Source organism: Sminthopsis crassicaudata, chromosome 1 (genome assembly GCF_048593235.1).
Source record: "Sminthopsis crassicaudata isolate SCR6 chromosome 1, ASM4859323v1, whole genome shotgun sequence".
NCBI classification, from domain to species: domain Eukaryota; kingdom Metazoa; phylum Chordata; class Mammalia; order Dasyuromorphia; family Dasyuridae; genus Sminthopsis; species Sminthopsis crassicaudata.
This window is the reverse complement of record NC_133617.1, coordinates 403,704,331-403,848,509: the sequence shown is the minus strand read 5'-3', so window position 1 is coordinate 403,848,509 and position 144,179 is coordinate 403,704,331. Positions and strand designations below refer to the sequence as shown.

Here is a 144,179-nt window from a genome sequence, read left to right as displayed (position 1 = left end):
AAACTAGAAAAACTTGCCTAAACTGATACAGGAGTGAAATGAGTAGAACTAGGATGAGATTTATGCAATTATTATATCATTGTAAAGAAAAACAATTTCTTAAGATTTAAAATTTCTATCTCCATCTATGACTCCAAAAGAATGATGATGAAATATGCTTCTCACTCTTTGGCAGAAATGTTAATTAGTCAACAAGCATATATAAATACCTACTATATGCTGGGTTCTGGGGATACAAAGAAAAAAAAAGATAGTCTCTTCTCTCAAGGAATTCACAACCTAGTAGGAGAAATAACATGCAAATAACTATGCATAAACAAGACATAGATAGGATAAATTGGAGATAATTGTTAGAAAGTTTAATCAATATTATCATTCTATAAGAAACAAACAGCAGGATGATTTCAGAAAAGTCTAGAGAGATTTACATGAACTAATGCTAAGTGAAGTGAATAGAAGCAAGAGAACAGTGTACAGCAACAAGATTATATGATGATTAACTCTGATGGATGTGGATCTTTTCAACAGTGAGGAGATTCAGACCAGTTCCAATGGATTTGTGATGGAGAGAGCCATCTGCATCCAGAAAGAGGTCTGTGGGTACAGAGTGTGATTCACAACATAGTATTTTCATCTTTATTGTCATTTTTTCTTTTTTGATCTGTTATTTTGGTGCAGCATAATAATTGTGGAAACATGTTTAACATATTGAATTACTTGCAATCTAAGGGATGGGGTGGGGAGAAGGAAGATAGAAAAAATTTGGAATACAAGGTTTTGGATGTATTTTTTTCATTTTTTCTTTTCTTTTCTTTTCTTTTTTTAATTAAAGCTTTTTATAACTTCTCAAATGGTGTTATATGTCAACTCCACTTACACAGAGAAATAGTAATAAAAAATAAAGCAACAATAACAAATTTTTATATAGTGTTTTAAGATTGGAAAACTGCTTTTATGTAGAGTCAATCAACTTCCTTTAATGACAGCCAAAGGAGCTAAATGTAGCAAGAGGGGCCAGAATACTATATACTGTGTTCTGATAAAGGTAGTCTCAACACCCTTGGGCCATCAAAGTAATAGGAGGAAGGGGAACAAGAAAGACTTATTAGTAGAGCTGGAGTATTCTAGACAGACAGCCTTGTTTGAAGGAATCTTTACCCTTTCTGAGCAAAAGTTTTTAGCTACTCTATTTTAATTGGAGAATTTTAGCTTCTGGCATACGCTGATTACTCTTATGGGTATCTTTGAGGGCTTTGGCTACATCTCTCCCAAGGCTAGTTTTTTCCTTCCTTCCTTCCTTCCTTCCTTCCTTCCTTCCTTCCTTCCTTCCTTCCTTCCTTCCTTCCTTCCTTCCTTCCTTCCTTCCTTCCTTCCTTCCTTCCTTCCTTCCTTCCTTCATTTCTTATCATTTTTATAGAACAATAATACCATTACACATTCCACTACAATTTACTCAGCCATTCCCCAAGTGATGAGCATCTACCCATTTTCTGATTCATTACTATCACAAAAAGCTATTGCAAAAATTTTTGCACAGGTGGGTTTTTTCCCTCCTTTATGATTTCCTCTCCCAAGACTAGATTCAATCTTTCTAAGAACAGAACAGAAGATGAAAATAGAAGGAGTAACTCAGAAGAGAATGAGGAATGTTAAAATCCCCTATGTTAGACAAGATATTCTTCTTTATATATCCATTTCTGCCTGTCTTTGTTCTCCTCCTTCTAATTCAACAAAGTTTTACATGTATGATCTTAACATCAGCTGTAATCTTGAGGCTAAAGAATTATCTTAGAATCTCAAATTTGGGGGGAATTTCAGAAGCCATGTAGTCTTATCCATCCCCTCTCCATCTGGGAATGAACCTACTATCTTCCAAGGCAACGCATTCCATTTTTTGATAACCTTAGTAGTTAGACAGATTTTCTTCATATTGAGCTTAAATCTGTCTCATTCCAACTCCTAATCATAGCTCTCCAAGTTCTGCTTTCTGGGACTAAGTAGAACATGTCTAATCTTGGTTTTCATGATAAGCCCATAAAATACCTGATAACTTACCATGTCCTTATCTAAAATTTCTCTTCTTTAGATTCCTTTTGAAGCTCTTTCAACAACTGCTCATTTGTCATGGTTTTATTATACTTTTTATTCTGGTCATCTTCCTTCGGAATTCTTGCTATTTATCAATGTCCATCCCAAGATGTGCTACTCAGGACTAAACATAATACTTCAGATATGATAGGATCAGAATGGAGTCCACAAAGGGACGTCAAATCTTTCTTTTTCTGCCATGCCTTGCCTTGCCTCTTTAATATAGTTAAATAGCCCACTGTTCGCTAATATTGAGCCTGCAATTCAATAAATCTCACATTTAATTTTCACATATATGTCAGATTATTGGGTCATTAAAACAAGAATCCCCATGCTAACTCATGTTCATTCTCTCCAATCTATTTCAGGTCAAGCAAGGGGGGGGGGCTGATTCAATAAGCACTTAATTCAATAAGCATTTATCAAGTTCTAATTACATTCTCAGAATAGTGTTAGGAGCTAAGTGTTGTGAGAATGGAATGGAGGGCAAGGCAATTGATGAAATGCATTTAAATGCACATACCTCATGGTATTCTTGCTTTAAAAATTAATTCTATATTTTATGAATGCCAAATAAAATATTTATTTTCATATATATATAACAGAACAGAAGATTATGCATGAAATGGCAGATATCTATTATGAATAGTTTGTTTTTCTCAAGTAAATTCAACTTACACCTTTCAAAACTTCCCTACTACTCTGTGATTTTTTTTGTCCTTCCTTCTGTTATTTGCATTTTTTTTTTCTCTTGATATAAAATATATTCTAGGAAATTTATTTATTTATTTATTTATTTAATTTTTAAATTTTTTTATTATTATATATATATATATTATAATATTATCCCTTGTATTCATTTTTCCAAATTACCCCCCCTCCCTCTATTCCCTCCCCCCGACGACAGGCAATACCATACATTTTACATGTGTTACAATATAGTCTAGGTACAATACATGTGTGCGAATATCATTTTCTTGTTGCACAATAAACATTAGAATCCGAAGGTACATGCAACCTGGGCAGACAGATATTAGTGCTAACAATTTTCATTCCCCTCCCAGTGTTTCTTCTCTGGGTGTAGCTACCTCTGTCCATCATTGATCAACTGGAAGTGAGTTGGATCTTCTTTATGTTGAAGATTTCCACTTCCATCAGAATACATCCTCATACAGTATTGTTGTTGAAGTGTACAGTGATCTTCTGGTTCTGCTCATTTCACTCAGCATCAGTTGATTTAAGTCTCTCCAGGCCTCTCTATATTCCTCCTGCTGGTCATTTCTTACTGAGCAATAATATTCCATAACCTTCATATACCACAATTTACCCAACCATTCTCCAACTGATGGACATCCATTCATCTTCCAGTTTCTAGCTACAACAAAAAGAGCTGCCACAAACATTTTGGCACATATATGTCTCTTTCCGCTCTTTAGTATGTCTTTGGGATATAATCCCAGTAGTAGCGCTGCTGGGTCAAAGGGTATGCACAGTTTGATAATGTTTTGGGCATAATTCCAGATTGCTCTCCAGAATGGCTGGATTCTTTCACAACTCCACCAGCAATGTATTAGTGTCCCAATTTCCCCACATCCCCTCCAACATTTGTCATTATTTGTTCCTGTCATCTTAGCCAATCTGAGAGGTGTGTAGTGGTATCTCAGAGTGGTCTTAATTTGCATTTCTCTGATCAGTAGTGATTTGGAACACTCTTTCATGTGAGTGGATATAGTTTCAATTTCTTCCTCTGAGAATTGTCTGTTCATATCCTTTGACCATTTATCAATTGGAGAATGGTTCGGTTTCTTATAAATTATGGTCAGTTCTCTATATATTTTGGAAATGAGACCTTTGTCAGAACCTTTGCTTTTAAAAATATTTTCCCAATTTGTTACTTCCCTTCTAATCTTGTTTGCATTAGTATTATTTGTACAGAAACTTTTTAGTTTGATGTAATCAAAATCTTCTATTTTGTGATCAATAATGATCTCTAGTTCTCCTCTGGTCATAAATTCCTTCCTCCTCCACAAGTCTGAGAGGTAGACTATCCTCTGTTCCTCTAATCTATTTATTATCTCCCTCTTTATGCCTAAATCATGGACCCATTTTGATCTTATCTTGGTATATGGTGTTAAGTGTGGATCCATATCTAATTTCTGCCATACTAATTTCCAGTTTTCCCAACAGTTTTTTCCGAATAATGAATTTTTATCCCTAATGTTGGAATCTTTGGGTTTGTCAAAGATTAGATTGCTATAGATGTACCCTTTTTTGTCCTTTGTATCTAATCTGTTCCACTGATCTACCGGTCTATTTCGTAGCCAATACCAAATGGTTTTGGTGACTGCTGCTATATAATTTAGCTTTAGATCAGGTACACTTAGACCACCTTCCTCTGAGTTTTTTTTCATTAGTTCCCTTGCAATTCTTGACCTTTTATTCTTCCATATGAATTTTGTTGTTATTTTTTCTAGGTCATTAAAATAGTTTCTTGGGAGTCTGATTGGTATAGCACTAAATAAATAGATTAGTTTGGGGAGTATTGTCATCTTTATTATATTCGCTCGGCCTATCCAAGAGCACTGAATGTCTTTCCAATTATTTAAATCTGATTTTATTTTTGTGGCAAGTGTTTTGTAATTTTTCTCATATAATTCCTGACTTTTCTTTGGTAGATGGATTCCCAAATATTTTATACTCTCAACATTTGTTTGGAATGGAATTTCTCTTTGTATCTCTTGCTGTTGCATTTTGTTAGTGATATATAAAAATGCCGAGGATTTATGTGGATTTATTTTGTATCCTGCCACTTTGCTGAAATTTTGAATTATTTCTAGTAGCTTTTTAGCAGAGTCTTTGGGGTTCTCTAAGTATACCATCATGTCATCTGCAAAAAGTGATAGTTTAATTTCCTCATTTCCTACTCTAATTCCTTGAATCTCTTTCTCGGCTCTTATTGCCGAGGCTAGCGTTTCTAGTACTATATTGAATAGTAATGGTGATAGTGGGCAACCTTGTTTCACTCCTGATCTTACTGGGAAAGGTTGCAGTTTATTTCTATTGCATATTATGCTTACTGACAGTCTTAAATATATACTCCTGATTATTCTAAGGAATAATCCATTTATTCCTATACTCTCAAGAGTTTTTAGTAGGAATGGATGTTGGATTTTGTCAAATGCTTTTTCTGCATCTATTGAGATGATCATATGGTTCTTATTAATTTGATTATTAATATGGTCAATTATATTAATAGTTTTCCTAATATTAAACCAGCCCTGCATTCCTGGAATAAATCCTACTTGATCATAGTGTATTATCTTGGAGATGATTTTCTGAAGTCTTTTTGCTAATATCTTATTTAAGATTTTAGCATCAATATTCATTAAGGAGATTGGTCTATAATTTTCTTTCTCAGTTTTCGATCTACCAGGTTTAGGTATCAGTACCATGTCTGTGTCATAAAAGGAGTTTGGTAGGACTCCTTCATCCCCTATTTTTTCAAATAATTTATATAACATTGGGGCTAATTGTTCTTTAAATGTTTGGTAGAATTCACATGTGAATCCATCTGGCCCTGGGGATTTTTTCCTGGGGAGTTGATTAATAGCTTGTTCTATTTCTTTTTCTGAAATGGGACTATTTAAGCAATTTATCTCCTCCTCTGTTAATCTAGGGAGCCTATATTTTTGGAGAAAGTCATCCATTTCACTTAAGTTATCAAATTTATTGGCATAAAGTTGGGCAAAGTAACTCCTTATTATTTCTCTAATTTCCTCTTCATTGGTGGAAAGATCCCCCTTTTCATTTGTAAGACTATCAATTTGATTTTCCTCTTTCTTTTTTTTGATCAAATTTACCAAAGGTTTATCTATTTTATTGGCTTTTTCATAAAACCAACTCTTGGTTTTATTTATTAATTCAATAGTTTTTTTTACTTTCAATTTTATTGATTTCTCCTTTTAATTTTTGTATTTCGAGTTTAATTTTTGGTTGGGGGTTTATAATTTGGTCTTTTTCTAGCCTTTTAAGTTGTAAGCCCAATTCGTTAATCTTCTCTTTCTCAATTTTCTTCAAATAAGCCTCTAAAGATATAAAATTTCCCCTTATTACTGCTTTAGCTGCATCCCAAAGATTTTGATATGATGTCTCATCATTATCATTATCTTGGGTGAAATTGTTAATTGTTTCTATAATTTGCTCTTTCACCCAGTCATTCTTTAAGATGAGATTATTCAGTTTCCAATTACTTTTTGGTCTATTTACCCCTAACTTTTTACTGAATGTAGCTTTTATTGCATTGTGATCTGAGAAGAAGGCATTTATTATTTCTGCCTTCCTACATTTAATTTTGAGATCTTTATGTCCTAATATATGGTCAATTTTTGTATAGGATCCATGAACTGCTGAGAAGAAAGTATATTCCTTCCTATTGCCATTCAGTTTTCTCCAAAGGTCTATCATACCTAGTTTTTCTAATGTTCTATTTACTTTTTTAATTTCTTTCTTGTTTGTTTTGTGGTTTGATTTGTCTAAATCTGAGAGTGCAAGGTTGAGATCTCCCACTATTATAGTTTTACTGTCTATTTCTTCTTGCAGTTCTCTTAACTTTTCCTTTAGAAAGTTAGATGCTATACCACTTGGTGCATATATGTTTAGTATTGATATGGCTTCATTATTTATGCTACCTTTCAGCAGGATATAGTTTCCTTCCTTATCTTTTTTAACGAGATCTACTTCTGCTTTTGCTTGATCTGAGATAAGGATAGCTACCCCTGCTTTTTTGGCTTTACCTGAAGCATAATAGGCTCTGTTCCAACCTTTTACCTTTACTCTGTATGTATCTCCCTGCTTTAAGTGTGTTTCCTGTAGACAACATATTGTAGGGTTCTGCTTTTTGATCCAATCTGCTATCCGTCTCCGTTTGATGGGATCGTTCATCCCATTTACATTTACAGTTAAAATTACTAATTCTGTGTTTCCTGCCATCGTATTATCCCCAGATTATACTTTTTTCCCTTGACCCCCCTGATCCCCCTCCCCGATATTTAATTTACAGACCCCCCTTGTGACGCGCAATCCTCCCTCTTTTTTTTTTTTTTTTTTTTTTTAGGATCCCTCCCCCCTCCCTCCAAGTCCCTTCACTTATTCTCCTTTTCCTTTCCCCTTTTCCTCTCCCCCCTTTTAATGAGGTGAGAGAAAATTCTCTGAAAAACAAATATGTTAATTATTTACTCTTTGAGCCTCTTCTGATGAGAGTAAGATTCACACAATGATTCTCCCCCTCACTAAGTTCCCTCAGATATGGTGTATTTTCTATGTCTCTTCCTGGGATGTAGTTTCCCTCTTTTTATCACTCCTTCCCCTTTTTCTGAACCGACCTCCTTCCCTTTACCACACCCCCCTTTTTTTCTTTTATATCAGTAAAATCAAATTATCCTTGAGTATTTTTTATATACCCACAACAGAGTTACAGTTCTCAAGGGTTCTGTGTACCTTTTTCTGTTTCTCTTCAGTCTTGTGGATGTAGATCAAATTTTTTGTTTAAGTCTGGTTTTTTTCTTAGAAACATATAGAATTCCTCTGTTTCATTGAATGACCATCTTCTTCCATGGAAAAAGATGCTAAACTTAGCTGGGTAGTTCATTCTTGGTTGCAGTCCTTGATCTTTTGCCTTTCGGAATATCAGGTTCCAGGCCCTTCTATCTTTTAATGTGGAGGCAGCCAGATCTTGGGTGACCCTTATTGTGGCACCTTGGTATTTAAATTGTTTTTTTCTAGCTGCTTGCAGGATTTTCTCCTTTGTGTGGTAATTCTGCAGCTTAGCCACAATATTCCGTGGTGTTCTTTTTTTAGGGTCTATTTCAGAAGGAGTTCGATGAATTCTTTCCACATCTACTTTCCCTTCTGTTTCTATTATCTCTGGACAGTTCTCTTTGATAATTTCCTGTAAAATAGAATCTAGGCTCTTTTTTTGGTCATAGTTTTCTGGAAGTCCAATAATCCGCAGATTATCTCTCCTAGATCTATTTTCCAGGTCTATAGATTTTCCCAGTAAGTATTTGACGTTGTTCTCCAGCTTCTCATTTTTTTTGTTTTGTTTGACTGATTCTTGGGTTCTCTGTGAATCATTCATTTCTATTTGTTCCATCCTGACTTTTAAGGAGTTATTTTCTTCTTTCACAGTTTTTAGTTCTTTTTGTAAATGCCCAATTTTGTTTTTAAATGAATTATTTTGCTCTATTGAGTTTTTTTCCATTTCCCTAATTTTTTTTTTTTTTTGAGAATTATTTTCTTTTTCCAATTCAGAAATTCTATTTTCTTGAGACTTTTTTATCTTTTCCAATTCAGAAATCCTACTTTCCTGTGTTTTTTTAACCTTTTCTAATTCACTAATTTTGTTTCCCTGCATCTCCTGTGAATTCTTTATTTTTTCCAACTCCAATTTCAGGACGTTGTTATTCTCTATCATAGCTTCCCTTTCCTTTCCCCATTTTTCTTCGATCTCCCTCAATTTTTTAAGAGCTTCTTCTAGGAGAGAGTTATGTGATGGGGGGCAGGATTCGTTCCCCTTTAGGTTGTTGTCTGCTGATTCTCTGCTGTCAACTTCCTCGGGGTTGGATACCCGCTCTTTCTCTGTATAGAAGGAATCTATGGTTTTTCTAGCTTTTTTGCTCATACTTAAAAAAATCTTTTGGGGTCTGTCTCTGGGGTAGGAAATTATTTACTTCTTTACCAGCTTCCTCCCAGACCAGATGGATGCAGCAGCTCCTGAGCCTGAGCTAAGAGAGAGCTCTGGGAGAGAGTTCCCCACCCCCTCCCTGGAAGTGCCTCAGAGGTGATTAGCACTACTGTGCTTCGAGGGCGTAGAATAGTGAAGACAGCACGAAGCCCAGCCTATGTGTCCGGGTGGGGAGTGGATGTCTGCAGCAGGTGACGTGAGAAGCCCCTGCGCTCAAACTGGAAGTGTCTGCCAGAAACCGCGGTCCCTAGTTCAAAGGTTCCGCTTCTCTGGGACTTCCTGGAGCTGAGTTCCACTCCCTCCAGCTAAGCTAGGCAGTGTGTGTTGCCTTGGGCCGTATCCACCCACTTGTCAGTCTCTTAACTATTCTCAGGAGGTAGCTGAGGCCACACCCCCTGGTGCCGAGTCTGTTGAGTCACCCCCAAGATCGGGGAAAATCTAATCTGAGTTTTAAAATATTTTGGCTTTCTCTTCTGAACTGCTAAATAATTAGCAGAGAAGAGCTAACAGCCTGTGCCAGATTCCTTTACCTCAGTGGCTTCTCTGATCCCAGAGCCCTTCCCAGCGCAATGGGCGCAGTGTGCCCCTACCCCACCGTCTGTGCTGGTCTTTCTTATTCCTCCCCTGAGAACTGACCTTTCCTGTTGAAACTCCAGATTCTCTTCAGCTGGTAAGTCGTGCTTCCAGTCCTTGTGGTATCTATCAGTCCTGAGCTAATTCTGAGACTTAATTTATCTAATTGGTTGTGAGGGAGTGAGGACGTTCACTGAGTCGTGTGTTTCTTCTCCGCCATCTTGGCTCCGCCCCCTATTCTCTGTTATTTGCATTTTTAACAAAAATATATCTCAATTGCTCTCTTTTATTTCTTTTTTATCATTATCCTATAATTACTCTCCCTTCAATTCCTTTTCTCTCAGAAAAAAAAAAACAGAAAGAGATCAGAGAGACAGAGGGAGAGAGACAAAAAGAGACAGAAAGGGAGATAGAGACAAAGGCAGACAAAAAGAAACAAAGCCCATCCCCTCTTTTCTTTAAAAAAAATATGCATAGTCAAGCAAAACAAATACCCAGACTGTGTCTGGAAATGTTTGTCTAAATCCCTACTAGGATTCATCATCTTTCTGTCAAGAGATGGGTAGCATGTTTCATCATGAAGCCTCCAGAATTATGGCTCGTCATGCATTGGTCAGAATTCTCAAATCTTACATTATTGTTGCTTGAGTAGTAGAAATGGGAATAACATGTGGGTGGGAGAAAAGAATGTAGATCACAGAAGATCTGATTTAATAGCTATTAGTGATTAAAATGACTTTAGAGAGCTAGGTGGCATAGTAACAGAGTACTAGGCTTGGAATCAGGAAGACTCAACTTCCTGAGTTACAGTCTGATTTCAGCCACTTATTAGCTGTCTGGTTGGCCAGAACTAAACTTCAATCTCTCTACCTAGATAGTTTGTCCTACATAAATATCAGTAAAATCCCCTTTGTAACATATACAGTGCCATGACAATCCAGAGAGTCAAAAGTGTGGTCTAAAGAGGAAGAGACAAATCATTTAACTCAATTTCCTCATCTGCAAAATAAGTTGGAGAAGGAAATGGCAAACCACTCTAGAATTTTAGTCAAGAAAACCTCAAATAGATTCACAAAGAATCAGACATTTTAAACCCTGACTTATCCAGTCATTCTCCAATTGATGGGCATCTGATCAGTTTCCAGTTCCTTGCCACTACAAAAAGGGCTGCCACAATCATTTTTGCACATGTGGGTCCTTTTCGCTTTTTTGTGATCTCCTTGGGAATAGGCCCAGTAGAGACAATGATAAATCAAAGGGTATGCACCGTGAACAAGAGCTTTTCTAATTCATTTCCTTCATTTAACTAAAGCTCAGAAAGTAAAGTGATCTAATTAAACAGTAAAATTTTGCTAGAAAATGTCTGAATGATAAACATAGAAATTAATTCTATAAACTTATTCAATTAAATTCAAAAAGAGTCTATTAAGTGCAGGGCACACAAAGACAAAAACTAAATAATCTTTAACCTCAAGGATTCAAGCATTCCTACTGGGGAATATACTGTGTGCACAGGTAGGCATAGCAGCAAGGAAATTGAGAAATCAGTGGGCATCTGTAACTTGGAAAATCAGGTACCTTCATAAAAGAAACCTACGTGGAAGAGGTGAAAAGAATGGCCAGATTTCCTTGGTATATCTTCATTGTTGATGGACCTCAGTCATCATAAAGCTTCTCATTACAGACAAATAATTTAGTTAGTTAGATTCTCCAAAGATTCTTTTTTGGCTTTATTGTTAATGAATTTGAGCCAAACAAAAGACAAGTTAAGGAAGCAAGTTTATTGTTTCCAATCCCAACAATCCAGTCTTTATTTTCCATATCTGTTAAAAGAAAAATTCTATTCGTCTTAGCACTTTATGTTGGCCAGTGAAAAACCTCAATCTCTTCATCTAGTTATCTTGTCCTACATAAGGATTAGAAAAATACTCTTTGTAACATATATAGTGCCGTGATTGTCCAAAGAGTCCAAAGGGAAGTCTAGAGAGGAAGAGACTGAAGAGACAATTGGTGATTGAAAAATGTTTCTGATATTACTACTGCAAACAATAAAGATGCTTTCCAAGTCACAGGGAGAACTTGACAATAAACCCCATTCCTTACACATTTTCTCTCTTTTCCCTTTGCTAATGCTCTATTTTTACTATTCAACTGAAACTGTTCACCAATGGCCTTCCTTTCAATCCAAAATAATCTCTTCTGTTATTCTCCACCTTTTTGCAGCATTTGTCATGGTTGACCTACTTCTTTCTGCCCCATTCCCCCACCCCCTATCAACTCTTGACATCTGTGTTTTCACTCTTTCCAATTTATCCTCCTCATCCTCCTCATCCTCATCCTCTTCATCCTCCTCCTCCTCCAGATTCCCTGATTGGCTCCTCTTCCTCTTTGGAATTTCATAATGCAGTGATCCTCAAGATTCTATTCTTAAGTTTCTCTCTACACTCTTGCTCCCTAAATATTTCATTTATATTATCTTTAAGGAAGTTAAGTTTAAGCCTGTCATAAAAACAAACAAAAAAACCCCAAAAAACAAAACAACAACAACAACAAAAACCCAAACATCAGATCTTATTCACCTGAATTGCTATTAGGCCAGGTTTCTTCATTCCTATATTTTTGAAATTGACTTTTTTGAAACATTTTTTAATTCATTAATTTTGACTTCATCAAAAGCCTTGCTACAGTTTGGGCACGTGTCTATGTCAATTCCTTGGTTAATCAATCCAGGTAACCTTATTTTTAAAAATCATGCCATGGTAGAATTTAATATTTTAGAGCCAAAAGTAACCTTACAAATAAGTTCAGTTTAATATATTTGTTCTTTGAGAACTGTGAGAACTACTTAGTCAACACCTTTTTTCTTATCTATGTGCTCACTATCTACATAATAATCTATTAAAATGTGCTATTCAATAACCTGCTCCAAAATATTCTATAAGATTTGATTCCAATTCTCCTTGTGGAGATTGTGTGCTCCCCCATTATCACTTTTTTCCTCTCTAAAATTATTTCCTTTTTATGTCTTTGCACAACACTGACCCATATAGAAGTGACCTTAGAAAACCCAGAACCTTAAATATTCTTATACAGAACTTAATTTAGTCCTATTGAAAAATCACTTCCTAGTTTCCAGGTCAGTATTTGGTCTCTGGACAGTGTCTATCTAATCAGTAGGAACAGCCTTCTATCTAATCCAGTTTGGTTGCCAAATAAGAAACAGAAAAGGCTTTCTTGCATTTTTATTTTAGGATGAAAGGCTAGTCTAGGAAGATATTCTCCAAGGCCAGTGGGAGATTTGACAGTAAAAAGGTATCCTAGCAAAGGCTTGAAACTCTTCTTGAGCTCATTTGTCAGAATACCAGACAATCCCACATTTGAGATTTCCTAACAATTAGAGCTATCCATAAGTGGAATGGTTTTCTTTAGGGGCTCATAAGTCTTTTTTAATTTTTCGAATTTGATAGACATCAACAAAATGGATATTTCCCTTTACAAAGAATAGAAAATGGGGATTGTATATGAAACCCTTAAAAACCATTACTAGCAAAAACCTAAAATCACTTAGAAAGCCTTTTTACGTGAAATCAGGAGTGGGGGTTGGGGGGAGAGGAGAGGGTAGGTTGGGAGTGGAAAGATATAATTTCATTAGTAGTGGGAACTGTCAACAGTCCCATCTCTACTAATACACATCAGTACTTGCTCTGTAATTCATAGTTTTAGTTATCTGGGGAGAACTGGGAGGTTGTTAATGACTGAACATTTATACCTATTTACAATATTAGAAATAAAAATTAATTTTGAATTTGTAGACTCTCAGAGGGTTTCAGAGAACCTCAGGATTCTCTGGATCACACTTTGAGAACCACTGATATTTAAGTAGCAGAGCTAAAATTCAGATTCAGTTCTACTGCTTCTAAATTCAGCTTTCTTAACACAGGACCAAGATGCCTTCCGGATCCCATGCTTTCTCCCATGCTTCTTAGAGGTGATGAGAGGTAGATTGGATAGAATATTGAGCTTTTCATCCAGAAAATCTGATCTCAGCCACTTAGTGTCTTTGTGACCCTGGACAAGACACTTCTGTCTGCCTCACAACTTCACAATGCGGATGATAATAAAAGGACCTACCTTCTAGGGTTGTTGTAAAAGGCCAATTGGCACGGTCATTGGCACATGGTAGCTGCTTAATAAATGCTTTTTCCCTCCCTCTAGTAACTGAATTCCATTTAACACATAAACCACCTCTTTAAATTTTTTTTTAATTTTTAACATACATTGCTTTATGGATTATGTTGGAGAAAAAAATCAGAGCAAAAAGGAAAAAACCAGGAGAGAAATTTAAAAAAAAATAGAAAAAAGAGGTGGACATAGTATGTTGATTTACATTCAGTTTCCTTAGTTCTTTTTCTGGATGCAGAGGGCATTTTCTGTCCAAAGTCTATTGGGATTGCTTTGGATTATACTGAGAAAAACCAAGGCTTTCATAGTTGATCATTGCACATTTGTGCTGTTATTGTATACAAAGTATTCCTGGTTTTGCTTATTTTGTTCAGCATCAGTTCATGTAAATTTCTCTAGGACTTTCTAAAATTAGCTTGTTCCTCATTTTTATAGAACAATAATATTCCATTACATTCATACACCATAGCTTATTTAGCCACCCCCCAATTGATGGGCATCTACTCATTTTCCAATTCTTTGCTATCACAAAAAGGGCTGCCACAAACATTTTGCACATGTGGGTCCTTTCCTTTCCTTTAAGACCTCTTTGGGATATAATCCCAGTAGAAACACTGCTGGGTGAAAGGGGATGCACAGTTTGATAGCCCTTTGGGCATGGTTCCAAATTGCTCTCTAGAATGGCTGGATCAGTTCATAATTTCACCAATGGTGCATTAGTGTCCCAGTTTTCTCACATCCCTCCAAAATTTATCATGATCTTTTCTTATCATCCTAGCCAATCTGAGAGGTGTGAGGTGGCATCTCAGAATTGTTTTAATTTGCATTTCTCTGATCAATAGTGATTTAGAGCATTTTTTCATGTAACTATAGATGGCTTTAATTTCGTCATCTGAAAATTGTCTGTTCATATCCTTTGGCCATTTATCAATTAGGGAATAACTTGTATTCTTATAAATTTGACAACAGTTCTTTATATATTTTATATATATTTTAGATTTATATATTATAAATTTATATATTTTAGAAATAAGACCTTTATCAATATTACATCATAGAATGTGAAAGTGGCAATGCGGGTGAATTGCTTGGGGAGGGGATCTAGGCTCCCCAGGGAGAGTGAGCTACTGGGAACCTCCACCGATGAGTAGAAGGGATGCTTTACACATTTCAGTCTTTCCACTAGCTCTGTAGTGAGTGGCTGGGAAGCCAGCTCTCTAGCACCACCTGCTGACACTTTTGATTAAATGGAATTCCCCCAAATGTCAGGCTTATTCCAGTGTAATAAAAAACCCTTTGCCTACCTACCATGATGCTATTTTAAAGTTCTGAGTAAGAGTCAGAGAAGGTCTTTCTTAATTTTATTCTGCAGCAACCTATCAATTTTTTGTGTATAAGTAAATTAATACTTATAATATTCCATGTTCATAGAGAAAGAGGCTTTGGGTATGAGGGAAGGCCTCTTATTTCCTCCCCCTCCGACAGTCTCTCCCAGAGATACATGTACTGTCTCATTTCTAGCAAAATGAAGTTAAATAATAATAACAATAATCAATATGCCTTACTAACAGCATATATCAGAAAAGATAAAATATCACACATTTATGGGGACATGGAATGTTTTAATTTGAAGTTTAAAAATGAACTAAAATTAGGAGGAATACATATCTGAATACATTTAGCTATCTATTCTCCTTGACTTGTCATTCTTGCATTCTCAATTCCATCAATTCCTTCCATCAAAGACACAAATTAATATTTTTGTTAATGGATGTGAAGATGCATTTTGCATTGTACACCAGGAATTAAGTTCATTTTTACATCTTATTTTGTGTTGTGGGGTTTTTGTATAATTAACCACTTGACTTCTAAGATAATTTAAAATAAGCCACTTCAAAATTTAAACAAAAAAGCTTTTTTCAATTATTTTCCTTCCCATAGAGTAACAAAAAATATAAGTTTAGAAAAATATTATTGTAATGGTTCATGATGCTATTTAAAAATAATAAGACTTTACATGAACTGCTTTCATGTGAAGAAAACACTTTTCATTTTTAAAAACACCTTTTTCTGGGACCCAAAGAGAGAAAAAAAAACCTAGAAAGTCTCTTTGTCTTCTGTCAATTATCAACTAAAATCTCCTCAGCCTGCCCTCAGTTCTACCCCCTCCTAGGACTCAAGGTGCCCAGGCAATGTCTCTCTCATTGCTCTACTATACAAAGTAGTTAGTGGGAGGGCAAAAAGGATGTAAGCCTGACATCTTGCCTACTGAGTTGGGGACAATCAACTGGCTCCCTGCTGAACTTTTGCTTCTGTCTCTTCTCCCTCTTGCCCCTACATAGTTCTATGAGAACTAATAACCTCAGGATGGCTGAACATTATTTACTCTGGTTGAGTTGGACTTTTAACAATTCTGAAGGAATAAAGGTCTCATCCTTTAAGAAAAAAACTAAGTCTGTGTCAGTGTTTTCTGTCAGAAGTCAGGCCATAAATCTGTAAGTTGTGGTTGTTATTATTTTTATTATCTTCATCAATAGTAATTAAGTTAGCTGTAATAATACCTTAATTTTATATCAGGCAGGCATTATGAAATATATTCAAAATACTTTCACATATATAAATTTAATTTGAACCTCATCTAATTTAAGCCTCATTATAGCCATGTGGAATAAGTAGGACAAGGTTTATGGCCCTAGAAAATCTGGAGGCTTAAAAGAACCTGAAGATATCAGTTAGCCCAAACCTTTCATTTTATTGATGAAGAGACTGAAGTTCCAAGAGGCTAAAAAATCACACATATCTCGAGTACTAGAATCTTCCAAATTTTTCATGTTCCCTTTCAGTAAAGGGTGTGCTAGAATCAGCTCAGTCTGGTTTTCAGAGAACCAATTGCTAAATTTTCAACATGAGTATTTACACCTTGAAATTTGGCTAATGCTAGAAATCTGGACTTTATTTATTGTTTTGTTGATCTCTTCCACCAAAGAAAGTGTTTGGGAAAATGTTAAAAATACAGATTAAACTTCGGTGTGTCATGCATTTTCAGAAAATTGGTGGCTGTCAAATGCTTTCCAGCATACCTCTGTCCCTAAGCCTTTTCTTCATTGGGCAAAATATTCCTTTAGTTGATGCTCATGGAATTTGATCTTGGATCCCCTAAATATTGTCATTTCCTTCTTCTGAATGTGCCCTAGTTTGTGGATCAATCTCTTTCTAAAATGTGGTTCCCAGTGAGCACAGGAATCCAGGTGCTGTTCTGACTTGGACAGTACAGTCATACTTTTTTCCTTCTGAACATTGTGTCTCAATATAGCCTAAAATCTCTTCAGCTTTTTTTCTCCTTTTCATTTAAAGAGAAGACTGAAGTTTAGTGAGATGGAGTGAGAATGTCTGGTAGAGAAAGTTTAGCATATTAAAAAGAAAATTTGGAAGAATTAGGTGGTATCTTTGTACCAGGTCTCAAGAAGTTTTCTATGGGCATTCCATTAAAAAAATAGATATTCTATAAATTAGGGGTTTCTAATCTGGGATCTGTAAATGTATATCTATCTATCTATCTATCTGTGTGTAAATATATATGTACACATATGTTTATATGTATATATTACATAAATTTATATATTAATCTAATTTTAATTTTATTTCCTTATGATTGATTTCCTTTGCAATTCTGTGTATTTTGTTTTATGCATTTAAGAACATTATTTTGAGAAGAGATTCAGAGACTTCACCAGATTTCCAAAGAGGCCCCTAATAATAAAAGGATTAAGAACTACTGATCTAAACTCTGAGGTACCACTACAAGATTGGTAAGATGGAAAAGATAATGATAAATATTGGATGTGGGAAAACTGAGACATTAATACATTGTTGGAGGACTTGTGAAAAGATCCAACATTCTGGAGAACAATTTGGAAATATGCCCAAAGGGTTATAAAACTGTGCAGACCCTTTGATCCAGCAGTGTCTTTACTACTTTATGATCCCAAAGGGATCATAAAGGAGGGAAAGGGACTCACCTTTGCAAAAATGGAAGCCCTTTTTGTAGTGGCAAGCAACTGGAAACTGAATGCATGTCCATGACTTGGAGAATGGCTGAATAAATTATGGTATATGAATGTTATGGAATATTATTGTTTTATAAGAAACAATCAGAAGGATGATTTCAGAAAGACTTGGAGAGACTTACATGAACTGTTGCTAAGTGAAGAGTAGAATCAGAAGAACATTGTACAGAGCAACAACAAGACTATATGATGATGAATTCTGATGGGCGTGGCACTTTTCAACAGCAAGGTGATTTAGGCCAATTCCAATGATCTTGTGATGAAGAGAGTCATCTGCACCTAGAGAAAAGACTATGGGGACTGACTGTGAACCACAATATTTTTACTTTTTTGTTGTTTGCTTACATTTTGTTTTCTTTCTCATTTTTTCCCTTTTTGATCTGATTTTTTTTGTACAGCAAGAAAATTGTGGAAATATGTATAGAAGAACTGAACATATTTAATATATACTGGATTATTTGCGGTCTAGGGGAGGGGGTGGGGGAAGGGAAAGAGAAAAATTGGGACCCCAGGTTTTGCAAGGGTGAATGTTGAAAATTATCTATGGGTACGTTTTCAAAACACAAAGCTTTAATAAAAAAAGAACTTTTGGCCTAAAGTCTCGAGATCAGGGTTAATGGAGGGAGTTGACTGACATCAATAAAATTATGGCTATTTTGAGGAATGATAATATTCTTAGTGAGCAGATATTAGCAATTCATTTCAGTAAAGAATTATTTTTTCCTCCAACAGAGAAAGTATATTGGGAGAAATGTGCTATAGAATATTAGCCTTAATCACATTTTTGGGAAACAACCCTTTAGGCCATATGATGTGACTCAGGTACTGCTGTTCACATGATGGACGTTTATCCTAATTGCAACTGTCGTGCCAGTGGGGAAACAGCCTCACATATGCCAGCCTTGCAAATACAGATCTATAAAGGGACAGTGAGTGAACATGTGAAAAGCAAAATATCTTGAGAAAACCAACCATTACTTTGCTATTTTTAGGACCTAATGTGCTGTCATCGAGTTACAGCTTATGGAAATTGGAATAAACCCTAAAGACCACTGAGTTGAACCCCTTCATTTTATATCTAGAAAACTGCATCCTACCGAGGGGCTTGTCTTGAGTTCAGGGGTCCTTGGCTAATTATATATAGTGGAATGACAGTATATACCTACTCTCAATAGGATATAGAAGGCATTTTGAGTAATTTTTCCAGTTTGGTGGAACAAGAAGATTCTTCCCATTTTTGCTGCATGTACTTTTTGTATGTAGTTATTTGCATGCTGTCTCTTCCATAAGATTGCAAACTCCTTAAGGCCAGGAACTGCTTACTTTTCTCTGTATCCCCAGTGTTTGGCATGGTGCCTGGCATACAGTAGGTGCCTAATAAGGCTTGTTCATATGTCCAAAGGGCAACCATAATGGAGTAGTTTTCCATTTCCGCTGTGGTTCTTTTTACAGATGAGGAAACTGAGGCAAAGAGGATGAAGTGACTTGCCTAGTGACTTGTCAAAATTTTCTTACTAAAACATAGATCTGCCCAGATCACTTTCAAGCTCGAAGCTACAGGGTCTGGAGGGAAGGAAAGTAAAATTTGGAACATAAGGTTTTGCAAGAATCAATGTTGAACAATTATCCATATATATGTTTTTATTTCTGTTTTTTTTTTGACTTGCCCAGGGTCACACAACTAGGAAGTGTTAAGTGTCTAAGGCTAGATTTGAACTCCTGACTTCAGGGCTGGTGTTCTATCCACTGCACCAATTAGCTGCCCCCCCCCCTATATGTTTTGAAAATAAAAAGCTTTAGTTAAAAAAAAATAAAAAAGAAAGAAACTCCTATGGCTCCTTATTACTCTAGAGTCAAACACAACTTCCTTTGTCTGTCAGGTGAACACAACTGGCTCCAGCCCACTTTTCCATACTTATCAGACATTATTCCCCTGCAGAGGGAGCTGGCCTTCTGACTGTTGCTTACACAAGATATTCCATCTCCCATTTTTGTCCCGCATACTTGAAATGCACCCACTCCTCTATGTATCTTAGAACCCTTTTGTGGTCTTTGTTATCGCTTATGTGGGTCCAACTCTTTGTGACCCCAGAGGACCATAGTGTGGCAATTCTATCTATGGAATTTTCTTGGCAAAGATACTGGAATGGTTTGCCGTCTCCTTCTTCAGTGGTTAAATGTTATGGTTCAACAATGGTTAAACAGGGTAAATGATCTAGATTTGAACTCACTTTTCCTAGCTCCAAGCCCGGTACTCTATCTCCTGAGACAATTTAGTTACATCCCTAGTTTCCTTCAGAGCTCATCTCATTTCCATTAGTTTTTTTCAATTCTTCCTAGTTTCTAGTGCCTCCTTTGTCAAATCATCTTTATTTGGTTTATATCTATATTTATATCTATATCCACATTTATATGCATATCTATACCCATATCCCATATTTATATCCATATATATATTCATATTTATATTGGTCTCTATATCCATATTGCTATATATATCCCATCATTGAATGTAAGTTCTTGAGGACAAAGACTACTTCTTTTTCATTTTTTAATCCTCCACAATGGAACCAGATTATAAAAAAAATTGAGGAGTGAGAGAAAAATGGAGGCAAGGAATGGATCCCTTCTTTTTTTATTTATAATTTTTTTCACAGTATATATGCATGAGTAATTTTTTTATAACATTATCCCTTGTAATCATTTTTCCAAATTATCCCCTCCCTCCATCCACTCCCTCCCCCCGATTACAGGTAATCCCATACATTTTACATGTGTTACAGTATAACCTAGATACAATATATGTGTGTAAATACCATTTTCTTGTTGCACATTAATTATTAGCTTCCGAAGGTATAAGTAACCTGGGTAGATAGACAGTAGTGCTAACAATTTACATTCGCTTCCCAGTGTTCCTTCTCTGGGTATAGTTATTTCTGTCCATCATTGATCAACTGGAAGTGAGTTGGATCTTCTTTATGTTGAAGATTTCCACTTCCATCAGAATACATCCTCATACATTATTGTTGTTGAAGTGTACAGCGATCTTCTGGTTCTGCTCGTTTCACTCAGCATCAGTTGATGTAAGTCTCTCCAGGTCTCTCTGTATTCCTCCTGCTGGTCATTTCTTACAGAGCAATAATATTCCATAACCTTCATATACCATAATTTACCCAACCATTCTCCAATTGATGGACATCCATTCAACTTCCAGTTTCTAGCTACAGCAAAAAGAGCTGCCACAAACATTTTGGCACATACAGGTCCCTTTCCCCTTCTCAGTATTTCTTTAGGATATAAGCCCAGTAGTAGCATTGCTGGATAAAAGGGTATGCACAGTTTGATAACTTTTTGGGCATAATTCCAGATTGCTCTCCAGAATGGCTGGATTCTTTCACAACTCCACCAGCAATGTATCAGTGTCCCAGTTTTCCCACATCCCCTCCAACATTCATCATTATTTGTTCCTGTCATCTTAGCCAATCTGACAGGTGTGTAGTGGTATCTCAGAGTTGTCTTAATTTGCATTTCTCTGATCAGTAGTGATTTGGAACACTCTTTCATATGAGTGGATATAGTTTCAATTTCATCATCCGAGAATTGTCTGTTCATATCCTTTGACCATTTGGAATGGATCCCTTCTTAGGAGTAGTTGTGAAAAGGAGGAATGATATTAGAAAAAAGCTTGAAATGCAGTCAAGTGAAGGTTTCTCAAGAATAGGGGACAATGAGCAAGTTTGCAGGCTGCAAACAAGCAATCCATAGATAGAAAGAGGTGGACCAGTAAGAAGAGATTGCAGGAGCTGGGGCCCTGGAGGAAACGGGAAGAGATAGAATCACAGGTTCAAATAGGACTGGCCATGGAGAAAAGGCCAATTATTTTCTTTTTATTTTTCACTAATAATATTTTATTTTACTAAATACATGCAAAGATACTTTTCAACATTCACTTTTGCAAAGCATTGTGTTCCAATTTTTTCTCTCTCTTCCCTTCTCCCCAAGACAGCAAAAAATTCGATATAGTTAAACATGTGCAATTCTTCTAAACATATAATCATATTAGTATATTGTGAAAGAAAAATCAGAACAAAAGGAAAAAAACCATAAGAAAAAACAACAACAACAACAACAACAAAGTGGAAATAGTATGTTTTGTTCAGCATACAGTCTCCATAGTTCTCTCTCTGGATGTAGACAATCCCAAGTCTATTAGGATTGTCTGGAATCACCAGGTTGCTGAGAAGAACTAAGTCTGTTCTAGTTGATCATCACCCAATCTTGTTGTTACTGTGCACAATATACTCCTGGTTCTGCCCCCGTCACTCAGCATCAGTTCATGTAAATCTTTCCAGGCTATCTTTTCAAAGGAGATTAAAAAAAGGGGGAGGAGTGTACAATACATAGGATATAGGAGAGGAGGAGTACTGGGAAGTGCCTCTAATTCTTTTTTTTTTTTTTTAATTAATTAATTAGTTATAACAAAAATTTTATGCATAGGTAATTTTCCAGCATAGACAAGTGCAAAACCTTTTGTTTCAACTTTTCCCCTCCTTCCCTCGCACCCCTTCCCCCGGATGGCAGGTTGACCAATACATGTTAAATGTTATTATATGTATGTTAAATACAATATATGTATACATGTCCAAACAGTTATTTTGCTGTATAAAAAGAATCAGACTTTGAAAAAGTGTACAATTAGCCTGTGAAGGAAATCAAAAATCAATGCAGACAAAATTAGAGGATTGGGAATTCTATGTAGTGGTTCATAGTTGTCTCCCAGCATTCTTTCGCTGGGTGTAGCTGGTTCAGTTCATTACTGCTCTATTGGAACCGATTTGGTTCATCTTATTGTTGAAAAAGGCCACGTCCATCAGAATTGATCATCATATAGTCCTGTTGTTGAAGTATATAATGATCTCTTGGTCCTGCTCATTTCACTCAGCATCAGTTCATGTAAATCTCTCCAGGCCTTTCTGAAATCATAATGTTGGTCATTTCTTACAGAAAAATAATATTCCATAATATTCATATACCACAATTTATCCAGCCATTCTCCAATTGATTCCAATTTCTCAGTTTCCAGTTTCTGGCCACTACAAAAAGAGCTGCCACAAACATTTTGGCACACACAGGTCCCTTTCCCTTCTTTAAAATCTCTTTGGGATATAAGCCCAGTAGTAACACTGCTGTATCAAAGGGTATGCACAGTTTGATAACTTTTTGGGCATAGTTCCAAATTGCTCTCCAGAATGGCTGGATTCTTTCACAACTCCACCAACAATGTATCAGTGTCCCTGTTTTCCCACATCTCCTCCAACATTGCACATTATCTTTTCCTGTCATTCTAGCCAATCTGACAGGTGTGTAGTGGTATCTCAGAGTTGTCTTAATTTGCATTTCTCTGATTAATAATGACTTGGAGCATCTTTTCATAGAAATAGTTTCAATTTCTTCATCTGAGAAATGTCTGTTCATATCCTTTGACCATTTATCAATTGGAGAATGGCTTGATTTCTTATAAATTAGAGTCAATTCTCTACATATTTTGGAAATGAGGCCTTTATCAGAACCTTTGACTGTAAAAATGTTTTCCCAGTTTATTGCTTCCCTTCTAATCTTGTCTGCATTAGTTTTGTTTGTACAAAACCTTTTTAATTTGATATAATCAAAGTTTTCTATTTTGTGATCAATAATGATCTCTAGTTCTTTGGTCACAAATTCCTTCCTTTTCCACAGGTAAACTATATAAGTAAACTATATATATAAACTATAGGTAAACTATCCTATGTTCTTCTAATTTATTTATAATCTCATTCTTTATGCCTAGGTCATGAACCCATTTTGATCTTATCTTGGTGTACGGTGTTAAGTGTGGGTCAATGCCTAGTTTCTGCCATATTTATTTCCAATTTTCCTAGCAATTTTTATCAAATTTTGAGTTCTTATCCCAAAAGTTGGAGTCTTTGGGTTTGTCAAACACTAGATTATTAAAGTTATCTGTTTTTTCCTTTAAACCTAACCTATTCCACTGATCAACTAGTCTATTTCTTAACCAATACCAAATGGTTTTGGTGACTGCTGCTTTATAATATAGTTCTAGATCAGGTACAGCTAGGCCACCTTCATTTGATTTTTTTTTTCATTAATTCCCTTGAAATTCTTGACCTTTTGTTTTTCCTTATGAACTTGGTTTCTATTTTTTTCTAGGTGTGCCTCTAATTCTTCAAGTTGCCTGCAGAGGAAGAGGAAGGATGATTTGTTTGGGAGGCTAGAGATAAATCTGGGATAGCCGTCCTGAGCCACATCTTGGGGCAACTGGATGCTTCAGTGAATAGAAATCCAAGCCTGAAGTAAGGAAAGCCTAAGTCCAAATGTGGTCTCAGTTTCTTAGTAGCTGTATGACCATGGGCAAGTCATCCAATCTCCACTTATCTAACCCATTGGAGAAGGAAATAGCAAACTGCTCCAGTCCAAGAAAACCCTATAAACAGTACTATTGTCCTATGGTCCATAGAATCACAGAGTTGGACGTGAACAACAGTATTGCCTTACAGCAATAAGAGCTGAACATAATGACATTCATATTTGAGTGTATATATGAATATGTCTCTATATACACACATATGTATATATAAATACATGTATATATACATGTACACACATATATGTAGAGGTATGTATGTATGCAGTGGGCCCAGTTACTGAGATTGTGTTATTTTCTCTAGGATCCCAGTTCAGCAAAAAGAATATTTTCTGTATCATGTGTGACTACACAATTGATGAAAAATGCAGAGAACAGTATTTTACTTTGTTTTCTGTTTGTTGATTACTTTAAAAAATGTTTTATGGGGTAGAACAAAAGTTCTAAAAGTTTTTTTTACTTCATTAGGTGTTTCTCATTTGGCAGTTAGATGGCTATGTGGATATAGCACCGAATCTAGAACCACGAAGACCTGAGTTCAAGTCCAGCCTCAGTTCTTTGGGAAAGTTACTTAATTTGTTGTCTCCCTCATTTTTCTCATTAGTAAAAAGGGGATAGTAATATTTTAAAGTACTCTTTAGATTTTAAAATAATAAATGTTATGTTGCTGCTGCTGTATATGCCAAGTTTATATGATATTCACTTCAACTTAACCAATTTTAACCAAATTTAAGTGGCTACTACATGTAAGGCAGGGTCAGTGGATAAAGCCAAGAGTTGAAATATTGCCTCAGACACTGTGTGACTCTGGGGAAGTCATTTAACCCTGTTTGCCTCAGTTTCCTCATTTGTAAAATGATCTGGAGAAGGAAAAGGCAAACCACTGCAGTACCTTCAACCAAAAAAACCCCAAAAGGGGTCATGAAGAATCAGAATAACTGAACAGCAAGAGCCATAATGTGTGAGGCACTGAGCTAAATGTTAGGGATACAAAGACAGGAAAGAGGCTTTAATTCTTTTATATATAAATATATATAAAAGGTGTGTAGTGGTATCTCAGAGTTGTCTTAATTTGCATTTCTCTGATCAATAGTGATTTGGAGCACCTTTTCATATGACTAGAAATAGTTTCTGAAAATTGTTCATATCCTTTGACCATTTATCAATTGGAGAATGGCTTGATTTCTTATAAATTAAAGTCAATTCTCTATATAATTTGGAAATAAGGCAAGAGGCTTTCATTCTGAGGAGGTTAACTTTGTTCAGTGGCATAAAAAGCATAAAAGCAAAGCATAAAAGCGTAGACTGGCAAGACATGTGCTCTTTAAAGCTGAGACTCTAGGACCCAGAAACATCCTAGTGAGAATCTCTGTCCACTGCATTTCCTTCAGGGAGTCCAGATCCATCAATGTTAATAATACTAATGAGCTGAGAGAAGAGCTCAGTAATGGGCAAAAATGTTCAATGCCAATGCTGCAGGACCTTTTTTGATTTTTATTAGCATGATCAAAATGCCATCTGGTGTTCTTTGGTCTCACTCCAGTTAAATTTATCTTGTCCATTACTCATACACTCCTTCAACAAAATTTTCATTTTAATCTATAGATTGTTGGATTTTTAAAGTTTGTGTTTAATCAGCTTTTAAAAATAACTAGTTCCTCCTTTGTCAAATCACCTTTATTTGGCAAAATGATATATCTATATCTACATCCATATCCATATTTATATCCATATCTCATATCCCGTATTTATCTCCATATTTATATTATTCAGTAGCTTATCAATATCAATAATTTATAAGAAGTCTCAATAAATATCTGGTGAATCAATAATCCCCCATTTAATATAGGAGGGAACTACTAATACCAAAAGGGGAAGTGATCTGTTAAAGGTCATGGACTTACTTTGAGGAGCCAGGTCTAGTACCTTTATAAATCTTCTCTGATAACTGATGATATTAATGATGAATTACTAGCACAACCTTGAAAACAGATGTTGCAGTTAAGTTATTAAGCACTTATGGCACATGCCTACTAAGAGGCAACTAGATGGTACTGGGTCTGGAGTCAGGAAAGCCTGAACTCAAATCCAGTCTCAGATCTTCACTAGCTAGACAAGTCATAATGTTTGCTTTAATTTATTGGAGAAATGGCAACCTACTTTAATATCCTTCCCAAGAAAACTCCAAATGTGGTCCCAAAGAGTCAGACACGACTGAGCAATAATAATGCACAAGGAACTGTATTAATCCTTAAGCTTATAAGAATGTATAAGCTTGTTTGGCAAGCGTATCTATAGGTATGTTTTAATAGTTATAGTGTATGTTTGGTGAGTAAAAATGAAAGAATCAGCAAAAAAAATATAATGAAATTCATGTTTGTCTGGAACATGAAGTCATATATTAAAAGTGAAATATATCTTGAGTGCTCTAGTGATATACCTGAGTTTAAAAAAATGCTTCATTGGTGGTCTTTTTTCCTTTAAATATTATCGTTTTCCAACAATATCATCTGCCCCGATATTTTTACTTGTAACAAAGATGTACATTTAAGCAAAATAAATCCATCCACTGGCCATGTCTGGTAATGTAGAACTCATGTATTCATGGTTCACCGTTCTCTGTTGAGAGGTAGACCCCTCTGTGCTCTGAATCCTTTTTAAGTCACAATTGGTAACCAATTGTAATTGTTTAGAGTCCTGAAGCAAATTATTAATTTTTTTCTATTGTGAACTTAACAATTACCAACAAGCAATATACAACGATTATCAAAAAAGGGAGGATTACATACAAGACCACAAACCTCTCTTATATAATTTTAAAAATATATGCTAAATTTAATAGACAGGAGCAATCACATTGTCCTTATGAACATTCTGTTCCTTCAGTGTTTTCACATTATTGAGTCCGTTATGCAAATTGTTTCCCTTTTATTGCTACTTCTCCCTGCATTAACTCATACTGGTTTTTTTTAAGTTTCTCTAAATTCTTCATAGTCATAATTTCTTCTAGTGCAATAATATTGTAATTTGTTGATTCAATTGAAAGACGACTACTTTTTTCTTTTTTCAATTCCTTGCTACCACAACTATAATTTTTGCCTCTACTGGGAAACTTCCCTTTTGCCTTAATTTTTTTTTTTTAATTTATTTATTTAAAGGCTGCTCTATCTTGCCCAAGCACTTGAGAAATGCAGCTAGATGGTACAGCAGATTGAGCTCTGGACTTGGAGTCAGGAAGATCCAATTTCAACTCTGACCTCTGACACTTCCTATATGTATATATGACCCTGTGCAAGTCACTTGTTCAATTGTGATTGACTCTTCATGAGTGAATTTGAAGTTTTTTGGCTAAAGGTTCTGGAGCGGTTTGCCATTTACTGCTTCAGCTCAGTTTACAGATGAGGAAACTGAAGCAAACAAGTTATATGGTTTGGCAGGGTCACCAGCTAGTGTCTATGGTCACATTTGAACTAAGGTCCTCTTGATCAGCCTTCTATCCACACCAGTATATAAACCTTATATTTGTTTTTTTTTAGGCAGGGTTAAATTGGAACTCACTTGAATTGGCTCCAAAGAGCCAATTATTAAATTTTCAGCGAGCATTTCATCTTGAAAATCAGCAAATCATCAGAAAGTGACAGAAAAAGTTAACATAGATCAAAAAATTTAAGTGTGTAATTTTTTTTTTTTGGAGGGGAAGAAGGCCACATGTCATAGTGTTGAGTTGTAACTTCCCTACTAGACTATGGGTTTCTTGAGGGAAGATAATTATCTTTATCCCCCATAACTCCTACAATAGTGTTTTTTACAACAGTAAATCCTCAACAAATATCTGGTGAATCAGTAATCACCCATTTAATATAGGAGGGAATTGAATGCCAAAAAGGTAAGTTACTTGAAGGAGCCAGGTCTAGTACCTTTGTAAGTTTTTCTTTTCTGATATCTGATATTAATGATGAATTACTAGCACAACCCAGGAAAACAGGTGTTTATGTAAACTATCTAATAGGATATATCACCAATGGAAAAGTATAAATCATCAATCAAATTATGAGAAATTAGGAAAGCCCATAGCTAAAAACTACAAGCAATCCTCCAGAGGCCTCAGTCTTCAGCCTTTTTCTTTGTTGTGACTGGAACTGGTTCCTGTTTTTCCACACTTGGGACTTCAGCATCTCTGTTGCTTGAGGTCAGTGCTATATGACAAATTTGCCCTCAAATCGTCTTGGAGGGAGATGTCCACCATCCAGCTGGGCAGAGAGAGCGATACTTGTCCATCTAGTATGTGTTGAGCAAAACTAAAATATGATGCCTTGAGTTGGAAACATCCAAGCATAAGAGTTAATCTCAGCTATATTTTCCAAAAGCATGGCTAAAGAGTGATCCCCTTTACATCATGTGCTGAGATATTCAAAAGGCAAGATGGTAACAGTCATATCATTCAGGCAGAATTTTCAGAGGTACAGCTGTATAAAAATGAACAGTTTACCTCACATGCAAAACAAAATAAGTTATTTTTAGTAGTAGAACTGTCACAAAATATTTCATTTTATTTTACCACTTTATTGGTTTTGGTGAACATAAATACATGTGATCATGAAAACATTTGCTATGCTTTATTTATTTTGTAACATAAATACTGTAATACCCTCCTTTTAAACTCTTAATGTGTAATGTAAACATTTGGTGTAAAGAGCTGTATACAAATCAGTTTTAAAAACATTTAATATACTATAAATATGTTTTCTTTAAGTCTGCTAAATAGAAAAATAAAGCTGAAAGGTGTCCTCCAATGACAGGCACAGTGTGGCAGCTCCTACAAAGCTAAAAAACCCTTAGGTATGAATGGAATTGGTAATGCATTAATGTCCTAGGCCAAGGCTCACTAAGTGCAGAGAGATATCCTTAAAAGGATGGCTACCAAGTGACAAGTGATGGCCTTTTATAATACTAGCAACTCAATGTGGAAGGAAGAGTTGCTATACATGTTAATGAAGAGAGTATCCATAATAATAAAATTTCAGGTCTTTTGAAGTAATGTATATTATTTCCTTTGACATTTGTGCTGATTAACTATTCTATGGTTATCACATGTTTGTAAGTCTTATGACAAACCTCAGTTCCATTTGGAGGGAAGAAGTTAATTTCTTATTATGTGCAGAGGACTATTATTAAGTGAAGATACCAAGATTAAATAAAAAAGAGTCCCTGATCTGTCAAATAAAGAAATGAGATATGATGCATTTTATCATTAAAATTTCCATATAATAATATGTAATTATAGTTGCATTTTCCCCAGAATATAGCATAATGCTTCACAGACACTTAAGTGAATGATCAATAAATAATCATTATTATATAAGTACTGTTTTAAACCAAAGTAAAATCTTTTTAATTTTTCATAAAGATCATATGATGTTCTACCTAGGATAATTTCTGTGAGGTATTATCTATGGATAGAAGAACAACAGAATCCTTTCAGACCTAAAATTTTAAAGTCATATTGTGTAGCTTATTTTTTTATACTGGAACTTCTTTTCAAATTCTGGGGAAAGCATTGTACTTTTTGGCAACAAATAAGTCCATGACCCATTTGCTGTTTCTCTCTAAGTCTATTCTGCCGAAAATAAGATTTTTAGAAATCTGTAGACCATATGCATCAATTCATATGTTGAAATGATTTATGAAAAAAAGAACTCCACTGCCACCTCCCAAGGTTCCTGCCAGCTCTTTGAGAGAGATTCCAATGGTTACATCATATCCTTAGTACTTTGTTCTGTCGCTGAACCTTTCAGTTAAGGATGACAAAGTTTGGTGTGAATTCCAAAATAAAGTGATCAAAGATTCTATGAGAATCTATGGGCAGAGTCAGTTCAGCCATTAGAGAACAAAATCTTCCTCCAGGGAGATAAGAAAGGATGAGCTTCTCTAATTTTTGTTTTAGGTGATGGACATGTTAGGAGGGCAAAATATCAGCAAAATTGTTCTTGAACTAGCCAGGCCCTTGGCCGCATGAAGCCCACCTTAGTTATAGGGTGCCGCCCATGACTCCTCCCAAACAGAGAACCTCAATGAAGCTATGTAGTATACAGGTCAGTGAAGACTTAGGAGAGGTTCTCCTAATGAATCATTATTGTCATTTTCTGGTAAGTTCAACTTTGCCTAGAAGCTCCCAAGCAACAGAAGATGCTCTGAGGCATTACAATCAGGAGTGAAAAGCTTTGGGTTTTGATTAAACATGGAGAGATAAGGACAGAAAACATGCTTAACTGGATGATGAAAAAACAATAACTGCAAGGTACAAATATAACAGCTAGCATTTATTTTCATAGCACTTTAAAAATTTGCAGTGCTATTACCTTTTTTGATCCTCTCAACAATCCCTGAGACACTGATGCTATTACTATTATTATTATCCCTTTTACAGATGAGGAAACTGAGGCTGAGAGAGGCTATGTGATTTGCTCCGGCACACACACCAGTGTCAGTGTTGGATCTGAATTATCTGGAAAAAAGCATCAGATTTGCAGTTCATTCCTTGTGTGGCTCTAGCACCTCTCTGGGTCTCAGTTTGTTCTGGATAATAAGGGATCTGAGTGCTCCTGGGCTAACCTTTTCAATAACACAGACTGGGAAGTAGAAAGTGGAGTGACCCCATGGGGCAGAAGAAGAGAAAATTGAAGTAAGACTAAGGCAGAAAAGAGAGGCCTACCCTCCCCTGCAGAGAGGGCCAAGCACATGTCTGTAAGGGAGTATTTCTAAGGTACCACTCCACTCCCTCAATTCAAATGCCTTCAGCCTCATCCCTCCTTTGGTGTTTTTTTTTAAGATGCATAAAGAGCTTTGAAAAAGAAAAAGATAAAAACCCAAACAAACATTGACAATCCCCCAAACTGCCAAGGCAAAAGATGAGTGGATCAGGGAGCTCCTGCGCAAGCTTCTTCCTCATCCTCACTTGTGGCATCTTCCAGTGATTCGATCTTCATGGCTTTCTCTCTGAGAAATCTTGCTTTGATGTGCTCCAGCTCCTGTAGTTCAGCCTCAAGCTTCTCTCTGTGCATGGCTCGCCGGTTTCTGAGTTGCTTCATGGGAAAGGGGTTCATGTCAGTGAAAGCTATATTCATCAGTTTACTGTGAAGGAGAGAAAGAGGGAGGGGTAAGACCCACGATCAGCCAATTAGTTAGCCAATCTGAAAAGGCAACACAGCATCTCAATATTTTTCATATGAATGGTGATGATAAACAAAAGGAAATCATTTACACTTGTACTAACAAATTAAAAATATATAATAAAAGGAGATCTTTATAAAGCTCGTGAGAGGATGAACACCTTCATTAAACCTCAATCATGACATATTAGAACTCTTCCTGTATGTAGATTGTTTTGAGTTTGTAATGTGAGCGCAGGTTGGGGACATTTCTCTCTGCAGAGATATTTCCTAACATAGGCCACATTGGTGGACTTAATCTAGAAGGCTGAAAAATGCAATGGTAAACAAACCCATGTGGAACACACATGCAAAATGAAACTGGTCTTTTTCAGCAAAGCTTTGTGACTGACCATTGGGCTAAAGCTTATGGCTTTCATGCCACAAAATAAACATTAAAGAGTTTCCTGAAAGTTTTCCCAGTCAGTCAATAAGTATTTATTAAGTGACTAGTATGTATCAGCATTGTGTTAAGTGCTGGGGATACAAAGAAAGGCAAAACCAGCCCCTGTCCTTGAAAAACTCACCTTTGAAGTAGTGGGGAGGGGAGAGGAAGGGGAAGAATCTAACAAGCAAACGAAATATAGGAACAATTGGAGATAGTCTCAGAAGAGCACTAACATTAAGGAGGATTGGGAAAGATTTCTTGCTGAGATTTGAGAGAAGCCAGGAGGCAGAGAGATAAAGAAGGAGAGCATGCTAGACATGGGACACAGCCCATGAAAATGCCCAGAGTCAGGAGATATGAACATCTTGTTTAAAGATCAACAAAGAATCCAATGTCACTGGATCATGCAGTGATCCTCCATGGAGAGGAGGAAAATAAAGCGTAGGAAGACTGGAAAGATATAGAGGGATTTAAAAATTAGACAGGGGATTTTGCATTTGATCCTGGAGATAGTGGGCAGCCTTTGCAGCTTGTTAGACAGCTGGAGAGGGATGCCCTACACGGTCAGATCATATTGAGGTAGCCAAAGGGTGACCTGGACGAGGGCGGGAGGGAGCAGAGTCAGAGACACCCACCAGAGGCTTTGGCAGCTGTCAGGGCCCGAGCTGATGAGGACCTTCGCCGGGGTGAGGGCAGAGAAGAAGGACATAGGGGAGAGAAGACAACTGATATAACTTGGCAAAAGTTTGGATGTGGGGGTGGGGGAGAGTGAGGAGTGGAGGATAACGCTTTGGGTGTGAGCCTGTTTAAGCAGAAGGACGCGGGGTCCTTGACGGTTATGGGGACATTAGGAAGAGAGGAAGGCTCCAAGGGAAACTATGAGCTCAGTTTTGGGCACAGTGAGTTTAAGATGTTTATGGGACACTGGAAGTTGGAGATGCAAGAACAGAAGTCAGGAGAGGGCAGGGCTGGAGAAACACTTAAAGAGCATGCTATGTAATTCACTTTGGAACCTATGGCCCAAAGCTAGGCCTTCACTTTTTTAGTGACCACAGCACCAGAGACAAATCCCAATCCGTGAGCATCGGCTCCTTGCAAGGCACTGTGTTAGGTCCAGGAGAGATGAAGACAAAAGTGAAAGAGTCAGTGATCTTCAGCAGCTTCCATATTTATCCATATAAGTGACTACTATGCCTGAGGATAGGGCCTGCACCTGTGACTTCACAGTGAGAGAGAACTCCCAGGTGAGGGAAAGTGTCCCCAGAGCAGATCGGCACTTCGGCTGCAAGTTACATTTTTACAAGTTGCCTCGAGTGCTAAGAAGTTATAGCTTGTGGCCAGAGTGGGGCTTGAATCCAGGTTTTCCTGGCTTTGAGGCTGGCACCCAGCACTCTACCATGGTTCCTCTCTTTTTATAGAAGGTAAATATAAAGCAGATTTCTCAGGGTAAGCACCAGTAGCTGGAAGCAGGGAAATCGGGGTGAGAGTGAATCAGGAGTAGTTTTTTTGAGAGTAGATGCTGATAGCTTGTTTGTGGTGCAAATCAGGAGATAGAGAAGATACGTGGAGGAGAACAGGGAGTGGAATCCAGGTATGGAGGTTTGGATAGTACTATGCAAAAAAGCATAGAGAGATAGGCACAATGCTCTGCATGAAGAACACTATCATTTTATTACACAATATATTTTTCTCCCTCTTTCCCCCAGCCATCCTTTTAAAAAAGTGGAAAAAGAGAATTCAGCAAAAGTAAACAATCAAGATAAACAATAAGTTCCCTGGCTACCAAGTTTCCCGCCACTAGCAAAGGAGGAGCTATGTTCTCTTTTTCTATCTTGGAAGTCTGGCTTGGTCATTATTAATTGTACATGTTCAATTTTAATTTTTTTTTGTTGTATTTTATGTTAACACTGTCATGGTCATTCTGTTAATTGTATTCCTGGGTCTGCTTACTTTACTCTGCATTCTTCATTCATATCCATAGTTTCTTTAAGTTGTAGTCATATTCCATCATATTTATGTAACAAAATTTGTGTAGTCATTCTTCAATTGATGGGCAAACACTTTGTTTCCAGTGCTTTTGTAATGTAATGTAAATGCTAATGTAAAGAGTGCTATTAAAAATATTTTGGCATGTGTTATACCTTTCTATCTTTGGCCATATTCAGGTTTATAAATCTAAGTAAATGTAAACCTGATCATATGATGAGCAGTGGGACTCCTAGGCCACAGACTATGACCTTTTTTAGCCACTTTTAAACATAATTCCAAATTCACCTAAACGATACATCAGTGTGTCTAAAAGGCTTCCTTTCAAATATCATTTACCCTGTGGCCTGCTTTTATGAATCTTAAGGCCTCTACCTCACAGGTTGCTTCCATGTCCTTTGGACAGCATGAGGGAGGTTATAAATAATTGAATAGAACATTTTCAGATAGGAAGAAGTCACTTAGCTAGCCATTCTTAGGGTCTTTGATTTAAAAAAAAATTTGGGTGGGCAGAATCTGACTGTAGGCATATAGTCCCAATCTTTTTTTAGTCTTAAAGGTTCTCATGGCCATTTTACCACTGATTCAAAGAGAAGGTACAAACTATTTAATTGAATTAGTTTATGAATGGGGCCTGAAAATTGATTCTAGTCTGTAACTCCTCCAAATAATACTGCATATCGCTTTCATTTCACATACCATTGGCCTACTCAAGAACCTATACTGGCTCCCAATTTCCTATGACATTAAGTCTAAGGTACTTTTAGCCAGGAATATTAATTGAGGCTAAGCTTCAGCTTCTAATATTTTTGGCTTGTTAAAATGTGATTCCAAATTTCCCAGGACAATTATAGCACTCATAAACTACACCATGACATTTTAGCACATGTAGACTTACTCATTTTTTTTTTTTTTTTTTTAATTCTTGTGTTCCCATCTAAAAGGAAACATTTTAGGGACAGGGGCTATGTGCTAGATTCAAAGGAGGCATCTGACAGATACTTATCTACTGAATATTAACATTTAAAACCTTACCGGCCATCGCATATAGTTTTAGTGAAGATTTGAAGATACTGGTAGATCTCAAGGCTGTCATGAATCCTCAATATTGCCTCTTCATTGTACTTAAATATAGCAAGGGTGTATCGGAATATCACCTGAAATGTGTTCAAATCTGTATTAGGAAATATCAGTGACATACAAAAATAAGGAAGTACTTATTAAAGGAATCTCATGTATGTCTTTGTAAGCAAGTTCTATTTACTAGGCCATAGATAGATACTATAGCACTACAATGATAGAGAAGAAACTGCCTGAGTGGAATGACATGAAGATCTCTAAAGACTCCTGTTGGTTTTAAATCTTTCATTTCAAAAAGCTAAGTCCCCACAATATCATTTCTTTCTTTAGGGTAAGGAAGCCAAAGAGATAGGAAAATAGCTGAAAATAGAGACCTGAAAATAGCTTGTTTTATACTCTTTCTAGATCAAAGACCATAAATCAACTCTAAAAAATAATTTTCTCCTTCGATTCATTTTCTTTCAGTCTTTTTGGTTAACCTTAGTACCATAGTCTAGTAGGGAAAACATGTACTGGATGTGCTTTTAAGAGTTCAGTTTAAGTTTTGGCTCTGACATCCACTGATTAGGTAATGAGGCCAAATCACTCACTTCTCTGTATCTCAGTTTTCTTATCTGCAAAATAATTGTACCACATACTTTACAAGGATGCTGTGGAAAATGGAGAAAACAGTCTGTAAACTATGAAATCTCTATTTAAAATGCTGGATAAATGAGATAATATTTCTAAAGAACTTTGTAAACCTTAAAGCAAGATTGCTAGCTCTTATGCTTACAGCAGGTGAGCACAGCATTTTTGGAGAGGAAGAAAGAACAACTAAGGTTTTTCTTCTCTTTCTTTTTGCCTCCCATAGAGTATTCCTTAGACACCCCATTTGGCTAGTTAGATCTTTCTGGTTCAGTGTTCTCCTCCTGTCCTCTGTAGCCACAGGCAGAGCCTAGGGTCACTCTACCTGGGACTCTTATCTGATTAGAACATACTTCTCTCCATAGCTCCATTCTTTCAGAGCTTAAGACTGTTGTGATAATTGCTATACTTCTGTGTCTATTTCACCTTTGGGAGTTGACTTTCCATATTATATAAGTTTAAAATTAACAAGACTAACTATATGCTATATGCTAAAGCCAGAGCTAGCAAAGGAAAGCAGCTCTTACCTTAATTCCTTCATACAGGAAGGCATCCCAGACTCTAAGCAGTATGTCACTGATGAGGTTGTCCACAAAAATCACAAGGAACCAGTTGAAGGTGATCAATGACAGATCGATTTTGTGCTGTTCCAAGTGGGCCATCAGTTTGGGAAGTTTCTCTGATAAAAAATCTTGAAGAACCCTTTGATCTACCTGAAGTGAACCAAAAAATCTAAATAGTACCTATCTCTCATAATTGTAAGAAGGCCCTGCTATCTGTATTTTTCCTTTAAGAGTGTTTAGAATTCACAGTAGGCTTTTTGAAGAATCATTATCTCAGAGCAGAAAAGCTCTTAAGATGTGATAACACCTATCCAAAGAAGAAATTCCGCCTTGTGCATAGTCAGTATACAATATATTCCTGCTGAATAAATGGAATATCAAAGCAGTGTTTTTTTTTTTTTTTTTTTTTTTTTAAATATGGCTGGTTGTTTGGGATTTTAAAGGGAAACTTGTGAAAATAGGAGGATATGGGTTAGCTGCAGTTGCTGGCTATATTTATTGCATATAAAAAATTAGATATTAAGAAACCAGACAACTTAGTGTTGAGATGTCAGGGTCAGCCTTAAATGGTAGTCCAAATGACTGTGTAGGCCAAATGAATGTGTAGGGTGATCCCTGAAGATTCCCAGTGGTAAGATACATAGCATTCATAACTACTAGATCCTTTTCCATTAAGATCCTCCTCTGATATCTCTTTAGTGTAGAGGGTCTTAAGGATCATGTCACTAGAATACAAGTTCTAGAAAGTCCTCCCCAGGCTGAAAATAATTTGAATCAAAATCTGGAAATAAGAGTGTATGCCATTGTCATTCAAGGATCAGACTAGCTAAATACAGTGAATATGGAAAGTTGGCCCCTAGAGCTGAACTTCATGGCTTCCACACTGCAAGAAGCATTGCCTCCCAAGCTTTATCTCCATGCACAGCTAGAGAGAGCAACCACACCAATAAAATCTTTTGAAATAAGAATAAGGGTCTTGACCCCTGTATGCTTGGATTTTGACCCTTTATAGATATATAGATAGTCTCTATGTGTCTGTTTTCTCACACAGAGAATGTAGCTCATTAAAATTCTTAAGTCTCCTTTTCCCTCCAACTATGACCTAGTCATCTATCATTTAGTTTGTACAACTATGATTATTTTGTGAATTTAAGGTAGGACTGCATATTAATTTCTATTAAATTTCATATCATATATTCAAATGCAAGTTCTAGCTTAGTGTGATTTTTTTAGATCTTTATTGCACCATCCAATGCATTAGGAACCTTTTGTAGCTTCATGGCACTTGCAGATCTAAATAAGCATGTCACCTATGTTTCTGTACAAGTCACTAATAAAAAAGTTGAACAGAACAGAACAATTTTTATTACATTAGATGAGCCATATAATATTTAGTTTTTCTGTATTCTCCTGGTTATTTCTTTTTAAAAATTCACCGAATATAATAATACAAAAATGCTTGGGAATGAGCTAGGTCCAGTGGGATAAGAAAGATGAATCTACTGGAATCTAGTAGGTTAGGCAAATTTTGCATTTTTATATGGCTTTTCATTTTAAGCCCATTCCTTTAGAGAATTCAGGCAATATTTTTTTGATGCTCACATTAGCTTATGAAAAAGGCACATAGCAAATACTCTAATTATTATAGAATAGTTAAGTTGAAAATTGACATCTTTGTGTTTCTTTCCACTAAAGGCCAATGGCACATATTGGGGGAAAAAAATCAATTATTTATCACACAAAGATAAAAGACAACACATTTTTTGAGAGAAAAATATATTACATTAAAGTCATGAGCTGTCTGCATTATGGAGAAGGAAATGAAAGACTACTAAATAAAAGAAGATAAGGAAAAGTGAGGGATATGGAAAGATACACAGAGAAAGAGCTAAAAGAGATACACAAAGCTAGTCAATAGTAGAAGAAGCATTATTCCTGGAATCAGAAGATGGGATGGCTTTGACCATTTTCTCCTATTTGTATAACCTTGGAGAAATCACTTAAGTTTTCCAAGCCTTTAGTTTTTTCATCTGTAAAAAGGGAACTATATAATACCTATCTTAACTATCTCAAAGAGTTATCAAGATCAAATAAAATAATTTAATAGACTAACATCTTCTGAAAAGTTAGCCAATGGTTCCTTTCTAGGATGCCAAATACATTTTTTTCTCTTAATAGTATTTTATTTTTTCCCAATTATCTATAAAGATAGTTTTCAATATTCCTCTTAAAAAAACAAAAACAAACAAACAAACAAAAAACTTCTAGAAGTACTGGGTGATATGTTGGAAAACTGATTTCTGAGTTAAAAGATTCATGAAATTTCTAATATAAAATCAAAGTAAAAATCAAATTTGTTTTCCTTTTAGTTGAGGCAGGTATTTATTGGTCCTTCTTTTGATCTTATCTCACTCCTAGTATCTAGAAATGTAGGGAAATCCACATCTCTAGGGTGAAAAAAATGGAGGACGACTAAGTATCCACAAGTATCCTACTACTCTTTACTGATGGAGTTCAGCCATTCTTTTCCTTACCATTTTCTAATTTCTAATCAGAAGTCTCTTGCTTAGATTTTCTGGAACAATCTGTCTTTCCCTATAAAAGATGTCCATTTCAGATGCTTAAAGTAAATGATTCATGATGGGATTACTTTTTAAAAAACAATTTTAATTGGATTTTGAATCTGTGATACTTTTTGTATATAAATCAATCCTCCTCCACCCCCGTCCCCAAAATTCTTATTTTTTCCATTGCTGTTTAGTTATTTTCAGTTGTGTCTGATTCTTTGCAACCCATTTAGGATTTTCTTGGCAAAGATACTGCAGTGATTTGTCATTTTCTTCTCTAGCTCATTTTACGAGTGAGGAAACTGAGGCATTTACTATGGCGCCACCTATCAGCATTTTATCTTTTCTAGTAAGTCCTAACGACCATTACCTTTGTCTGAGAGAACTGGGAAGGGATCTGGGAAGCTCTGGGGCATAGCATACAGACCCCAAGGCCACAATTTCTAAAGCCAAAGATAGTGCAGAGGACTTAAGGGATTTGCCATACCCAAGGCCCTCTGGTCCCAAACAAGATAGAAAAATCCACATGTTCAGTTTAGTTTGAATATGCATTATGAACACTTCTTTACTCACCTGAGATGCTATTAAAGTTTTGCTGTAGTATTCTTCTGGCATTATGGTTTCAACAATACAAACTAGGCACCAGAAAGCACTTTCTTCCTCTTCTAGAATTAACAGGGCAATGGCTGCTAATCTAAATCATAAAAAAAAAAAAAAAATACAAATACCAAATGTCAGAAATAAAAGAGCCATGGTCTAAAGCATACAATCTAGAGCAAAAGAGGTGATTTTCCTTTGAGCAAAAAGATGTTAATTTGCCTTGGTTATGCAGTACTGTTAGGACTAACACTTTTAAGGTGGTCTCTGACCAGTGGTTACTTGGAAAATGAGGAGGACACTTTATTTATTTAGTGTTTGTGCAATATAGCTGTGTGACAACTCTGTTTTGGAAGCCAGAGACATATAACCAAGGTCAAATGGAGTTTCATATCTCTCACAAAGATACACAACACACATACATACATTTTAAGTAGACAACTATAACAGCAAACCCCAGTTCTGCTGGTAATTAGCTGACAAGACTAGAAAATTGACTAGAGAAATATCTGTAGATTTCTATCCATGTAAAACCTAAGTAAAATGTTTACTTTTGGAGAAAAATCAGACAATTTTAAATTCTTCTAGTGACAGTTTATGGTTTTTTTTTTTTTTAATATGTCAAACAAAGGAAGTTGCAGTACATTATCTAGAATGAATACAAGATTGTAGCAAGAACCTGTGAAAACTGAGTCAGGAAGATTAAAGGTCAAAAGCTAGTAAAATAGCTAAGAAAAGAAAAAGGGGCTACAGAACTCCATTTGGAGTAGTAAATAGGTGGAAAAAACAAATTAACTGATTGGATGAAGTTGCTGCTATGTTAATAGATGAAAAGGAGAAATGACTTAAAAACTAGTTTGTTTCTGTCCTGTTCAATAGAGAGGAATGGTTCTCTGATTCAAGAGGAAAGCACAAAGAACATAAAAAGGGTTATGTATAAAGGGTTATGTATATGTATAAAACACATAACATATGTTTTAAACATATGTTTTCTACATACATATAACATATATGTATAAGAACATAAAATGGGTTATGTATATGTATAAAAAGGGTTATGTATGCTAGCTCTTGCTCCCTGTCTCATTCCTGCATCTTCCAAAGCTCAAGGAAGCTGCTTTGAAGTACTAAGTCAGTGATTCTAATAGCTACCATTAGGTGGTGCTAGCTACATTAGCATTCCCCCCAAAAGCAGCTTTATTCCAGGCATAAATAGCTGATGTTTCCAAGACAATTAACATGTTACCATATTTTAACATATTTTTTTTCCTATTTAATAAATAATACTTTATTAAAGTCCAATTATAAAGACTTAAATAAGAAATGCCTACATTTGTACAGAGAATTAAAGTGAAAATGTAATTTAGAAAAATACATAAAGCATAAAATTTAAAATTGTCACTTCCATTATTTCCAGTTTTTTTTTGTTTGTTTTTTTATAAAAAAAAAAATTAAGCCTTGGCTTGCTGTTGCCTTTACCTCTTTTTGAAGAGAAACACTGAGTGCATAGTAAACATGCAATAAATACCTGCTGAATGATCGAGTAAGAGAAGAATGTATTCTATTTCTTCATTACTTCTAGTGCCATATAGTACCAGTTTATAATGGATTTATAATGGAAAATTATAATGGTTTTTAATAGAAAATAGTAAGACAATATGAGTCATCCAGGAAAAGATAATGATAAATATTGGATATGGGAAAACTGGAATACTAATGCATTGTTGGTGGAATTGTGAAATAAACCAATTATTTTGGAGAGCAATTTGGAACTATGCCCAAAAGGCTATAAAATTGTGTATACCCTTTGATCTAGTATTGTCACTACTAGGTCTGTATTCCAAAGAAATCATAAAGGAGGGAAAAGGACCTGTTTGTACAAAAATATTTATAGTAGTTCTTTTTGTGATGACAAAGAATTGAAAAATAAGTAAGATGGCCATCAATTGGTTGAATAAGTTACAGTATAGGAAATTAATTGTTCTATAAAAATGATGAAAAAAGCTGATTTTAGAAAGGTCTGGAAAAATTAATGTTGAGCAAAACAAGCAGAATCAAGAACATTGTACACAGTAATAGCAAGAGTGTGTAATGATCAGCTATGAAAGACTTGGTTCTTCTCAGTGGTTCAATAATCCAAGGCAATCCCAATAAACTTTGGATGAAAAATGCCATCTGCATGCAGAGAGAGAACTATGGAGAATGAATGTAAACCAACACATGCTATGTTCATTTTTTTTTTCTTTTTCTTGTTTTTTTTCTCTCTCATGGCTTTTTCTCTTTCCCAACATGATTCCTAAGGAAATGTGTATTAAAAAATATTTATATACATGTACAACCAAAAAAAAGGTTCCTTTTTAAAAAAGAAAACAACAAATATGAGTCATCTTAGATCCTTTCTGGGCCATGTCAACTAAATTACTAATTTGAATTTAGAAGGCAAGAGAGCCAAAATGAGTTACATCAAACTTAGTAACAGTAATAAACAAAACAATTCTTGCCAGATATAAAGAAGCCAATATAAAAAGAAACCTTACATGGATTAATAAATTCAAATCCTTTCTTATTGTTCACAAAAGAGAAAGCACACTTGCACTGAAATCCTTTGCAGTTTCCTATTTTCTGTCACTGATATCAACAAGGCTCAAAATCTTGGGAGAGACCCTCATATTTCTCTCACTCATTTTAAAGTTCCAGTCACCAAGCCCTGCCACCTGCCGATTTACCTATTATTCTTCACAAACACTGCCAATACCCACTCTTGTTAGAACTTCATCAGCTTATGTCTGGACTAGCTTTTAACTAGGCTCATTACTGCTGGCCTTCCTTTTCCCGAAACCATTCTGTAGCTAGATGTTTTCTTTGCTATTAATGGCTACAGAAAATACCCATTGGACCAAAGCTGCATGTGTTAGCCTGGCACTCAAGGCCTCTGTCTTCTGGTCTTATCCTGTCTAGTTGACTTTATTTCCCATTACTCTTCAACATAAAACTTGTTCTGAAGATTAATGTCCTTAATGTCCCTATATTTTTTGTGTTTATTTCTTGCTTTTTGTTGCTTTATTCATGCTGTTTCCTGCCGATATAAGAGTTTCTGAAAGGTCTCTATTGAATCTCACCTTTGCCACAAAGCTTTTTCCTATCTGTGATGATGGTAAAAATGATAATTTATAGAGTGCTTTATATATTATCTCATTTGACCCTCACAATAATCTTGTGATATAGATGCTATTATTATTCTCACTTTTATAGATGAGGAAAAAGAGGCTGTGCGACTTTGCTAGCATCAAAAAACTAATAAGGGCCAGAGGCTGGGTTTGAACTAAGATCTAACTCTAAGTTAAGCCCTCTCTTTACTGCATTGCCTAGAGGATGTTGATCAGGGTCAACATCAGTGCCCTATCCTCTCCTTCCTCCTACCAAAAGATCATTTATAGAACTTGTTGCATGTATACTAGATAGTGCACGGAACTGGAGTTTCTCATGGCAAATTACTTTTTCTCTATAGCTCACATCTCATTTGTAAAATGAGGGAGTTGTATTTGATGACCTCTAAGTACTTTCCAGCTCTAATCTTATGACCATTTTGGACGGTGATTACATTAACACCACATCTCATACTGTTCTCTTGTTTCTATCTTATATAGTTCTTTAATAGCTTCACATCTCTTAGTCTTTCTCCTCTCCAATACTATAATATGGTCCGGGAGACAGGACTGCATCTTGTCATTTTTTTTTTTTTTCTCCAGCACTACAAAGCACTTAAATAGTGCTGGGCACTGAAGCGAGCTAAGTTAAATTTTGCAATTTCCTTGAGATAATAAGCAGGACTCTTGAGTTATGCAAAAGATATTGAGAAAATCTAGAGATGATGAGGGCCCTCAAGTTACTATCAATCAGAATTCAGAGTTTTTATTAAAGGCATGTGTTAATTTTTCATATTACAAAGTACCAAGTAGTACAACTCAACATAGCTGTGTGTTTTGGGACTTACCAGTGTTTGTAGGCAAATAAACTCACCTGTTCAGCCCTTGACAATAGCCAATGGTAGGGTTCTGCCAGGAGAATGCAAGTAGTACTCTCCGGAGTTTGGAGATAAATTTAGAAGTGGGGCTTGTAAAGTGTTTGTTGTTCGTTAAGGTACGAGTTAAGTCTAGCTCAATCTGCCTACAGGCTGGGTGCTCCATGGTTTCGCACTTTTCAAGCAGAAAGTTGTAACGGTGGGGTGATTGCATGGACCTGACTCGGAGGCTTATCATCCACTTCCAAACCCGCTGGCGGTGCTCTGGGGGGATGCCACTCCGGATCAGATGTTTCAGTTCTGCAGAAGGAGTAAGTTCCCCAATACTATTCCATTTCTCACGGAGAGGTTTCTCTACTGCCTCATGGTTCAAGAGATTATTAGATCTTATTTCTAGAGCCTGGATTTTTGCCAGAAGTTTTAAGTCTTCAACTTCATAATCAGGGACAGTCATGAATCCATAATTATCATATTCACTGTTGAGAAGACACAAAGTTGACAGTGTATTATTATATAGGTAAGGTTGTGTTCATAGATATTTCAAAAGTCAAAGAACATAGGCTTTTAACTCAATGATTTTCATAGCTCCCGGCAACTAGTCCTAATTCCATATCTAAATTCATCTTTAGAGTCAGACAGAAAGACCAAGATATTAAATAAATGCCTATGTCTATCACTAAAGATTATACAGAGAACAGTGAAATTCTTATCACAGCCTTAGTTTCTTCTGGAGAAGAAGGAAGGTGGATGAGATGATTTCAAAGAATCTCTCCAATTTTGAGATTCTACAGTCCCTTCTGTCTCTGAGAGTCAAGTGTATTTTGCATTCTCAGGTGCCTTTTAGATTCAAATGTACTCCTATCTCAATATAAAGTGTTATTATCATAGTCTATAGCAAAGTTTCTTAAACTGTGGGTTTTGATCCCACATGATGCTACATAACTGAAGATAGGGGTCGTGAAAAATTTGGCAATAGTGAAAGGTATCAAATACTCAGCCAAGATTTGATTCTTTACGTAAAAAGGAAAAAGTATATCCATTTCATTAGTAAGCATTTGCTTTTGTCTTTAATAAATGGTAAAATTATGTGTATATCAAAGAACTTTTTTAAAATAACTTTTTTATTAAATAAATGCTTGATTTGTATAGCTATTTTATATACCTGGATACCTGGAGTCATGTAAAAATTTCTTGGGTGAAAAGGGGTCACAAATGGAAAGAGTTTAAGAAGCCCTAGTCTACAGATAGCTCTTTCATTGCCTATGGGATCACAGATCCAGAGCTGGAAGAGCCCTCAGAGATCGAGTAGTCCCAATTTCTCATTTTATAGATGCAAAAACTCCAGCTCATGGAGGGAAGGTGAATTGTCTAAGTCTCATAGGTAACGTCAGAGGGGAGGTTGGAGTCCAGAGGAATAGTCAAGCCACTGCACCTCACTGCCTTCCTCTCTGCAGTGCTGCCTTTTGGAAAGTGCAGGCTTTTGGAAAAGACCAGGATCCTCATCCTGGCTAACATTCAAATCAGAGGTCAGTATTGTTTCTTACAATTGATATGTATACTGCAATGTCCACAAGCCATGTCCAATAAATTTCTACTTATCTTTGGGAAATAAAAAATGGATTGCTATGAAATTCTTAAATTTCTTTTTAGTACCGAATCAGGTGCCACTTATCACACTTTTGGGCATATTTGAGTTTTAGTTTCTGTCCACTTGACATCTTTAGGTTCCTTGAAGCATGAAAGACCAGTTCTGTCAAGTTCTATGCACAGTGCATCCCTAATTCCTCTGGCTCCTGTACTATCACTTTCCTTCAGGTTTTTCTGGTAGGCAGAAGCAGAGAGATTCTTCATGTAAGAACACGAAATTTCCTATTCTAGGAAAAGTTTGATGTTGAGTCATGGGGTAGGATTTCTCTGATATGTTGTGTAGTCATTAAAGACCAAAGGGATTTCTTCCAAGGCTGGAGCAGAGGATAGCCCTCGCAGGCAAACCTCCTCACCTGATAGGATTCAATTTCATGGAGTCTGCTGCGCCCTCCTTTACATCCCACTGTAGAGCTTCCTGAATCAGCTTCTTTAACAACTCCCCAGATTCACCGTCCTCACTGGGCAACGTGTCTTGTAGCTTTCGCAGCACCATGAGGTATTTGCTTTCAATTTGACAATTCTTTGCTTGGAGATATGCACACTGGAAGAGAAGGTGACAAAGGAGATTGTGTAATAGGGAGATCAGGGGTGTTGTACCAGGAGTTCAGATCAAGTGCCAAGCTTAAGCAGTTTTCTTCTTAGTTCAACATTCCATTATTATGTTAAAATGTAGGCTTAACATGTTATCAACTTTCTAATCAGCTGACAATCTCATCTCAACTATACTTCTAGTTTTCCTTGGATTTATTAGATGGAGGTTAACAAGTTTTTTGAATTTCCAATGCATTAAAAAAAAAATCCTTAAAACCACTGATTTGGACAACTTACCTAATAATACTAATATCTAAATTTTAAAAAATTTTGATTATCTTCATTCAACTTAAATCAACAAACATTGTTGATTATAAAAAGAAAAAAAAAAGTCCATGCCTTAAAGGATCTCATAATCTAATGAGGAAAACAACATACAAACAACTATATAATACACAAGATATATCTAGAGTACAAAGTGGAGATAATCATAGAGGGGAGCATTGAGAGGGACTGGGATTTGAACTGAAGGAAGCCAGAGAAGTTTAGAGGTAGAGACAAGGAAGAATAGAACTCCAAGCGAGAGGACTCTAGTGAAAATGCCAGGAATTAGGAGTTCTGAGTGAGAGAAATAGCACGGAGGCCTGTGTAACAGGAATGCAGCCCACAAAGCTGGAAATAAGGTGTAAGAAGGTAGAAGGTAGATTAGGGCAAGAATATGAAGGGCTTTAAAAGCCAAACAGCAGATTGTGTATCTTATTTAGAAGCAAGAGGGACCCTCTGCAATTTAGTTGTTGGATTTAAGCTTTTCCTGGACTGCCTGTGCCTACTCTCACTGAAATCCTATTGAGACAATTCAAACTTCAATTAAAAATGTTATTACAATTTATAGTTAAGTGATGTAAAAATTTATTAAAATGTCCTCCCCTCATTTATACAGCTCAAAGTAGCTGTTGCTTACTAAAACCCAAGTGATTCTCCCTACTTTCTTGAGGAGCTTAGCCCCTGAGTGTTTTCCTTTTCTCCTCAACTTGTACCTTTAAGTAGAGGACTCTGATGTTCATACTGATGCTTCATAGCGCTCTTAACTCTCAGTTCCTCAATTTCCTCAAATCCTATGACTTACTTCTCCACTTCACCTCAAACCCACATAAGGATAGTCACAGCTTGGATTTCACCATTAGCCATAAGTGTTCTACTTCCTTAATGAAAAAACAATCCCCCCCCCCAACCCAAAAAACCACCTCTGATATTCCTCCATTAGATTATAAACTTCTATTATTAAATATTTTTCTACATCTCAATCCTCCTAAACCTATTTTCCTCCCCATTACAATGTCTTATTTCTCTGTCCCTCAGAACACACTCAGGCCATTGCTACTGCTTTGACTTCACTTCCCTTCTTTGCCAATCAATTAACAAGTTCACTCTATACTTTTCTGTTCTATCCTTTGCCCATTTAGCCTATAGCTACTCATTCCTTGCAGGATATCAGCCCTGAATCATACTAACTGCCATAATGTTGAAAGGAGCTGAAGGAAGTTGTGTAACTATGATGATTATACAAATTTATGTTATCTAACTCCCTTTTTTTAAGTTAAAAAAATTAATCTGTCCTTACCATTCCTCCTACTAAACAAAACAACAGCAATAGCAATAACAAAATAAAACCTCTGATATGTGCATTCATAGTTCAGCAAAACAGATTTCCATATTGAGATCTCTAGCCTCGGACATGAGTCTTTTCCTGGACACATTCTCCTTTCCAAGTTTTTGTTCCTGGTTCTTCTATCAGTCTGATTGCTTCTTCTCAGTCTCCTTTACTGGCTCACCATCTATACAAGACCCTCCAAGGTTAGAATTTTGCAGTGATTAGTTTTTAGGAAACAAAGAAAAAGCTGTGGCAATGGAACAGAGAATGCAAACAAACTTTGCTAGGTGGTCTGGAAAACAAGGGGGGAAGGAGAGGTTGTTAATGAGAGAAAAGGACTGATTGCTGCAGCTTCTGAGAATAGAGGCTCTTAGACTGATAGGATAATAGGAAGCTACCTGTAAGACTATACTACTCTTACCTTCATCAAAAGGGCTTTTTCCTTCTCAGCAGCATTTCTCCAGATCTTTGTGACCTGGTGGATTTCAGAGTTCAGGAATCGGTTCTGAGTCTTGTAGGCTTCTATGTCATCCTGAAAGGAAAGGTGTTTGGGCTTTTTAATGAAGTTGTAAATATCTAATAACCACATGGACGATGAAACTCTGATATCACATCCTAACCTTTTTGTAAACTCCTAACTTTTCAGCTCAATAATGACCAAACTCACTAGTATTATTTTCAGTGCCCAGTCTAAAACATTTTCACCATCCCAGTGTTTGGACTTTTTACTGTCTTTTATTATGAGCTAAAGTTGGCCCCCCCCTTCCTCTTTAGTCCTAGTCTTTCTCTGATTTATGCCTATAAATATTGTTTCAAAGTGTTAAATACTTTATTCATAGAATTACAGATTAAAAAGGATTATAGATAGCATCTAATTCAATTTAATTTTACAGAAAAGGAACTGAAGCCTAGGGAGATTAAATGCCTTGCCCAAAATTATATTGTAAGTAGTGACGAAACCAGGATTTGAATTCAGGTTCTCTGACTTAAATACAGGATACTACATCTTCTCTCATTATATACTAAAGCTCTTTCTTTATGCTCCCAGGGCTTAACATGATGCCAGGCATGGTGTAGACAGTAAATGCTACTTTACTTTTACTTTTGCTCTTTGGCTATATTTTATAGCCAGATTGTATTTACAAAATTTATGCCATTATTTCTGCTTTAACTTAGTTTACTACACTTGAGGAAAGCTTAGTTGGTTGAACTGAACAAATCAGAAATCTGAATCCCAAAGGTGGAAGAGAGCTTTGAAGTAATTTAGTCAAAACTATACCAAAACAGAAATCTCAGGTATATCTCTGACAATGATTATAAACCTTTGCTAAAAACATGTGCAACATGTAAAATGTATGGGATTGCCTGTCATCGGGGGGGAGGGAGTAGGGGGAGGAGGGGATAATTTGGAAAAATGAATACAAGGATAATATTATAAAAAAAATAATAAAAATTATTAAAAAAAAAAAAAAACATGTGCAAGATTTTAACTATGTCAACTGTGCATACCCTTTGACCCAGATATTTTGTTACTGTGTCTATATCCCAAAGAGACCAAATGGAGAAGGAAATGATTCATATGTACAAAAACACTTACAGCAGTTCTATTTGTTGTAGAAAAGAACTAGGAAATAAGGGAATGCCCATCAATTAAATAATGGCTTAACAAATTATGGCATATGAATGTAATAACTTATGTAATAAATTATGAAAGAGATGGATTTAGGGAAACATGGAAAGACATGAATTAATGCAGAATAGGGTGAACAGAACCATGAGAACAATTAGTATGATAACAACAAATAAGATAAATAACTTTGAAAGAATAAATTCTTATCAATGCAATAAGGAATAATGATTCTAGAGGGATACTTCTGGGTAGAGAAATGATGGACTCTGTGTGCAAAATGAGACATACTTTTTTCTGGGGGGAGGGATATAACCAATGTGGTCATTTGTTTTGTTTAACTATGCTTATTTGTAACATAATTTTTGTTTTTCTAATTGAGTGGGAGAAATAGAGGAGTGTTAGTGATAGGATTTTTTTTTTAAAGGCCTGTTTTTCTGTTCTACTTTGAAACTAGAATGCTTATTTCACTTGACATTTGTCAAGAATAAAAAAAAAATTAAACACAAGAAAAGAACTGTAGTGTCAGAGAATTCACTGTCTCTTGAGCTGCCTCACTTCTCTTCTCGTTGGGAAATTTTTTTTTTTTTTTTGCAGATGATAAACTTAAATCTATCTCTTCCAATATTTATCTATTGCTTTTAGTCCTGTCCTCTTTAGCTACACAAACTCAAATCTCTTTTCTATAATAACCCTTCAAATACTTTAAGGCTTTATAAGCATATATACACACATTTGTAGTAATGTGTGCATATGTATGAGTGCATATACCATATGCATATATACCCTATATTTATATATACACACACTCTATAAGTCTTCTTTTCTCAAAGCTCAAGCACCTTCCTTCTATAGGAAACCTCTTCCATTTCCTCCCTCTCCATATACTTTATATTAAAATATAACCTTCTTGTGATAGGGATTGTTTCTTTCTTTGTAAGAATTCCTGGTGCACAGTATCTGTCACAAAGTAGGTGCTTAACAAAAACCTGTTGACTGATTTATTAATGTCTCCACCCTCTTTACTATTCTGATCACTGATTTCTAATTTTGCTCTGAATTTTACCCATGTCTTTATTTAAATGTACCTCCCCCAAATGAATACATTTATCCAGAAATGTTCTGACCAGGGCAAATTATATAAGGAAGACAATCATCCCCATTCTTCTGGATAGCATTCTATTAATCTAGTCAAAGTACATGTTATTTCTTGGGATTCCTAATTTGTATTGCTGGTTCATAATAAGTTTACAATACACTAAAGATCCCAGATCATTGAGTCACTCCTTTGCCAATCTATACTGAGGCAATGATTAAAAACAAAACAAAACAAAACAAACAAACAAAAAAAAAAAACCCTCAAATGCAGGACTTTACATTTGTCCCCGTTATTAGGTATGATCCAACATTCTAGGCTGTTGAGATTCTTTACCATCCAATATGTTAGCTATTCTTGCCAGCTTTGCATCAATTGCAAAATTGGTAAGCATGCCATCTCTATCTTTAGTCAAGCCACTTATAACAATATTCAACTGCCCAGGGCCAAAGGCTGGTTTCAGGGTAATTTTCTTAAATCTTTCTGTGATTTACTTAGAGGTTGCCACTTGCCTTAACTGTAAGTAAGGTACTTAACTAAGAAAGGAAGAACTTCTATAAAGTTAGGTTTATAAACCTAAATTTAAAGGTGATGACAAAATATCCTCCCAAAACTATTTGTATTTAATCTCAATCAAGGCTTAATGTAAAAAAAAAAAAGGGGGGGGGGGAGTAGTTCTAGCAATTAAATTTTAGGCATCTATTAGTAAGTAGAGAGAGGTTTTTTTGGAAGACTTTCTCAGAATGCCTGACATCAGATAACATTGTCTTCACCTTCCTGTAAGGCTATTACTGCCTATATTGTATCTTATGAGAACAGTGACATTTGATTGTTGGTCACTGTTAAAGAGACAGTTTGAAGAACCATTCCAAAAGAAAGTGTGAAGTGGGGAAAGTGAAAAGAGTGGGGACAGTTGCTCTGATAGCTTCTGAAAAAAAAATGCTATTGAAAGAGGAGAGATTAGCCTATTCTTATAATAAAATGAAAGGTTACTGGAATAGAACACTGTATGTACTGGTCTTTGCTCTTAACCTACTCAGTAAAGAATGTAAGAGAATAGTTAAAAGGATCTGATGAAATAGATACAATATTTTAACTTTCAAGTGGTTTGGGGTTTTTTTTCATGCTCTATTTTAAATTTCACTTATATTACTTTGAACCTTAAGCCTATCTTAAATCATTTGAAAACCTACATTGCTAGAAAGTTTCTATTTCAAGTTTCATTATTGGAAAAAAAGGTTTCATTTCAAATTATCTAATGAAAAAACTTCCAGAAAGTTTAGGAACCTGAGATGGCTAGAAAAACCAGTGAACTCACCAAATGTTGATATTTGCTAAAACTTGTTCCCAGAACTAACCATTAGATTTGCTTGAAGCACCAAACAAAAATAGACTTACACAAGTACAATGCCTTATGTCAGATTTATATGTCTCAAGTTTGGTCAATATCTGTATGGGAATTATGACTCTACATCTCTGAATAATAATAAGACACAATAATAACAATTACTACCACCATCATGAACTGAAGTGTCATTGGGTAATGTTGGCTCATTATCCAGAACTCGTTTGCATAATTGCTTTTTATTATATCCAGCATAAACAGTAATATTTTTCTTGTTCTAACATCATACAACCTCAAGGAGTAGAAACATGGTTCTGGGGAAGTAAAAATATAACACGAAGGGATCAGGGGTGAGGGTAGGTTTGTGAGAAACTTGCTACTTTGGTTCTACTTCTCAATCATTTGTATTCTTCACTGCTGAGGAGAGGTGAGGCAAGAGTGAGATCTTAGGAAGAAGACAAAACTTCACAAAAGGCCCAACAGGACAGAAGACTGAGAGGATCAAAAAGATCTTATTTTTGTATATTGCATTGTTGTATACTGTGCACAATATTCAGCACATATTAAATAATTAATATTTATTTGCTTAGTAGATAAGTGAATGGGGGGAGGGGAGTGTTTTAGATTTTGTACCATGTCCATTTCCTTCAATTATTTCCCACAGAATCCTGAGGCAGAGATTGAGCTGGCTAGCTGGCTACTTTTAAAATGTCAACTCCATAGCTAAAGGAAAAGAAGATTTTGCTTAATTAGGTGATTATAATCACAAAGCAGAGAGGTACATACTTAAGTAAATTCAGACATCCAAGACCTTTTATGGCTAATTGCTGCAATAATGGACTAAAGTATGAAAAATGGCAAAACTTCTAACCCTAACTTTGAACCCCAACTTATGGTGGGAGGCTACTTTTAAACAAAGGGCCTACTCTGTATAATAAGGCTAGCCTTTCTGGAAGTCATCTTCTGGGATCAGCTTCATGCATTCCCTTCCTCCATTCCATCCCTATGCTGCTTCCACCACATCTTTCCATTTTCCATTTCTGAGGTCCCTGAGTCTTCCAAAGCTTCATATTTTCTCACTTCAATTCCCACAATAACAGTTGTGAGGTCTTGTCTGCATGCATGGTTTTAGTCAGTTATGAAATTCATGCCTGTTTACATAGTTAAAATCTGAATAATAGGGGATTAACATTCTTGGAATCTTAGCCTTCTGTAATAGCTTCTCTCCTTCCCCCCCATAGGCTTCCACCAAATCCTATTCCAGCAGCTAAGATGTTACTCTAGAGAGCCCTTAATAGACTTCAAGACCCTTGTTATACCTGATGCTCTTGTGATTGGTTAGTTTTCTAGTCAGAAGGAAAGGAGTATTCTGATTGGCTGCTGGTGTCTATATAAAGGCAAGTTTCTTACCGGAAAGCTGAGAAGCATAGGAGAAGGGACAGGAAACAGAAGAGATAAGAAAGAAGAAAAACAAGAGGGAAAAGATCGGCACTGGAGATAATTCATGCTGATAATCATATAAAATGGTAACTGAGTCCAATCACAAGTGGGAATCAGAAACCAGTTTACAGAATTTCAGAGTGGGAATGGATCAGCCAATATTCAATCTCACACTTAAACAAGGGTCCTCTCCATAACATGAAGCCTGGTAAGTGGCCATTGTTCAAGAAGACAAAATGGAGCCATCTTAGGACCCAAGCTCCAAGTTCATCTAGTCCAACTTCCTCCTTTTACTGACGAGTAAATTAAGGGCCAGGGAGCTTGGGTGGGAAGGTCACACAGAGAACCAGAGTATGTATTGGAACCTAGTTCTGACTCTTGAAAATGAGCATGACATGACAAGGAAAAGGTATATTAGAACTGGCTTGCACCAACTTGTGAGACCCGATTGTTAAATTTTCAGTGTAAATGTTTATACCTTAGAAATCAATCAACACTACAAATCAGCACTTGATTTATTGTCTGGCTGATTGGCTATCCTTGAAAATGTGATAGAGAAGATTTTAAGCTTGCAGATTAAACGCAAAGTGTGTTGTGCTCCCAATCCATCATTAAACATTTACAAGTACGTCCCTGTGTCTGAGTAACATTGAGGCAGAGCTCTGGAGCTAAAATGTGAATTCTGAAGGGTGGGTGTATTCCACTGCCTCACACAATTCTCCCAGCACTATGACCAAAGAGTGGGTGTTCAGGGGTTTTGAAGCAAGGCACTTCTCACAGTGCCATGGGTATAATGAAAACATTCATTATAAAGGATTTCCCAAAGGTCCTAGGACAGTTTTATGATATTAAGCCTTAAAATTGCCTTATGACCTTTGGGACATCCTGTATAGAGAGAAAAGCTAAGAATCAGGACATTTCTATCACATGGTCTAATAACTGAGGTTCATAATGGTTGCTATGTCATTAAGAAAAAAAATTCTGTGCAGTATATTCTATTTTATAAGTCCCAAATATATCCTAAGAAGGCAGGGAAATATGTAGTAGATTTAAATAAAAATATTTAAAGAAACTAATAAAAAAATTCCTCCACTTAAAGAAAAGGTCCTTAACTACTTGAAAAACTTGGTTAAGAATAACTCACGCTTTAAGAGATATGAATCGTTGAGGTTTTACTGTATTTGATTTATAACCCAATAATATCCAGAAGTCATACTGTGTCTGTGATCAATAAAAAACACTAATGGGACAAATGGAATATGATAGACTGGGAAATGCTGAGAACTGTTATAGTTTGATTGTAAGGCAGTTCTACATACCTTCAAATGCTCGACCTTTTCTTGAGGATTTAAGAAGGTCCCAGGGTCAAGCCCATCTTCCATCTTTGGTGGATCCATGAAATCCTTGGTCACTTTCTCCGTGAGCTTGAAGATAACTTGCTGCTTAGCATGGTTTTTGTCCATTAATAGTTGGACATGCTGTTGTAGTTCCTTAATGTGTTCCTCCCTCAGGCCCAGGGTCTCTTCAAGGGCCTTCTTGTCTTGTTGGAGGCTTTCCACATGCTTTTTGAGCTCAGCAATTTGTCTCACCTTGTGCCGAACCAGCTCTAGACGGTCTTGATCTTCAGCAGCTGCGAGGTAAGCGCTACATGCCCGCTTTTCCTGTTGAGCTGCTTCAAGAGCTTTATGCAGAATCTTCACAAGTTGCTGAAGGATAAAACAACCACCACCACCAAAAAACAAAACAAAACAAAAAAACAACAAAGCAAATCAAATCTTTTCTTGTCAATCCCCTTCCACATTCATTTTTCTTGACTTGTTTATATATTAAAGTTCCTACAGATTTTTTTTTTAAAACAAATGATTGCAAGTTTTCTTACTAGTCCATGAACGATTCCTCAGTTCTCCCTCTCCAATTTATACTCAGGATTACAGAGTCAGTTATCTCTTTTGTCACTTGGAATATCACAGTCTATCTAGGGCTTGTGTGATTCTAGGAGTAGCAGCAAGTGTCAGAGCATTGAGATCAGGACATAATATGTAAGGGAAAAAAAAAAAAGCCCAAAACCATAAATTGGCAGAAATATCCTTTCTTAGAAATTTTTATAATCTTCAAGGTTGACTGAATCTTAAGTATTGTCATGTTGGGATTGGTGTTTGGTGTAGTTGGACCACCTGTGAAGCAGAGGGCAGAATGCTACACTGTAAATCAGGGGAGATAAGTTCAAACTCTGCCTCTGAAGTTAATTATGTCACGGTGTGCAGGTCAATTAACCTCTCTGAGTCATAGTGTCTTCACTTTGAAAATAGGAATAATAGGATTTGCAACATCTTCTCACATGGTTGTTGTGAGGTATAAATGAAACAATGCATGGAAAGGATTTTGCAAACTTGGGTTTGCAAAAATAAATGTACTCCGCATTACTGGTACTGTTTTCCAAATGGCACAGGACCTGTGGCAAAAACATAGGGTCCTAAGAATTAGGAGCATCATAAACTTTTCCTACCACTAGAATTAATTATATTAAACAAACACTCTGTTTCCTACTTTAGATAAAAGTCTGGGGAGCCTCTTGTTCAGGAAATGGGAGGGGCAGCCTCCTCATCTGTAAATTCTGGGAACAGTTTCCTAGTTATTGAAGCAATCTGATTAGCCAGTAGTTTAAACCACCACTTTACAATCTTCTGAACTCAATAAAAAGCAGGCTAAGAATGTCTGTCATTTTGCTTTATAAGGACTTGTTTTTCTGCATTACTCTTTTAATTGGCATGCTGACAGTAATTAAAATGCAAGCAGACTCTGAACAGTACTGTCAATCAGCATGTGGCAGGAAAAGGAGTTCATTAAGAAGAGGTATTTGGTCGCATAGTTAAGCCTGGAATTTGGATAAGTTTTGCAGAGGCAAATTTATGTGCTCCTGGTGGCAAGAATTGGCAGAAAGCAAACTACTTTCAGAGTCTCTGTTTGAATATAATAACAAGTAACATCCCAATGCCACAGAAGGAATCTTAGGAAAAATGCCCTATGCTGCTGACAAATTTCAAAAATGTAATCGTTTAGCAGCTTTCTTATTTTCTAGTTTAACTTAGAATAAATCTAAACATTCAACAAGAACATTCAGAAAGGAATAAAAAGGGTATAGGAATGTTTCTGGAGGGCTTCAGTTTAGAGTTTTAAATACTAAAATAAATGTTCTCATCTTAAAAAATTATGATATGAAAAATATGCATTTACTGGAGAGAAAAAAAAAAAAAAACAACTGAGTGAGAATGACTATTCAGTATTTTTATTGGATTAAAGAAAGACCTGTGAGGAAGTCATGGGCCTCAAAGTTCACTTACTCCAAACTGGACTTTATTTTACACATGACAAAATGGAAGCCCAAGAGGAGAAACTTGTTAAAGATCCCACAGATGAATGGAACAGGATTTGAACTCAGTCCTCTGATTTCAATTCATTTACTCAAAGTCAGTTAATTTATAGGAAGGATGAGGAAAAAATGCCCATGCTAATATATAGTCAACTCTTAGAATATGTCACCTTGAGGGCAAATTCACTTACAAACATCCCAGATGTGAATGCTGTATAAAGTACTTCTGTAACATACCATTAAGTTTCATTTATCTTTATAGGGAAGAGGAAGCAATTGAATCACAGTACTGTGAAAGTACTGTGTCAGTGTTCTGAGGAACTAAGAATAAGATTAAATGACTGCCTCATCGTATTTCCTAAACAGATGTAGTGTCCAGTGAACTACATTAACTGGATGATCCATATCCTGAAACACATGTTAATTCATGTTTTTCTCTATTTAGGATACATTGATGATTTAATTATTTCCTTCAGTTGACATATGTCCAACAGAGCTACAATAGCTTTCCATCTGCCTAAACAGATGGAAATCAGGGACAGGTATGATTTCTATTCTCTTGATGATTTGAGTATTCATATTAAAAATATTAACTTCTTGTATTCATTGGACCCCAGACAAGGCTGTTCTTTTCAGCATTACCACTAAAAATGTCTATAGCTGCCAATGTGTTGTCAAATTTTTGATATAGAAAATACTCATCATATAACAAGAATTCATTCATTCATTCAATGAATATGTATTGAGAGTCTACTTTGAACATAAGTACATTCTAAGGGACAGCTAGGAGGAATAATGGATGGAAAGCTGGATCTGGAATTCAAATCTAGTCCTAGACTCTATTTGACCCTGGGCAAGTCATGCTATTCAGTCTGCCTTAGTTTCCTCATTTGTAAAATGAGCTGGAGAAGAAAATGGCAAACCACTCCAATCTTTGCCAGGAAAACTTCAAATGTCTAAAAAAAAAGGGTTGGACATGACCAAAATCACTGAACAACAAAAATTCAAAGGGATAGAAAAGAAGTGAAAGGTCCTGTTACCCAATCTTGAAAAGCTGACAGTTTTGCTTGGGAGCTAACAAATATACACATGAAATGATAATGGAACAAGTTCAATTTGCTTAAGTAGTAAGGTTGGCAGATCTGATTTCATAATATATTTTGATCAGGCAAGGACTGTTTAGGTCTTTATTGCTTCTGACTTGGTTGTTGTAAGAATTACTGACTGGTTTCCTAAACTTCAAACTCCTCCCTAAACCATCTTGGATATCACAATCACCTTAAACTTTCTAGGAAAAAAACAAAACAAAACAAATAAAAGCAAAACAAAAACAACAAAAAATAACCAATAAAACACTAATTAAAAGAATGTTTTAACTTTTGTGTGCCTTGTCCCTGACAACAACCAAGTGATAATAGCAACAATTGTGCTAAAGGTTTCCATTTTATTCTCATAATAAGCTTGGGAGGTAAAGAAGAGCTTTATCCTCCTTTTACAGATAAGGAAACTGAAGAAAGGTGATCTGTCCAAATTCACATAGCTAGTCAGTGTCTGAGGCAGTAGCTGCCTCAGGTCTTTTCTGACACCAGGCCCAGCATTCTATCCAACAGATTCTGCCAGTTGCCACAGGTAGCATAAAAGCCACTGGGTCTTCTTTTTTGTTTTCTCTCTGGTCAGCTATTTAACTTCTTTGGATTAGGGAGGTGTGACTTGATTTGCACATAACACTTATTTGCATCTCTAGACTTCAGTTCCTATTTCAATGATCACCTCTATAAAGATACTACCAAATCTCCATCTTTAATTCTTTATAATTTCATCTACTTTTTGATGATATCAAAGATGCTGTACCTCAAATCTAACATGTCTAAAAGGGAACTTTTCAGCTTTCTTCTCCTCAATCTTGTTTCTTACCTGCCAAATAGCATCTTTTTTTGGGGGGGGAAAATAAATTTTTATTGATGTCAATTGGTCTTTATATATCAGTTTCCTCTAGTATCTATCCCTTTTCCTTTCCCCTTTCAGAGAGCTGTATCATATAACAAATGGTGTTTTTTTTTTAAAGACAAAAGGGACTATGATTTGCACATCTTTTTAAGTCTTATTTCACATAACTGTACCTTGAATACTCTGTTCTGCCCAATTAGTCTACTTGCTGTTCTCCTTATTCAGCATTTCAGCTCCTACCTCCAGACCTTTATCCAGCTGGCTGCTATTTCTTGTCCCTGGAATCCCTGCTCTACACAAGATTCACAAAGGCTAGCTATCCCCTAAAAGAAATTTGTCCAAGCCAGCCTAGTTGTTAGTGATTTGTTCTCTTTCTAGTTTCTTTGCATTTACTTGTCTGGGTATAGGGTATTCCCTCCAGGAAAAGGTGTCCTTAAAGCCAAAGAATACAGATTTTGTCAATTTATCCTGAACACTTGGCACAGGACTTGGAATCGAATACAGCAAACTGATACTCAATTAACATCACAGATATTTTCTAGCATTTTTAGAAAGCAGGTGACTCCTTTATTATATTAATGGAATTAAGTTATAAAGATTAGGTATGATTTCAAGAGGTATAGGGAGAAGGACACAATTCAAGGCAAAAGAGTGGAAGGGTTGATTGTTCTCTCCAAATTATTATAATAGATTATTTGTCGGTGATCAAATTAAAAAGTTACAAACATTCCAAAAGACATTTATGGAGCCAATACTTACTTTTTGAGACTTTAAATCTTCTGTAATAGTCAAAACCTGTTGTTCAAGGGTCCCAACTTTATCTTGAACATATTTTTCATGTAAGCTTTCAGCAAAGTTCTGGAAATTGCTGTTCTGCTTTTTGGCTCTCTGAATGAAATTTGCTGTCAGACCCAACTTTTGTGTCAATCTTGAATGTTCTTCTGTTTCTTTTCCTGTTGAAGAAGAAACATTTAGAGATTAGAAGTATTATTAGGGTAATTAATACTACAAATATGTTTTGTAGAAAATATGTTTTGAGGTTAAGTAAACATAACAAATTATTTGGAATGTCAGACACCAAGATGGAAGGACAGAAGTCTTCTTCATGAATTCATGAAAAGTTAACTAGATCACAGAATTCTCATATATAAAAGGCTGGGTAGAAGATAGTAGTAACCAGATATTCACTATCTTCACTGAATATTCAGCAAAAAGATCTTTATTCTTAATGGCTAAAAAAGTCTCTGCCTCTATTAAGAAAAAAAAAAAATTCTCCCATGTTCATAGGAGTCTGTGCAGGGGCCTACATTTATTTTTGCTATAGACAAATATGACAATATCTTTAATTATATATAGAGAAACTGGAAATGAGAAAAGGGAGGGGAAGACTGGAAAATATAAAAAAAATTTAAAATTTGTAGGCTAAAAACAATTTCTACAATTTTGAAAAAATGCCAAATGAAATCTGAGAGAGCTAAGTTGGGTCTAAAAAGACCCTCTGACTTCTACTACTGTGCAATTAAAATAGATTCATTAAGAAGACAAATTATACTCATGCTCTAAATTAGACCAAATTTTTTTTTTCCTCTGCTATGGTACTTTACCAATCAGTATTTAATGTAAAAGTATATTATCATCCTCAATGACAATGATCTTAGAAAGTATCTAAGGGGCTGGGACAAAGTCTTAAATGTGAGCCTCAGTGTCTTCATTTCAAGAATGAAGAAGATGCACTAAATAATCTTTAAGGTCCCTCTTAGCTTTGTGACACCAGAAGTCACCTTAAAAATTTTTAGCTTTTTAATTTTATGTATCAAAATTGTCGATTTTACCATCTGTGATCAGCTCTATCTTTTGTTTGGTCATGAACTTTTCCCTTATCCATCACTGTGAAGATACTTTCCTCCTTAAGGCATTTACATTTTAATTAATGGGGGGAGATGAAGCATGGGTGTATAAGTATTATACAATACACATATAAAATGATACAAAACTATCTTGTGGGACAAACTGTCATGGACAATCTTGGACTTGGAATAGAGACTGAGGTCAAGCACTTCCCCCTTTTCCTTAGACAATTAAGAGACTACATATGCAAATGTTGCATTCATTGACAAACACTATCATTTTATCAACTGGTTTTGCTTAACTTTTTCTATTAAAAGGGAAGTTCATTCTTGGGGCTGCTTCCAAAATTGCTATTATGCAAGAAATCTTTCTCCTCTGCTAGAAGGCTATCTTCTGGGAGCTTGTTGCTTAGAAGAATCTTTCTTCCTTTACAGGCTTCACAGACCCCAGTTCTAAACCCCTGCTCTCTGGCCACATGGACCAGCATGTGTCTACCTCTTTTGTACATTTTGGCAAGAATTCTTCCTGCTCAACCACTAACCCAGCTGTTGCTTATCTCATGGACTGGAAAAGTACACAATAGATCAGGTATTTATTAGGATCTCCTGTGTATCCAAGACTGAGAAGAACTCTCAGGCTAAGTGTAAGAAAGTTACGTGGGAGGATATGATGAAGTCAGGCTGGACATGTAATGTGAATATGTAGTAACTTCCTTTAATAATGATTATAAATGTTATTTATCTAATCATAATTTTCTAAGATATAAACTGTTATTTGAGAGGCAACTAATAATCTCATTTAGAAAGAAATGCCCTTGGGTATCATACTATTTATCATACTAGATAAATGAATCAATGCTTATAAAATACCATTAAGATCCTGGAAGCACTGAGATTTCTCCATAACGTAAGCAATGGAATCCACAGTCAAAGTTTTTCTGTGTTGTCTAGATCTTCTAATTTCTACAGACCTTATTTTACTCTTAACATCCTCTGACTTTGAAGTATCAGCTTTATTTGAAGCCTAAAACTGTTATACAAGGAAGCTAACTTGCTTTATATTCTTATATTTATATTTATTTACATTATTCCTAGGGCATACTGGGCATGGTGGTATATACTTATAATCCTTGCTACTGGGAAGTCTGATGTTGATGGCTGCTTGTGTTTAGGAGTTCTGAGCTACAGAGGGCAAAAAACAAAAAAGTGTTTACACTAAGCCTCTGAAAAGGGATGAACAGATTCAAGGCGAAAATGGAATAGATTATAGCTTCTGTGACTAGTAGCATGCTGGGGACCAAGAGTAGCCACTTTACATCTAATCTGGGAGAAATAGGGAGACTCAATCTCAGAATAAATAATAAATAGCATACGATAAAGTAAATCTTCTTACCTCTACTGAAGGATCTCAGTAATCCACATTCTAACTAAAAGTCATTAAATCCTTTGACTTGAAAAGATACACAAGTCATTCAGTTCATCTCCCTATTTTCAAATAAGTCATTTTAAATTACCTCTCTCTGGCAAAGAGCACTATTTATCCTTTTCTTAACAATATCCAAATAAAGAATTTAATTAACCTTGATAAGTTATTAAAAACCTATTGAGAGAGGAGGGGAAGAAGGGAGAAAGTTGAAACTCAAAATCTTATTTAAAAAAAAAAAGGAATGTTCAAAACTATCTTTACATGTAATTAGAAAAAACAAAATTCTATTTAAAATTTTAAAAAATACATTGGGATCTTTTGGAGAGAATCAAAAGTAACGTGGGGGACTATGAGAGAAAAAAAATGAACTGTTTCTTAACTGATTACCAATAAGTTCATCTGAAAGTGCACAACTCCTTATGTTTTGCATCCTCTGCCCCTGCATAATGCCTGGTACATGGTAAGGGCTGAAAAATTGCTTGTTGATGAATTGATTGTAGGTTCCCTTGAACCCAATACCAAATAATGCTATACCTGTATTAGGTAGTTGTTTTCATTAAGAAACAGACACATAAAAGAAAACTATAGAGTTGAGCACCAGTTAGCCCTGGATCTGCTTGTAGGTGATGTTCCTCACTGTGATTCTCTCCAAACTTCTGGGATTCATCTCCTTGGTAAACACGGCCATTTCCCTTGGACTGCTTGTTGCTACAAAGGTTATACACTGTGTTTCTGAAAACAAAACAATAACAAGAGGAAAGTGAAGTAAGTCTCACTTTTAACCAAGATTTTTAAGCATAGGAACAATCAATGCAACACAAAGAGCTTATGTTCAAGAAGCATTTTTAAAAATGTATGATTAAAAAAAGGCAGCATCAATATGCAATGGCACTTTTTCTGCCCATCAAGGGTTATGGTCTAGAGAAAGAGTCACATTTAGTCAATCAACAAACATTTACTAAAACTCAACTATATACAAAGTACTGGGCAAAGCATTAGGATTACAAAAAAGACAAAAATTGTTCCTTGTACTCAAGGAGCTTATATTATAATGAGGAAGACAACATATACGCAAATAGGCATATTTGAAATACATGTAGCAAAGACTAAAAGTAATATTAGAAAGCAAAGCTATAGTAGTTGGGGGGACAGTGAAAGGTCCCCATGCAGAAGGGAGCATTAAGGGGTTGAACTATGGCCTCTGATATCCCTTCCAGCTTGAAATCTTCTAATAATAATGAATATTCTGAGGCAGCTAGGTAGTACTGGGCCTGGCATCAAGAAGACCTGCGTTCAAATCTAGCTTCACTTACTAGTTCTATGCCCCTGATCAAGATGTTTAATCTCTGCTTCAATTTCCTCAATTATAAAAATGGCGATAATGACAGTACCTGTCTTACAGTATTACTGTGATGATCAAGGAAGATAATATTTGTAAAGCACTTAGCATAGTGCCTGGGACATAGTAGATGATATAAATGCTTATTCTCTTCAAGAGTTCCCTCTTCATAATCTCATCAACAGTGGTTCAAGAATCATATTTTCAAATTCGTTCAGCATGCTAGGATATAGTTTATCTAAGGATTGGTGATGTAACTTATTGAGAGTACTGAGGTGATCTCTTAACATTTCCTCATTTATCTGGGCTTTCAAATCCATTAATCATTTTTTTGTTTATTTTCTATTTCCTCAAAGAACACTGTCTTTGTTAACTATGAACTGTGTGTGTATAAATGCATGAATTCATGAATAAATGGATGTTTACTTGGCAGTATCTCTCTGTGTGTATTTATACAGTAAGATTATTGAAAATAGGTTCTTGCTTAGTTATACAATCAGGAGATAATAGTCAAGGGCACAAGGTGTCCTTGTTTCTGCAAAATCCTGAATATTTCAGTCTTTATATTCTTGCCCCAAATTTCCTGTGGCTTATCATAAATAGCTTTAAAAGGAAGTGACTGTCTTTTCACCAAATATTTCCTTTCATCTCTTGATCTATGTTTTAATTTGGTCAGCTCAACTTTGATTGTCTTAACTGACATTGGCTGGATTTACTTAAACAAGATCTATTGGCATAAAATGAGACATCATTTTACATGTAGTCATGAAAGAACATAAATGAATCATGAGACTAGAGAAGACTGTGCTGATGAACAATTCACTGAAACATCTGAATCATTAAAAGCTTTTAATTCCAATTAAAAATAAGATAAACTTTTAGAATGACGTAATAAAGAATAAAATTAGAATTTCAGTTTTGTCTTTCCCACTTGGGTACATTCAATTTAACCCATGTTAGCACAGCATCATATTTTCTTTCTTAGGTTCTAGTCTTGAATATTCAGCTACCTCTAGATAGCCAGCTCCCTTTGGATGTCCCAAAGACACCTCAAATACAATGAGTTCAAAATAGAACCCCTCTGTTTGATAACAGAGGATGTCAGCTTAAAAAATACTATCTAATTTGAAATGGTCTGACTGGAAACATTAAATTTAAGGAAAAACTGATAGATAGGAACTAACTTATTTTTTTTTTTTTAGTTTGAGGTTTTACTAAAAATAAACAATGTACAAAATAGATCATTCCTTTTCTTTATGACATACTATGTCATAAAGATGTCATATATCTTTATGATATATAGATATATATCTAACATGTGGGATTGCTGACTGTGATAGTCCACTGACATGCTCTCTTCCCAGTGACTTTCAATCTTCTCATGGTAAGACTGGTTACATATCAGGAGCATTTTTAGCTCTGACCAAAAGAAAATTTCCTGGATAGCTGGCTGGCGTATGTTTTTTCCTCTTATTGATTCCATAATTAATACTGGGCTGAGACCTGGACCTTCAATTAACTTTACACTTCCTAACTCTTGGTTTACCTAAATTCTTCTTAATCTTAACGTATCAATCTGGTTTGTGTCCATTGAACTTTTTGGTCCCCTTCTTTATTATTTTGGGCTTTGCAAGAGCTCTGAGAGTAGGCAAACTCCTCAAAGAGTAGCATCAAGAGAAAAAGAGGGAGAAGAAACCATATATTGCTTCATTTCTTTGGAAATCCATGATTTTAATCTCTATTAATATTCCTTTTGCTAATGTGCTTACAATTCCTTTATCACTTAGTAAGTGGTTTAATTAGTGATGTAGCCAAAATAAAATTACTTAGTAGCCAACTCTTTAGTGATAATTGTCTTTACTTAGGCTGGTTGCACAGTGAAAACTCTGGACTTGGAGTCAGGAAAAGGTGAGTTTGAATCCAGGATCATATAAACTTAGAAGCTGTATATTCTGAGCAAGTCTATGTCTGTTTCCTTATCTGTAAAATGGGGATAATAGTATTTACCTTTCAAGAATATTGTGAAGATTAAATGAGATAGTATTTCTAAAGAGTTTTACAAACTTTAAAGTCCTATATAAATGCTAATTATTATCCTTATCATCATCACAGAGAAGAGAGGTCAGACAACTCAACAGCCTCTCAGTGGGGAGGTCAGAGAACAATTGCCTCTCAGTCTCTTTATATCCATCCTCTGATCCATTCTGTACGTATGGGTTGGATCTCCAACGTCCACTGTCAGGTGGCTCCTGTAGTACAACAGTGAATACCCATTGAGCCAGCAGGGATTCTACTGGGTCTGTATCCCAAAGAGATCATAAAAAAGGGAAAAGGACCCACATGTGCAAAAATGTTTGTGGCAGCCCTTTTTGTAATGGCAAGAAACTGGAAAGTGAATGGATGCCCATCAATTGGGGAATGACTGAATAAGTTGTGGTATATGAATGTTATGGAATATTATTGTTCTACAAGAAATGATCAGCAGGATGTTTCAGAATCACTTACATGAACTGATGCTAAGTGAAATGAACAGAACCAAGAGAACATCGCGTACAGCACGAAGATTATGTGATGATCAGCTGTGATGGACTTGGCTCTTTTCAACAAAGAGAATGATACAAGGCAATTCCAATAGAACTGTGATGAAGACAACCATCTGCATGCAAAAGAGGACTATGGGAAATAAATGTGGATCACAGCATAGTATTTTCACCTTTTTTTGTTGTTTGCTTGTTTTTTTCTTCCATCTTATTTTTTTTTCCTTTTTGATCTGATTTTTCTTGTACAGCATGATAAATGTGGAAACAAGTTTAAAAGAATTGCATGTATTTAACCTTTATTGGATTACTTGCTGTCTAGGTGAGGGGAGTAGAAGGAAGGGATTGAGAAAAATTGGGAACACATGGTTTTGCAAGGGTGAATATTGCAAACTATCTTTGCATGTATTTTGAAAATAAAAAGCTATTATTGAAATTAAAAAATACAATTACACGTTTACAACACAATGAATTACTTGGTCATAGGACCAATGCACTTATTTTACTAAAAGGAAAAGTTAGTATATGAAAAACATAAACATAAGACTCAAATGAAATTTCTAACTATATCAAAACATTTATCAAAATTTGTTGTTTTTCAGTTGTTTCTGACTCATCAAAACCTCATTTGAAGGTTTTTTTTTTTTTTTTTTTTTTTTTTTTGGGCAAAGATACTAAAGTGGTTTGCCAATTCTTTCTCCAGTTCATTTTACAGATGAGGAAACTAAGGCAAGCAGAAATAACTGATTTGCACAGGGTCATATAGCTAGTAAGTATCTAATGATGGATTTGAATTAAAATCTTCCTGACTAGAAGCCCAATGTCTGTCTACTATGCCATCTACCTGCTTTACTCAAATTACAATTTTTATTAATATCGAATCACTTTATTTCATAAAATGCTTATGTAAAATGCTATAGTAGAATTAATCTCAAATTCAAATCAATCTATGATCTTATCGGTTTGAGAGTTCTCTTCAACAACACAAATCACAAACCACACTTATGAATCCTCCTGATAGAAGTCCATTGAATATGTTGGAATCCTTTGATTTCTCTTAATATGAATTAAGTTTCCTTCAGTCATTATTTTCTTTCTTTTCTTCTTCCTTCTTCTTCATCATTGTTTAGCTCTTTAGAAGCAAAGGTATTCTAAATCTTGAAAAGTTGCACTAGTAAAGTGTTTACACTAAAATAAAAAGGATCTTTGCTTTTTCTGGGGAAGCTTACAATCTGTAAAAGTAGTTTTTACTCTTGTACAAGAAATCCAGGCAGCTCTCTTTATCAACTCTGGGTGCTGTCATATATAGATACTGTTGAACAAGATCTGTAGGGTGTCCATTCAGAGGCAAGTTGAAACCTGGGAAACATTCTTCACTCACATTTGGTCTTTCCTGTGGAGGGGAAGCCAAACTCCTTTGAATAATTACAGATCTCTTTCTGGAGACTGTAGTGTTTTAGGGTTTCATGCAAACAATATAATATCATTTATACACAGATGCATCTTGAAGATCTCACTATTCACAGGTAATTTCCCTATGCATCTCCTTGTTTTTGCCCTGTTTGATGTTTATTATCAGAGGGTCATTAAATAGAGTTACTTTCATTATTAGATTTAAGAATGATAAATAAATGGGAGACAACTTGTTATAAAAGAGCTTGTAAAGGCAGAGTTTTGTTTCACTGAGGATTAAGAAAAAGTCAGGAGATTTGGCAGTTAGATCATTGGTAACTTTTGGGAGAACAATTTCAGTTGAATGATGAGTCAGATTGCTGGAGGTTTAGAAGAGGGTGAGAGGAAGAGGAGGCACCCTGTGTTGTGACTTTCTCAAGGAAATTAGCAGAGAAAAGGAGGAGAAGTATAATGAGCTGGGTTAAGAGGAAGAAGAAAGGGTTTTTGAAGGAGGGAGGTGATATGGGCATATTTATAGGCAGCAAGTCTTTACATATGGAAGAGATTGACGACTAGAGAGTGGGGATGATAGAGAATATGGGAGGTAATGGCATTAAAGATTAAGTATGTATACAGAGAAGTTTGTTTTAGCAAAAAAAAAAAAAAAAAAAAAAAAAAGGGCCACCTCTTCATATGAGATAGGTTAAAGAGGAGATCATGGAGGAATATGTCTGAATAATGTGAAACAAAGAGAAGGGAAGGTAAACGGACTTATGTTTCATGTGAAATATGAGTTAGGGTCCTTAAGCTGAGAGTAGAAGATATTATCATGTGGGAAGCCTGATGAGAAATAAGAATGGAAGAGCCACTGTGGAAAATAGGAGAGCAAATTTACAAAGTATGCCATGCCATGAGGGCCAGTCGAGATTGTGTAACATATGTCTATAGTGAACACAGTCAGCAAAGTTTTGTGTGTGCAACTAATACTCTTGACTCACTAAAAGCCACACAAGACACTATGATTATTTTCAATTTTATATAATATTTCTACCTGTCACACATAATGTTTTAAGGTTTGCCATAGGATTTAGATCCACTATCTCATTTGATCCTCACAAAAACTTCTAAGGTATATCTCAGATATTACTACATATTATACTATAATAATACCTTGAGTTATTATTATTTTCATTTTGCAGAGAAAACAGAAGTATCTCAGAGAGATTGTTTGGTCCATGTTCCTATTGTCTGTGTCTGATGTTTTTTCAAATCCACATCTTGATTCGACATCTAGTACTCTATATTTCACTTGTTGTTCAATAGTGTCTATTTCTTCATAACCCTGTATGGGCTTTTCTTGGGAAAGATACTGGAGTGGTTTGTCATTTCTTTTTTTCATTTCACACCAAGTTGTAAATTTGTTCATTCAGATAAATGCTTGATGCTCTGAGAGGATTAAAAAAAAGACAGGTCTCTGCCCTCATACTTTTAGTCTAGCAGCGGAGGAAAAAATACATGGGTAAATACAAATAATCATGTAAAATGTTTAAGTGAAGTAAGAAAGGTAGAAAATGTTCTAGTATTTTAGCAGAAGTTGCTTCTGGTTAAGGAGACTAAATGAAAACATCATGAAGCTGATGGCATTGAACAAGATGACTGAAGGACATTTAAGACAGACAGAACTAAGATGGATAAAACAATTCTAGGGGAAAGGCATCCTGAGAGCAATGCCAAAAAAGTGGGAGAATGAAGAGTGTGTTTAAGGAATGGCAGATGGTCAGTAAGCATTTATTAAGGTACCATGTGCTAGGCACTATCATAGTATTGTTGAAACAGTAGAAGGGCAAAAGGAAGTAGTACAAGATAAGGCTGAAAGAGCTGTTAGAGCTAAACGGGGCAAACCATGGTTGTTGTCCTTTATTCTTAAAGAGGACCAAAATGACTCCACTATGTTAGAGTCAAGTTATAGTGTATAGTGAGTATGATTAATCAAACCAACATGACCTTGGAATGCTCTGCTGCAGGCCAGGCATAAATAATTCATGTGAACATTTGGGGTGGATTCTCTAAATTAGTGTTCGTCCTGCATGTCTTTTGGGCTAATTCAACTCTGCTTTGCTCACAGAGCACTGCATCTTCTCTGATGAGAGCCTGCCATGCTGGGCAGTCCTCTGCCAGTGTCTCCCATGTCATACAATCAATTCTAAAGTTCTTAAGTGAGTGAGAGTATCTCGTATCACTTTCTGACCATCATGTGAGTGCTTGTCTTGTGTGAATTATTATTTTTTTCCCCCTGAGGCTGGGGTTAAGTGACTTGCCCAGGGTCACACAGCTAGGAAGTGTTAAGTGTCTGAGACCAGATTTGAACTCGGGTCTTCCTGAATTCAGGGCTGGTGCTCTGTCCACTGCACCACCTAGCTGCCCCTGTCCTGTGTGAATTCTTCATAAAACTCTTTTTGGAAAACATGCATTTGGTATTTGAACAATGTAACCAGCTCAACAGAGTTGCATTCTCTATAGTAGAGTTGGAATGCTTGCAGTTTAGTTCAAGAAAGAACTTCAGTATCTGGTATTTTATCCTGCCAGGTGATCTTCAGAATCTTCCTAAGACAACCCAATTGGAAGCTATTCAGTTTCCTGGCATTGGTGCTGGTGGAATGCCCAGGTTTCACAGACACATAAAAAGGTCTGTAGTTTAGTCTGGTAGCAGTCTAATATCTCTCCCATGCCTTCCTTTGGCGCCTCCCAAACACTGAGCTAGCTCTGGGAACACGTGAGTCAATTTCATTATCAATGTGTATATAACATTGGCAGGACAACAATCCAACTACTTTAGTCTTGGCTTGTAACTTCTTAAAAATTAAATACATTGCAGTTTTAATAGTATCAGAAAGTATCCAGTTTTAGATTAGTTATCCCAACTCCTAAACACTTACTGTATTTCAGTTCCTAGGTGTTTGAGGGAAATATTCTGGAGGGTAGTGGGCATCTCTGGAACAGGTTGAAAAGCAGCTGCCATGCCTACCAGTCCAGGTGGTGTTTTCACAGGACACAAAAATTCATCAGTTTCTGCATTATCTAGTTAAAAGAGAAGTGAAACAAATGGACCCAATGTTATAGTGCTATGAAAAGCTCATGTTTAGATTCATGTTGAATGTTAACCTATTCCTCCTGATTCACAAGGCCAGAAGCAAGAGAGTCCAGACACTGTTCTCCGATATTCCTTCCAAAGTACTACCATCGTCAATGATGCTTCTTATTTCAAAGTTTGTTATCAGATCATATTTCCTGATAGAATGACAGCTACTTATCTGATTTCCTCAATGACTTTAGTGCTTGGTTCAGAGTTCTCTTCCTTCCCTTAGCTATTATTCTCCTATAATTCAATATTCATGGAACCTCTTTTGAAAATACATACAAACATACACACATACATACACACACACACACACACATATATATATATATATATATATATATATATATATATTTTTTTTTTTTTTTTTTCTATAGCCACACACCAGAAGAGCCATTCTTTAGACCTGATTATTACATGGCATACTATGATACAAAATCCGGAAATCAAAAAGTACAGACACCAATCTCTTATTCTTCTATCATTCTAACTTCCTCACACTAAACTCTCTCCTTGCCTTCCAGTCTATCCTCTCTTTTCAATTCCTTCCCTTTCATTTCACTCCATTCTGGCTTCAATTATGCCCTTCCTAAGTCTTAACCTAATGGCAAGCTACTTAAAAAATTCCTTAGCCATTTAGTAGACTAAATCATCTTTCTTACTTTTGACTCTTATTCAACTAATATCCAACTCTGATTTACCCCTTTCATCTGATTTCTTGGACCTTGCTGATGGGTTGATAGACAAAATTTCAAAATCGACCCAACTTCATTTGTTATAAACTTGTCAGTCAGTCAACAAGTATTCATTAAGCATTTATTCTGGGGCTAAGAATAGAGGCAAAATACAAGAAACTCATATAGTATATGCAAAACTATATACATGATATAGATATTTATATTTATAGTACTAATACTCAGATATTTATAGTACTAATGGACAATAATCTCAAAGGGAAGGCATGACTGACCATAAGAGGCATAAGTGATGAAGAGGGAATCAAGAAAGGCTTTTGGCAGAAGTTAGAATTTCAACTGAATCTAGAAGTAGAGCTGAGGAGGAAGAGCATTCCAAATATGAGAAACAACCAGAAAAAGTACTGAGTTGGGAGGAGTGACATGTGTGAAGGTCAGGAAGGTCCACTGACTAGTAGAGGACTGTGAGAAGACTGGAAAGACTATTTGTGAAGGGCTTTAAAAATCCAAATAAAAGATTTCATATTTGACCCTGGAAATAATAGGGAGCCACTGGAATTTGTTGCATAGTTGGGGGATAGGCAGATGTGTTTTAAGTAGATCACCTTGATAGCTGTGAAGAAATGGACATTAGTGAGAAGAATCTTGATTCAACTAGAAGGCTGCTGCTGAAATGGTTGAGATGTAGTAGCTATGTGAGTGGAAAGGTGAGGATGTGCATAATTTGTTGTGAAGGTAGAAACAAGGTTTGGCAACACTGTGAGTGAGGAGCCTAAGATGGGAAGATGGTGGTGCTCTTGACAGAAATAAAGGAATCTGGAGCAGGGGAAGGTTTTGTGGAAAAGAAACTGAATACTATTTTGGATATTTTAACCTCATCTGCATATTCACTGCTATTCACAAATCCTTTTATTTTATTCTTATCAGTTCACAATCTAAATTTCCACAATTGGTCTAAATCTCTTTCAGTCTCTTCTGAAGTCTGAAGTTTATCTCTACCCTTTATGCTCAATGACATTAGTTTCCCTTACTGAAATCAAGGTCATCTTTTGTTATATCTTTGATTTCTTATACCTTAAAACTCCTAAGTCCTTTCACTTTTTTTCTTCTTTCCTTCTTCTAGTTTCAGAGGAAGAGTTGGTTTCTTGGCGAGGTGCTCTTATGAGTTTATCCCTTACAGCTTCTTTCTGCTTTATCAATCAATTATCCCCTCTTTTTGTGCATCTAGAATCTTTTCCTTTATATTGATATCTTGTTATGCCATGCTTAGGTTTCCCTAATCTTATAGCACCGTTCCCTCCCTCCCCCTTCCCTTGACCTTTCTATCCCACCAATGGCTTCACTTACTGGTTAACAAATAAAATCAAAATCTTTAGGCTATCAATCAAAGCTGTACATAATTGATAGTCTCTATATTTCCACTCTTATGAGTACTCTTTACATATACTAAGTTACAGAAAAACAACACTACTTACTATTTTGTATTACTTCTGTATCTTCTCCTTGGGATGCCCTTTTACTACTTATGACTTTTAAAATACTATCCATTCTTCAAGGCCTGGTTCAAAAACTGGTTTGACTTCTCAATATTTGCGTAACCACAAGTAAGTCATTTAACCTCCCTGGGTCACAGGTTACTCATTTATAAAATGAGGGAACTGGACCACAGGATCTTAAAAGTCCTTTCCAGCTGGAGATATAAGATCTTATGATCCTCCATGAAGTCTATTTCCACTGCTTCCTAGTACCATATCACCCAAATACACATACACACCCCATTTCTTTATTTCTTGCCAAAATATCTCTGCTCCCATCTAGCCCAATCTAATTAACACTGAGTTTATTGGCACAGTAGATACATCTAGCTTCTGATTTAGTTTCACGTTCCTCCATATCTACTACTTTAGAAATCTAACACTTGTGGTATAAAATGCTGGTTGGTAGAAGAAAGTCCTTGTTATTAAGATTACATTCAAAAATTGGTAATACCTACTGGAAGGAGCTTAAAAATGATGCTAGTAAAAATCTACTAGAAGAACCTTGAAGACCTCCAATACCTCGTTTCTCTCACCTCATTCTCTTTAACCCCTTATATGTTGGTAGCTACTTCTTTTTGTTCATCTTGCTTTTATTCCTTCTTTTATCTCTTACAGACCTCAACAAACATTTATTAGATGCTAATATGTTATGTCAATGTAGTAAAGTGCTTGAGGAGACATAATAATAGACATAACTCTAGTGTTCTTGATCTCAAGGAGCTTATCTAAATAAATATGCCCTCAAGGTATAATTCTTAACCTCTGTTTCTCTACACACACTTTCATTGATCTCATCTACTACATTGGTTTCAGTTGTTAATATTATTGTTCAACCTATGTAGATGATTCATATGGTTTTATTTAAAATTAGGAACTCTCCCTCTCTCTAGTCTCTAGGGGCTGATGCCCAATTATCGTTGGAATGTCTGCATGACTTGGAAGCACCTGAAGTTCAACATAAATCTTAGGTAGAGCAAGACATAGAGGAGAACAGAAAACATGGAAATGGTAAAAGCGATGAGAGAGTAATTGGTATAAATTCCTAAATGAAGGATATCAGAAGTATGTACTTGAGATATGCCAAGACAAATTTTAATTCAAGTGAGTGGGGGAATCTACCCAAAGGGAACTAAAGTATTAGCAATATGAAAATATTCAAGATACTATGATATAGGAAGAAATTGTGTATCAGAATAAGGTGTGTGTGTGTGTATGTGTGTGGAGAGATTCACAGCATTATTAAGAGCTGACAATCTGACAAATTCACTGTAATTGCTTAATGACTCAAATTCTATTTCCTTCATGAAGTCTTTCCAGATCACCCAAGATACAAGCTTTCTCTTCTACTAGCCCTTGTTTGTTCCACTTAACATAATCTGACTCCATTCCTAAATTGTCTTATGGGAGACAGATTAACTGTCTCCAAATATATGGAGGGCCCTCATGTAGAAAAGAGATAAGAATTGTTTTGTTTGGCTCCAGAGATCACAACTAGAACAATCAAAACAAGCATGTTTTTGCTTGAAATAAGGGAAAATCCTAACAATCAGAATGGACTAAAAATGAAATGGGCAGCCTCAGAAGGTAAATGAGATCCCAGGCATTGGAGGTCTTTACATGGATAGAAGAGAGCCACTTGTTAGGCAGCTGAAGAGGGATTCTTGCTCTAGTGGAAAGTGTGCAAGATTCTGGAGGTTGACATACAATAGTTCAATTCCCACTTGTGACACTAGCTGTCATAATTTGTCCCTAGACCTATATCTGAAGCTTTATAGATAGATAAATAAATAAATAAAAACATATATATGTATATAGGTGTAGCTTTAGGATGTGCAGAATTTGTGATCTGCTGGCACAGCTGCCAAAAGTCTTGTGTCACCTCCATACTAGGATGAAGCATTAGAGTATGACTTGTAGGAAACAGGGAAGTAAGAAATACATGCTTTTATGTTGAAATACACATTAAGATTAAAAGGAATTGTATACATGTCCTAAAACCTTAAGCGGATGTTTTATAATTAAGGAGACAAGGCAACTTGGAATATAGACTCTGTTTATACTATGCAGATATTGTATAACAAAACAACAATTATATGTGGATGTTCTAAATAAACTGCCACACAAAAATAAACAAAGGAGAAAGATGAGTGTGAAAAGTAAGAATATTCTGATCCTACTGGTTAGTCAGTTTCCAGTACTAATCATGTGGGAATTCAGTTATCTTAAAGCTTGTTGTCACCAGTCTGAGTCTAATCATTTGGAATTGCTCAAACTCATTATGCAATCATCTATGAAACCAGGGTTGGAAATTCAGTAGAGGAAGAAGTTAAGGAAATGGGGGAAGGGACACAACTTAATAAAAAAGATCTTTATTAGTGACAGTCTCTAGAAACTTAAAACTTTAGAAAGATTCTAAATACCAATCCAACGCTATGCAGCTCTAATGTTCCTCTTCTAATTTTCACATAAATGGGATTTAGTCACAAAAGGAAATAGTTTTAGGAGTTTAATTGTATATGCATTTTTCTAGTAGTTCTATAAAGGTCGTGATTGTAGTACTTTTTACCTATTTCAAATTAGATTCAGACAAAGGGCAAAACATTTTTCTTGCAGATTTTCTTTTTTTCTACTTACAGGCAAGAGGTCCTAGCTAGTTTTCAGCATTTATAGAAAACTGTGAAAAATTGTAAAGCATTTTAATTTGTATGGCATTATACTGTGGCCTTATGGCTACAGTAAAATGCTGCTGTGATCCCTTTCTCATTCCCGATTCCTTCCCATCAGTGTCAAAAGTAGCCGGGAGCACACTAGGTTGGGACTGGGGGTTAGCAATTGAATTATCTAGCTGAGGGAAGGGGGAAATGCATCTAGGAGCCATACAAACTGAAAAACTGTCAACACAATGCATGCATGTAAGCATCAAATTAAGGACCACAAATACAAATTTGTTTGCAGCTTAAGGACATTATAAGCTGGCAGTGATTTCATATAAAATTGGTCCTTGGCTTACCTCTGTTGGAGTACCACTTTGAACCTCTAACCCCAGCTTCTTTTATCTCACAAATGTATACTTTTTTTTTTTTTTTTTTAAATCACAAAGGGTTCAGGAAGTAAGAATGGAGAGGAGGATCACAAATTCACTATTATTACTTCAAAGCCACTGATGATGGGGCAGCATTAGCATCTTTGCATATAGACATCTCAGGCATCAAGCAGTTAAAATCGATACCATTGCCAGAAATCAGGATATATTAGAGCAGTAGCATGATACCTTAGAAAGAGCACTGGATATCAAGCCAGAAAACCTCTTCTGTGTTAGACTGGAGGACTTCCTTGTTGAGTTTATGATAGGTAACTTTAAAACAATAGGCCAGAAGAGAGGGTAGAATAAGTATATATATTCTATTTTTGAAAAAGGAAATTAAAAAATATACCCCATAATATTTATATAACATTTGTTAGTGTAACTTGTTTACAATCTATTTCTTAGAGGCTACAGAGATTATTATTGTCTCTTTAAAAGTACAGAAGTGGGATGTTTGTACTAGCAATTAGGAAGTTGAGAAAATTCCTTACTGCAAAGTACTTCTCCCAGTGATGTCAAGGAGGTGTGTATTTTATATTTGATCCATGCTCTATGAGGAATCTGTGAAGAATACAGAGAGGAAGAGGATCAGGTTTTAAAGAAACTTTATGAAATGAATCCCGGAAAGAGTCTATGAAGAACTGGCAAGTACAATGTACTTTGGAAAGACTATGATAAAAAGAAAGACAAAGAAACGATTGATACTGAACAGAAACATTGGAAGATTCTTAAAAGACTTTCATCAATATCTGGATTGAAGTAGAGTTAAGACTTGAGTTTCCATGGAAGTGAAGAGTGGTTAACTACTAAAGCAGTAGTCCTCAAACTTTTTAAATAGGGGCCAGTTCACTGTCCCTCAGACGTTGGAGGGCCAGACTATAGTAAAAACAAAAGCTCACACTCTGTCTCCACCCCTCAGCCCATCTGCCATAACCTGGCAGTGGCATAAACATCCTCAGCAGGTGCACCTAGCCCGAGGGCTGTAGTTTGAGAACCTGTAGTTTGTACTAAAGTATTGAGACCTGAAAGGTCATGAAATACTCTAGGTACTTAAATATGTCTACATCTATTGATATTTTCATTCATTAATGATTTATACATGAAATAATTATAATTTTTAATTAAATAAAATAAGTGTAATTACTATTGGGAAAGGATGATTTCACATTAGATTTTGAGCTCTATAGTGAACTCCTTGAAGGCTGGAACAAATTTTGCCTTTCTTGTCTTGCTCAGAATTTAGCACACTGCTAGGCACATAACAGGTGCTTAAATATTTATTGACTTGAGACTTCATTTCATTAAATAACTAATATATCATGAATTAGGATGGAGTTCAAACTAGTTAGTTAAAGAGGTTACAATTTTATCAGTGAGAAAAATCACAATTAACTTTAGTTGACTATAAAGCTTAGGAAGATAAAATTAAATAAATATTCAGCAGGAGTCAAGTGACAAGCTAACAGTGTCAAGTGAACATTATGTTTGGGAGTATAACTTTGTCACTCTAACAATAAAAATGCTTTCTTTTCCCTTTCTGATCTGTAAATGCTTAATATTCTAGAATATAGTGCTAAAGAGGCAAAGGTTGGTCCTTATATATCAATGCCAGTTTGCTTTGCTCTGCTGCAGTATCACCCTCTACAAAGTATGTTAAGATCCTGTCTAATAAACTTCTATCGAAAGGGCGTCTTCTCAGCTACCTAAAGGATGACTTCAATGATTCCACCTAAACACCTCTTGTCTCCTCTGATGCTACCATCACTCACTTGAAGGAGCGTCTCATCTCATAGCTAGACTACAACTGTCTTCTGATTGATTTCTCTGCCTCAAGAGAAGGCATTCCAATTCCCCATTCCAATCACACTCTACTCAGTTGCCAAAGTGACCTGTCTAAAGTGTAAGCCACCCCCCTCTAATCCAATAAACTCTAGTGGCTCCCTATTATCCCCAGATTCAAATGTGGATCTTCTGTTTGACTCCTAAAGCTCTTCATAGCTTGGCTCCCTCCCTCTCTCCAATCTTTGCATAAAACACTTGTATTAGGAGTTATTCCCCTCTGCATCTGGGGCTACACCTGGTTTCAACAAGATGCCCCTCTCATATTAGGGGCGAATTCTCCTCCAATCTCATCACCATGCTGCCAACTAGAGCCTAGACCGACACCACTCCTCAGCCCCTTGGACTAGCTTATGGATTTGATTCTCCTGCCACTCAGCCTCTGCTGCCCTCCATGGAACAAGATACCCACTAATCAGTGTCCCCCCTTTTCTGTTTTCTCCTCTCCATTAGATGATTAGCCCCTTGAGGAAAGACTTTTAAAAATATTAATTATAGATACTAGCACAATGCCTAGCACATAGGCAATTAATAAACGAGTATTAGATCGGATCACAATCCAGTAACACTGGCCTCCTTAATGCTACTTCCACAACATGTTCAGTCTGTGGACTCTGCAATTTCAAGTGTTGTCCTCCATGCCTGCTATATCTTCTATCTTCACTGTGTTTTCCCTCTTAGATGATCTCCAGTTTTTCCTGTATATATCTATATACATATATATCTTATTTATACACAGTTATTTGCATGTTGTCTTAAGAATGTAAGTTCCGATGACATGATGGTATACTTAGAGAACCCCAAAGAATCTGCTAAAAAGCTATTAGAAATAATTCAGAATTTTAGCAAAGTCGCAGGATACAAAATAAATCCATATAAATCCTCAGCATTTTTATACATGAACAACACAATCCAACAGCAAGAGATACAAAGAGAAATTCCATTCAAAATAACAGTCGATAGTATCAAATATTTGGGAATATATCTACCAAAGGAGAGTCAGGAATTATATGAGCAAAATTACAAAACACTTGCCACAAAAATAAAGTCAGATTTAAATAATTGGAAAGACATTCAATGTTCTTGGATAGGCCGAGCGAATATAATAAAGATGACAATACTCCCCAAACTAATCTATTTATTTAGTGCTATACCAATCAGACTCCCAAGAAACTATTTTAATGACCTAGAAAAAATAACAACAAAATTCATATGGAAGAATAAAAGGTCGAGAATTGCAAGGGAACTAATGAAAAAAAAGTCAGAGGAAGGTGGTCTAAGTGTACCTGATTTAAAGCTATATTATATAGCAGCAGTCACCAAAACCATTTGGTATTGGCTAAGAAATAGACTAGTTGATCAGTGGCATAGGTTAGGTTCACAGGACAAGATAGTGAATAAAAATAGCAATCTAATCTTTGACAAACCCAAAGATCCCAAATTTTGGGATAAGAATTCATTATTTGACAAAAACTGCTGGGAAAACTGGAAATTAGTATGGCAGAAACTAGGCATGGACCCACATTTAACACCACATACTAAGATTAGATCAAAATGGGTCCAAGATTTAGGCATAAAGAACGAAATCATAAATAAATTGGAGGAACAGGGGATGGTTTACCTCTCAGACTTGTGGAGGAGGAAGGAGTTTGTGTCCAAGGGAGAACTAGAGACCATTATTGATCACAAAATAGAACATTTTGATTACACCAAATTAAAAAGTTTCTGCACAAACAAAACTAATGCAAACAAGATTAGAAGGGAAGTAACAAATTGGGAAAAATTTTTTACAGTTAAAGGTTCTGATAAAGGCCTCATCTCCAAAATATACAGAGAATTGACTTTAATTTATAAGAAATCAAGCCATTCTCCAATTGATAAATGGTCAAAGGATATGAACAGACAATTTTCAGATGATGAAATTAAAACTATTTCCACTCATATGAAAGAGTGTTCCAAATCACTATTGATCAGAGAAATGCAAATTAAGACAACTCTGAGGTATCATTACACACCTGTCAGATTGGCTAAGATGACAGGAACAAATAGCGATGAATGTTGGAGGGGCTGTGGGAAAACTGGGACACTGATGCATTGTTGGTGGAGTTGTGAAAGAATCCAACCATTCTGGAGAGCAATCTGGAATTATGCCCAAAAAGTTATCAAAATGTGCATACCCTTTGACCCAGCCATACTATTACTGGGCTTATACCCCAAGGAACTACTAGAGAAGGGAAAGGGTCCTGTATGTGCCAAAATGTTTGTGGCAGCCCTTTTCATAGTGGCTAGAAGCTGGAAGATGAATGGATGTCCATCAATTGGAGAATGGTTGGGTAAACTATGGTATATGAATGTTATGGAATATTATTGTTCTATAAGAAATGACCAACAGGAGAAATACAGAGAGGCTTGGAGAGACTTACATCAACTGATGCTGAGTGAAACGAGCAGAACCAGAAGATCATTATATACTTCAACAATGACACTGTACGAGGATGTATGCTGATGGAAGTGGATTTCTTCAACATAGAGAAGAGCTAATCCAATTCCAATTGATTAATGATGGACAGAACCAGCTACATCCAGAAAAGGAACACTGGGAAATGAATGTAAACTGTTATTTTTACCTTCTGAATCCAATTCTTCCTGTGCAACAAAAAATTCGGTTCTACACACATATATTGTATCTAAATTATACTGTAATATATTTAACATATATAAGACTGCTTGCCATCTGGGGGAGGGGGTTGGGGGAGGAAGGGAAAAAATCTGAATAGAAGTAAGTGCAAGGGATAATGTTGTAAAAAAATTACCCATGCATATGTACTATCAAAAAATGTTATAATTATAATTATAAAATAAAAAATTTAAAAAAAAAAAAAAAAAAAAGAATGTAAGTTCCTTGAAGGCAGGAGCTGTTTTGCTTTTTTTTTTTTTTTTTAAATCCCCGTGTTTAGCACAATGCCTGACATATATAATAGGAACTTAATAAATGCTTAGTTGACTTGATTTAAACAGTAGACACTGTTTCTGCTGCCAAGAATTCCCCTAATTTTCAGTTTTCATAATGACAATATAATTAAGAGTTCAACTGTGGTTAAAAAAAAAAAGGCTCACAATAGAAAGAAAAATTATTTTTTGATACCTAGTGTGATGTGCAGGGGAGAGGCATTTCCAGGCAAAGCTTCATCAGTGACCCCTGAGACCAGGATTCCAGGCTGCCTGTTATTATATTCCCAACGCTTCAACTGAAGCTGCTGCAACCAGTACATCATGGTTTGTTTGTTGACGGCCTAAGAAGTCACAAAACTTAGATTCAATATTTGATTCCTGTAAAGCAAGTTGGTTCTTGTTATCTCTATATTATTTAAAAGAAGGAGTAAGGAGGGAGAAAGGTATGCTAATCACTTCTTTCAGGATAACTCAAATTCTAACATAAAATCATATGGCTAGAGTTGAAAGGGATCTCACGAGATCTGATGTTTCAACCCCTTCCTTTTACAGACAAGGAAATCAGGACCCCAAAGTAAAGTGACTTGCTCAAAGTCACAAAGGTATGAATCAGAGAGCTTCTTCTATTTAGATTGGCTCCAGTCAGAATTGCCAGAACATTTTGCATTTAAAAAGAGAGGGGAGATAAAATATTTAGGAATTATCAGGAATGGAAAAGCTTCTCGTTCAGTAATTATTACTTATATAAAAATCTAATAGTTAAGCGATGGCTTTCCTTTGTCAACATAAGGAATAGTTCTGAAATGTCACATACTCTGAAGCTGAGGATGGGGCAGAGCTCTGTAAAAATAATAATATAATAAATGTGCATTCTTTTTCTTTCCCTTTCCTATATTCCCAATTCCCTCACTACTGGCACCCCGCTAAGTTGACAATGGTAGCACAAAAAGCAAAACAAACAGCCTCTGTCATCCAAGAGATTACATTCAACTGGAAAGAGATACCATGTTCACAAACAGATTCATTCAATGAAAAAGCACTAGAAGCCTTTTTTGGGGGAGAGAGGATTACCAATGGTTTCATGGAGGAGTTGGCACCCAGTTGGAGCCTTCAATGAAGATAATGAACCTGAGAGGCAGAGTTAAGGAAGGACTGGTTTGTGATGTTAGTGAAGAAATGAGGCCCAGTATAGGATCAAAGACCCAGTCTGGTGGGAAGTTGGGGACAATCTAGTCCAATGCCTTTATTTTACAGAGGAGGAAAATGAGGAAACAAAGAAATTAAATATTTTGCCCATGTCAAGTAGAAAATCACCAAGAGTTGGAATCTGAACTGATGGTTTCTACTTTTGGATACAATTTTTGAATACAATGTTCTTTCTGCTATAGCATTTTAAATGGAATATGAGAGTTCCGGCATTAAATCAATCTGAAAAGGTAGATGAGAGTCATAAGGCAGAGAATTTTAAGTGCCAGGCCAAGGATTTTGTATTTTATCCTACAGGATATGGAAAACCACAAAAGGTTTTTGACCAGGGAAATAATATGGTCAGTCATTGGCCTTGAACATAGGTAGGAATTTAAACATTTGCTGAACTAAAATACGGTGCCTAGAACTGAACACAAGAAGGCAGTATGGATAAAGTATGAAGGACACTGTATTTATTCCAGTCAAAAGGCTGGTTCTGGTGTTGTGTGACTTTATGCAAATTATTTAACCTCTAGGACCCTCAGTTTCTCGTCTTTAAAAGGAGAAAGGTTAGACCAGACGACTTCTAAAGTTTCTTTCAGTTCTAAATTTATTATCTCATATAACTATGTATAATCTTGGATATTGTGACTCTCACTACTGCCTAGAATCAAAACAACCTAGGTTCAAATCCCATCATTTACTAGGCAGGGTGCTTAATCTGAGCTTTATTTGTACTAATCAATGTTTTTGAGAGCCTTCTCTAATACTTCATCATTGAATATTAGTGTGCTAGCCAATCCATCAATAAGCGCCTAATGAGCATTTCTTTATGCATCTTCTATGGCAATGGAGATAAACAGGCAAAAAAGTCTGTCACAACATAAAGGGAGAGGTAACAAGAAAATAACTTCGTGCCAACAAATAAGGAGGTTATTTGGAGATAATCAATGTAAGGAAGATGTGAGTGCTACCCTTGAACCAACATTCTAGAAGGCTAAGCTAAGGAAGCCCCAGCTGTATTTGAATACAAGGTTTGTGGTCTGAGAAGCAGCCTAAATAAATTTCTAAGAAGCTTATCACAAGCTTGACAAAAGGGAGCTGAGTTTTTCACCCTTGCTGCTCTTGGAAGATCATTTGTAGTTATTATAATATTACTATTACAATGTAGAGAAGTCATCATATAGGGAAGTACCCATAAAGATTTTTATTGAATAATTATAGTTTTTCTATCCATCTCCCAGGGTACTTTTAATACTTTCTACACTTTAATGCCTCTACAAACGGGAGGTTATCAAGATAATTTAATGCAACCTAGCTCAGCGCTCAGTTCTGGGGAATCCCTGCCTCTCTTTACTTAATCTGGCAGTATAGCACATCCTACCTGGGGCACGGCGCTTTAGCACCTAGATAGGTCAAGCTTTCTCAGACAATTTATCCTATTATTCCCAGAAAGGGACACAGTGGCGCTTAATAAATGTTGACTGAAGTACAAATAAGCCAAACGCAGGATACACGGGCAGTAAACAACAGCGGAAGGCGCTAGAATTAAGGGCGATCAGGACCACCTAAGAGTACAATTTTACCTATCACAGGTAGGCAAGCGAATAGCAATTCTAGTTACCTTCAGGGTAAAAACTCGGTTGGGAGTTTTGACCTCAAAAGTGCCTTCCTCCGCTTCCACTTTGCAGTCAAAAGTGGCGGTGGAAAGGTCGATGCTCCCCAGGGGATTAGCGTCCTGGGCAGTGCGGGAGTAATTCAGGTGGCACCTCCTCTCTTCGTAGAAGAACCAGCGGGACTTCCAACCCTTGATGGGCCCTTTGCCGCCGAATTTAAGCAAGTACCCGCAGAGCTTTTGGGGCGCCCCGCTCCTGGCTTCTTTTCCGGGCTTGGGCGGAGCAGCCCCCGACTCGTCCGGGGACAGCACACCTTTCTCGGTCACCAGGCTGGGGTCATCCCCGCTCTCAGGTTCGGGGGGAGCCTCGCTAGGAGCCGGGGGCCCCTCCATCTCGGGGAGCGGCCGCTTCTCCGAAGCCAGGCTGCATTCACGGTTAGCTCCGGGGCTCGCGGCGGAGTGGATGGGGGTGACCCCGACAGCGAGGGGTCGGGGCGGCCCGTGCGAACCCGCCGCTTTGGGGAGGTTCCGAGGTGACCCGGGATGGGTAGGGCCGGGCGAAGCGGAGCGGAGGGGGGCAGCTAAAGGATACCTAGAACCCGCCGCTGCAACAGCAAGACCCCCAACCTCTTCCAGAATCAGAGCTCACTTTGACGCCGTTCCACCGTCAGCCGCGCCCCCCGCGAGGCCCCGCCTCCAACCTGTCTAGCCCCGCCCCATCCCTGCCCGAGATGCTCCTGGCCACGCCTTCTTCCGGCGGCAGCCTACGCCATCTTTACCGCTGGCTCGAGGCTCCTCCAATAGGCGTGGACTTCAAGTAAAGAAGCGAGTCCTAGGCTTCCAGCCTCATCTAGGGGCGGGGCTCAACTCTCTTCCTTTCCTCGCTCAGTCCCCCTTCCCGCATTCCAAATTGTCCACACCTTTTCTCGAAATCGGAAGGAGCTCAAAACGTAGAAAAGGAAGATAGTCCCTTTCCCCGCCCCATCCGCCCGAGGCTTCCTCTTAGAGAACTTTCCAGGGGCCTCGTGGGTACCTGTCAATCCTTTCCTTGTGACTGACCTGAGGAGTTACCTGCCTTTCCTTCGGTCGGGTGTGGCGGGCCCTGGAGGAGTGGAGGCCCCGACTGATCTCGGGGAGTGTCGTAATCCTGGCTGCCGCACTGAGTTTGAGAAACCATTCCCCCATTTCGCAAATTTCTCGTAGGGCCTGAACCCGGATCCTATCGGTGACATCCCTGATAAGGGGTAATCCCGGCTCCGCAGACCTGGCGGGGACGGGGTCCGTTTTTGGCTGGCTTTTTTTTTTAATGTCAGATGAGAGAAAACATTTTTTAAGCGTTTCCTCTTTTCTCAGTACTGTGCTAAAGCTGGGAATACAAATAAAATAAAAACAAGTCGGTTCCCTTCAGGAATTTACTTGGAGTTGGAGACAATACATCAAAGAAAGCTGGAAATCTGCAATTTGGTGGGACGGCTCCCAGGTCTTCCCCGCTGTGACCAAGCTGAAAATCCTGTCCCACAAGATTTAAAGGAAGCTCTCAAGCTAGTCCACCTCTTTCCTCCCCCTCCCCCTCCGAGTAAATTGCTCTGAAATAGTCTCTAGAACGATCTCAGTTCTATCCCTTCAGGATGTTTGTTCTGCCTTATTCATGTTCTTGCTAAAATGTGTACCCCTCCCCCCCAGAACTGACTATAGCATTTCAGATGTAGTTTGATTAGGGTAGAGGACACCCAGACAACGACCTCAGGAGCTGCTTCTCAATTCGACCAAAGCTAGCGTTACTTTTTTTCCACTCAGGTACATTGCATTACCTGTCTTTGACCAGGGTGATATAGTGCCAAGTTTGGAAAAAACTTCAAATTTTGAACTGTCACAGTTGTCTCATTGAGGTTGCAGTCCACTAACTCCCCTACACAAATATTTATTTTATGATCACTCTCTGAATAGAAGATTGTTAATAGCTTCCTCTCTACAACTGGTCTCTTTCTGCTGCAATTCACTCACACACTAGTCTAATCTTCTTAACATACAAGTCAGACCAAGTCTCTGCCCTGCCCAAAACCTTGCAATGATTACTCACTATTTAAGGGATAAAGTTTAAACTTCTTAGTTTGGCATTTCAGGTCATCCTCTAATCCCATGATCCAGTCAACTGTTCTGTACTCCTCAAAACCTATAAAAGGGAAATTTCCCATCTGGGCAGGGTCTTTGATATAAATTGAAGCAAGTCACTGACCCACTTATTTACAGGCAGCATGCCCCTGTTAATGTTATCTTGCTCAAAAAGTGACTTCAGTTTACCTTTATATTATATTTCATTCATAACATAAAAATATTTATCATAGCTCTTTTTGTGGTGGCAAAAATGAGAAAACTGAAATTGGATGCCCATCAACTGAGTAATGGCTGAATAAGTTATGGTATACGAATGGAATGGAGCACTAATGTACGATAAGAACTGAGGTAATAAGATGATTTCAAAGTGACATGGAAAGAAGACCTGTATGAATTGATGTAGAATAAAGTAAGTAGAATCAGACAACTAATATTATAGCATAAATATTATAAAAACAATTTCAAAGACTTCAATAAACTGATAAAGAATAAAATGAATAAAGCCAGACAAAATAATACATTAACAATAACACTGTAAAAACAAATAACTTTTGAAAGTGAAAGAACTATGGCTAATAAATTGACCACCCATGATTCAAGGGGACTGATGATGACACTCTCCTGCTATCACTTGGTAATGAGGTAATAGTTTTAGGGTGGGGCTAAGACAAATTCATACCTACCTACATATATACATACACACATATTGTTATTCGCCATCATGATATTAAGGTTAGGATATAGTGTGTTCTTTTGTGATTGAACAGTCCAATGGGTTTGGAAGACTCGACCCCATGTTGGGCACAATTAGCTCATCTGAACTTTTGGGATGGAAATGTCTTTAGATTTGTCCATCTCATGTTGCTATTGTGCTTCAGTAATTCTCTTTACTCATGGAATACAATACCATCTTTGATGCAGGCATGCCATATTGGAAGATCCTGCGCCAGAATTTCCTTTGGCTTACACTTGATAACAAAATTCTTTTAAGTGTTCTTAAATAGTTTCTTCTGGCTATCATGTGAGTGTTTCCTTTGTGGGAGTTCTCTATAAAATAGTTTTAGGGGATAAGTTTGACTTTGGCATTGGGGATTTGTGGCCAGTCCTTCAAAATTGCTCTTGCTGCAGGAGAATTTGAATGCTTGCTATTTCAGTTCAAAAGAGGGGACCACAGTGTCTGGTATCTTATCTTGCTAACTAATCTTCAGAATTTTCCTAAGACAATTCAAGTGGAAACTTCAATTTTCTGGCATGGTGCTGATGCCTAATTTTCAAAGGCATGTAATAGTAAAGTCAACAGCTCTATAGACTTTCAGGATGCCTGTCCCTTCCCAACCCCCACATATACAGACAATGAAGAAATTTATTTTGCTTCTTTATGCATATATATTACAACAATTTGTTTTATTCCTCTATAGTGTGCCATAGGAGAGGAATAGGGAGGAAATAGATTTCTGTTGATCAAAATAAATATTTTTTTTCAATAGAGATGTGTGTGATGCTGATACAACAGATGTGGAAGGCTGTATGCACTTTCATATGAACTCGTTGTGTTACTAATTTACTAATTTTGCTTAACTGTCTTAATTTGTTACACAATACCTAGTGGAGCAGGGATAATCTATGAGTATTTGTAATATAAATACAAAATATATCAATAAAGCTTTTTTTTTTTTTTTTTTTTTTTTTTTTTTTTTTTTTTTAAGGAAGAACATTGTGTCCTGCAGACTCTCTTTTTCCCCTTTTCTATTTTCTATTTTTTGCCTTGTGGCTTTCCTGTCTAGTCATAATATAGATATATTTAGGAGATTTAAGAGGCAATTTACTCCTACCTCTTTATTTTCTATAGTGTCTTTTTTACTGTTGGCTTTCTCATCTCCCAAAGACTTATAAATACATCTAGGGATATGGGTCAGGGGAATGAGTGAGAGGCAATGAAAATTTCAGAATTAAATATTAGTAGGGAGCAATAAAAAATTGGTAAGAGCTTAAGAATCCCTAGAAAAAGACTATGACTGATAAAAGAATATCATCTAGTGGAATTCCTTTTAAAAGTACTATCATTTTCACTAAAGAAGAGTTAAAAATGTTACACAAACTTAACACCTGCTCTCAGTTGTCATTTGGCTCTTTAACTACCAAATATTTTGCACAAATCCTATTTTCTATGAGCTATATCTATAATTCTTGTGACCAAGGTAAAATATTTTGAAATGATGGTGTTATTTTACATTCTAGTTTTGCATAATGAAATCTTTTTGGCAAATCAATATATCATATCACATTCTTTCTATTTTGAATCTCAGAGAAATCGATCAATTAGGAAGTCTTTATTAAGTATCTACTATGTGCCAGGCACTTTACTAGATGCTGAGAATACAAATATAATGAATGAAATAACTCCTATTTACAAGGAACTTGTTTTTGTTTTTAAACATCTTTAATGTTCTACTTCAGAATCTGCTACAAAAGTTATGTGACTCAGAGCAAGATGCCAAAACCTTTGCCCTAATCCTTATTCTAACTTCATTTCTTTATCTGTTAAAAAAATCAGTGGTGAAAGGGGTGTTTGTTGGACTAGATAGCCTCTAATATTCTTTCAAGTTCTTCACTCAGTGAAGAGCTTTTGAGTTAGCAGATTCTTCACAGCTGTTTTCACATCCTTGTTCCTCAGACTGTAGATCAAAGGATTGAGCATGGGGGTAACCACACCGTAGAACAGGGAGATGAGCTTGTCTGCTATTTGTTGTTTATCTGCTCCAAGAGAATCTTTAGACTTAGGTTTTGCATACATGAAAAGGATAGTCCCATAGAATATAATCACCACTGTCAGGTGAGCAGAGCAGGTGGAGAAAGCTTTGCGTTTTCCTTCTGCAGAAGGGATTCTTAGAATGGTGGAAATGATGAAAACATAGGAAACAAAAATGAACAGAACTGGCACAACTAGAAAAATCATATTTGCTACTACCATGCTAATCACATTGGTTATGATATCTGCACAAGCCAGTTTAAGAACAGCTAGAATTTCACAAGTGAAATGATTGATGATGTTGTCTCCACAAAAAGGCAATTGCATTGCAAGAGATGTCTGTACAACTGAATTGACAGCTCCTGCTATCCAGGATCCCATTGCCATTGGCACGTAGGCAGCCTTGCTCATGATAACAGGATATCTCAGCGGCTTGCAGATGGCTACATAGCGGTCAAATGCCATCATGCTCAGGAGCACGCATTCAGTTGCTCCCATAGCGAAAGACAAAAACATTTGCACTGTGCAGCCAGAGAAGGAAATAGTTTTTCTTGGGGTGAGGAAGCTGTCTAGAATCAGAGGGACAGAAGAGGTCGTGTAGCAAATGTCCAGGAAGGAGAGGTTGCCAAGGAAGAAGTACATGGGGGTGTGCAGGTGGGAGTCATAGATAGTTACTATGATGAGGATGCCATTGCCCAGAAGGATTACCAGATACATCACTAGAATTAGCAAAAAGAAAATTTTTTCAAGCTTTGGATGCGCAGAAAGTCCTAAGAGAACAAATCTTGTAACATAGATGGTCTGATTCACTTCTTCCATTTATTTTCTGTTCATTACCTGCAAGAATTTAGAGTACCAAATATTTCATTCTTTAAAAATTACAGGGTTACTACTGCTTTTTAATTGGATAAATTAGAAATTTCTGGGTCTGTGTTTACTGTTTTCACTAACCTTTTAAAACATGAAGCCAACAGATAACAGAAAAATGGCTCATTTATTCAACTGAGATTTAATAAGTGCCTACTTGATTCCAAAAACTGTGCTAGGTTCTGGGGATAGAAAACCAAAAATGAAACAATATCTGTTATCAAGGAGCTTACATTCTATTGGGAGGAAACAGAATATGTCCTGATAAGTATAATACATACATACATATATATATATGTATTTATGTATTCATTATATGTGTGCACATGTATGCATATATAAAGAATTTGATGCTATTTGGGGGGCAATTTGAAGAACAGTGATGCTTGAGCTGAGCTTGTAGGAAAATATTCTGTAAATCACTTATCAGGAGTGAATGAATATTCATTATGGAATTTACAACCTAGTCCTTTCCCCACAAGAAACAACAGGATATATGACAAATACACAGACCAGTATCACTACACATAATGTAGTACAGGCAAGGGGAGATAAGAACAAAGAAATTTTGAAGATAGTAAGATTAATTTTAGTCGAGGGGGATATATCATGGATTTTCATGGAGGTTGTGATCCTTGAGCTGAGATTTGAAGGAAGATAAAAATTTCAAATAGATAGACATGTGGAAGTAGACCATTCAAGGAATAGGGGATGATCTCTACAAATGTATAGTGTTGGGATAGGGTGAAGAAAAATATGGATGGAATGTCCACTATGTGAAGGATTAAGTGGAGTGAAACAGAATTAGAAAAGTAAACTGGATCTGCATTATGAAGGATCTTAAACACCTATTTAAGGAATTTTGTATTTTATTCTACAGGTAACAGAGAATCACTAAATATTTTTTAGCAGTGAAATGACACGGTCAGACTTATATATAGGGAAGATTATTGTGAAAGTTATAGGAAGAATAGATTAGAAAAGGAAGATGCTGAAGAAGGAAAGATGAAAAAGGACATTTAAAACAGGGTGGTGGCAAAGTAAATGGAGAAGAAGCAGCAGCTTTGAGAAGTATTATTGACTGGATTTATACTTATCTGGGACTAACATTTTCTACTAGTATGCCAGAATGATTTTAAGTCATTCGAACTATTATAGTAGGCTCATTCTGCACACTGACAGAAAATGTTAGTCCCAGATAGATACATTCAAGAGGCAGGACTCATGGTAAGAAATGGCCTGGGGTTAGGTAAGAAAATTCGGGACATTTGTCCTGCCTAGTAGAGGGATGGTAGATGATTGTAAGATATAGAGAATTGCTCTGGGGAAGATACACAATTTCTCTTTTTAGTCTTGCTGATTCTGGTATCCTAGAGCAAAGCTTGTTCACTTTATCTTAGTTCATAGTTCTGTTTCTTTCCTGATAGATTCCAATTAATGTGAATCATATCTCTACTTCTAATCAACAGTGTTAAAGTCCTTTATCAATTTCTTCATTCTGTCCTTCCCTCCTCTGTTCTCAGACTAACTGCTCCTATGTTTAATCACCCCATAAATCCCTTGCCATCTACTGCTTATTTTGTTTGTTTTTCCCCTAGTAACTAGAAACAGTCTTTCTGTACTATAGGAACTTATTGTTTTTAACTGAGTATAATTAATGGGCTGATAAACACTTACTAACTTATGTGACTTGGTCTCAAGGACATAATTATTTTTGACTTATAAAGCAAGACTAAACCAGTTAGTCAAAAGGTATTGTTATAATGTCAGTCTTTGGGACCTAAATATGATACTCAGAAAAAGGACTCTTTTCTTTTTTCAATTTTCAATTAAAATTTCAATTCAATTCAATTATTACAGTAATAATCTACAGTAAAGAGGCATCTCTGTTTTTCTTATCTCCAAAAGCATGTACACTTGCAATTAGGAATGGATTGGGTGGATGAACCTTTATGATAATGGAAAAGTTGTTTTAGATAAAGAATAAATGCTATCAGAATTTATTCTATCTGCAGAAGAACTAATCTGTATTGATTATCATGTTTAAATCAAAGAAAATATAAGAGCTCTTACCTCCATTTTACTTTGATGCTGCGAAGTTTCCTTCGATAGTGGGTCCTTAGCATGTTCACCTATGTTTCTTCTCTATTTCTTTGTGTTGGTTGTATCTACCCATGTCTATTCTGATGATAGCTATTGAACCCATTAGGCTGAATTTTTCGAAATTCACATCTAGTTTCTAGGTCCTGTGATCTCGTGACACTGGGATGCCTGAGAAAGGAGGAGAGAATCTGATGTCAAGGTTGTAGATGGTAATATCTTGTGACACAGATTGCTTATCCCCAGGTCCTCTGGTGTTCTTTCTATTCATAACCTCGGATAATCCATAGCATGTTTAATCAATAAAAGTTACTCAAGGACACATATGATGCAGGGAGACAAAGATTAAGAAGATGTAAATCACATATGCCTTTAATCTCAGAATCACAGAATTTTAGGGTTGGAAGGAACCCAAGAGGTCATCTGGTTATCAACAATAAGCTTTTATTATTTACTTACCGTTGCCAAGAACTTTCACTATGCTTAATACTTGGAATACAAATACTAGTAAAAAGAAAGACTTAGTCCCTGCCCTCAAAGAGCTTACATTTTAATGGAGGGTGACAGCACATTTTTAAAAAAGCTAAAAATGAGGGGAGGAAAGATTCTGATTCTTTAGGTATTTTCCTAACCTAAAGTTGAAATTTTTTCTTTTTTGGTAACTTATGTCTATTGTTCTTTTCTCCCCTCTTCTAATCAGAATTGGTTCTTTTCATCTATAGAAATTCGTTCTTTTAAAAAATTATTTATTATTTATGAAATAAAATAACATTTCATATCACAGTAGAATAAAAAGGATGATTGTACACAAAACTACAAATCTATCATGTATAACTTATTAAATATATAATAAAGTTATGTAAATTTATTTTTTCTCTTTTTCTTCTCTTTTAAATACACACACACATATATGTAAAAACATTTTATACATACTTCTATTTATCAATTCTTTCTCAAGATACATATAGTGTCTTCCTTTGTATATATGTCCTTTATAGCTAATTTAATTATTTTTAATGCTCAAGATGATTTAGTTGCTCAAAGTTGTTCTTCAATATTCAATACCATGTATAATGTTCTCTTGGTTCCACTTATTTTGCTCTTTATTATTTAATGTAAGTCTCTCCTTGACAAATCAGAAATTCATTATTGAAAGCTTCCCTTCCTTTCTACATAGAATCTCTTATAGAATTTTAAACCTTACCTATATTTTCTCTAAACCCTAGTGATTGAGTCTTCCCAAATGTTGGACATGTAATAGATAGTGCAGAAGATAAGAGTGCTAGGCCTGAAGTCAGGAAGACTCATATTCAAATCTGGCTTCAGACACTTACTAGCTGTGTGACCTTGGGCATCACTTAATCTTGTTTATCCCAGGTCCTCATCCATAAAATGAATTGTGTCTTTGTCAAAAAACAAAACAAAAACTCCTCAAATGGAATAATAAAGAGTTGGAAGTGTCTGAAATGACTGAACAATAACAAAAATGTTGGCTACATTCCATACTATTTCTGGGTTTTCTGTTCTCTACTAGAAATTATAAAATGTCTTTTAATAACCATTTCTAGTCCAGCAATCTGTTTCTCCTTTTTGGTGACCATCAGGTCTAGGATACCAGTCACCATGCTATTTCCTTTTTTCCTTTCAAAGCAGGAAATTATTATTGAAGGAAGCTAAGAAATCATTAGCTTCTCTGTTTTGGACAAAAAGAACTCCAAAAAATGTTGGATATTTGAATTTCTCTCACTACTGTATCATGTCTCTGGGTCAGGCTTGTGATTTATTTTATGAATTTCCCCCCTTCCTTTGTCTATTCAGTTATCTTGTAATATACCACAATAGCATTTTCACTTCTGGTTTTTATGCTGTTGATATTCATTCAAATCCTTACCATCTTATTTTCCTTTCCTCTGCATTTTCCCACTTGAGTATATCTTCTTAAAATATAATCCTTCCTTGCCCTTCCGTTCTTTATCTGTTTTGTTCTTTTTCTGACCATGTACCCTATCCCACCAAGTTTCAGCGATCTTAGATTGAATTTGTATTTTTTTATTAAGTCATTTAATTCAGCTTTCTTATTGCCCTGTGCTTCCTATATATGATGCCAGATCCTTTTTTGCATTTTTTTTTGTGATGGATTTTTCTGGGTTATTTATTGTAATCCCGCCTCTGAATTTTGTAGTTATTCTTTATGGCAGATACATGCAGGAATATGGTTTGACAGATACATGCAGGAAATTTTCTTTGTCCCTTCCTTTTACATTTAAAATTCTTTAATTAGATTTTCATGCCTCCAAGCAAATACTTTTTTTCAGTCATTGTTAGGTGTAATTCATTCTTGGTCAAGAAGCTATTCTTCTCACATTAGAAATTATGGCCCATAAATCTCAATGTCATTCTTGGAATCATCCTTTTAACAAATTGCTCACTTCCTATACATGCTGTTTTCTTTGAACATAATAACTTTGATTATCAATTAAAATATTACATGCCCCTTAGCACTTGTTTTTTGTTGTCAGCTTTTAAAAATTTCTTCTGCTTTAGTTTCCCCATTCTCTGATATGATGTTCCTTAATGGCTTTCCATGTTTCTTTCTGTTCCTGTCTTATGTTTCCCTGAATATGTTTTACGTTCTAGACATGCTATGAATAATGTGGAGTCTTAGAGAGAATTTGTGGAGTTTGGAAATGAGAGATCTATGACAGAAATTCTGCAATCCTTATCATTGCTTTCTTGTTTCCTCTTAGAGTTACTGTACCCTTATGATTCAACAGAAGTGAGTATTGAAGTGAGACAAATTGTGGAAGATTCTTCATCATGTTTTAGATACCTGTACAAGGGACACAGGAGATTGGATTATTGCTTAGGTCATGTTCATAAACAGCTATCTCAAGAAATGAAAAGTAGGTATAATGACTTAAGTCTTGACTAGTTTAGGGCCTATTGTAAAGAGCAAATTAGGTAATGAATGCACAATTTCTTTGTAAAATGAAAAGTACTACATAAATATTAATCCAGATGGGGAATTTAGAAAAATATTTTCATATTGATTATAGTATGCAAATTATATTATTATGAGGCTTAATTATTACTTAACCAATCCATATCAAAGTACTTAAAATATTCATGATTTTATCATTGTGGGTATTCTCTCCTTAAAAATATAATACCTTCATGCTTTAATAGATGCTCTTTGGGAGTAGCAAGGGCCAAAAAAGATGATCTATATGTCTATCTATCTACTATATAGAGTATATATGAGATATATTATATATGTTTATATCCAGGCAACAAGCTTTTTGTTTTTAAATCTTTATTTTCACTTATCTGGATTGGTCTATAAATAAGAGACAAAGGCCCATTTGTAAACGTATATTCTATATCTTTAAACATATATATTGGGAGGACTGGAGGACATAAATAGAGGAACAAATCAATATGACAATAAACATTCTCAGAAGTAATTATTTTCATTCATATAGGCAGGAGTGTATATTTTTATATATAATTTCTTTCTTGATAATAATGTCTTTTTGAAGACCCATTCACCATGGCACAATCCCAGAACCATGAAGAGATACCCAGTCTATCAATATGTCAGATAAATGGGATCATAGTCCATTGTAAAATGGAAAAAAAAGCAAAAGCAAAAATAAGCAACAAACACCCCCCCCCCAAATAAAACAAAAATAATATAACATTTTATTTTAATGATTACATATTTTCAGCATAATATAATCATAAAAAGCACTTATGTTTGAAAAAATTTTTTTGGTATTTGTTTTTCTTTTTTGAGGCAGGGTCTCCCTATATCCCCCAGACTAGAAGTGCAGAAGTCACTCATGAGCCCAGCCCCACTGCTGACAGGCACAGAAGTTTTGAACTGTTCTCTTTCTGATATAAAGGCATGGAAATGGAAGATGGAGTGTTACTTTTGAGGAACAGAGAGACCAGGTAGTCTAGACTATAGAGTATAGAGGCTGAAAATGATGCGAGAAAATTCTGAAGAGTTTTAAATGTCAAATAGAGGATTTTATATTTGATCTCAGAGGCAATAGGGAATTACTGGAGTTTATTGAATAAGGGAGTGATATCAGAACTGCACTTCAGGAAAATCACTGGGGCTATTTAGAAAATGGTTTGGCGTATGGATCTGGGAAACCATATTGACTATTAAAATATTTTGTATATTATTATAGATTTAACCTTTTAAAGAGAAACATTTCTTATTCATGGTGCTTTCTTTTTTATTTTTATTGAGTTCTCCACCCACAATACTAGTTAGATGTTTCATTGTGGCAGGGAGTGGACCTAGTTTTCTAGTAAAAGCACACTGAACACTGTTTTGGCTGGTTTTAGCACTGAAGTGCTAAAGAGCCTCTTGAAAGAGGCTCCAAGCATGGGCCTGGTCACAGACTCTTTGCTGTATGAGGACTTACTTAATGAAGTGTGGTGATGGTAGTAAACTCAACCTGAGTGTGATTGCAAGGTGATGAATTATTTAGCTCAGCAACTTTAAAGTCTGTACTAAGTCAAAACATTGCACTTGCAAAAGGATCTGGAAGTCATATCCTTACTAATGAAAACATAAATCCTTAAAACATGAATATAAAATAAAGTATATATACTGACGGAGAAAAAACAATTTAGAGTACTCAAGACTGAATTTTTCATGTTTTTATTACTGCTTGAGACACAAAGAATAGTGCCACAGGGATAACATAATAATAACAATCACAGTAATGAGTGGTGATAATATCACTTACAACATTTTAATATTATATATCATTTTGATATATCATTTATATAGCATTTTAAATCCCTACCTATCATCTGAAACTATAATCAGCAGTGTAATACATTTTATTAGATTTAAAAAGCTTTTGAACAGTATTCCCCAAGACTTGAAATGCCAATAATAAATGACAAAAGGAGAAATTTGTTTTTATGGAAGTTACATATTTCTCTCTTTATATTATGAACCACTTTCTGGATAGCTGGGTATGTACACCAAATTTTCAAACATGAATTAATATTTCATTGGACTTTCTTATTTATAGTCTACACAGGCTAATTGTGCCTGAACTGAATATTATAAATGTGATGCATTAACTTAAATTTTCTAATTCCTATTGGTTTAAATCCCACTTACCTTTATCAGTTAAATAAGTTGGAGAGAGGTTAAAGTTTCTTAATCTGCTACTTGGCAGAAATAATAATATTGGATCTATAAATGCTCAAATAAGGAATCCCATGGTATTGTTAAGGCTTCATATGCAGTTCTTCTCAATGTTTGATTTCATTTCACATTTCAGATGCAATCATCAAAGAATTGATCACTGAATCTAAAAGCTAATTTAAGTCTTTCATTGTTTTTTTGGGACTGCTTTTGGTCCCTGAAGTGATTTAAAGTTTCAAAATTGAATTGTATGAAGTTTAGGAACTTTTTATGCTTTTGGGATAATGTCCCAAAGATCCAATTAGGATTATGTTAGCATAGTTAAACTTGTTAAGTTATCTGACTCTGATAAGCCTGTTAAAAACATGACAGGAAACTTCTTCCAGGTCCTGTATGAATTATCACATGTTCCAAATCAGAAAATATCTTCATTTGTAGCATGTGAAAGAAAGAATATATTTAGAGGGGGAAAGGAAATAATTAACACATTTAATAAAGTGTGTTTTCTCACCAGCTTAACAGTTCCTTTGGATTGTAAAAGCAAATAATGTTTATTTGCTAATTAAAAGAGGGCCAATTTTAGGCTTATTTGACAATTGTGTCTTCATATGAACATTGTAAAGTAGATGCTATTATTACACCAATTTTACAAATGAGAAAATTAAGGCCAAAGAACTTAATTTTACTTACTCAGTACCACACAATAAGGAAATTTCTGAGGATGGATTTGAACTCAGATCTTCCTGACTTCAGGCACAGTGCTTTAAACACTTTAGCACTTTATCTGTCTTTTGTCAGAAGCCTCAGCTTATAACCCTCTTGCTAATTTTTTTTTTTTAACTCTTACTAGTCAACTAGAGGACACAATTTTCTTAAAGCAGACTCTTAATGAAATAAAATAGTAAGAAAAGTAGCAATAGAATATTTCCTGCCTCTTGTTCTTTCCCACCGGAGGGTCTCACTCCCCCATAGATACAAATATTAAAAACAGGAGGAATAATCCTTTGAAGCACAAACATAAAGAAATTGTATTGCAGGGCTCATGACAGAGTCTTAAGTATTCTGGAATTACCTATATGTTTTTGGGATGCAATATAGCTTCTGTGGACTTTTTGTGAAGTTTTTTCTGCTATCCCAATGAGTACTGTGACACTGCTCTTCTTTTCCTTCTCTTTTCTTCCCTCCTTCTTTACCTCCCATTCTACTCTCATAATAAATTAAGTGATTTCCTGTAATCTGGGCCATCTCTTTCAAAAATCATCTATTCAGAAATTGACCATTTGTCCACTGAAGATATTTTAGTCTTATAAATTTACATCAATTTCTTTTAGAATCTGTGTGGCAGAATAAAATTAACACAAAAAATTTCTAATATTTGAAAAATTTCAGTGATATTTTTATGGGGAAAATATTTTTCTTATGATACAATCAGGTGTATCTAATAATTTTTTACCTTTCAACATTTTTTTTCTCCTTGCAATTAAGAAAAATATATTATGTGCTTTCTGCCAATATCAAAGTGATCAATAAAAATATTTTAGATTATTGATCCAATTATAATTTATTACAGCATATGATGTAGGATATATATAATAAAAACTTATTTTAAACCAATTACTATCCACATTTTTCAAAAATTTTTATTGAATATAATTTATTTCCTTCAAGGTTTTATCATTTGAGGTTTAACAAATATTACTCTTATATACATTTGTTTCTATTTCTGTATTTATTTTATTTAATTGATTTTTTTGGTCTGTTACCAACTCTGTCATTGAATTCTAGGCAGTCTTTTACCAAAATTTGCAGATTTGGGAGAGTAACAGACTGTATCTGCACCAACATAGTGCTGGGAAATTGTCAAAGGACATCATCCATACCATTATAGTGTGTCAAAGATAAAAAATTAAACTGAAAATAAAGAGGTTTATTAATATTCTATATACTCAGCAAATTCTATGTATTTATGATGTAGAGATGAGGTTTTTATATTTTCAAGCACATTTAGAGTAAAAAAAAAGCAATTAGCATAATTCTGTAGCAACTCAGGATAGAAAAATAAAACATTTAAAAAAAAAAAAAAAGAAAGGGAACAGCTAAGTGGCAGCTAGGTAGCATAGAGCATAGAGCACCAGCCCTGAAATCAGAAGGATCTGAGTTCAAATGTGACCTCAGACACTTAACACTTCCTAGCTGTGTGACTCTGGGCAAGTCACTTACCCCAATTGCCTTGGGGAAAAAAGCATTAGGTAATGAAGAAAAGGGGATTATTTGGAACATAAGAGGAAAGATTTATTATCACAATAAGAAAATATTTTTTCTTCAAAGGCAGGAGAAAAAGGGAAGAGAATTTTATAAGTGTGAAAGCAATTCTTTTAGACAAAACTGTAGGGTTTCTTATAGCAGTTCAGTAAATAATAATTATAACTAGATAAGACCATGCCCTTTAAAATGTCTTTGCATAGATGTTGGGAACTTTCTAATATTAGATCATTAAATAGTTTTGGGATTTCCACATTATTATATTTCCCAAAAGATGCCCCCAAATAATTATGGTGTCTTTTTCACTTCATAATGGAATGATAGGCTTTTGGCTAGTGATGAAGTACATGAAATAGAGGTTGCTAAAATGTATTTATCTGGATTATCTTTACATTGTAAATGTATATGTAATTTACAAAAATTACAATTATCTTTAATTGTTCTTCAAACTGAAAAGGAAGATGGAGGAAGAAAATTATTTGAGTAGGTGCCAATATAAATACCAACATGTATATCTCACTTTGAAGTTTTCAGAGTATCATATATACATGTATTCTCATTTTATCCTCTTAATAACTCTAGGAGATAGGTGTTCTTAGCTCAGTTTTACAGATTAGGAAACCAAGGCAGAAAAAAATTAAGTGAACTAAGTCTAACATTCTATCCACAATTTATTGACTGATTGGTTATTTTACCTAGGTAGTATATAACTATAATAAAAAAAGAATAGTAGTAGGAATGCACAGAAAACTCATAGGAGAGAAATTTTCCAAAGCAGCTAGCAGTAAAAACTTTACTTGCTTGAATTATTATCTACAGAAAAATGATAAAAGTAAAAGCATTGACTGATGATCTCTGTTTTACAGAAATCTGTAAGTAAAGCAAAATAATCACATCACACAAATTGTGTATGAGTTAAAGAAGCTCTAATTAAGAAGGAAGAAATTATGGTACCTTTTTTTATGAAGAGAGATATAAAGTTCTGTAAGTAGCAAACACACCATATGGTATAGCAGAAAGGGCAATTTAAAAAAAAATAATGAATCCTAGGTCAATCAAATGGACAAATGACTCTCTCACAGTGAGCACCTTGAGGGCAGAAATCATGTTTTTGCCTTTTTATCCATGGCACTCCTGGCACATAATAAGCTTTTAAACTTATTTTCTTTGTTGATTTCCCCCAAAATACCTACATTTTTATTCTAAGTCAAAAGTTCTTTTATAATCAATAAATAAAAAAACATAATGGGATTTTGTATCTTCTGAATCTTTTACCACTAGTGGAAATATCCAGATTCACTTCTCTTCTGATTCTGCTCTCATATCTCTGGATCTTTCCATCTTTCCTCTTCTCCCTAAACCCTAGCTTCTTTTAATGTCATGTACCTATATTAGAATATAAACTCTTGAAGGTATAAACTATATATTTTGTTGTTGTTACTTGTATTGTAGTCTTAGAATTTGGCTCTTTCCTGACATCTACCAAGCTCTGACATCTATCCATCCATCATCTATCCATTCATCCATCCATCCATCATCTATCTATCATCCATCTATCATCTATCTATCTATCTATCTATCTATCTATCTATCTATCTATCTATCTATCTATCTATCTATCTATCTTTTACCCATTCTTTATCTGTCAGGCTATAGATCATTTATTTATCCATTTATTCATCCTCTTTTCTTTCTATATTTCAGTCAATTAAATGACTATAGCTTCCATTTACATAATTGTTTGCATGTTGTCTCCTTTATAATGTGAGCTCCTTGAGATCATGACCTGATCCCGAAAGTCCCTCATTCCTTTTGTATCCTTTGCCACATTGCTTGCACATAGTAAACACTTAATAAATGCTTTTTGACTGAATGACTATTTGTAAAATGTGGTTGATAATGTGAGGACAGCACTTTATAAACCTCAGTGCATTTTATTAATGTTTTAACCACCAGGTAGAACTTATAACCACTCATCCAAACCTGTTTATTGAAAAAAGGATATGAATCCTGCCAATTCCCATGAATATGCTGGATGCTTGACAGAATACCTACTGGCTAGAAATGCTGAAAAAATAATGAGTAAATTCTCTTGCTTAGCTTTCCAGGTCAATGTTTAGTTGACTACCTTTTTCAGCTCTGTGGGTTTACTCAATCAGGAATAAACTCTGAAGCTCCACCTAGTGACCGAATTTCACCCTTTCCTTGTTTCACCTTTCTTTGCTGAGAGGTATACTGATTTATGTTCCCCTGGCAGGTTTTCTTCTCTCATGAACTTAATGACTAGCTGATTAAGGAGACTGTGAAATATTAAACTCCCATCTCTCCTAGTTGTTTTCAAAGGGCTTTGGAGATGCTAAGTAATAAATGAAGTACAGCTAAGTCATTCAACAATCAAGGGCTTCAAACGGAAGTGTGCTAGTACTATTTAACAACCAAACCTCCAAAAAAAAAAAAAACCCAAATAGTATACATTTTAAAGTTTAACTTGCATCATTAACATCTTCATATTTTTCTTAAGTCTTGATAATCAATAGGACAATAATAAGTGCTAATTTGTACCATCTACTTATTACCAATAGATTTTTCTTCTGAACAAGAGATGATTTAGATGGAGAACAAATGTGAGTACTCATTGAAAACTGAACAATCATCATTGGAGCTAGTTCAAATGACACTCAGCAAATAGATGTGGAGACAATGGCTTCCAAAAAGTGGGAAAGGTAAAAGAAGGTAAGGGAGTAGCAGAAACTTTGGTTCTCACATACTCAGAGACTGGATAGCAAACACTGTGGCAAGTATTTTTGGTAGTTTTCAGTGAGGAAGGGATAAGAGTCATAAAGAAAATGTATTTAATAATTATGCTGACTTTCCTCAGAGCAAAGTTCCCTTTTATATGAATTAACAGGGTAACTTTCAGCCCCCAAAACTAACGTGATCTTAGACTTCTCTGAGGGTTATAGTGTCTATATTTAAGGAGGTATGAACTTTTGCATTCTGCCGAAATTGTGGCCATCTCTGAAGTATTGTGTTCATATTTGGAACCCACTTTTTAGAAATGACACTTTTTTCTGCTTAATGTTTTGTTTTTTCTCAGCTACATGTAAAAATTTTTTTGGGGGAAAGCAATTTTTGTTTTAGGAAAAGGGAGCAAATCAAACTCTTGAGAATTTTCAATCTCAAAATCATCTTAAAATCTCATTATGAATGAAGATTACATAAATGATCAAATCGTTTTTATTTTATCATAAAAAACATATCCTAGCAGCTGAAAACAAACTGAATTCTTTAAATTACAGACAAAATGACATAGTTTGTTCATAGAACTCTTGAGAAAAGCCTAACAAAAAAAGTTTACTGCTGCCTAATTTTGAAAATTTATCCATAATTTATCATTTTGTAAGTTGCATTATCACTAATAAAATATTTAAAGTGAAAAAAGCAGTATTTATAAAACAATTTTTAACATTTGTTTTTAAATGTTGAGTTCCAGATTCTCTCCCTTTCTCCCTCCCCCTCCATTAAGAAGGCAGATGTGAAGTTCTGCAAAATTTCTCTATAGAAGTTGTTGTGAAAAAAAAATTATAGATCTTCTCCCCCCAAAAATAATTCTCCATAAAAATAAGTAAAGAATATGCTTCAATATGTATTCAGATACAATTAGTTCTTTCTCTGGATATGGATAGCATTTTTCATCATAAGTTCTTCAGGTCATTGTATTGCTGAGAAAAGCAGTCATTCACAATTGATCATCCCACAACATTTTTATTTATTCCACTTTGCATGAACTCATGGAGATTTTCCAGGTTTTAATGAATCATTCCCCAATTGATGAATATCCCCCTCAATTTTCAATTCTTTACCTTGAGAAAAGAACTGCTATAAATATTTTTGCATATATAGGCCCTTTTTAAAAAAAATCTCTTTTGGAATACATGCCTAGTAGTCATATTATTAAGTCAAAAGGTATGCGTAATTTTATAGTTCTTTGGACATAGTTCCAAATTGTTCTACAGAATAGTTGAATCACTTCACAATTTTACCAACAATGCATTAATGCCTCATTTTCTCCACATTTGTTATTTTCCTTTTTTTGGACCATTAGCCAATCTAATAGATATGAGGTAGTATCTCAGAATTGTTTTGATTTGTATTTTTTGAATCAATAGTGAGGTAGAGTATTTTTATATGGCTATAAATAGTTTGGTTAGTTCATATGAAAAGTTCATATTTTTTTGATCATTTACCAATTGGGGAATGGCTCTTATTTTTTTTATAAATGTGACCAATTTTCATCTGCATTTGAGAAATGAAGCCTTCAAAATTAATTTCACAATTACTATTGTTAACTGTATTTGCCTCTGTTTCTTCTATTCTCTCTTTCCTTTCACTGTCTCTCCTCAAAAGTGTTTTGCTTCTGACTATCCCCTTCCCCAATATGCCCTCCCTTCTATCATCTTCCTTTTTCATATCTCCTTCCTCTCTTACTTTCCTGCAGGGTTGAACAAAGGAATTCTTCTGAAGAGGGTAGCTGGGATGGTGATGTTCCTCCAGGTCATGCCATGAGGAAACAAATATTTCTTTTGAACAAGAGATGATTTTGGTGGGTGTGTGGTGTGTGGAACTGTCAAGTTGGAGAACAGTTAAAATCTTGCTTGACCTTAGAAGATAAAACTAGGAGAAATGACAGGAAGTTAAAAAAAATACACATTTTATGTTTGAAATGAGGAAAAATTTCTTTCTAACACTTAGTTTAGTCCAAAAGCACAATGGGCTGCCCCTTTAAGTAATGGATTCACCTCTCTATCAAAAAGACTTTAAGTAAATATTGGGTTACTACTTTGAGATTTTATTTTAAAGGGACAATGTTCAATAATGGATTGGATCAGACAGTTCCCAGCTGTTATTCTGTGATAACTAATTCTGACAGAATGTAGATCTCTATTCATGAGATTAGAATGCTCCCTCCTGTTTTCAAAACCTGGATCTTGGAGAGTTCTTGAGGTCAACAAGATGGTCAATGTTGTACAGAGAGCATCTCCTCTGAATAATTTTTTCCTGAATCTTTCATCATAGTGAATGAAAATGACAAGAAAATCAATCAGCATTCACTCTAAGGTAGGGCTTCAGGGGATCTTGTCATTTTCCTAGGTCAGGGTGTCATTCTTTCATAACACTTGACCCTCTGGTTAGGAGAGAGGATGGAGAGAAAAATGAAAAAGCCTGATTTTAAGTCAAAGGGAAATATATTCAATTTCATTCTATAAAGTACATGATAGGTTGCAATATCTCAGAATGATCAAAGCAGACTTTTGTAGGATGTTATGGTTGGATCCTACTGTGTAGAACTATGTAGTTTCTAACCATTGATCTTGGATCAATTTTTTTAAACATAATATTCCTCTACTCCCAATTCATTATGGAAGGAAATAAATTCTAATGTATGCCATGCATATGCACATAAGAAAAATCTTTTCATAGCTCTTATTTAATATTGAAAGAAAACAAATGGTAGGCTCTACTATATATTTGCCCATAAAAACAAAATTAATTACATAATATAGTTATCAAATATTCCATACATTCATTGAAAAATGAATAAATAAAAAAGAAATATGAATGAATAATATGAAAATACCTTGATTAAGTATTTGGAATGTGCAAAGAAATCAACTAAATACTTGAGAAACAAATACAAAAGCAAGGCAGTTTCTGCTCTGCTTTACTTTGTGGATAAGCTTACCCTATCCTAGGGAGGGAAATCTTGATGTAAGGCATGAGAGTTTTGGTCTCAGGATTTACAACTTCATACTGCACTCTTAATTATAAAGTATTGATTTATAGGAATTAATTCAATTACATTACTCTGTGACTACTGAAGAATTCATCATTTTTTGTTTTCTTCTTGATTTTCTCCTTCACTTTTTTTTTCCTTTTTCAGAGGAAAAAAAAATCAAAATTTCAACTACAAAGGAAAATTGAAGAAATATCAAAACATTAAACAAAATGATTTTTTAAAAAAAATCACACTTCATTATATACTTCAACAACAATACTGTATGATGATCAATTCTGATGGACGTGGTCCTCTTCAACAATGAGATGAACCAAATTAGTTCCAATAGAGCAGTAATGAGCCAAACCAGCTACACTCAGCAAAAGAATTCCGGGAGATGACTATGAACCACTACATAGAATTTCCAATCCCTCTAATTTTGTCCACCTGCATTTTGGATTTCCTTCACAGGCTAAATGTACACTATTTCAAAGTCCGATTCTTTTTGTTCAGCAAAACAACTGTTTGGTCATGTATACATATATTGTATTTAATTGATACTTTAACATATTTAACATGTATTGGTCAACCTGCCACCTGGGAGGGGGGAAAGGAGGAGAAAAATTGGAACAAATTGTTTGGCAATTGTCAATGTTGTAAAATTACCCATGCAAATATCTGGTAAATAAAAACTATTAAAAATAAAAAAAATCATACTTTAATCTTTGTTACTAATATGTGCAAATACAAGCCCATTTCTTAAGGATCTTTAATTAAATTGGAAGACTTTACTCCTATTCATAGAAGTCTTTATTTAAAAAGCATATTTATAAATCTGTAATTATTTCTCCATGTCATCTAAATGAAGCAAAAAAACATTAGACACTATCAATATAAAGAATATATTTTTATTCAATGAAGGGTTTTTGACTTAATACAGTCTTCATAGATATCTTCAAATCCTGGTTTCTCAGACTGTAGATCAAGGACTTGAACATAGGAGTCACCACACTCTAGAACAGGAAGATGAGCTACTTATGCTCTTTGGTACATATTCTTTCTCAGGTCCAAGAGAGTCTTTAGACTTGTGTTTTATCTGTATAAAGAAAATGGTTCCATAAGATATAATAAGTACAGTTAGGTGGGCAGTACAATTGGGGAAAGCTTTCATTTTCCTTTTATAGAAAGAATCCTCCAAATGGTGAAAGGATAAAAATATAGGAAACAAAAATAAACAGAAGTGGAATGACTAGAAAAAGTCACAGTTTTAACAACTATGCAAATCACATTGGATAGGATTTATGCCTGGTTATTTTGAGAACAGCTGGAATTTCATATGTGAAGTAATTGATAGCATTGTTTCTATTAAAAAAATAATTGAATTGCAAGAGAGGTATAATTTGAGTTGACAACTTCTACTATCCAGGATTCTATTGCCACATAGGCAGCCTTATTCATGATGATGGGATATCTCAGCCATTGCAGATGGCTACATAATGGTCAATTGTCATCATACTTAAGAGGACACATTCAGTTGTTCTCATGCAAAGGGCAGACACATTTGTATAAGACAGCAAATAAATGGCTTTCTGTGGGGTGAGAAAGTTATGTAGAATTACAGGGACAGAAGAAATGTACAGGAAGGAAAGGTTTTCCAGGAAGGAGCATATGAATGTGTGCAGGTAGAGTTATAGTTACCTATTGCCCAGAAGGATTACCAAATACATCATCAGGATTAGCACAAATAAAATTTTCTCAAATCTTGAATAAGTTCAGGTTCCAGGAAAACAAATCTAGTGATGTAGATGGTCTGATTCATTCCTTTCATTTACTTCCTTCTATTTATTTCTTATCTTTCACCTATAAGACTCCAGAGTAATAAACCATTCTTTTATTATCATAGAACTTTCATTTTGTACAATTAAATGCATTTGCCATGTTTAAGTATATTTATTATGCAAAGATCAATTTCTACTTTTGAACATCAAGACAATAGATAAAGAAATGATTTTGTAGAATAATTAGACATGTCACAAACTTTGAGATGTTATATAATTATAACAAATACCTGGTTGAACTCAAGACCTGGCACTTTTATTTTGGTTAAAACATGGCTCTTCAAGTAATTGCTTTAAAGCATTTTGATATAAAAGTTGAGCCAAGTTAACCCTTACTTCATTGGTCAGCAATGCAACTGCTTAACAGTCATTCAGTAAATATTTATTAAATGCTGAAGTATATGCTATAATACTGAGTATAGGACAGTTTTAGACAAAGGAGAAGAAATAATGTTAAGTTTAGATAAGATAATGACCAATCTAAGCTCTAAGCCAAAAGCCATTATTTTATAGTGATCACTTATGGTAGTGTATTTCCTCTCTCAGATTTGTAATATAAAAAAGATATCACGAATGACTGTCCCTTACAGTTTTTATCTACTGAAAGCATATGCACTGTTTTTCTGTTAACTGGGATATTATGTATTTTTAACTCATAATAGATGAGTATCAAGGGAAGAAACTTAGGATGTTTAGCTGTTAGGATTACTAAGTGAGAACTGAGGTTGTCTGGACAGTGACAAGGTGAGAATTCAGGTTTTCTGGACAATTACAAGGTGAGAACTCAGGTTGACTTGATAGAGGGGGCAAGCTCATTGGCTGGGGTGGTTCTTCCCAGAAGCCCTTGCATTATCCCACGCCCATTCTCTGGGAGAATAAAAGAAGAGGACTCTCAGAGAAAGAGGAAGACTCTGAATTGCATCAGGCTTGACGGGGCTCTCTGCAGGAAGGGAAGTCACTTCTTTGGACAAGAGTTAACAGCAACTGCCTGGAGACAACGGTTCGTTACAGGAAGAAGAATCTGTTGGAGAGATTTGAGTAGACACAGCAGATCTCTTCCCAGAGAGCGATCCAGCAGCTTCTGGAGACGACAGCTCGTTACAATTGGCGTCCACACGTGGGGCAAGGACATTTGCTTATCCTGACAAGAAGAGCTAGTCCAGACCTTTGCAATTTGGCGCCCGAACAGGGACAGATACAGTCCTGATTCCAGTGGAAAAGCTTCCGATCCAGATCTCAGTCTCTCTGACCCAGAACCGTGAGTAACAAGGAAACTTTGTTAAAGATTAAGTGAGTGTGCTAATAGATAAATAAGGAACTTGTTAAGGACTAAACCAGGAATCTCTTATAGCTGAAATGGGGCAAACACCTTCTGTTCAAGGAAAATGTTTAGAGAGCATCATCAAGGTTATGAAAAGCCAAGGATTGATTATAATTTTAGAGGAGATTACTGAACTTTTAAGAACTGTGAAGGTTATATGTCCTTCTTTTTCTCTGGAAGAAGAATTGGATCCAGATGAATGGGAATTAGTAGGAAAGCAATTAGGTGAACACTATAATTCCAGGCCAAACTCAATTTCCAAAGATACAATTCATATATACAATGTAATCCAATTGGCTTTAAACAATGTTATTCTAAAGGAAGAGATGAAGGAGCAAAATGGGGAAGTGTCAACTAAACTAGGTGAAAAGGATGAATCAGATAACAATGAAGTTAAGTACAATTCTGAGCAACAGGAGCACCTCCCATCTCCTCCCTCAATTAACCCTTCATGGGTGGAGCAAGAAGGAGGAGAGGAAGAGGCAGAAACACAAACAGAATTGCCTGTGAAGCAGCCTAAGCCTATGACAAGATTAGAAAAAGCATTGGTTAAAGCTAAGAGAGAAGGACAGGATATAAGTGATTTTATACATGCATATCCTGTGATTGAAAATATTGATTCTGTAGGTCATAAAATGAGAAGATATGCACCTTTAGATTTGAATAAAATTAAGGATTTGAAAAAAGGTTGTACCCTTTATGGGACTACATCAGCTTATGTCAAAATGTTACTAGATGGTTTGTCTTATGAAGTCCTAACCCCGAATGATTGGAAATCCATAGCAAGGATATGCCTGGAACCTGGAGAAAATTTATTATGGCTTGCGGAATTTCATGAATTATGTAAAATTCAAGTCAGATGCAATTTGGAAATAGGAGTTAACACACAATTCACTTTTGAGCACTTAGCTGGTGAAGGTCAGTATGGAGAGAATTCGGAACAGATTAATTATACCATGACAATATATGAGCAAATTGCTAAGGCTGCAATAAAAGCTTGGGGTGTCCTTCCTGGACAGAAAGATCGTGGAGAGGCTTTCACTAAAATACAGCAAGGTCCCAATGAACCTTTTGCAGATTTTGTGGGACGTTTGCAAACTGCTGTCAAAAGAACTATTGGAGAAAATTCAGCTACAGAAATAATGACCAGACATCTGGCTAAGGAAAATGCCAATGAGATTTGCAAAAGAATTATATGGGGATTAGACAAAGATGCTCCTTTAGAGGAGATCATAAGACGCTGTGCTACAGTGGGAACAAATGCTTTTTATACCCGGACAATGATGAATGTGGAAAGACAGGGTCCCTCCTGGCAAGGGCCTTCTAGAGAAACTCGGAGATGTTTTCAATGTGGAAAAATTGGGCATCTAAGAGCTCAGTGTAGATATGGAGATACAGTGAGAAGACAGGGTGAGAGAAGACCTAAAACTCCATGTCCAAAATGTCACAAGGGCCTCCACTGGGCCTCTGAATGTAGATTGACACAGGGAAATGACAGGTGGGGCCCAGCTTCAGGCCCCCAAGTGGGGCATGATGGCAGCTGATGTTACATCCAAAGAACCTTTAGAAGGCCAGGACTCTGATTTAATCAACCAGCAGAAAAGCAATCACATGGCAGAAAGGGATTACCTGATAAGTGAGTCAAAAGGCAATCAGATTGCAAAAATGGATTACACTTGGGGAGAATACAGGCCTTTTAAACCAACAGGGCTGTGTTCAGTGCAAACAATTCCAATGTAATTGCCAGATGATGAGAAGAGATTTAGAAAGTGGTAAATAGAAGGAAATTAGATAGGTTAACTGCCTGGGAGAGAGGGTTTGCTTGTATTTCTTCAGCAGGAGAAGGAATCAGATGGGTGCCAACGAGTCATATTCGCCTTGTCCACCAGAGAGAGACAGAAAAAGAGAAAGACCTCAAAATAAAGGAGAAGATCTAAGAAACATCTGACACTGAAAGAGCATGGATAATAAGAAGACTGTTAAAGAACTTTAAAAACCAGCAGGAATCATTGGACTTCCTCACACAAGATGAGACTAATGGACAATGGACTTATGAACATTTATAAATTTTCAATTTATGATTATGTTATATACTTCTAGCATGTGTTACGTTACTATGTTACTATGTGCTTATGTAATTTATGTGATTATCTGTAATACTTCCCATATTGATGGATTTATGTTTCAAGGTCATTTATGTAATTATCTGTAATACTTCCCATATTGATGGATTTATGTTTCAAGGTCATGACTGTCCTATGTTCTAAATCAAAAGAAAGGGGGAGATGTTAGGATTACTAAGTGAGAACTGAGGTTTTCTGGACAATTACAAGGTGAGAACTCAGGTTGACTTGATAGAAGGAGCAAGCCCATTGGCTGGGGTGGTTCTTCCCAGAAGCCCTTGCATTATCCCACGCCCATTCTCTGGGAGAATAAAAGAGAGGACTCTCAGAGAAAGAAGAAGACTCTCTGCATTACATCAGGCCTGACGGGGCTCTCTGCAGGAAGGGAAGTCACTTCTAAGGACAAGAGTTAACAGCAACTGCCTGGAGACAACGGTTCACTACAGGAAGAAGAATCTGTCGGAGAGATTTGAGTAGAAGACACAGCAGATCTCTTCCCAGAGAGAGATCCAGCAGCTTCTGGAGACGACAGCACGCAACATTTAGCCTTGATAAGAGAAACCTCAGAAGTTTTATATTCATGTATTTAAAAGGCTGTAATAAGGAAGAGAGATTAAATTTGTTTTCTTTAGTCCAAGAGAGAAGAATGAGGAAGAATATGTGGAAGCAGGAAAAAGTCAAAGTTATGAATGACAAAGTAAACAATTCCTAACAATTGGAACTACCCCAAAGAGAAATAGTGTCTTGAAAGTAATGGGGCCTGCCTCATTGCAGATTTTCAAGCATAGGTTAGTATGATGTGATGAAATGATGTGTGAAAAGAGGATGGATGGAAATGCAATTAGAAATCATAACTATGATTTCCATTCATCCTCTTTTCTTCTATATTTATTCTTCCCTTTATGTTTTGACCCTGACCTTTCTCTAAAATTTGCTTTGATCATGACTGCTGCCTTCCTTAATTTGCCTTTCCTTTTATCATGCTCCCCAACTCCTTCTTTTATCCCTTTCCCCGCTATTTCTCTATTAGGTGAAATAGATTTGTATATCTAGCTGATTATGTGTATGTGTATTTTCTTCTGTGAACCTATTTATATGAGAGGGAAGTGTAAAATATTTTTACTTCCACTGTAAAAACTCTTCCTTTTGTGTACCTCTTTTATGCAAGATCATTTCCCTCATTCTCCCGTCTGCCAGGGTACCCTTATTTCTTGCCCATACATTTTTTATGTATGGATATCCCAACACAATCAATTTACTCATGTGCCCTCTATCTTGTGGGATCTTTCTAATTGTCCTAATTATGATAAGTTCTTAGAAGTTACTTATATGATCCTCATGTATAGCAACGTAAGTGGTTTAACCTTACTGAATCCCTTATTTTTTCTTTTATATATACTTTTTTATATTTTTCTTGAGTATTTTATTTTGTCCTAAATTAGCTTGATTGAATAGAGTACTAGGTTTATGACTATTCTTGTTAGAAAATAAAAATTTCTTTTATGTAAATCTCTTATATAGGCTCATATATAGCAAAACTATTGCCTAAATAATGATGGACTGACTACTGGGGATATAAATATGTAAAAAAATAATCCTTGCCCAGAAGTTTATTGTTTAACTGAAGAGACAAAAATGAATACTCTTGGAGAAAACAACTAACTCTGATAGTAGTGTGGGTAACAATAATAGTCATAATAACATTTATATAGTATACTGCCATTCTTCTCTACAATTCTTATAAGTTAGATATCAAAAAAGTTATAGTTTTACAAATGGAGAAATTGAGGCTCAGAGAGTTGAAATGAAGGTAGTGTGTAGTATGAGGGGGTAGATGAATGATGTAGAACTTCAAGAAAAGATAGGTCACTGAAGCTTATTTCAATAAACAATAATAGCTTACATGTATATAGCATAAATGGTATAGGTATGAAGTGATTTCACATCCATTTTCTCATTTGCTCACCTCAGCAGCCCCGAAATAGTTAATGACAGCATTATTTCCATCATATGGCTGAGGATAGTCAATAATTTGGCTCATGGTCATATAACTAAAGAGTTACAGATCCTCAGCTTAAGCTTAAATCTCTTGAATTCATTCTGTGGTTTTCCTACTACATAACACTGCCTTATTATTTACCTTTATGTGTGTCATCCTTATTTATAGATTTATGAGGGTAAAAAAATCAGTAATCTTTCATGAATTAAGTAGTTTGGTTGATAAGCAGTCTTACTCAAAACCAAAATAGTAAGTCGGATAAATTCAGCTGGAAGTAGTTGAGGTGGAGTGGTCTTTGATGTGAAAATCCCTAACATAGTTGAAAAAGACTGGAGACAGTTTGAGAGTTGGAGACATTGAAGAGTTGGAAAGACATAGTTGGGGCTATAAAAGATATGTTGAACCATGCATTATATTTATTGAAGAGAGTGGAGAGTGTCATGAATTTGAACAGGTGACAACAACAACAACAAATCCTGGACAAAATAGGCAGAAACTTACAGGGTTGTGGATGGCTGAGTGATGGTGACATATGAAGGATCTGCGAGTGGCACTAAGGAGCAATGGGATTGTAGGGAAAGTGTTCTAAATCCTCCTCTTTTATCTGTGTCAGAGAATGTGAGCTAAGATTGGAGAGGGTACTGTGAAATATGGTTTCTTTAGGAGAAATCTAGGTTTCAGTGAGCATCATAAGATGAAGAGAAAAAAGCTAACTAGAAGCAGGTAGATTGATTTTAGGATCAGAGGATCCTAGAATTATAGCTTAAACAAATGTTGGAGATTATTTAGTATATATTCCTACTTCTTACACATGAAGAAACTGAGGTCAGAGATTAAGCAACTTGCCCATGATTATACAGTACTTCCAAAAGGATGGAATCCATGCTCATCTAATTCTTCTGATTCCAAATCTATTCATTTTTTTCTGACTATTCTATATCATTATTAGCCTAAGTGAAAGCATCCTCAAAGTCAATATCATCCTACTTCTGTTTCTGGATCTTTTGTCAGTGCCCAGAACTTCTACTTTCTAACCACAACAAATGATTATTTTCTTCTTGGGTGAGTTCCATTTTAATTAGACTTGAGTAGTAAGATTTTTACTCTAATTGGGTCTGTGGGATATTGTCCCTGAAGCATCAGAAAATATCAAAAGCCTTGTGCTGCATTTCACTTTTCAAAAACTTTAAATTACTTCTGGGATTAAAACCTCTCTTTAAATCAACAAGGGATTTTAAAGTAATTTGACTTGTGAGCACTACAAATGATGCATTGGAGAATGAATCTAGAACCTGGAATACAGTGAAATACTGAAGAGAACAGGACTTTAGACTTTTATTTTTTTCTGTAGATTATCTGTGTTAAAAGTGAGAGATAAGTATTGCTGAAAACTCTGGTAGAGATATTGCTGATACTCAGACTTTATCTTGTTGATATATTTTTTTTTATTTCCATGACTTACAGTGGATGAAGAGAAAAATCAAATCCTACAAGAATGTAAAATTTTTAGACATCTTCTGCCACTCCATTTTAAACTTTCTTCACTTTCACTCTGTTTTTTAGTGTAATGATTAAAATAACTATCAAATATTCACCTGTATTGTCCTGATCACCATTTTGTATGCTGTGGGCTGCAATTTCTGATTCAGAATATCACATCAGTTGGAAGTTAAATCATATTTTGCTCCTGAATTAAGAAGAACCCTATATCCCTATGACTTAGAGGTAAAAGGTATCATGTAGAACCTTCTTTCTTTGGAATAGTCTTCCGAACTTAGATGTGCAGGGACAGATCATTTCAAGTTTGAGTTGTTTGAGTCAGATCATTGCTGGTGTCAAGTTTATTAAATCTTTAATATCTATTAAATATTCAAATATATACATTAATTTTTTTTGGTCACTATTGTTACTTGTTTACATTGACCGAGTGTATGAAAGAAGGGAGATGGCTACAATTTTTCTTAAATATATTTAGAAAAATGTTAGTGTTGCCTTATGTTAATATTAGAAAAAGATTAATACTATCAAAAGGTCTCTCTTTTGAACAGAATATGGCAAAGTAGCTAGTGGAATTGGGAGGCAAGAAGACCTAAGTTTAAATCCTGCCTCAGATATCACCTGTGTGATTCAGGGCAATTCACACTTATATGTGCCTTGGTTTTCAAATTTGTAAAATGGGATAATAATAGTATATATCTTAGGTGGTTGTTGAGAAGACCAAATGAGTTAACATATGCAAAGCTCTTTATTAATGCTAGTTATCATTATTTTTATATTAATGAAAAATATTACTTATAAGAACTCTTGTCCAATTAGTCCTAAACTAGGACATAATACTAGAGGCAGTGATCATCATCATTTTTACTTTTATAGTATTTTATGATATACAAAATGTATGTACAATAATTAGTTTATTGGAGTTTCACCAGAACTCTTAATAGGTTCATTTAAAAAAACGTTACTTTAAAAAAATCCCTTTTGATTAATCTAAAACACATAGGCAATAGATGGCATCGGCTGGGTGAATTCTAACATATCAGTCCAGCAAACTACTCAATACATTATCAAGGCCAACAGAGTTTGGTGCATTCTATCTATACCCTCCACTTCTGCAAAGAAGGGACTGAAGTATTTGCTTTACTGGACAGACTTTTATAATTTCTTTTTTTTATTATAGCTTTTTATTTACAAGATATATGCCTGGGTAATTTTACAGCGCTGACAATTGCCAAGTCTTTTGTTCCAATTTTTCCCCTCCTACCCTCCATCCCCCTTCCCCAGATGGCAGGTTGACCAATATATGTTACTTATGTTAAAGTATAAATTAAATACAATATTTATATACAGCAGACTTTTATAATTTCAATGTTTTTCAGTTCAGTTTTTTTTAATGAGATAGATTTTCCTCTATTTTTTTAGTCTTTTGGTTTTGTTTTTAATAAATCTTGTTGCTTCACAAGGTCATTAGCTCCTGTTTGATTCAGTTTAGTTTCCAAGGAATTTGTTGCTTGGGAAAAGTTTTGTATTTCTTTTGGCAAGTTTTGAAATATTTTTCCAATTCTTTCTTCCATGGCTCTCATTTTCCCTTCTATTTTTTCCATTCTAATATTCTCATTACATTAAAAAACCCTCATTTTAAGTTCTTTAAAACTTTTTATTTCTTTCAGGAATTCTAGTTGAGTTGTGCTCAAATGGTGCTTTTCTCTGTGATGTTGGTTGTAGATATTTTGGAATTATTCTCTTCTTGTGTGTGTAATTTAGAGAGGTCCACCTGTGGTAAAAGCTATTGTTTGTGGTTTGAAGGTGAGGAAGCATAGCCTCTTCTCCCATTCCCCCTTCATCAAAAAGACTTTTAATTCTGTCAGGAGGCTTTATTCTTCTTATGAGGAGGGGATATTGGGCTAAAATTCTCTCTGTTCCTTTAAATATTTTTAGTCTATTGGATATAATTAGATTCAATCCACTTTTGATCACTCTGTCATTATTATAATTTGAGAAAGTTTTATATTCATGATTTAACTTCTTTTTCACCAAATTCCAGTTCTAAAATGAACATTTAGCAATGAGCAAAGAAAATCGAGTTATCCAAATTGGTAGCAAAATAGGAATCAGAGAGTGTATATATAGGAGAACACACACATATACATAGGCATACAGAGAGAGAGAGAGAGAGAGAGAGAGGGAGAGAGAGAGAGAGAGAGAGAGAGAGAGAGAGAGAGAGAGAGAGAGAGAGAGAGAGAGAGAGAGAGAGAGAGAGAGAGAGAAAGACAATACAGAATTTTGAAGCACTCCTATTGGGAAAGAGATAATTCATTTCAATCAAGACAGAGAATCCTGGATTTTACTCAAGGGTAAACTTTCCACTGAAGTCTCTAGGGTAGACAAAAATTTAAGGATAGGACATAATAGAGATTCTCATGATTTTCTAGAGTATTTCTCTTAGTAACCTAAAGTGGGGTTGACCTCTTGAATATTAATTCTCAAAGCCTGAAGTACTCAATGTGACAGAAAACTTGGAACTCGAATAATCTTGAGAAGGCTTGGAACTTGAGAAGTCCCAAAGAAGAGTGAAGAAGGGGCTGGAATTCTCCCATTCTCTTGCCAACTCTGCTGATTCTCAAACAGTGCAGGGAATTCATCTCCACCAATAAGGAGAGGGAGGAAAACCAATAGGCTTTCAGACAGAGCTTATGTTATTTGTGTCTTTGATATCCCCACCACCATAGTTACACATTATGGTAAACTTATCCATTTATTTGCTCATTCTTATAACCTGTTTCCTGACTTTTCATGATATTAAGATTGGATTCTAGCGTGGGTCAGGAGGAAGGTTTTAGGCTGATCCTGATGATTTTTTTAAAAGAGATATTGTTTGTATTAGTCAAGGAACTGAGGGACAGATAACTTTCAATCTTCTGAAGTGATTGAATAAAATTCAAAATCTCTTTGCTGTTTTCTTTCTCTTGCTGTTTAAGCTTTGCAACTTCTTGACCTGGATTTTTGTTCAAAAGTACATTCCTAATGTATGGCATCCCTATCAGTCAGCTGGAAAAGACTTGATTTTGAGTGGCAGAATTGTAGGCTCCCCAATTCAATTTGGGATTCTTGTCCTAATCATTTCACTGTAGGGGGAGCTAAATTTGTCTGAATTCTGAACTTCTTCATTTCTCAGGAAACCACCCAGGGCCTCTTTAGCTATAATTCTGCCCTTTCTGAATCAGTATCCTTAATCTACCCTGAGTTTGTGACCTAGAATTAACAGATGACACCTTTCCTCTTTGGGGTGCCTTAGTGCAGATCTTGGGTTGCCTAAGTATGAATCTCCTAACTCTCCTTGTCCTGGGAGCTTCTTCCATTATAGAATTTTTTTTTTCTGGCAATGTGTTCCTCCCATGATGTGTGTTCCTTTCTTGATTCTGTCTCTAATGTCCATAGATCTCCTTGTCTATCTCACTATGCCAGTTCTGGGCTAGACAAAGAACTCTTGTGACTTTTAAAAAAAGTGATTTAAAAATCAGGATTTGGCTTGCTGTATTTTCTACATGTGTTTGGAGGAGTTTGTGGTTGGGAGCTAGTCATACTACTTCTTAATATTTCACCATTGTGGCTCTTTCTTGGTCCCATATGGTTGTTAGAGTTTGCAATATTTCTTTGAGAATTGTTTGTTCACATTGTTTTTGTCCATTGAAAAATGAGCCTTGGTTTTAAATACTGTAATATATTCTGGCGTTCAACCATAGGTTTACAGTTACACACGATAGGTATGATCATGGGCAATATATAATGATTGATGGCAGTGAAATAACAAAACCACCTGGTCTCTGTTTTCTTCAGATGCCTGAGAGCAAAAGACAACTTTAAAAAAAATGGAAGAGGTCAATCAAACCATTGTGACAGAATTTGTCCTGCTGGGTCTCTCTGGCCACCCACGGTTGGAGACCATTTTCTTTGTTCTTGTCCTCTGGATGTACCTGGTAATCCTTCTGGGCAATGGCATCCTCATCATAGTAACTATCTATGACTCCCACCTGCACACCCCCATGTACTTCTTCCTTGGCAACCTCTCCTTCCTTGATATTTGCTACACAACCTCCTCTGTCCCTCTGATTCTAGACAGCTTCCTCACCCCGAGAAAAACCATTTCCTTCCCTGGCTGTACAGTGCAAATGTTTTTGTCCTTCGCCATGGGAGCAACTGAATGTGTGCTTCTGAGCATGATGGCATTTGACCGCTATGTAGCCATCTGCAAGCCCCTGAGATATCCTGTCATCATGAAAAAGGAGACTTATGTGTCAATGTCTGCTGGGTCATGGATAGCGGGAGTTGTCACTTCTACAGTGCAAACTTCTCTTGCTATGAAATTACCCTTTTGTGGGGATAATGTCATCAATCACTTCACATGTGAAATCCTGGCGGTTCTCAAATTGGCTTGTGCAGATATCTTACCTAATGTGATTAGCATGACAGTTGCTGATGTAATTTTTCTAGTTTTCCCAGTACTGTTCATTTTTGCTTCTTATGTTTTCATCCTCTCTACAATATTAAGGATCCCATCAGCAGAAGGGAGACGCAAAGCCTTTTCTACCTGCTCAGCCCACCTGACTGTGGTGATTGTATTCTATGGAACAATCTTTTTCATGTATGCAAAACCCAAATCTAAGGACCATTTTGGAGTAAGCAGAGAAAACATAACAGATAAGTTAATCTCCCTGTTCTATGGTGTTGTGACTCCCATGCTCAATCCCCTCATCTACAGCCTGAGGAACAAAGATGTGAAGACAGCAGTGAAGAATTTGCTGGGTCAAAAGCACTTCACTGGGTAAATTCAGATAACCTATATCTGATCCTTGAGAAGGAAATCACATTCATGCAAAGATGAACTTGAGGAATATATATAAAGGATAAAATCCTTTTAAACAGAAAGGTTCTGTGTAACAAAACAAAGAACCTATTTTGTGTAGCACTCATTACAATTTCTATTTCAGGCAACAAACTCAATCTCTAAAGCTAGCCCATGTAAGAATCACTCTCTCATGAAGATATATCCGTGATATGCAAAGTTTAGAAGGAGCTTTATTTTTCTATTATTTGATTTTAAGGAAATTTTAATTCATCTCTAACTACTTTTCTTCTCATTATTTTTCAGTTATATTCATGCTGCCCACTTCAATTATTCAAACCATATATATATATATATATATATATATATATATATATATATATATATATATATATATATATATATATATATATATAAACCTTGCTAATATTTCAAATCACCCACTTAACCTAAACAGTAAGGCACAAAGGTCTGAGAACTTTAAGCAAGAAAACATGGAATGAAAAAAGAACCAATCAAGTTGAATTCTGAAAGAAAAAGAATTTTACATTATACTTAGTATATAGTAGTTTCTTAATGTTTTAATTAGAACTTAATTCTACAAAAATCTTTTTTTCTATTACTTAATTCACTAAAGAGAAAATTCTGTAAACTCTTTGACCCATGTAGATGCATGTTCCTTAAAATAAATATTTTATCTTATGTAATTTATTTCAATAGCATTGTACTATGAAAACTAATGGAGAGATGATAGAAGTGTATGATGCTTTTAGACTTAAAGACTGAAAATAAAATGGATAATAAAACTATGAAAATTACTTGTGTTTTAATTAGACATTCATTAATGTTATTTGAGTAGAGGTTTCAAATCTATGGTACTTAAAGAAACAATTTGTCAAAAGAAAAGTTCATTAATTGTAAGTTTTATGTAACTTAAATGTGAAATATTATATAATTAAAAATAAATTAGAGAAGAATGGGATTAACTGTCCAGATTTTGAGGAATACTAAGCAAATGTGATATCTGAATACAATGGAATATTTTTATGCTATCAGAAACTATAAATGTGACAAATTCAAAGAGGAAGGAACAGATATATGAATTGATACAGAGTGAAGGGCCATTAAAAGCCCATAAATAACAATTAAAACAATGTTAATGGAAAAGAAAAAAGAAATAGAACATTGTAATTATAATGACCTAGCTTCAGTAGATGAAGAGTTGAAAAAATTCATTGTGTTCTCTTTGAAGATATTTTGAGTATGGAGTATATTGAATAATGTCAAATACAGTTGATAAATTGGTTCCTTTTGTTAATCCTTCTTTCTTTCTTTCTTTCTTTCTTTCTTTCTTTCTTTCTTTCTTTCTTTCTTTCTTTCTTTCTTTCTTTCTTTCTTTCTTTCTTTCTTTCTTTCTTTCTTTCTTTCTTTCTTTCTTTCTTTCTTTCTTTCTTTCTTTCTTTCCTTTCTTTAAATAAGTGTTGGCTTTTTGGGTAGGCAATAGAGGAAAGGCAGATACAAAAGTGAGGGAAGCTAATCACATTAAGTAAGATTTCTATGTGATCCCATTTTAAGATTGTCAGGGTTTCACATGTTAAATGATGGGTAACATTATGTTCACAAAAAGGCAAGGAAGATTTGCATTGTACAGATGATATCTTCTGCTGCCCAAATTCTAGCAGCCATTGACACATAAATGTCATGATTCTGGGGTGGGTATCTCAAGGGCTTATCATGCTCAGAAGTACAAACTCAATAGGTTTCATGACAAAGGACAGAGATATGACTTAAGTTTTCAAATCAGTGATTGTGGGAAAACTAAATTGTTTGCAGTAGAATTTCATGAATGCGATATCTATAGTGGCCTAAATTCCTTTCTTCCCAAGCTATGGAAACCAAAATATGGCCTGATTTCTAGTTATGTCTAATCCAGCCAGACCTGTCTATTTACTATTTATCCTTTCTGCAACATGTAGGGATAATAATTTTTTTTGCCAGCCATAACTTTTCCCCTTTATTATTGATATCCTTGATTCTCATGTGACCTTCATTTTCCCTCTCCAGAAAGAAATAACTTGTAAAATAATGATCAGTACCTAGGGGAAAAAAGCAGTTCTTTAAAACTTGTGAACCAATTGATCTAAGTATAAGCACATATGCAATACTTTTATATTTACGTCCTTTTATCTCTACAAGAAAGAGTGATGTTCATTTTCTGATTTATTTCCTATAGTCTATACATGTTGCTTAATTGCAAAACATAGTTTAATTTATTTTATTGTTGTTCTTTCCATTTATATTGGTGTAGTTGTATGTAAATTTTTCCAATTTGCTTACTTTACATCAGTTCATATAAATGTTTTATGTTTTTCTAAATTCTTTGTATTCATGGTTTTTATTGTATATTGATGTTCTATTTTATTTATGTACCAAAATTTGTTTTCCTGCCACCAATCAATGGTTATCTATTTTGTTTTGATTCTATGTTACTGAAAAAAAATATATATATCGCTGAAAATATGTTGGTATATATGAGACCTTTCTATGAGGTAAGGCCTCTGGGTCAAAGACGTGGATGTTTAAGTCACCTTAGCATCATTCAAAATTACTTTCTAGGATATTTGGATTGTGATCAATCAGTTCTGAATTCTTCCTCTTTTTCCCTGTGGAGGGGACACAAATCATCTAAGCCTAAGGCTTAAGGGTAATCATAGCAGAAACCTGTTTTTTCCTCTCATACTTAAAATTGATCTTTAAAAGAGTTTTTCCCTCTGCTTCATTGACTAAGGCCTTTATGGGAAGCCTCTGTTGATCATTCCAGCCTACAAGGAAGCTAAATGACGCAGTGAAGTGTTAAGCCTACAGACAAAAAAGCATGAATTCAGTCTGCCTTATATTTTTATTGGGTAAATTTGGGCAAATCACTTCTTCTTTTTCCCATCTTTCATTTTCTCATAAAATAGGGATAATAATAAGACCTCTACCAGGACTGTGAGGATAAAATTTATATTGGTAAAGCATTTGACAAATTTTAAAGTGACATATAAATGCCAGTAATTATTATTATTATTATTAATTATAATGTAATTTTCTCTTGATGGTGAGGGTCAGTATGAGAACAAGATTGATGGGGCATAAGACTACAGATGCATGTATATAATCCTAGGAAGGGCATCAGTGATGAAACGAATGGGTTAAGCCTGCTGACAATAATCTTGACAATAATTCCTATAATTCGTGTGTTGTGAAAAATGAAGGCAAAGATCTCTAATGAAATGAGGAAATAGAGGAATGGGATCCTGCTGGCAGGATTGTGTTTTCAAATCACTTCTGAGATTAATGAAGCAGTCTCATGTTATATTAGCTTAGACTGACTCAGTAAGATTTTGAGTCTCTATTCCCTAAATATCAGAAAGTTGAACTTCCAGGCCTCAGAAAGGTATGAGACATTGGAACTGCCATAAAAAATAAATGAATGAAAACAGATATGGACACAGATACAGACTCATGGGACATAATCACACAGAAGCTTCTCTGATTGACTTTCTAAAGGTTAACATTCTGGGAGAAATACAGCATCATGTCTATGTTAGAAAGACTTCTGGTAATCTTGTTAATGAAACCATTCTTTTGAACTCTGGAGTCTTCTCTGTAACCAAGTGGTTCTACAAAGGGAAAGAAACCTACAATTCTCCATTTACAGTAATAGTTCTTGTCTAGAAATCAGTATAATAAGCCATATCATTAAGAAAACATTGATAAGCATGTGATATGAAAAAAAAAAACTAAAATACCCCTAAAAAAAAGTCTGACGAGAGTACATATCTTGTCATTTAATTCCCAGTTCTCTTCAAATCAGTGTCACATTATGGAAGCACTGGAGACACTGGGGTGAATCCGAATTTTCTGATTTAAAAAGTCCTTTAGCAAAGGGTCTGTCAACAAGAAGGTTCAAGGTACATCCTTGGAGATTTAGAGGATGTGATTCCCTCCAAAGGGGATGCAAACTACTTCATTTGATGGCTCTGGTAGAGAAAGTGATAGAGATCTTTTGGTTACTTCTATTACAGTAAAAATCCTAAGAAGAATAATAGAAGAAATAATTTTTCCATCATTAAAAAAGATATTCATTTGAAATTGAGATGGGACAGAGAAAGATTCTGCAAGTTCTGCAGACTTGTAAATCCATCTGGCTATGGAGAATTTTTTTTTCCTTAGGGAGTTTATTGATGATTTGTTCCATTTCTTTTTCTAAAGTGAGGTCATAAATAAATAAATATTTTATTTCCTCTTTCATTAATCTGGGGAATTTATACTTTTGTAAATAAATTCATTTCAATTAGATCATGACATTTAATGGCATACAGTTGGGCAAATTAGTTCCTAATTATTGTTTTACTTTCTTCTTCATTGTAGTGAATTCACTCTTTTCATTTTTGCTTCTGGAAATTAGATTTTCTCCTTTATTTATTTATTTTTTGCTGAGGCAATTGGGGTTAAGTGACTGGCTCAGGGTTACATAGCTAGGAAGTGTTAAGTGAATGAAGCCATATTTGAACTCAGATCCTCCTGACTTCAGGGCTATGTGTCTCAGCTTTCCCACATTCCCTTCGACATTCATCATTATTTTTTCCTGTCAGCTTAGCCAATCTGAGAGGTTTGTAATGCTATCTCAGAGTTGTCTTAATTTGCAGCTGATCAATAGTGATTAAGAGAATCTTTTCATATGACTAGAAATGGTTTCAATTTCTTCATCTGAAAATTGTCTGTTCATATCCTTTGACCATTTATCAATTGGAGAATGGCTTGAATTCTTATAAATTTGAGTCAGTTCTCTATATATTTTGGAAATGAGGCCTTTATCAGAACCCTTGAATGTAAAAATGTTTTCCCAATTTATTGCTTCCCTTCTAATATTGTCTAATTTCATTTGTACCAAAAAAATTTAACTTAATACAATCAAAATTATCTATTTTGTATCCAATAATGAGCCCCAGTTCTTTGGTTACAAATTTTTGCCTTCTTTCTATCCTATGTTTCTTCTAATTTGCTTATAATATCACTTTATGTCCAAATCATGAACCCATTCAATGTTATCTTGGTATATGGTGTGAGGTTTGGGTCATTGCATAGTTTTTGCCAATTTTTCCCAGTAGTTTTTGTCAAATAGTGAGTTCTTATCCTAAAATCTGGGGTCTTTGGGTTTGTCAACACTAAATTATTATAGTCATTGACTATTTTGTCCTGTGAACCTAACATACACCACTGATTGACTAGTCTATTTCTTAGCCATTTTGATTTATATATAGTTTTAAGTCTGGCACAGCTAGATCACCTTCATTAGCAATTTTTTTTCATTAATTCTCTTGAAATACTTGAACTTTGGTTCTTCCACTTTGTTATTATTTTTTCTAGATCTGTAAAATAATTTCTTGGGAGTTTGATTGGTATGGCATTAAAAAAGTAGATTAATTTAGGTAGTATTATCATTTTTATTATATTTGCTCAGCCTACCCATGAACACTTGATATTTCTCCAGTTGATTAGATCTAACTTTATTTGTGTGAAAAGTGTTTTGTAGTTGTGTTCATATAGTTCCTAACCCTCCCTTGGTAGATAGACTCCCAAATGTTTTATCCTTTTGGCAGTTATTTTAAATGAAATTTCTCTTTGTATTTCTTGTTGGATTTTGTTAGTGATATATAAAAATGCTGATGATTTATGTGGGTTTATTTTGTATCCTGCAACTTTGTTAAAGTTCTGGATTATTTATAATAGCTTTTTAGTTTTTTCACTGGGGTTTTCTAAGTATACCATCATATCATCTCCAAAGAGTGATAATTTGGTTTCCTCATTACCTACTCTAATTCCTTTAATCTCTTTTTCTTCTCTTATTGCCAAAGCTCGAATTTCTAATACAATATTGAATAGTAATGGGCAACCTTATTTCACCCCTGATGCTATTGGGAATGGTTCCAGTTTGTCCCCCTTACATATGATGCTTGCTTATGGTTTTATGTAATATACATATAAATCCACAAACTTTACTTTTAGTAGGAGCATGGTTTTCCAACAGACAAACCTTTGGAGCAGATGCTATATAAAAGTTGAGAATAAATAAAGGCTTATTTGAGACCTTTTATTTCTCATTTCAAATTTTGTGTTGGTACTGAGGGTGTTCCTCATTCCAGGCACATTAACTACATAGAAGGAGAAAACTAAGAACAAATAATGCCTTCTACCTTTTTTCTGACAAGATTCAAGATTCTTTAGAATTAATCATATTCCTGTAGTCTGCAAAAGTCATGATTGGTTACATAGTTCTTCCATATGACTCATTAATTCTGTAAAGAAAATATTTTATATATAGGAAGCAACTCCAGGTCAGTAGAGGCAAATTTTTTCTTCACTGAAGCAAACTGGTAAGAACAATGTTCAACTGGCTTATATATATAATCTTGGGCACTTATCCATTCCATCTTTTCCATAGTTTTAAAGTCAGGGGGTCACAGTGATCCCCTGAAACATCTGTCTATATATAATGTATAGACAATTTGGGTTCAGAAGTCATAGCAAAGATGCTGCCATGAACATTTTCTTCAAAGCTAAGATAACTCCCTCTTGCTTGATATCTTACACGTATGACTTCTTTCCACCTAATTTGCATGTGAAAAATCTTCCATTAGCCTTAATTACCTCATGTTGAACTATTGGTCAGTCTGCCATATCTAAGAAACATTCCGGAACTTTAACTATGGTGTCTAATCCTATTAGGGATAGTTTTGTTACATACAGAATGTCTTCATTTGTAAATTTTCTGGACTCAGCACAAATTTTGGTAAGGTCCTTTGGCTTTTGTGGAAGATAACTCTTCATGAGAAATGCTGCCACATGATGGGATGAATACTTCTTAAACCTTTTTGTACACAAAGGGAATATTGAAGAAATGGGATCTGCTGATCAGGAGATACATGAAACCCTCATTGCTGGAATATTAGAAATCCTGGAGAAAACAAAAGGGTCATAACCAAATATTCATCATGTTCAAACTTGTTCCACAGACTTTATTCACCAATCTCTTAAAGATAAATTTAAGAGTACTTTACTATGGGTTCTTTACTAATCTAACTGGATGTAGCTTCACATTCCATAGACTTGAACCCCCAACTCAAATACTGGAAAGAATAATAGTGATGGATGGTGATTTCATTCAGTTCTAAGTTAGTCAAGTCCTGGACTTGCACAGATTGTTCTTACATGAGATGCCTACAGAAGCCTGAACTCCATTCTATCCTGGAATTATGTTGTCTGAACTAATGGAGCCAATATATGACAGCCCTAGTTATGTCTACTCTCAGCAGGTCTACCTATCTTTTATCTTTTGTAACCTTCTTCCTGTCTGCCATGGATGGGAGATAAGGATATACTACCTTTACTTGACTTCCAGAGGTTGGTCTTTCACCAAAACCACTTTCTTGGATATGGCTTTATGTTGATGGAACTCCCTATATTCTGACTTATTTTTATGAAATGTGATTACTCTCAGTCCCTTAGTCAATAAGCTCTTTGATTTCTCCCCTTACCTTTATGGAGAGGAGATAAATCATCTTTTCACTAAGGATAAACATGAGAGGGAACTGTTTCTTCCTCTTTTAATTTACTAAAAGTAGATTAAAGTAGATAAGGGTTCTGTTGCTGCAATAGAATTTTTTTTTCTTCTTTTTTATTTTATTTATTATTTTTTTATTATTTTTTTTTATTCATTTTTCCAAATTATCCCCTCCCTCCCTCCACTCCCTCCCCCTGATGGCAGGTAATCCCATACATTTTACATGTGTTACAGTATAACCTAGATACAATATATGTGTGTAAATACCATTTTCTTGTTGCACATTAATTATTAGCTTCCGAAGGTATAAGTAACCTGGGTAGATAGACAGTAGTGCTAACAATTTACATTCGCTTCCCAGTGTTCCTTCTCTGGGTGTAGTTATTTCTGTCCATCATTGATCAACTGGAAGTGAGTTGGATCTTCTTTATGTTGAAGATTTCCACTTCCATCAGAATACATCCTCATACAGTATTGTTGTTGAAGTGTATAGTGATCTTCTGGTTCGCTGCAATAGAATTTTACATCTCATCATCTCATTTCTTTCTACTCCCATCTCTCTTCATTTCTTAGGGTTTAGTGACTTTACTGTTTGGAAGTTTCAAGACTCTAATGACTGAATAAATTCCATAATGGTTTTAATGATCCTACAGTCTGGAAAACTATAGACCATTTCTTATCTCAATCGAATTGATTCAGAACACTCTTACACTATGACTACTTCTTCCCTATTTTCCCTAAAAGCATGTCTAAGTCCTATATTATTATTTTCATGTTATGCTTAGAAATAAATAAAAATGATTACTTTGATCATCTGCAAAACAAACTCAACTTAAACAAACTTTTCAGTTCATAAATGTTGGAGACAGGAAGGAACTTTGTAGGATGTGACTCCTATGCATGTAGCAGAGAACTGTAGGGTTCCACTCCCAATAATCATATCAAAATGAGCAAAAGTGTTAATCATGATTATATCATAGAACAGAAAAAGTCTTTGATAAAATACAATACCCTTTATGTTAAAAATACTAAAAAACATAGTAACAAAATGATTTTCCTTTAACATGAAAATATACTTTGATATTAGGTTTGGACTTTTGCAAATAATGAATCCTGAGGAGTGGTTACATTATTTGAACTTAAATTGTTTCAACTGAGTGAAATCAAATTTCTATATTAAATCTAATGGTAATTCTGAATTTGGTGATTTTGAACATGTGATTACTTTATTGGATTTATTATACATATTAATGGGAATCAACCTGCATATAGTAGAAAAAACATTAGAAAAAATTCTGGCTGTTCACACACAGAATTACTACTTGCCATAATTTTATCAATGCTTTTAGCATTTATCAATGCTTTAAAGATGGTGGAATCTTTATCCTTAAAGTTAATGGGTCATAGATTTAGAGATTAAGGGACCTCAGAGGCTATCTAATCCAAAGAATTTATCAATCTGAAGAAGTCTGTGGACCCCTTCTCAGAATAGTGTTTTTTAACGCATAAAATAAAATGTATATGATTACAAAGAAATTTAATTATATTTGTTATGGGCCAGAACTTGAAACAAGGTGCTAAGTTAGTGGAATTGATAGAGGCAATAGTTATCTAATTTAGCATGGTTCAGGATGATTGATTTAATTCTACAAGGAGATGTTATGGGCCAGAATTTGAAACTCTTGGAGCTTCAGCCAGGATTCAGTCAGGGAGATTCAGAAACCAGAGAAGGCAGGCGGGAAGAGAAGCCAGACTGAAAGGCTCTCCAAAAAGCTGCCCAGCCCCAGGAAGGATCTGGATTATAAGAAAGCTAACTGGGCTGTAGGAAAGGAGACAAGATTTGGAAAGAGGCAGTAAAGGATTTGGATTTTAACTTCTGGCTGCACTTGTGGTGATTACTGAACTGAAAGGAAGGCTGCCTCCAGAGACCCCAAGAAAACCCCCACAAGAGAATATTACATTTTAGAGAGATTATATATATTGAAATAAATATCTATTTTTTTTAACCTATATAAGTTGATGCTCTGTCCTTCCCATGAAATCTATACATGGCTTCTTTGGATTTCCATGGGCTACAGATTAAGGGCCTCTGTTTTAAGGCCCTGATACTTGCCATTGATTTAGTGCCACCCAGTTCTATGTTGGCTTTTATGGGCATCTGTCCATATTTTTACTAGGCAGGCTAGTACTAGGTCCTTATAATGGCAGGGGTAGAGTCATAATCCCCTGAATATGCCTTCATTTATACTATATATATATATATCTTTTATGTTTATAGTTGTTTGTCTTTTGTATCTGCAATGTCAGTGCAAGTTCCTTGAAGGTAAGGACCATATTTTTGTCTTTCTTTTATCCCTAGAACTTAACACAGTGTCTGACATATAGAAAATTAAAAAAAAAATTTGTTTTATTTTTTCTGGTTGTGCATATATGTTAACTTTTTAAATACACATTTCTTTATGAATCTTGTTGGGAAAGTTAAATCAGAACAAAAGGGAAAAACCGTGACAGAAGGAAAAAAAAATAGAAAAAAAGTGAACATAGCATATATTGTTTTACATTCAATTTCTACAGTTCTCTTTCTGGATGCAAATGGCAATTTTTAGCCAAAATTTATTGGGATTTCCTTGGATCACTGAACTGCTGAGAAGAACCAAGTCTTTCATAGTTGATCATTTCACTCTTGCTGCTACTATGTAAAATGTATTCCTGATCCTGCTTGTTTTGCTCAGCATTAGTTCCTAAATCTTTCTAGGCTTTTTAAAAATCGGCTTGTTCATTGTTTTATAGAACAATAATATTATTAACAATAGCTTATTCAGCCATTCCCCAATTGATGGCCATACATTTATTTTCCAGTTTTTTGCCACCACAAAAAGCTGTGACAAACATTTTTTTTACATGTGTGTTCTTTTCCCTCCTTTATAATTTCCTTGAGATACAGACCTAGTAGTGGTATTGCTGAATGTAACTAATATTTAAAAATGTTTTTTGACTGACTAGATGCTTCCTCGAAGTGCTTTGTAAAAAGTGCAGTGGGGAGAAAGTGGCTTCTGGGTAAGTATGGCAAAGGAAAAAAACAGGAAAGGAAGTGGTGCCATGTTAGAATAGTATAAAACTCTGGAGGTGGTGGTTTCATGTGACAGACATAGAGGACAACGGCACATGACAATAATGGATTATACAATTGTTACAGAAAGTACATTTCCTCATATGCTGTCTATACCATTGGGCCACACTCTAGTTTCCCTATCCTAATTATTCTTATGCCCTGGGATTACTGGTGAACTTGCCAATAAAATTCATAGTCTTATTTGAACCACAGACTATTTATGGTGGGAGACTCTTTTGTGATTCCATTTCTATTACTACATCTACCAAAAAGATAGTTTCTTTAGGGGTTTTTGTCTTGTAACACTCTAGTGACATCCAAAAGCCTCCATGAACATCAAATATAGAGACTATTCTTTGTCAGGATATGTCTCAAACAGCAAACATCACTTCTCTCCATAAGGTCAATCATGGGTATTTATTTACATTAATATTGATTCTCTAGAGATATATAATTTTATCAGCATGGATATAAAATCTTTGGAGGAATAAAGCTGATATATGACCATATCAACTTAGAATTTACAAAGAGAAAGAAAAGATTTTAAGAAACAGGTTTATATGTTATATATTCCTTTGGTTGCCACATTTCTCTTCACAATGAGATCAAATATTTGTTCGTGGAAATAGTTTCTAGGTTCTTTTGGTCTCAGTGTAGCAATTTCTTTACATTAGTTGAGCTTTGTTAAGAAATGGAGAGCAGGCTATGATTTCAAATTTAATTCAAATTCAAATTCAAATTAGTTTGTATTTACTTTAACTGTATGCTATAGCTTCTTATTCTGATTCTTTTTAAAAAGTTGGTATTGATTTTGATTTTATTTTAAGAAGTCAACTGATTTTTTTTTTGGTAGATATCCTATAAAATTATAAGTTGATCAAAGAAGTTCACTATGTATTAACATTAAATTTAATTAACATTAAATTAACTTTAAATTCTTCCTCCTTTTTTCCTATTTGAAATTATCTTTGTTTATATAATTAAAAATTTATCCTCAAGTTTTTCCACCTCTCTTTACATAGTTTTCATTGTAGAAATTGATGTCATAATTCCCTGTCTACCTTCTGCTGAACTCTTAGAAATATAGCATGATGTTTAGCTTTTTACTCCTTTAATACTTTGATGGTTCTATGATCTCATCATTTTGAGCCACTCTTAGAGCACATACCCAATATTTCTGGGAGGTTCCTTCTTCTAAATAAGGAGATAGTGAGTTCTTTGTCATTGAAAGTCTTAAAGCAAATGCTGGGTGACTATTTTATAGAGATATTATGGAGTATAAAATGGCAGCCAAAAAAAAGCTAATATAATTTTGAGTTCACCAATAGAAGTATAATACCCAGAATACCTGAAATGATAGTACCTGTGTGTATTTGGATCATAAGTGAAATATTATTTATAGTATTAGGAATTAAGCTTTAGACATGATAATACCAGCCTGGAGAATGGCTGGTACCATGGAAAAGTATATTTGATTTGGATTCAGAATATCTGGTTGCATATCCTGGCTCTGCTACTTACTCCTTGTGTGCCCTTAGAAAACTAATATTTTCTCATCAGTAAAATGAGAATATTCAATGAGATTTTTTTTTCTAGGATTCCTTCTGGATCTTGATTTATAGTCTCATGAAAGTGATCAGATTGGTGGGCACTGGCATAACAGTGTAATATGTGCATCAGATAAAGGAATCATTGGATATTGTCTTGCAGAAAAGAAGCCAAGTTTTGCGTCAGGGGGACCTTGACTGCAATTTTCAAATATTTAAAGGAGTATTATAGTTATTGCTTCCACACTGCAGGGTTAAGGGTGCAGTGCTCTGATGATCTGGAAAATCCATGTAAAATATAGTAATCCTAGTGTGTCATCTGCTGGCTTTCACTTTTTTGCGAATTTAATTTTACAATTTATTTTAACTTTAAAAAAGAAATTGTTAAAAATAAAATATATTGATATTATACAACACTAACATATATTTAATGCATTTCTGAGTTTTTAAACTTTTTTGCATCATCTGCTAATCTTCCAATGTTTTCTGTAGCTTCCACAAAATTCTCCTCAAATTCCCATTTAACTTCTTATCCTGATCCATGATATATTAAATCCTGATGGGAAGAATTGCAGTGTGGAAAGGATAACTGTATATGGATGAGGGATTAGCTTTGTCATACTTGACCCCAGAGGATTGGTGTAAGATGCAAAAAGGAAGACTTTAATTCAATACAAGGGAAAGGTTCCCAATGACTAGAGCTATTCAAAATGGAAGTCCCCTATCAGTGATATTATTCAGACTTCAAGAGAGGATGGCTATTTGTTGGAGATATTGTAAATAAAGCATGTTTTTGGTATGGTCAGGCTAAATAATTATAATCTCTGAGTTATATTCAAACTTTTTGATTATATAATTTTGAAAAACTCATCATTGGTATTCTGAAAAATGTTTCATAGAATATCCTGCACTCCAGGTTCTCCATTAAACTAGGCTTTTAAATTCAGGGAACTTCTGATGTTGGCAGTTGGCAAATGATATTCTGTAAACTTCATCTTCAGAGTTCTTCTTGAAAAAAAAAAGAGTGGGTATTTATCAAATGCATAGGACAAAATATATATTTATAATTTGAGGGATGTTTATCTCACTATGCAAACAAAATACTAAGATACTAAGTAATATTTTTACATTAGGAATCTTAATGTTAATACAAAATCTTAATTATCCATTCTAGTGCAAATGAACATAAGAAGGAGATGAGATGGAGGAGAATTATACTTTTTTCAAGATTCCAAACAGATTTTTTATCTAACCTGGTAACAAGCAGCTTAGAGGATATTGAAACTCAATAACCCTGAAAATAGTCTGCTATAGAGATGCTAAAGAATATTTTAGGGAGCTTAGGGAGCTATTCCCGAAGGTTCAGATTCTAAAACTTGAAAACATGCAACCCAGTTGTCTTTTTGAGGGAATCATTTTGTCCTACGGGAGAGAAACTTGGGATCAATATTTATTAGGGCTATTATAGAGAATAATATAGCAGCTAAACAAGCTAATGTGGTTTGGAGCTTCATTGATAGAAACATAATGCTTATTACAAATGAGGTGATGGTTCCCCTGTACTCTGCCGTACTTGTACTACACCTTGAATATTATTTATTGCACTAAGGGCCATATTTTAGAAAAGATGGTGATAGGTTTGAAGGTGGCCAGTACAAGGAAAGTACAAGATTTTTCCCTTTAAAAAGCCTTCTCCTGTCCTCTATTTTCTTTTAAACAGAGTGTCTCCTTTCTCTATATTATTAGGTTGCAGGCTCTTTGTCACTGGGTTTCTCATCTCATTTACTGGAGATGTTGAGTGGAAAATGACATTCCATGAATCTAATGACATTTTAGATTAAGTTAATTGAAGTATAATATGCACAATGAAGGAAGTGATGGTCAATCTGTATTTGTTATCATCAGGTATCTGGTATGTTTTTAGAGCCTATATCCATATCTATATCTATATCTATATCTATATCTATATCTATATCTATCTATATCTATATATCTATCTATATATCTATAACAATATATGTAGTATAAAACCAATGATCTTGTTTTATTATTGTTCTTCATAATATATATATGTATGTGTATATATATATATATACATATGTATATGTATATATATATATATATATATAAACAAGATCATTCTCTTCCTGTCCAGTGCTCCTACTATTTCCAGCCTGGTTACATTCTTTTGGGATATAAAAACAGTTAATTTGTGATACAAAAAGAATTGGACTTTGAAATAGTGTACAATTAGCCTATGAAGGAAATCACAAATGCAGGTGGACAAAAATAGAGGGATTGGGAATTCTATATAGTGGTTCATAGTCGTCTCCCAGAGTTCTTTCATTGGGTGTAGCTGGTTCAATTCATTACTGCTCTATTGGAACTGATTTGGTGCTAACAGTTTTTTAAAAGAAAATCTACCCATCAGCAAATATATATTTCTCCCCCCCATCAAGTATATGTCATTACCCTATATCACATAGACTCAGTGAAATGAATTTTGACATAAAATATTTTTCATAGCCACCTTAACATCCTTGTTCCTTAAACTATAAATAATGGGATTGAGCATGGGAGTCACTACACTATAGAACAGTGTAATAAATTTGTCTGTGATATCACTGCCTCCTCTAAGAGAATCTTGAGATTTGGGTTTTGCGTACATGAAGAAGATTGTCCCATAGAATATAATCACCACAGTCAGGTGAGCCGAGCAGGTGGAAAAGGCTTTGTGTCTCCCTTTTGTAGAAGGAATCCTGAGAATTGCAACAAGTATAAAAATGTAAGAGATGGAAATTGATATTAAAGGAATAACTAGAAAGATGATGTTTGATCCTACCATGCTAAAAACATTGATGGAAATATCTCCACAAGCCAATTTCAGGATAGCCAGGATCTCACATAAAAAATGATCAATGATGTCCACACAAAATCTTAACTGAACTGCAAGAGAAGTTTGGATCACTGAATCAAGAACCCCTGCTGCCCAGGACACAGATGCCATTGACACATAAATACTCTTGCTCATGATGACAGGATATCTTAGGGGCTTGCAGATGGCCACATAACGGTCAAATGCCATCATGCTCAGGAGCACACATTCAGTTGCACCCATTGCAAAGGATAGAAACATTTGAATTGCACAACTAGAGAAAGAAATGGCTTTTCTTGGAGTAAGAAAGCTGTTTAGAATTAGAGGCACAGTAGAGGTTGTATAGCAAATGTCCAGGAAGGAGAGGTTACCTAGGAAGAAGTACATAGGGGTGTGGAGATGAGAGTCATAGATGGTTACTATGATCAGAACTCCATTGCCTACCAGGATTACTAGGTACATCCACAGGACCAGCACAAAGAAAATGATTTCTAGCTTTGGATAGTCAGAAAGTCCCAGGAGAACCAATTCTGTCATAGTGGTTTGATTGATTCCTTCCATTTTAAATATCTCTTTTATTTGTGTGGATTCTGAGGGAAATAGAACATAATTTCGTTGTATCAATGCCAGGAAGTATTGCTCTTTATCCAAGATTACATTTTAAGTAAAAAAAAAAGTTAGTCTTTTTTGATTATGAAAATATATCACAATGAAGAGATCAAGATCCATCTCCCAGTGGTCAAAGGATATGAAAAAAATCCATACAAATAGTTTCTAGTAGAATTGTGATTACTAACAACCATATTAAATAGTGCATTTATATCAATGATAAATTTATGTCAAATCAAAACAACTTCAAGATTTTATAGCATATACAACAAACTGGCAAAAATGTTAAATGATCAGTATTCATTACTAGAGAGATAGAGGGAAGATAAGTTAGTAGAATTTCATATTGGTCTAGCCAGTCTGAAAAGTAATTTGGAATTATGCTAATAAAATAAGCAAATGTCTATATTTTCTGACCTGGAGTTTCCACTACAATCCTAGGGAGGTCAATAGAGAGAAAGAAAAGTTCCATATATATCTATGTATCCACAACAATAATAGCAAAGCAAGAATGGCAAAGAGGTGAAAACTGACTACTTGTGAATTTTATTGTTGTTTAGTTGTGTCTGACTCTTTAAGATCCCAACTTGGGGTTTTCTGCATAAAGATATTGTAGTGATTTGCCACTTCCTGCTCCAACTTATTTTTCAGATGCCATGAAAAGTCATGTCCATAAAAGTAATGTTGTGAAAGGAAACATAAACTCCTCCTCCCCAAAACGAAGAAAAATAAAGTTAAAAAAATACGCTTCAATTTGCAAGTAGACACAATCAATTCCTTCTCTGGGTATGGATAGCATTTTTATTCTTAAGTTCGAATCATCTTGGATCATTGCACTGCTGAGAACAGCCAATTTTTCACAGCTAATTATCTTATAATATTATTGTTACTTTGTACTTAGAACATTTTTTTCCTATATGGCTATATTATTTTCTATAGCTATAAATAGCTTTGATTACTTCATCATAAAACTATTCATATCATTTGATCATTTTTCAACTGGGGAATGACTCTTATTTTTATAAATCTGACTCAGTTTCCTATTTGTTTAAGAGATAAGGCCTTTATCAGAGAAACTGGCTTCAAAATTCTTTTCACAATTACTATTGCTAATTATATTTCTCCCATTTATTTTTTCTTCCCTTTCACCCTATCCCTCCTCAAAAGTATTTTGTCTCTCACTACACCCTTTCCCAATTTTCCCTCCCTTGTATTGCCCTCCCATATATACATTATATATATACTTTCAAACTCAGTTTATGTATTTGTTAGTTTTACTTTTTTTCTTTTTATTTTAAAATCCTTGTTAGAAGGGATAGGTCACTGAGAAGAGGTTAGAAAAGAATATATTCAGAAAAGAAAGTTATATAAAAACAAAAGATATTAAGAATATTACAAATTTAAAAATACTGTAGCATAAAACATGTTTCCTTGTTATAGTGATAACCAGCATTAGAAGAACCACTCAGAAATTCTAGAACGAAGATTTCATTTTTTCTTTTTTTTTTTTTTCTTTTCTGAGGCTGGGGTTAAGTGACTTGCCCAGGGTCACACAGTTAGGAAATGTTAAGTGTCTGAGACCAGATTTGAACTCGGGTCCTCCTGAATTCAGGGCTGGTGCTCTATTCACTGCGCCACCTAGCTGCCCCCGGTTTCATTTTAAAGACAATAAATACCTTATTATTAGAGGGCCAGCTTAAAGCTCACACAGTTATGTTGAAGCAAAGTTTCATATATGTTTATTATTATTATTTTGGATGTGAATTTGCTGATGAAGCTTAGGTACTAAGCAATTTAGGGCAAATAAATAATTTAATAAAAAGAACCCAGATCTTGGATTTAGAAAAGATCTAGATTCAAATTCTACTGACTATGGGAAAAATCAAATTAACTTCTTTGGATCTCATTTGTAAAGTATAAAATTGGGCTCAATAATCTCCAAAAATACTTCTAAATTATATGCTTTATGGTTACTAAGTATGTAAAAGTATCAGCCAAAGAAACTGGTTGAATGTGAAATATTTAGACTACATTGTGTATCTCACACATTGAGAATAAGAGATACTATTTATATTAATAGGATATCATATCATCATTGATAATTTACATCAGTTATAGAATCATAGTCTTTCTTCCTTAACTACTGATATCTTGTATCTTATCAGAATAAGATTTATGCCTGACTCTGCAGTATACATATTGGTCCCAAGATGTGATTTTTCAAGTACTATGGTTATGACCTAGATTGGGTTCAATTGTTTTTGCTTATTTGAAATTCAGTAGGGATAAAACAGGGTTTATAAAACTTATTGTAAGGTTTCAAGGAGATTATGGGTGTCCATACTTTATAAGTCATGAAGTGCTATGCAAGAAGAAGTGATTTTGGCCAATGATTTTACTTTATGTATTGAATAAGAATCTAATGTTAGAATAGCCTTTTATCATTAACACTCATTTTGTTAGATTTTTCTATGCAAAACTGAAGTACATTGGAAGCTTTATTAGTAGATTTTCCAAAGAAGAGTAACTCAGAATATTACTAGTATTGGACAGGTAGCTGGCACAATGGATAGAGTGCCAGGTCTGGAATTAGGAAGAGCTGAGTTCAAATCTAACCTCAGACCCTTACCAGTCATGTGACCTTGTATTAGATACTTAACCCTGTTTGCCTCAGTTTCCTCATCTATACCATGATTTGGAGAAGGAAATGGTAAACCACTCCAAAATCTTTGTCAAGAAAACCTCAGATGGCATCACAAAGAAACAACAATGGAAACAACTGAACAATAAAGATCACAAACATTTCTGTTACAAGGCATTATTTTTGATAATTGTGTTCTTACCTCTAATTCAATGCCATTGCAGCTAAAAAATTGCTGTAACCATAAATATTAGAGACATTTTTAAAAATACATACAAGAAAGGGACTTAATATTCTGGTCCACACAACTCAAATAATGTATATCCAGCCTTTGAGTGCATAAGCTTATAAAGCTCTATTTCTAAATATTTAAAATTGAGTAACAACAATTTCCATTTACCTTTAAGTCTAAGAAATATTGTCCTCCTTGCTCAGAAAGTAATTACTAACTGACTTCCGGTGGCTGTTATTTTGAGTCAGGAAAATGATTTCCCAAACATATGGAGTGATGATCAATATAATGTGGACAAATACATGTGGCAATTATTTTTGTCAAGTTTCACTGAGAGAATACTCATCGAAAAGTTGAAAAAAATGACTGCAGAAGAAATCATGGAAAATTCTCATATTTTCAGCATCATGAATTTTCTGTCTTCATATTCTGTACATCAATGAAGTAAAGAAAGATGAGTGTGGCAACCCATTCTTGATCAATACAGGTTTCTATTAGACTTGAGCCAATTTCCTAGGAAAACAAAACTTTCAATGTTCTCTACCGTGTTTCTTCCATTTCAAATTCCACATTCATTCTCCAAACCAACCAAAAGTAACTTAAATCCCTTGTTGCTTTAAGGGAAAGTTCTAATCCCTGAGGCAATTTAAAGTTTATCAAAAAGGAGAGGTAGAGAATCCCACAGATCCAATTAGAGCAAAGTTACTACTTTGTTTTAATTGAAGTCGAATTTAAATAATCAGAAACTATTTTTGTGTCTATGGACTTAGTGGAAAGTGGAAACTTTGTTCCCTGACCTTTGGATAAGAACTAGAGCTAGCACATCAGGACTTTTGTCCTAGATGCTGCTGCTGACAGAAATGGCAATCTTTTCTTTTTTGGAAGTCCAAATATTAGACTGGTCCATTCCCTCACTTCGCCCCAAGGTCATCAGATGCTGTGACCAACTAACTTTCCTTGGCTCAGTTTCCAGTTTCGGGTGATTGTTCCTGACCTAGGGATTATTAGATCAGTGAGGCTGGGGTTGAGGGGCAGAGTGGTCAGGAAGGATCTACTGTGGAGGCAATATGCAATGATAGCTGTTTGTCACCTCCCAATAATGTATTCAGCTTTAGGATTTCTCTTATCTCTCATTCTCTGACTTCCTTTCTCATTGTGCTCTCTAGAATTTTCTACTGGTATCAAGAAGGGCAGTATGATGTGACTGAGAATATTGGATTTAGAATTAGAAGAACCAGGGAAGAGAAGCTAGGTAGTGCAGTGAATAGAGCACTGGCCCTGGAGTCAGCAGGACATGATTTCCAACTGGGCCTCAGATACTTACTAGTTGTGTGACCCTAGGCAAATCACTTATCCCTGATTACCTGAATAAATAAGAATACTAATCAGAGGATCTTGGATCCAATACTGGGTGTTGCTGCTTACAAATTGAATAAGTAATTATGGGCCAATTATTTAAACACTTATTTGTTTCAGCTTCCTTATCTGTCTGGGTCATATATAACTTCTTAAGCTCCTTTCCTTATTCATATTGACACAAGCAGGTCAATCTCTTAATTAATGACTACTACTCTATCTCCTCTCAGGATCCTAGGGACACACAATAGGAACTATGCAATATATTTAATGTTGAAATCAGGCCCCCATTTAGCAAGTTCCCCCCAGGCAGGGATAGGCTGGGGAGGGGGAGGGAAGACATTCTTGCTCTCTACAGGAGTTTATAGCTTATCATTGTCATGCTTCATGATCCTCCACCAGTCCATGTCACATGAGTCCAGGACTCTCAGGGTCTTATACCATTATATTGCTCTTAGAGGGATTGCCTTCATATTGCTGTGATATTCACTCATCTGTTACTTTCCTGGAGGTGTGCTACAGTCAGCTTGTACTGGATCATTTGAAACAATTATAACATTTTCAGTGTGAGCATTCATACTTTAGAATTTGACAAATTCTATAAACTGCAACTTTATTTTTATTTTGTTTAATTTCTGGATTTAAGAAAGTGATGGGAAATGTTAGTAATACAGATTGAATTTAAAAGTATTCTATCTGTAAACTACACTCCCTCTCTACTTTTCTGGGATTACAGACTAATTCCTATAAAATTTCTCATCCCTTTTTGAATTGCAGTACAGTTGGTGATAGGAGACCCTTCAATTATCTCATTATACTATATGTAATAAAATGCCAGATTCTTTATGACATTATTTTCTTATAAAAATAGTAGTGATCTTTTAGTTTTAAGATATCCTCTATGTATTAAATGTAGTGATCGATCTGTTAGAGTACATAAGGACCTCACAAATCTACTGTTATCCCTATGAGATTAAGCATAAGAATTTATGTTAATCTTGATCCTGTAAATATTTATGATTTCAATGGGAAAAACAATTGATGGTTTCCTATAACCTAGCTAAATTACAATTTGAGAATGAGCATAGAAAAATATTTAAAAAAAGAAAAGTTTTTGTTGCAAATTAATTTTGTTCTTGGCTTCTGTGGAACTCTCTGCTTGGTGAGGCAGATGAACATTTACTGACTGAATTTGTTTTTATTTGTTCATCAGGGCAATTGATTTATATCAGCTCAACTTTTATAGTAAACAATCATTGAGATGGACAGAAACAGCTACACCCAGAGAAGGAACACTGGGAATTGAATGTAAAATATTAGCACTACTGTCTATCTACCTAGGTTACTTATGCCTTCAGAATCCAATTCTTAACGTGCAACAAGAAAATTGGATTTACACACATATATTGTATCTAGGTTATACTGTAACACATGTAAAATGTATGGGATTGCTTGTCATCTAGGGGAGGGAATAGAAGAAGGGAGGGGAAAATCTGGAAAAATGAATACAAGGGATAATGGTATAAAAATTACTCATGCATATATACTGTCAAAAATTTTATAATTATAAAATTAATAAAAAAAGTAAACAATCATTGAGAGTTGATACACAAACAAATTTTTTGTTACCTTTTTCAGCATCTATAATTTGTTTAAACAAGTCATATTAGCATTTAAAAATTGTATGTCATCTCGTGTAATTATTTCTTCTATGTTATTGATGTTATTCTTTATTCTAACAAGTTGATGGTGGATTATGTATATATTTTCTCATATAATTATTTCTTTTTATGTTTTGTTTAATCATTTTTTGTTCTAACAAGTCTATGACTGTCAGAATTTATATAACTTATTTAGGAAGGACAATCACATTTTACTTCCTCCATCTGTAGGTGTTTTTATTAAAGTGCAAGCTGGCCATAGATATTCCCTCAGTGTCCATGTTGTTCTTGTTACACTACTTACTGTTTTAAAAATTACCATTTTAATAATTTCCATTTCTGTCATTAGAATTTAATCCTTAAAGTCATCTCTCTTATCCCTCTTAAAAGTGATTTCCATTTTAGAATTTTTTTTTTCTCTGAGGCTGGGGTTAACTGACTTGCCCAGGGTCACACAGCTAGGAAGTATTAAGTGTCTGAGACCGTATTTGAACTTGAGTCCTCCTGAATTCAAAGCTAGTGCTCTATCCATTGCGCCACCTAGCTGCCCCCCATTTTAGAATTTTGAAGGAGCCACATATGGAAGAATGATAAACTTAATTTTGATTGACTTTAGAGGACAGAGAGGCATGTTTTGTGTTAGTAATAGATTTAATTTTCTAATCATTAGAGATATCTAAAAGGAAAATTTTCTGTCATCAAAGTACTTAATTGAAGTCTAGCTGCTGATATTGCAGAATCATATTAGGCATGAATCATATTAAATAGTTTTTGAGAATCCTTCCAACCTGAATTTATTCACATTAGTTGTGTATATCTCTTTCTACATATCCACTTGAGCAGTGTTATGCTACAGAGAAATAGAATGAAGTCAGAAATATCTGGATTGAATTACAAGATTTGGTATATTTGCCAAGAGACTTGGGGCAAAATGATGAGAAATATTCATAATTTTATATTCTCTATTTTATAGGCCTTACTATGCCCTAATACACAATCAATTTTTGTAAGAATTTCATGTGATGCTGAGAAATGCACAATTCTTTAATGGTCCCATTTATAAGATGCCACCAAATGTTTTGAATCTACTTCCTCCAGTAATGTTTTCTATTACATTTTTAAGTTTTGTTGTATTATATTTGTCCAAATCTGAGACAGAGATGTTAAAATCTCCAACTCTTTTTGTGTTATTATTTATGTCTTCTTGCAATTTAGCTAATATTTCAAAATTTCAAATTCAACATGTTGAAATAATCGATATTACTTTATTTCCTATTGTATCTTTCAGAATAATGTGATTTTCTTAGTTAATTCTATTCACATTGTGATTTGTTTGCTTTTCTTCACTGATAGCACAATTGAAACTTTTATTTTGTGGGCTTCACTTCATGCACAGAAAATTTTGTTTATGACTAAATTTATTCTCTGTATGTCTTTACTTTTAAGTGTGTTTCCTGAAAGAGTTTTTTTTAGAGTTTTTTTTATCCATTCTGTTATTCACTTTATTTTTTTCTCTAGTATTTTATTTTTCCAAGTACACGTAAAAATAGTTTTCAATAATCATTTTTGTAAGACTTTGTGTTCAAATTTTTTTTCTTCCTGTCTCCCTTACCTAACCACTAGCCAATATAGCAAGCAATGTGATATAGGTTAAACATGTGCAATCCTTTAAAACAATTCCTTTTTTTGTCATGTTGTGCAAGAAAAATCAGGTGAAAAGGGGGAAAAAACCATGAAAAAGAATAAAGCAAAGAAACAAAATAAAACAAAAAGGTGCAAATATATTTTTAGAATTATATTCATCTCCGTAGTTCTTCCTCTGAATGAGAATGGCATTTTCCATCCCAAGTCCATTGGAGTTGTCTTGGATCACTGTATTGCTGAGAAGAGTTAACTATCATTATTGATCATTACATAATCTTGCTATTAGTTTAGTTCTCCTAGTTCTCATTACTTCACTTAGCATCAATTCATGTAAGTCTGTGATGTTCTTAGTTCGTTTTCTGGAGGTCTCTGAGCAGCCTTCTTTTCAGTTGAGTAATCACCACAAGGATAGCCAGGTGTTAAAGCTTGAGCTCCCACCTCCAGTCCACTTGTCTTCTCTGGCTCTGAATGAATTTGGCTCTGTGTCCCAATTTATATGATCTACACTGAATGCAAACCAATCATTATATCACTTGGAAACCATTATTTGTTGTAAGAGTAAATCAATCATACTGAACTTAGAGAACTATTAATCACCATGCTAAAACTAGATAACCATTGTCTTTATCAAGTCCACTGACTTAACACCTTATAAGAATCCTTGTTTCAGAGTTCTGGCTCATAACATAAGTTTTTCTAGGTTTTTCTGATATCAGCCTGATCATAATTTTATAGAGAAAAATAATAATTCATTAATTCATGTATCATAACTTATTCAGCCATTACCCAATCGATAGGCATCCACTCAACCTCCAATTCCTTGCCACTACAAAAAGAGCTACTACAAACATTTTTGCACATGTGGGTCTTTTCTTCTCTTTTTAAAATTTCTTTAAATACAGGTCCAGTAGTGACACTGCTGGATCAAAGGGAATGCACAGTTTTATGACTTTTTGGTTGTAATTTCAAATTGCTCTTCAGAATGACTGGATCAGTTTACAACTCTACCAACAATGCATTAAGTGTCCCAGTTTTCCCACATTCTCTGCAATATTTAAAATTATCTTTTCCAGTCATCTTAGCTAATTTGAGAGGTGGGAAGTGGTACCTTAGAAGTGTTACTCATTTTAAAAAATGAATTTATAAAATTAAACAATAAATATACATAAAATAAGCAATAAAAAGGAGATATTCAAAATTAGAGAAGTAGATAAATTAGAATAAAATAGGAATAATCAATAAAACTATCAAGTGGTTATTCACAAAAAATAATGTAATTGAAAAACTAACGAAAGAAAAAAGAAAGCAGGAAACAAAATCAAGAAAACAATAAATTAACAAGATGAAATCACAACAAAATTTAAAGAAATTAAAAGTATTGTCAAAACCTACTTTACACAGTTATATGTTAACAAAACTGAGAATATAGAAAAACAGCAGGATTGCATTAATAAGTATAAAATAAACCTGTTAGAAGTTTAAATAGAGATGTTAAATAAAGAAATAACCAAAGTGTGTGTGTGTGTGTGTGTGTGTGTGTGTGTGTGTGTGTGTGTGTGTGTGCTAAGGTGGTTGTGGGTAGGGTAAGAATGTCCCAACCCTGCTGGAATTAGAAGAGAATTCTACAAAAATTTTAAAGAAAAATTAATACTAATACTACATAAATATTTTTTAAATGTAGTGAATATTATATCAAACTATTTGAGAAAACTATATCTGATGTTTGAGATACCAGAGAATAATAGAACAAAGAAGAAGAATTACCTACCAATATAATTAATGAACACAGATTAAAAGATTTTAAATGAGATTCTGTCAGACCCTTAATTTATTAAAAAAAAATCATTCATAAACAATGAAATTGGATTTATACCAAGGAGGCCAGGATAGTTCAGAATTAGGAAATCAAACAAAAACATCTGAAAACACATGTTTATCTCACCATATCTAGAACAAGCTTTTAACAAAGAGTAAAGTTCATTTGTGTTAAAAACCCTACAAAGTGAATGTTGTAAAATTACAAAGAACAGGCATGTACTCAAAGAAGAGATAAGACCAGACAGTTTCCCACTGAGAGATGGCAGAGGTAGAAGGTACATGAATATAGAGCATTGCATGTTTTTAGATATTTTTCACTGATAACTTTTGTTAATTATTTTTCTCTTTTGCCTCTTTTTTCATTTTTTCCCTAAAAATATTTTTTATTATGTGACACTGCTTTCTAGAGGGAAAGTTGTGGTGAAGAAGAGAATATTTGGGGGATATTTAGGGAAAATAAAAAACATTCAACAAACATGTCTGCTCAGAGGCAAGTCATCACTGAATACATTGTCTTTTATATTTTCTCAGGGAAGCATTCTGACAACATATTCTTTACAGCTGCCTTTACATCCTTGTTCCTCAGGCTATAAATGATGGGATTGAGCATGGGTGTTACAACTCCATAAAACAGGGAAATGAGTTTGTCTGTAATATCTTCTTTATCTGCATTAACTGAGTCTTTGGCTTTGGGTTTTGCATACATAAAGAAGATAGTTCCATAGAAGATGATCACCACAGTCAGGTGGGCTGAGCAAGTAGAAAAGGCTTTACGTTTCCCCTCTGCTGAAGTGATTCTCAGAATGGTAGCAAAGATGAAAATATAAGTGATGGAAATTGATATCAGAGGAAAAACTAGAAAAATGAGATTTGATCCCGTCATACTAAGCACATTAATGGTAATATCTCCACAGGCCAATTTCAGAAGAGCCAGAATTTCACAAGTGAAGTGGTCAATGACATTAGCACCACAAAATGGTAACTGGACTGTAAGGGATGTTTGTATTATGGAATTAGCAGCCCCTGCTGTCCAAGAACAAACTGCCATTGACACATATGCAGTCTTATTCATGATGACAGGGTACCTCAAGGGGTTGCAGATGGCCACATAGCGGTCAAATGCCATCATGGTCAGGAGTATACACTCAGTTCCTGCCATGGCAAAAGACAGAGACATCTGTATTATACAGGTGGAGAAAAAAATACTTTTTCTTGGAGTGAGAAAACTGTCTAGAACTAGAGGAATAGAGGAGGTTGTGTAGCAAATATCCAGGAAAGAGAGATTACCAAGGAAAAAGTACATAGGCGTATGTAGGTGGGAATCATAGATAGTTACTGTGATGAGGACTCCATTTCCAAGCAATATTACCAGGTACATCCACAGGGTCAGGACAAACAAAATAATCTCCAGCTTTGGGTGTCCAGAAAGCCCAAGGAGGATGAAGTCTTTCACAGTGATTTGATTGGTCTCATTCATTTTTGAAGTTCTCTTTCAGTCTTCAGGATTCTGAGGCAAAGAGAGAGAATAGATTTTTTTTTATTCCAGAAGTTACAGTAGGAACATCTCTCTCAAGATATATTAAGCAAACTGTAATCCTATGTGTGTGAATATAGGAATTTATTGCAATATATAATAAGATCGAGAGCCATTCCACAGTGGATTATCAAAACACATGAATGGTTATTAAGAGAATAATTCCAAACTGTTAATAATATAGAAGATTTACTCAAATCACCAATTATATGAATAAAAAAGACAAAACTGATTTGAAGTTTCACCTTACATCCAGCAAATTGTTTTTTTTTTTAAACAGCTTTTTATTTACAAGATATATGCATGGGTAATTTTATAACATTGACAATTGCCAAACTTTTTGTTCCAATTTTTCCCCTCCTTCCCCCCACCCCCTTGCCCAGATGGCAGATTGACCAATACATGTTAAATATATTCAAGTATAAATTAAATACAATATATGTATACATGTCCAAAAAGTTATTTTGCTGTACAAAAAGAATCGGACTTTGAAACAGTGTACAATTAACCTGTGAAGGA

General features: G+C 35.1%; 5 protein-coding genes across 6 annotated transcripts; 1 reads left to right on the top strand and 4 right to left on the bottom strand.

Moving 5' to 3' along the window:
- Positions 1 to 28,620: 28,620 nt before the first annotated feature.
- Positions 28,621 to 83,056, bottom strand: TBC1D2 (TBC1 domain family member 2). Of its 2 annotated transcripts, XM_074280054.1 has the most exons (13): positions 82,363 to 83,056; positions 79,744 to 79,891; positions 69,242 to 69,383; positions 61,636 to 61,769; positions 58,524 to 58,717; positions 53,767 to 54,153; positions 47,361 to 47,471; positions 45,111 to 45,298; positions 43,110 to 43,586; positions 39,066 to 39,186; positions 35,890 to 36,075; positions 34,691 to 34,812; positions 28,621 to 31,204 (listed from the first exon to the last, which is right to left on the bottom strand). In XM_074280054.1, exons 1-13 carry the CDS (start codon positions 82,744 to 82,746, stop codon positions 30,991 to 30,993), a joined length of 2,808 nt encoding a protein of 935 aa, XP_074136155.1. In that variant the 5' UTR covers positions 82,747 to 83,056; the 3' UTR covers positions 28,621 to 30,990. The 2 variants fall into 2 exon arrangements, with proteins under 2 accessions (XP_074136155.1, XP_074136156.1); XM_074280055.1 differs by lacking the exon at positions 79,744 to 79,891 and having other exon boundaries at positions 82,363 to 83,022.
- Positions 83,057 to 87,076: 4,020 nt separating this feature from the next.
- LOC141554797 (olfactory receptor 13C7-like) lies at positions 87,077 to 88,036 on the bottom strand. The gene has a single exon (XM_074287096.1). The coding sequence runs from the start codon at positions 88,034 to 88,036 to the stop codon at positions 87,077 to 87,079; it is 960 nt and encodes a 319-aa protein (XP_074143197.1).
- Positions 88,037 to 116,048: 28,012 nt separating this feature from the next.
- On the top strand, positions 116,049 to 117,005 carry LOC141550210 (olfactory receptor 13C7-like). Its single transcript, XM_074280604.1, has one exon. The coding sequence runs from the start codon at positions 116,049 to 116,051 to the stop codon at positions 117,003 to 117,005; it is 957 nt and encodes a 318-aa protein (XP_074136705.1).
- Positions 117,006 to 131,778: 14,773 nt separating this feature from the next.
- LOC141554788 (olfactory receptor 13C8-like) lies at positions 131,779 to 132,726 on the bottom strand. Its single transcript, XM_074287088.1, has one exon. It carries the CDS (start codon positions 132,724 to 132,726, stop codon positions 131,779 to 131,781), a length of 948 nt encoding a protein of 315 aa, XP_074143189.1.
- Positions 132,727 to 142,643: 9,917 nt separating this feature from the next.
- On the bottom strand, positions 142,644 to 143,603 carry LOC141550203 (olfactory receptor 13C7-like). The gene has a single exon (XM_074280594.1). The coding sequence runs from the start codon at positions 143,601 to 143,603 to the stop codon at positions 142,644 to 142,646; it is 960 nt and encodes a 319-aa protein (XP_074136695.1).
- Between the last annotated feature and the right edge of the window lie 576 nt (positions 143,604 to 144,179).

What these genes read in the sequence shown, in the direction of transcription:
- TBC1D2 (XM_074280054.1), bottom strand. Translation starts at nt 82,746, where the DNA reads ATGGAGGGGCCCCCGGCTCCTAGCGAGGCTCCCCCCGAACCTGAGAGC. An exon ending in AAGATTTAAAGTCTCAAAAA is followed by an intron (nt 54,154 to 58,523) that starts GTAAGTATTGGC and finishes TTTATCCTTCAG; the next exon opens with CAACTTGTGAAGATTCTGCA. An exon ending in AAAACTATATGCGATGGCCG is followed by an intron (nt 31,205 to 34,690) that starts GTAAGGTTTTAA and finishes TCTCCTTCACAG; the next exon opens with TAAACTGATGAATATAGCTT.
- LOC141554797 (XM_074287096.1), bottom strand. Translation starts at nt 88,036, where the DNA reads ATGGAAGAAGTGAATCAGACCATCTATGTTACAAGATTTGTTCTCTTA.
- LOC141550210 (XM_074280604.1), top strand. Translation starts at nt 116,049, where the DNA reads ATGGAAGAGGTCAATCAAACCATTGTGACAGAATTTGTCCTGCTGGGT.
- LOC141554788 (XM_074287088.1), bottom strand. Translation starts at nt 132,726, where the DNA reads ATGGAAGGAATCAATCAAACCACTATGACAGAATTGGTTCTCCTGGGA.
- LOC141550203 (XM_074280594.1), bottom strand. Translation starts at nt 143,603, where the DNA reads ATGAATGAGACCAATCAAATCACTGTGAAAGACTTCATCCTCCTTGGG.